Source organism: Cibotium barometz, chromosome 2 (genome assembly GCF_041138505.1).
Source record: "Cibotium barometz isolate CiBa-2024 chromosome 2, ASM4113850v1, whole genome shotgun sequence".
Classification (NCBI taxonomy): Eukaryota; Viridiplantae; Streptophyta; class Polypodiopsida; order Cyatheales; family Cibotiaceae; genus Cibotium; species Cibotium barometz.
Genome location: NC_141047.1, coordinates 38,408,698 through 38,552,876, shown reverse-complemented (window position 1 = coordinate 38,552,876; position 144,179 = coordinate 38,408,698). Strand labels below are relative to the sequence as shown.

General features: G+C 42.0%; 1 protein-coding gene across 2 annotated transcripts; it reads left to right on the top strand.

Moving 5' to 3' along the window:
- Positions 1-43,436: 43,436 nt before the first annotated feature.
- Positions 43,437-121,232, top strand: LOC147641036 (CLIP-associated protein-like). Of its 2 annotated transcripts, none has more exons than XM_086817623.1 (22): positions 43,437-44,541; positions 71,764-71,919; positions 72,037-72,099; positions 90,461-90,529; positions 90,673-90,850; positions 107,480-107,641; positions 107,809-107,906; positions 110,011-110,085; positions 110,210-110,278; positions 110,386-110,471; positions 110,561-110,678; positions 110,901-110,999; positions 111,114-111,453; positions 111,606-113,548; positions 118,756-118,857; positions 119,065-119,169; positions 119,264-119,338; positions 119,455-119,523; positions 119,669-119,737; positions 120,341-120,442; positions 120,572-120,694; positions 120,777-121,232. In XM_086817623.1, exons 1-22 carry the CDS (start codon positions 44,209-44,211, stop codon positions 120,813-120,815), a joined length of 4,473 nt encoding a protein of 1,490 aa, XP_086673749.1. In that variant the 5' UTR covers positions 43,437-44,208; the 3' UTR covers positions 120,816-121,232. The 2 variants fall into 2 exon arrangements, with proteins under 2 accessions (XP_086673749.1, XP_086673758.1); XM_086817632.1 differs by having other exon boundaries at positions 43,483-44,541; positions 111,609-113,548.
- Positions 121,233-144,179: the final 22,947 nt, after the last annotated feature.

The window sequence follows — 144,179 nt, the reverse complement described above, 5'->3', positions numbered from 1 at the left end:
ATCCTTCTAAATGCTCTCTCTGATAAAGACATTATTTCAACTTGCTAACAGGAGATACTTGGTGGTGGACTCGATAATCTTGTGGTAATTTTAGCACGTATGCCACATTTGTGATTCATTATCCTCCTCTATATTTCACAATATCTTGGTGGTAACTTTCATTATCCTCCATATTCCACAATATCTTCGTGGTAACTTAGCATTCTTTTTATCACGAGAAGTTTTTGATTCTGAGGAGACAAGGAGAAATACTTTTTGATTCTGAGAAGACAAGGAGAAATACTTTTATCCCATCTTTAAAAGCAAAAAACATGTGTTTGTGAGGAAAAAACATGATAATTTTTACCCACAGGTATCGATTGTGCAAACAAGCATGCAAACAAGCACTAGCATTTGTTGTGTCTTAGAAAGAAATTTTGTAGAATCATGTGTTCTCTATGTGGTAACCCTAGTATGGTACTGTGATACAAAGTTGGGGTTTTGACTTCGGTCACTTCTTAGAATCAAAACACACTTGTATGAAACCTCACAGCCTCCTCACCTCCCTTTCTCTCCCTAGGTTAAGATAAAGATAAACACATCAAAGGTGAGATCATAATTCATGGAAGGAAAGATGAAAGGCTCAGGAGAAGCAATATTTCTACCAGTCTGACAGCTCCAAACAAGAGGGCAATTCTTTGTTGGAAGAAAATCTTCCGACTCAGGATTATGTGAACAGAAACATACGGGGAATGTTGGTAAGGTTTATCCGTTCGAATTGGGTGATTTGGACGGAACATATTAAAGTAAAAGAATATAGCAATCACTTACAAGAGGATAAGACACATGGGATTTGCCTTTTGATAAGAGATTAGGAGGAATTAATCATTATTAAGAAAAAATAATGGCCAAAAGTCTATATAAAAACAGAGATACACAGAGAATTATAGTTTTAAATCCATATAGATTATATAAAAGAGGATTACATAGGTACGTAGAGGTTGAAGAGAGCTTCGCGCCTATATAAAAACTTTAAAAAATGGGCAACCGAGCGAAAAGTTATGAGCATTTTACTACAAGACTATAAAACTGCCAAAATTCGCCTAAAAGTTAGCAACTTTGGGAGAAATTCTGATCATCAATGAAGTAAAGGATTAAGAAATTAGTGGAAAGAGCATATAAAGAGCTTCCTAGACATATGATCAATTTTAGAAACCAATACCCGAGTGATGAGTAATTACTGATTGAAATTTGGGTATTAGACCACAAAAACTGCACTTCCCTCTCTTTGCATGAAACCTCAATTTTCACATAGCCTCTTGCCTTTCATCTCCTTCATGATTCAAGCTAGAGGGTAAGGGTTAACATTGCTTCAGCGACAATCATAAAGATTTACCTATGGTCCCCAAAGTCTTTCCACATGCTCATTATCGCTAAAACCATTGGTACCTCCAAAGGAGGGTGGCAATAAGGCAAGGGCTACCTTGAGAAATCACAGGCCCACCAAGATAATAACTCGTTATCCCACTTATCATGAATCATCAAAGAGGTCCAAAATTGGGTTAAGCATGAGGAGCTAATGCTAAATGAGACATTCACATGTAAAGAGAGTGTTTGAATAAGGGTTTGAAGATAAGAGAATGGCAATGACACAAAAATGCTCAATTGAGGAGGCTTCAATCATTGATTTGAAAGGGAGAGGAGGGCTCCTTTTATAGGTGGAGAATCACCCTCTCTTCCATTGTTACAAATTACAACATAAAAATCTTCAATCCTTCAGTGACATAAGGGTAGATGTCACCATCAATTGTCCTCTTAGGCTAAGTCTTCTATTGATTATTAAATTGAAGAGTTTTTGACTTTGAAAGTGTGATGAGATAATAGCCAAGTCTAAGTGGCATGTAGGTGGAGATCCCACTTACACATGGCGGAATTCTCCTCTTCCATGTAGGCATTCTAGAAGAATCTTTCCCAATTATGCACCTACACACACTCCTCCACATGCCTTCCACACTTCCCAACTTGTAGCCTTATGGTGAATACTATATTAATAATACAATTAAAATCCATGTGAGCATGAAGGCCCACTTTTATTTTCCACATCACTAGCCTATCTACCATACCAAAGTATTTATCAAGCATACTTGTGGCATTTACAATGTGTGCACCCTAAATCAAGTAAAACCATTATATTTGAAGATAGAAGGGTAGCTGCCAAATCACCACGCCGTTATTCCATTGTGGGCGCCGCAATCTTCTTGGACAAGCTTTCACCTTATTACCATTGAGAAACCATCAAAATATGCATAAAATTGAAAATGAAAGATATCAATTTTTCATGTCATCTTTCTCCCCCCAGCAAATCCTCCATGCTTGTCTTGGGGATCTGCTGGCATGGTGCTCGAGGGTAAAACATCTTTAGCCGGTACTCATTGGCACGTCCGGGAACTTCCTAGGGGCCACTAACATCCTCTAGAAGATAGGTGTTATTTTTGAGCTTTTGCTTTATCCTGAAGGGGCCTTCCCAGCGTCGAAGAAGCTTCTTATCTAGCCGTTTCTCCACACGGCCATCATACCTCATGACTAAGCTTTCTTGCTTGAGTTCTGGCTTGTTCTTCTTCTTCGTGAGAGTGTCATGCCTTGCCTTGCGCCGTTGTTGTGCAGCCTCCAAATTTTGAAGTGCCTGAAGTCGCCTCTCATCTAGGTCTCCAGTTGTACTAGGCGTTGGGCATGTGTTTCGTCTTCATTATTCAAGCGTGCAAAAGATGTGCGAAGGCTTGTGATTTCCAATTCTATTGGCAAAACACCCTCCATTCCATAAACTAACTGAAAAGGTGTGAAACCAAGAGAGAGTTTCTGAGTTGTCCTATAGGCCCATAGGACCTCTGTCAAATGCACATCCTACTTTCTCTTCATAGTATCCACTAGCTTAGACAAAGATCCACAAAGCAGTCCATTAGTTTTTTCTACTAAACCATTACATTGGGGATAATAGGGAGTTGACATAGCATGCTTTATTTTTATTTTCTGCACCAAAGCTTCAATCAAGTCATTCCTGAAAGATCTCCCCCCATCCATAAGGATTTCTAATGGACACCCAAATTGGGTACATATGTATTCCCTGAGAAAGGATGCCACAGCCACTGCTTTATTATTGATCATGGCCTTTGCTTCTGCCCACCTTGCATAATCTGTGGCCACCAATATGTAATACTTCCCATGTGAGGAACGAGGAAGTGGGCCCACAAAATCTAATCCCCACCTTTCAAATGGACCATATGCTAGGATAGGGTTAAAGGGTCCGGGAACCAATCGCTTATGCCCATATGCCTGGCATACTTCACAGCTTCTGCACTACTCATAGACATCTTTGTTGAGTCGAGGCCAATAATAACCTGTGTTAAGGATGCTCCGAGTTGTGCTGGCTGAGGCAAAGTGACCTGAACATTCCTGACATAATTCCATAATCCTTTTAGTTTCTTCTAGGCTCACTACCCTCCTAAGAATCTTATCCTTACCTTGCTTGTAAAGAACATCCCCTAGAATTGTTTCAGGATGAGTTTTCCTTGTAAGCCTTTGCTTCTGTTGAGGATTCAATCCAGGAGGGAAGTATCCTGTATCTAAATAGTGTTGAACATCTTGGAGCTCAGGCCAACCTATATCCATTAATGTAAGAGTAGCTACTTTGAAAGAAGCCAAGGTTTTAGTAGCCAATTCATTAGCCTTTTGATTATCCTTCATGTTAACATGCACAAATTTACAAAACTCAAAAGCTTCTTTTGACTCCATTGCCCTTTTATACAATTCTTGGAGATTAGGACTCCTTGCCTTATATTCTCCTTTCATTTGTCGGATGACCAATTGTGAATCCCCTTTAATCTCTACCTCTTCAATTCCATCTTTTATGCAATCTTAATCCCCAAATTAATGGATTGTACTCAGCCACATTATTTGATATAGCCTTTGGAAATTCCCTACCCTTGGCCCATACCTCTTTTCCTTCTGGATCAAATAAAACTATCCCCCCAGCCCCACATTGCCTGGAAGGGCTAAAGGCTCCATCAAAACGCATAGTGAAAGCAATTGGTGGTGTCTCCAAATCTTCATATACTTCTTCCTTTGTTCCTGTTCTTTCTTCCTCTTCCTTCCTTGTAAGCAAATCTACAAGAGAGGCCCTAGTGGTGTTTTCTATAATAAAAGTGAAAGAGAATTCTTGAAGCTCACAAATCCACTTTGCAAACTTCCCTCTTGCAGGATTGGGTTTGTGGACCAAGAATTGTAAAGAAGGTTGAGATGTGAGGAAGAAAAAAGGGCGAGGTAACAAGTATGACCTGAACTTCTTTACTACAAAAAACAAGAGACAAACTACCTTTCTCCATTTCACCATACCTCTCCTCAGCATCAGTGAGTTGTCAGCTTGCATAATACACTGGTTGCATACGCCCTTGCTCTCCTTTTTGCAAGAGTATAGCACCCACTGAATGTGATGAGACACTTGGGTTCACATAAAAGTCCTCCCCCCACCACTAGGAGGCTGCACAATTGAACTTTGACTCATGCATTCCTTGAGCAAACAAAAAGATTGAATTTGATCGGGCCCCCATTGGAAAGAAACATTCTTCTTTGTCAACAGATTTATAGGATACATCTTCTCAGAGAACATGTCAACAAAGCGTTGGTAATACTTTGTTTTACCCAAAATCCTCCTTATCTCCCTTACATTGGTAGGTGGTGGGAGGGCCACAATTGCCTGCACCTTCTCAAGATCCATCTCTATGCCTTCTTCTGAAATAACATGTCCCAAGAGAACCACCTTCCTTCGTGCGAAGCGGCATTTTCCAAGATTAAGACACACTTTTGTATCATCAATACTTTGCAAGGCCAACCTCAACTTTTCCAAGTGATCCATACGGCTTGAATAAATGCAAAAATCATCCAAAAAGACCCTTATAAACTTTCCCAAGTAAGGTGCAAATACCTGACTCATGAAGCGTTGAAAAGTTGCTGGTGCATTGGTCAAGCCAAATGGCATCACCCTATAGGCATACACTCCCCAAGGGGTGATAAATGAGGTTTTCCTTTGATCTTCTTCACAAATCCGGATTTGAAAGTATCTAGAGTATCCATCACACACTGAATACAACTCATGACCTGCAACTTGATCCAAAATCTCATCCTGAAAAAAGGGTAGAGGAGGATAATAATCCCTCTTTGTGCATGCATTCAGAGGGCGAAAGTCCACACACACATGCCATTTTTCACCCTTTTTGGGAGTGACTACAACTGGGGAAATCCACTTTGAATTCTCTACTGAAAAAATAAATCCAGCTTCAAGCAAATTAGTTACCTCATTCTTAAGTACCTCCGCGTGTACTACTCCCAAATGCCTTAGCCGCTGTACCACTGGCTTACTTTGGGGCTTGAGATCAATCTTGTGTTCTACTAGGGTAACTTGGCGTACTTGTGAGTAGCTGTTTGCAAAAAGGTTAAGAAATCCATCCAACATTTTTAAGTAATTCTCCCTTTCAGTACTTGCTATGGACTCATCAAGAAGAAGCTCATTCTGTTGGTGAAGACTAGTGAGGTCCACATCTCCTTTCTTGAACATGGTTGAAGAAGCTTCCCCTTCTAAGGCTCCATTGTCTTCAACATCCCCTCGATCCCTTCCCAGGGAAAGACCGAATGCAACTCCCTCCACCTCCCCTTCTGAGATGGAATCCTCGGAGCTACCACTTGTCTCCTCTTCATCGCGGATGACTCTGACTCTGAACTTTTGGAAGTTGAAGGTTTATCTCTTACCACTTTCTTGCGATGACTCTTGATGTTGTAGTGGACCCTCTTATTCTCACCTTGTAGAATAAGATCACCTATCTTCCACTTTTGAATTGCTTTCACTTAGCGAAGCCATGGCCTACCCAATATTAATGGGTAAGCACTAGCATCACGCTTTGTAGGAATGACCTGGAAAGTTGTAGGCACAGAAATACCACATACATCCACTCCCAAATTCCTAACAATTCCTAAGGTTTTCACCCTAGTATTATCAGCAAGTTTGATGCGATAGGGAGAGTTAATAGAAGACAACTTTAAATCGGCATCTTTTATTGTTTTTTCACTCATGACATTGATTGACGCACCTCCATCAATGTATGCATTAGAAATTGTTTGCCTCTCAATGATGACATCAATCTCACAAGCACACCATCTCCTACATCAATATCTACCTTTTGAGCCATAGGAGTCCCATTATCCCTCTTCTTCTTTTTCTTAGATTCCCTTGTGCTAGCTAGCTTACCCCATTCCTTTTTGAGCTTTGGAGAGAGTGCCAAAAGCTGCCCAAATGTGATTTGTGCCGTTTCTCCCTAAGATCTGTTAAGAGGTCATAACTAAGAGATCCTTGTCCAAGAGGAAAGTCAGATTGTCCAATTTTTCTCCTAGATGACTCCTTTTTCTTATTTTTCTCCTCTTCTTCAGATTTATCTTCTTGTTCTTCTTCTTCTTGACTTCTAGTTTTACGACCCCCTGAGCATGTTTCCTCTAAAAGTGCTAAACTTTTATCCTCTCTTTTCCTCAATTTTGGACACTCAGTGCGATAGTGCCCCTTCTCTTGACATTCATAGCATGTGACACTACTTCTATCCCTAGGTTTATCCTCAACTCGTGGAACCCTAGGTGGCTTTGCATTGACTAAGTGTAACTTCAAATCAATAAATTTTGCCATAAGTTGTGCAATATTATGATCCAAGGATGGAGCTTGTACCTGAGATGAGGCTATCTCTACTCGTGGTGGGGTCGGCACACTCGGAGAAGATTGGAATGTGGACTCAATATGAAGAGTGGCCTCCTTCTTCAAAGCAATACAAAGACCCTCTTTAAAATTAGTGGGATCTTTGCTAAGAACTTTTCCATGCAAGTGGGGATCCAAAGCCATGATAAACTTGCTCATCTTAAGGTGCTCCATCTCGCTAAAGAACTCTTTGAATCTCCCATAAAAGGTGAAAAAGAAGAAGCAACAACATGTAAAGCAGCTTGTTGATATTTGATGAACAAGGCTTCATACCTCACTCTGAAAAGGCAGAAACTGACTCTCCTTCCTTTTGGATAATCTGATCCAATTGCAATAGTAAAGCATTTGGTGACTCCAGTGTCCCAAATCTCTCCTTCATTGCTTTGGTCAACCTTTCCCAATCATTCTTGGACTCCTCTGGCAAAGTCTCATGCCAAGCTAAGGCCATACCCTTCAAGAAATCTGGAAGTATTTCTTCCCTCTCCTTCATAGACCAACCTGTCAAGTGGCATGCTCGGTTAAACTCTTGGAGATAACTCCCCGAGTCTTCTCTTTCCGATCCTTGGAACACCGGAATGTTGAACATCTTGCACCAAAAGATGAGTAGCAACAAGGGAAATTTACTTATTTCAAAATAACTTTTCTTTAATCATGCGGGACCTTGAGGTTAAAATAGAATAATTCTAAGTAAAACCTGCCAGCCGTCTCCACCAAAAGATGTGACACAAAGTTGGGGTTTTGACTTCAGTCACTTCTTAGAATCAAAACACACTTGTATGAAACCTCACAGCCTCCTCACCTCCCTTTCTTTCCCTAGGTTAAGATAAAGATAAACACATTAAAGGTGAGATCATAATTCATGGAAGGAAAGATGCAAGGCTCAGGAGAAGCAAGAATTTTTGTCAGTCTCGCAGCTCCAAACAAGAGGGCAATTCTTTGTTGGAAGAAAATCTTCCGACTCAGGATTATGTGAACAGAAACATACGGGGAATGTTGGTAAGGTTTATCCGCCGTTCGAATTGGGCGATTTGGATGGAACATATTAAAGTAAAAACACATCATCTTAAAATCTAATCCACCCCCATTTTGTATAGATGACCTACTATAACAGTAAAAGTTCTACTATTAAGTGCCAGCCTCTTCCAGTAATCTCTGGTCATTCCCTCCAGAAATGCTCCATTTGACAAGAGCATTAGCATTTCATCATACCACATGTTTGGTGGAACATCCAGAACAAATAGTTTGGCATCCGAAAATTGATCGGGCACTCCATTTGACAGTTCTTTAGACTCTATCCGAAGATAAAAATCTATAACTGCATGCTCACTTCCAGGCTTGTGTTCTATTGTAAAACTAGAACTCCTATAATAATAGCACCATCTTGCTAGCTTACCAGTGAGATTAGGCTTGCTCACCAGATAAACTAATGCTTGGTGAGATCAACATGGAAAACAAAATGATTGCCCTAGAAGAAGGTAATGCGGTGCCTGAACTTGTTGACTGAATAAACCATGCCCAAGGCTTCTCTCTCTATTATGGAGTGATTCTTTGCTTACATAATAAATTGGGAAAAACCATCCTCCTTTGGTGTGCTGCATTATTGCACTTTTGATCATTACAACATCTGATGCATTCATGAAATATGGAATAACCTTTCCCAATTTGGAGGTTGCACTATTGGTGCTACTGCTAACATCATTTTGAGATGCCAGGATGCTTGCTCACATTTATCAAATTAAGGCTCAATCTAGTTTCTTGGCACCTCTCCACCAGACATAGGTACATTCTATCAAATTAAGGCTCAATCTAGTTTCTTGGCACCTCTCCACCAGACATAGTGTCAAATGATGAAGATGCTGTTTCCCAAACACACTGAAATCATCCATAAATACCCTCATGAATGTTATGAGGTATTCATAAAATATTTCTTGAACCATTCTTTGGAAGGTAGTGGTACATTCTTTGGAAGGTAGCGGGTACATTCTTTAATTCGAATGTCATAACATTGGAGACAAACACCCCCCCATTTTGTGCTAAATGCTACCTTTTCTTTGTCTTCAAGTGCCAAGTGCACCTGATTGTAACCAGTGAATCCATCCATAAATGAATATGCTGACATGGCAATTTTATTTTTAAATTTTTTTTGAAACTTGGCTTTAAAGTAAAAAGTACACATGTTATCATCCACATATACAAGTGCCATCGCTCAAACAGGCGAGATTCAAATCCACAATCTGAGTGAGAGAAGAGGTTGGAATCTCATTACACTAATACTTGGGCATTTTTGCAAGGGTATGATCACCCCGTCTACTTGGATATATTAAGCACAGAGGAGGATTATCCCACCAGAAGAAACTCTCCCCAAAGGCAACCATTATTGTGGCATTCTTGTCCTTGTGAAAAATGCAGAATGTGGCCATTTTGGCTATGGCAAAGAGCAGTACATGGAGGTCTTGAAAGTATGTGGTTGGTTGTGCACTGTGCCTAAATCTTGAATTTTTGGCTACAATAGATAGATGTACAAAGTCAGGGTCATAATCGACCTCGTTGAATGCAGTAAATCAGTAGCCAAGGGCTAACCTCATGCTACAAGTGCCATGTGAAGACAACCTTGATTTCCAATGTTAGATTCTTGTAACACCACTACGGCAATGTTAGATTCTCATAACACCACTACGGGCGTTACCACAAGAGGGGACGGCCTCTGGCTCACCACCTAGTCATAGAGGAAGAATAATGATTGCCCCTCATCCCCCAGGCTATATAGTGTGTGGCCTACCATCCACACTAGCCTGGCCACCCATGACTCTTCATGGGCGTCCTCTCTCACTGAACCCCGGATGGCCACGTCCTCGGCGCTTTGGCCGAGGCGTTGATGCTAAAGCCCCGTCTGGCCATCCAGTCTGCTGTCGGTCTCACAAGCGTTACAGCCTACGTGACATTACCTCCCCTTAAGAAGAGTTTTCGTCCTCGAAAACAAACTGAGAAAACCTCTTGGAAAATAAACTACGGCGTTCCCAAAGTAGCTGCCTCCTCATCCCTATCTATCCATTTAACAAGTACCTCCTGGTACACTTTATGTCGGGTTTGTCTGTCACGATACTCTAGAAACTTTTCAGGTTCATGTGGTATCTTTGGTGGCTCTATCAAGTCCACCAAAATCTCTAGAGAAACTGCGTTCTCTAACCCGTGAACTGATTTCTTCAGTTTACTGACATGGAAGATAGGATGGACTTGAGAACTCTCCGGTAACTCAAGTTTATATGCTGCCCCAATCTTCTTAAGGATTTTAAAAGGACCACAATATCTCAGAGAAAGTTTATCACACTTTCTCGTTTTCATAGTTTCTGACTACACAGGAACCTTAAGGAATACAAAGTCACCTTCTACAAAGGTCACCTTTCTACGTCCTTTATCCGCATAAGTTTTAGTACGATCCTAAGAGCTACGAATGCTCTCACGTGCGGCTTTGAGCATATCATTCATATCTTCAAGGAAATCCTTGACAGATTGAATCTTCTCCTTTTCTAGGCCTACAGCCATCGGAGATCTCGGTTGGAATTTATACATTAACATGAATGGTGTAAATCCAGTCGTCGCGCTAAGTGTTTGGAGCTGTTATAGGAAAACTCCAATAAGGTCAAGTACTCTTCCCAATTAGATTGCTTCTTACTAACATAAGAATGCAACATATCCTCTATAATTTGGTTAACTCTTTCAGTTTGACCATCAGACTCCGGATGATCTGCCATACTCATACTAAGAGTAGTATCCAACTTTTTGAAGACTTCCCTCCAAAAATGACTGTTGAACTTTCTATCTCTATCCGACACTATATCTGCAGGCAGGCCGTATAGCTTGTAGAGATGTTCAATAAAGACTTTTGCCAACTCTGGCGTTTTAACAGTTTTCTTCGTGGCGATGAACTTTGCCATTTTAGTTAACCTGTCCACTACCACCCACATCGAGTCATTCCCTCGACTCGTCTTGGGTAAACCGAAATGCTTTCCCATTTTCCTTGAGAAATCTCTAGCGGATGGAGTAGTCCTCCAACCTTAAGACGTTCGTGTTTATTGACCTGGTACTTACTGCATTTCAGCACATAAGTCTGGACGTCCTTAAACAAACTAGGCCAATAAAATTATCTTTTTACTAGTGCATAGGTCTTATGAATCTCGAGATGACCCACACTTGGACTATCATGACTTTCTTTAAGAATTTGGGCCTGAAAGTCACCACAATAGTTGGTACACATACTCTACCCTTGTAGAGTAAGTACCCGTCGTCGTCGTCAATGGAGTAATTAGCATATTTCTCCCCCCGACAAAGTTTATCACCCCCCTTTGAAGCCGTGGCAGTCAAAGGTGATGAAGGGCCTACGTCAGAGCTCTCTGGCTCCAAACTATACCCTGAAGACACGGCTAATCTCTCCGAACTATCTCTCGCTTCCCTTCCCGTTGCACCTTCAGCCAGTCTCTCTCCTTGTGGACACAAGAATATCATCTAGGAAAACTACTACGAATTTTCCCAGATATGGACGTAAAATGCTGTCCATCGGCGTCATAAATGTCGCTGGAGCATTGGTTAGCCCAAATGGCATAACCAAAATCTCAAAATGCCCGAAACGGGTCCTAAATCTTCATAACATCTTCTCTAACCTGATGATACCCTGATCTCAGGTCTACTTTTGTAAAGTATCTTGATCCATAGAATTGATCAAACAACTAATCCATGCGTGGCATCGGATACTTGTTCTTAATTGTTATCTGATTAAGAGCCCTATAGTCTATGCACATCCGCATAGATCCGTCTTTCTTCTTTACCAGAAGAATAGGCGATGCCCATGGACTTGACCAGGCCGAATGAAGCCTTTGTTCAAATATTCCGTCAAATATTTTTCCACCTCCTGTGCCTCGGAGTGGCTTAATCTATAAGCAGGTTTGCTTATAGGTTTTGATCCTAGCATAACTTCGATGCCACGGTCTACTTCTCTAGATGGTGGTAAGCCATCTGGCAAATCATTAGGAAAAACATCCTGAAATTCCTCTAATAAATTCATTAAAGTATCTACGTACTTTTTCTTTAATGTCTCTTTCGCCTTGGATTTTTTCTTGTTTGAATTGCATGCATGCCAAATAGGGTTTTCAAACAGTGGGTCTGGTCCAAGGCGATTTTGTTTTCCTTGTTTGTCTACACAAACATCATCTACAGTTTCATCTACGGAAACAGAATTTAAAAGAGGGTAACAAGCATATACCTCTGCTATCTGGTCTCTGCGGACCGCTGTGCACAATAAGTGGTGTGGCGGGGACAGTACGGTCGCCCTACAGGGTAATGACTCTACCTCCATGCTCAAAACGTAGCATATTATGTAGGTTATTCCGAGCTAGACTAGGGCCCAAGCCATACAGCCATTCCCTGCCTAGATATACGTCTGCTCTGGCTTAGTGCATGACCTGAAAGTCAAGTGGAGCCTCGTAGTCCTGCATAGATAATGGGACCCCCAATACTAGGGTATTCCATACCGTTTTGTCATATCCGTTGGCTAGGCCAACAGTATACTCATGATCACTTTGGATCTCAGTCAACCCCAACTTCTTAACTAACGAGTAGTTTAAGAAGTTGTGGCTAGCTCCATCATCAATAAAAACTGGCTCTACGGCCACCTATGGTGCCACACATGCACACCATGTCATGCGGACCTACAGTAGGCTGCCACATCACTGGTGTCACTGAACAAGTGTGATACTCATAACAATGACACAATGTCACCTCTCTGAACTCTGCGGAATTGAGAGGGAGTCTCTGCACTATATGCAACTGCCTAGAGGATTTACCATCTCTTTTGGGCTTGTTGCCACTCGTGCTGGCTTTAGGCTTTGGACACTCAACCTTTGTGTGCCCTACATCATTGCAATTAAAGCAGCGATTTTCCTTTCGCGCTTTAATATACTGCTCTTTCTTTTGGATTTTGCTGTCTCTTTTCTTCTTGGATGGTCGCGGTTTTTTAGACCAATGACCACCCTGTCCTTCCTGGTCCATCCTATCCCCTTGCTTATCACTGCGGAATCCTTTTCTTTTAAGACCTGACCTCCTCTTCTCACTACCCTCAGCCCTGCTCGAACCACCATGCACAGTACGGCGCTTGATGTCATCAAATATCTGCGCATACTTAATTGCCTCTGCTGTCTTTAGGCTTTCTCCACACACCAGACAGCTCAGCGTTTCATCCATTCCCACCCCAAATCCCTCTGGCTGGCCGCCTGGGGCTTGTCTTCGCCCCCACACATAGTGGACAGCAAAGTCGACTTCTCTATTAATTCTCTATTACAAAGAATTGAACACAATTTGACAAGCTCCAGCCGCCTCTCTCTTCACAGCTGTTCTCTCTCTCTTCAAAGTTGACTTCTCTCTCTACACCAGACAAAAAGCTCTTCTTTCACAGACAAACTCCAAATAAAAAAAAATGAAATTGCTTACCTGCAATGGAGCGCTTGGGTGTGTGTGTGTGTGTGTGAGAGAGAGAGAGAGAGAGAGAGAGAGAGAGTTCTTCCTTCCAACTATGGTCGCCTCCCTCCACACAGTCAATTGTGGAGATAAGGATAAGATTTTTTTGAATGGTTGAAAACCATTGAGTGGGCTCCGGTCCCCGGTCATGCACGGACCCTGACCCAATCAAAACTGACGCTCTGATACCAATGTTAGATTCTCGTAACACCACTACGGCAATGTTAGATTCTCGTAACACCACTACGGGCGTTACCATAAGAGGGGACAGCCTCTGGCTCACCACCCAGCCATAGAGGAAGAATAATGATTGCCTCTCATCCCCCAGGCTATATAGTGTGTGGCGACCTGCTGTCCACACTAGCCTGGCCACCCATGACTCCGCATGGGCATCCTCTCCCACTGAACCCTGGATGGCCACGTCCTCGGTGTTCCGGCCGAGGCGTTGATGCTAAAGCCCCGTCTGGCCATGCGGTCTGCCGTCAGTCACAGGCGTTACAGCCTACGTGACAGCCGCATATAGAGAGGACACCACCATAATTGAAGGGTCAATTTTCATGAAAAAGAGGGCCGTTGCTAGACGTGCTAAAATAGAAGAAAGAGTTGGTGCCGCCCCATCAGAAGAGGATCCACCATAGATGTGAAGAAGGCAAGCTGGTTGAGAGAGATGTTGAGGCAAAGGTTTTTGAAGAGGACCGTTTGGTGCCTTCTCAAGGGGATTCAAAGGATTCCTAAAGCTCAGCCAAAGTATCTAATGCCTTCCTTAAGGAGTTTTCAAGCTCACAATTCCTTAGGCTGAGTTCTTGGTACAGTCTTAGGGTCTCAGGACACTAGATAGATTCCATGGTCATGACATAGGAAATTGCTTTACCATCAGCATCACAAAAATGAGAACTACTTATCTTGGGTATGGCATCTATTATTGTTAGAATGTGTAGCTGATTACCATTTTCACTAGGCTCGGGAAGACATTCAACATTGAAGCTTAGTCCACAGATGAAAGATCATCAAATTGGGCTTTTTCAAAAAGACACACTTTTAGCTTCCTCTTCTTCAATTCTATTAGTGTGACAGAGTATTTATCCTCTATAGGATGCTTTGTAACTGGATGGTGACTCCAATTTCTAAGATTTTTACCTTCATGGTCACTTTTTTTTTGGGGCACAAATAGACATGGTCAATTGCCTAGTCATGGATCATTCTAAGTTGTCTCATAAATGGTCTTTCTAGGATCACATCATATGTCATAGGCTTTTGAAAGTTGTCTCATAAATGGTCTCTCTAGGATCACATCATATGTTGTAGGCTTTTAAAAGTCCATGATAGCAAAGATATGATCAAAGGTTAGTCCACATTAGCCCAACTTGTTGATCCTAACAATGCCCATGGGGGAGGTAAGATTTCTGTTAGTAGCCAACTTGATTTCTATTAGTAAAGCCAACTTGATTTTGAGGTTAGTGGAGGCAAGGGTTGCAATCCCCAATTCTCCCATTGTTTGTAGCTATGCTAACTTCTGCACCCCCCATCTAGGATAGTTGTGGATATTTTGGTTCCTAGTCTCAACAGTAAGGTGGCATTAAGCTCTTCACCCTCAAAATATTTGCCTAGATTGTTTACACGCATGTCCATAAAGACTGTTCTAGGATTCTCTATCTCACTACTTTCCTCAAATTCTGTGTTAGATTCATTATCAAGATCAAATCTTGATCCATCCATTCTCTCATGTCTAGTTGGTTTCACACTAGCAATTCTCCCAAGGTGAGTGTGATTAGGGGAAAAAGAATAGCACTCATCCCTATCGTATATTTCTATCTTTTAGGATGGCTAAAGATAGGTACTCTGATTGAAGTGATTGTGCTTTTTGTGCCAGAATAGGAGGGAAGGGTTTTTAAAGAATTAGGTCCAGATTCTTGTAGTCTTATGATTGGAGGAGAGGTATAAGTCTTGCTGTGCTTCTCAAGATAATCATTGAAAAGATACCCCTTCTTCATGGTTGGAGGAGAGGTTTAAGTGTTGCCCTTCTTCTCAAGATAATCATTTAAAAGATACCCCTTCATGGACCCTAGGTCTTCTTGGGTTTTAGAATCTAGTCTTGCATTAACTAGAGACTCATCATTTTTCATGGTAGCCTACTTGGTCACAAGCTTAGGATTCAACTTTTGGGATTTAAGGTAAGGTCCCTGGGAGAATAGCACACATCCTTCCTTAGATCCTTCAGCAATAGTATCAAGGGATATTTTGGGTACAAATTCATTGGAATTCGGCTAAAATAGCTCTTGAGTACCCTCTAATTAGATCTAGGTTTCTTTCGCTGGTGCTCCAGGTGGACCAGGGAGTGTAAGAGGTCCCTTGCTAGGAAAGTGGGAGCATGCATACCATGATTTGTTGGATTGTACCAGTAATTTTGGGTATCATGATTAGTACATCTTCTACAATAGCTAAACAACAACCATGTCCGTCCTCTAATTGCCTCGGAAATAGGGGCACCAAGTTCCCTCTCTAAGCTACAAGATCCCTAGGGACTACTTTCTAATTTCCCTCTCTAAGCTACAAGATCCCTAGGGACTACTTTCTAATTTTCCTCCATCTTTTTAAGAATAGCAATGGCCATGTCCTGATTTGATTTCTCACTTCTTCAAAATACATTAAGAGAGGTTTCAGATGGAGCTTTTGATCCCTTAAAACCTTAGTTCTAGACATATTATCATCAAAATCAATGGCATCTATATAGCACTCATTAAAGGTCATTCGCCTCTCTATAAGTAAATATAGTTATGCATATTTTAGTCTTGTAAACCCTAACAACAATAGAAAATGGGCTTAGCTTGGTTTCTCATTGACTACGAAATGGGAATATGTATTGAATGTAGCAATTCCCATATAGATTCATTGGTTTCTCATTGTTCGACATTGTTCAACTAGGACGAGACTCCACGTGGGTCCAATCTTGGAGAATTTCACCCTAAAAGCATTTTTTCAGGACAACATATGTAGCCTTGTAAGGAGGCTCTAGGGTTCGAAACTAATGTCTAGCTACTCCATCCAAAGCTAAAGATTTGGGTAGGTTCATCATAGACACCTACGCCTTCACACATTGCTCAAGAACTCCTAGGTGGTCTAGTGCATCCTATGTGCCATCATGCTTGTTCATTATCAATCTTTGAGCTGGATATTTTGACCTGTGTTTCTCTCTCGTTTTTCTTGAGGTTCTCTAGGAGCAACAAGTGTTGTTCCTATCTTCAAACCTTGACCCATAGCTTCCACAAATGGTCTAGTGCATCCTATGTGCCATCATACTTGTTCATTATCAATCTTTGAGCTTGAGATTTTGACCCGTGTTTCTCTCTCGTTTTTCTTGAGGTTCTCTAGGAGCAACAAGTGTATGTTGTTGATAGGGAACCAATGAGGATTTGATTATAGCTTTCAAGACTGACCTTGCCTTAAATTTTGAGATGTCAGGTCTTGGTCTTTTGCATTACTACTTGGATATGCAGTTCATACAGTAAGATGATGGTATAGTCATTAAAAGCAATCCAAGTATATCAAGGCACTTATCAAAAGTTTCAATATGGAAAGTTACAAACCAATCACTTGAGATGTCAGATTTTAGTCTTTTGCACTACTACTTGGGTATGCACTTTATATAGCAAGATGATGGTATAGTCATTAAGCAATCCAAGTACATTAAGGCACTGCTCAAAAGGTTCAATATGGAAAGTTACAAACTAATATCTACACCAATGGAACTTGGTGTAAAGCTCATCAGTTTGCAAGATCTCGAAGAACCATAATTTTGACATAGCAGGCTGTTGGATGCCTTGTATATTTATGTAACTCCCGACCAAACATTCAGTTTGGTGCGTCATAGCTATCAAGGTTTATGCATTACCCAGGCACTAAGCATTTCTCATAGGAAAATCTAGCCAAAATTTGATAGGCTCCTCAAATGGAGTCACAAATATCTCAGATTCACTATTAGTTTTATTTTCCTATTCACTTTGAGATAGAGACATTGAATCTTCATTCTCAAATGTATTCCTAAAGAGTTGGTTGAAAGGTTCCCTTACTGTGCTTACTGAGACTTGTTTAGAAGCTTGTGAAGGCTTTGGAGGTTCATGTGCGCCATTAGAATACCCTTCTATGTAAGTTTTTAGATCTAGGTATGAGTCACAAGTAGATGGAGGGGTGTCAAGATGGAAGGTACATCATCAAAAAATGAGGTTGTTTCTCCCAATACAAATGTAAAACAAGGTGTACATCCGTCATCACAAACTTTCTAGATGTTGTAATCTCATCCTCAGCTGAATACTGACTTACATTATCATCCGAATATTCTCTTTTTGCTTTGTTCTCATCATGATTTGATGGCTTGGTTTTGATACAGGATGTGTCTTTCTCTTAAAAAGGGAATCGATACTCCTCCATTTGTTGGCTTTGGGGAGCTCTTTTGGGTTTAATGAGACGTGGTTCAATATCAACCGGTGACCCAGTCAACACTTTGACCAGTTTGAGCATGATCTCTTGAGAGTGTTTTTTGCTAAGGCTTTTGTTCTCATCTTAGGGTGGTGGGTTAGGTCTAGTGCTTTGATTTAACTTTTAATTGCACTAGATGGGGTGTTAGACCGTGTTTCTTCCTTTAATATTTCATGGATCTCTTATAGGTTTACATTGTTCTTTCCCATCTGACAAGAACGAATTTTCCTTTAAGTACTTATAGCATGGTGTTACATTTATGTCCCTTGGGTTTAGACTTTCTTTAGGCATCTTTCCCTTATACTGAGGTTTAGTTTGAACCTCTTCAATTCGTGTAGCTTTGGCTTTCTTGGGTTTAGAAGGTTTTGAACCCTTTTTTAAAATTCATATTTCAAGACATTCTCCTCTACCCCTTGTGTAGTGTGTTCATTTGTAGGCTTTTTGGTTTTCGCTCACACCTTAGCTTGCAGGCCTGTGATGATGAGCGCATTTAATGGAATCATGGTCAAGTTTCGATTCTGCACACTTAAGATATGGAGAGTTGGGTATATAAAGGCAACTTGCAATAAAGTATCTCTTCTTGAGTAGTCTATGAACATGTGATTGATGGCACATTGTTCACACATGGGTTGCGAAGTATCAAGAACTGCAGGTGTATTCCACATTGGGCAGTTTGTAATCTTGTCTGGTCCACGACAATAGATGCATTGCACTATTTCTCTAACTACTTCCTTAGCAGTTTCTATCCTTGGTTTTGTTTCTATTTGAGTTAAGGAGACTAAATGTACATGGGGCTCCTTGGTTTTGAGGTAATTGTGATGCACTTATTGTCTGTGAATACATACATTGTGAGATGTCATGATCGAAAGCCTTGTAATGATGTAATATAAGAAGATCGGCTTAGGGTACGTGTAATGTGAATTGGGATGGTGGTACCCACAATGTGCACAACACAATTGGTCCACAAGAGAAAGGAATCCTAAGGATTGATGACAATTTAGGTCATCCCCTTTCCTGGAGTGACTTCCACAGCTTTCAAGCAAGGCATTATAGAATTCCTTAATGGACATCTTAGAGATTAATGTCTTTTTGCTCGTTGCTTTCCTTGGTTTAGACAAGGAAGAGTTCATATCAATAATATCTTCCATCGTATTGTTGTCTACACGAATTGCGTTGATTATAAGATAATTTAGATTTGAGACTATGATCAATTCTGTAAATTGTTTTTCTTTATTCCCATGAGGAAACATCACTTCATTTGTGCATTATTGAGCTTCTCCCATTCCTCACATTATGAGTTCAAGGTTATCATGTATAAGATGTAATCTCGTGTGGTTTCCTCAAGTTCCGCTCTATCTCATAGAATTTTATTGCAACACTCCACCTGTAGCCTTATCTTGAGAACTGATGGATAAAGGCAGTCTTTAAAGTTTTAAAATTTACCTTAATCGCAAAAATCAACGTGATGAACCATCTATTGGCCTTGTCTACCAAGCATAATTTCAATGCACATACCTTGGTAGGACAATTTGGATTTCCAACTACTTTACATCGCTGCTCAAACATTTTCTTGACTTGAATAGGATCAATAGATCCATCATATTTTACCATGAGCTTGAAAATTTCTATGGCCATGATTCTAGATGACTCCTTTGGGTCGTGTTGTGCAAGTCCTTCTTTGGTTAAAGCACCATGTAATCCTTATGTAGCTCCCCTTCCTAGATTCTTCAATATTGCTAAAGCATGCGCATCCATGAGTTGCGACGTTGGTGGGGTGTACTAACAACTGGAGGCATAAGATTGGTCCAATACTTGTTAGATGTGATTGGGGGTTATACTTGAGACACAGGTTTCAATTATTGGATTAAGTTTTGTTATTGACATATTTAACCCCCTAGGTTAGCCATCGTATCTCTCGTTCTCTCTTTTATTTTTTAAATATAAATATGGATTTTTGCGTCCCCCCTTCCTAGTAGCGATCGTGGACGAGTGTTAAGGAAATGAAAAATGTTTTTTTAATTTTTTTTTTTTGTAGCGTCTATAGCAGTTTTCGTATCCTTGAGCGTCCTAATGTCTCAAACAAGGGTTCATAAGGGCATGTTTGCATGAATTGTCTCTTAAGTGCTAGGGTGAGTAAATGCTCTCTAAGAAATATTTTTTTTGAAATGTGCGTACGCCAATGGTTTCCTAGATGGTAGATAAGGTCTCAAAACCTATTTTCATCCCTATCAAATCATTCATTTTTTCCACAAAAAGTATGAAGTAAAATTTTCAAGTTTTGAAGCCTTTTTTTGAATGTGTTACGTAAAGAATTTAGAAACAAGTTCTATGAGAAAGTTGTAATGTTTTTTGAATGCTACGACTTTGTTTCTCACACCTTGTTTAAAAAATTTTGAATGGTCTCTCAAACTGTAGTAGTCTACAAGCATGTTTTTATCCATTTTAGCATGTTTTCGTCTCGATTTTTGAGTTGACTTTTATGACACATGAATATCTTGGGTTTTTCAAGTCAATGACGATGTGTATCTCCAAAAAAAATCAAGGTTTTTATGACCATAAAATTTTCAAGCATAAATATACCAAGCTTTTCATGTCGACATCGACGTGAATATCTCAAAAAGAGTTTTCTAGTATTTAGTTTGTGTGGATAGGATGGTTTTTAATTTTAAAAGAGTAGATATAAGAGGTAAATGAGAGACAAAACTCAACACTTTAACACTCTTATACCCCTCTTTAAAGCTTATGATACGTTTCTTCTTTTTTGACCTTTCCGCCCTTACACATGCATCAAAGGCCTCTTACACTCTCTTCCACATGCCTTGAATGCATTCCAAAAGGAAAAAAGATTCAAACCAACTTATCTTACTCTAATGAATTATGAAAAAATATACTTAATAATTAATCAAAAATTAACTTAGTTATATAAATTGCTTATGTGATTACTAAACTATATATATGATTTAAAGTATAATCAATTCAATAATTTAAAAGTAATTATAATTTGATTTAGTATTGTTTCATCTTGTATACATTTAAAAAAAATCCTCCAAATTGATGGAGTAATCGAATGCTTTTGATACATCCAAACATACTCAAAATACTCAAAACGTCAATAAAAAATCTATTTTAAAACTTTTTTAAAATTCTTGATAATCATTAATCATTATCAGCCTCTTAATCAATAAAATCTTATCCATTAAAAATTTATTAAAAATAAAAGCTTTTTTGTGTTTTTTGAAAAAAAACATGAATTACTTAAAGATCTATAATAACACTAAATCAATAACATACAATAAAAAATTCATGTAAGGAGCCCAAATTAAGAAAAATAGCTCTATGTTAAACTTATAAAGAGAGCAAAAAAGCAACTAATAGACATTCTAATGCATCTTTTCATATAAAATGATACAATCTAAACCTAACACCAAAAACTACTCTAAAAACAATGCACAAATAGAATAAAGAATCACCAAAACTCACACATATCTCCATTCTTTTTTGTAAAAATCCACTACTAAGAGAACAGACAATGGATTATACGTAAATCTAGAGAACGAATGAACAAAAAAAGCCAAAAGATTCTCCAAACACATAAATAAATAATGTTTGCACTATCTCGTGAATTTCACAACTCCCAAACTGTTAAGTCGATGAGAGATTTGCCTCCATACATATTTTTAAAAATACACGAGAAAAATTCCTATGGAATGAAATTTCTATTTGCCATCTAGAATTTTCAGCTTCATCTCCATAGTCATCACACCACCACCAAAATGTCAGCCATCCTTTGATGACCAAGCTCCCTCGCCCGCACAATTGTCTATGAAATCGGTCGTGAGATGACACACGATTGTCTATGAAACCGGTTGCGAGATGAGACAAAGAGTGAAGGGAGAGAGAGAGAGAGAGAGAGAGAGAGAGAGAGAGAGAGAGAGAGAGAAAGCGGTTGCCCAATCCATGTGCTGCATCGTGCACGAAAAGACTATCTATACTATATATAAACGGGGCAAGTTCTTTTATGCCACGTGTTAAATTTTTTTGCCCTCTGCATGGAGGGTCCATCTGGTTGTCAAATCTGCATGGTGTCCCTGCGTAACAGTCGTGCAACCGCCATCCTCATCGAATGTTGCAGGTACTCAGAGACCTCTAGGCTCCATCGAATGTTGCAGTTGTTGTGCTGCCCTCTACATCTAGGTAACAGTCGTCACTGCATCCAGGTAATTACACTCCCACCACTCTCTACATGCAAATTGATTGAAACCCGCCCCAAAGCCCTCCTCCTTCCTCCTCCTTTGAATTTACACTCCTCACATGCACCGCTCCTTGCGTTTGCTGGTAAACTTTCCTCTATCACTCTCTCAGACGTTACGTTTTGTATTGTTGTTCTAATTTTTGTCTGTTTGTTTGTTTTGCCTAGGCAACTAATCGCTGGAGTGCCTTATGCCTAGTGAGCCTTCTCGCTGCACAAAGCCATTGACGGTGAGCGCCGAAACCGCCGTCGACCCCACCTTTGGCCTTCCCCAAAACCGCCGGTGAGCCTCCTGACCTTTTTTTTCTTCTAATGCACTCTTCACACATGCTGGTCATTCACCTTGAGCTCTCCCTTCTTGCGTTCTTTCCATGATCCTCTGTGTGTGTGTGTGTGTGTGTGTGTGTGTGTGTGAGAGAGAGAGAGAGAGAGAGAGAGAGAGAGAGAGAGAGAGAGAGAGAGAGAGAGAGAGAGAGAGAGAGAGAGAGAGTTATTGCATTAATCAAGTCATGTGTGTGATTGTGTTTGGGGTGTGTGTGTGTGTGAGAGAGAGAGAGAGTCAGAGATAATTTAGTTATTCGAATAGAAAAAGTGTGTGTGTGTGTGTGTGTGAGAGAGAGAGAGAGAGAGAGAGAGAGAGAGAGAGAGAGAGAGAGAGAGAGAGAGATAGTTGAAACTTTGTGTGTGTGTGTGTGTGTGTGTGTGTGTTTGAGAGAGTTCTTATATTGAAATTGAAAGTGTTTTAAATGTTTTGATAATTTGAATAGTGTTTGTGTGTGCACATTTGTGGGTGAAAGTATTTAAGTTTTTTTTGGTGTGAAAGAATTTGAAAAACAAAAGTATGATTTTTTTTTTGGAAAGTGAAATTTTTAGAATGTTGCCTTTAAAGCACGACAAAAGGTTATGTGGGATAGTGATTTGAATTGCATGTAGTTAGTATGTGCATTAACTTTGTAGTATACATTGTGCCAACTACTTACTTATATGTATTAGTAAGAGAAACTTCTTATACACACACACTCACACACGCACTGAGGAAAGGGTTTGACTTACATGTATTAATTCAAACACACATGTGCACACACATAGTAGTTGCAATTTGTTTTTTTACACCCATGCGCATGCATAGAGTAGTTACAATTGAATTTTACACTCACACACATAGTAGTCATGCGTCTACTTATATGTATGTATGTATGATTGACAGAGATGGAAGAGTTTACTTGCATTTTTTTTGAGCACATGAGGAGTACTCTTTCGTTTGAGGAGAGGGTGAATTTGGCTGCAGAATTTGAGCATCGTTTTTTTCATAGTCCAACTTAGTCTCTGTGGACCATGGCCGCTTGAAGCTATTAGATGGAATGATGTTTACCAAATTAAAATATGTTTAGATTTAGATAAATTAGATGAAAATATTACGCTTATGATTATTAAAGAAAGCCTAGGCTTGATTGATCATTGTGAAATAGACTCTATTGTCCATGTTGATACAGATCAAGTACGACAAGTATTTGATGAAGCTATTAAATGTATCCCCCCAAAGCATAAACTCCTCCAAAAATAAATTTGGTTGTGTTCTTCTTGAGTGACCATTGGTTCTAGATTGCTTTTGGTATTTGAATGGATTTTATTTTTTCATTCTTTTCTTATAATCTTCCTTTTGCTAAATATAAAAAAGATCATGATTGTTATGAATGTATAGTTTGATTATGTTTTATGTAGAGACATGTCATTAAATATCTTAAAGTTGACCTATGACAATAATAAATTGTTAGATACTATCTTCTTTGAGGAGATGCCATTATTGGGCTTTTTTGGATGCCAACCTAGCCCAAAATGGGAAGTTCTTAGATTTGATGGGTGGGATGATATTAATCCTCTATATATTTATATAGTCTTGGACCCTTATAGGCTAGATGACAATCTCAAGCTCCTCTTAATCAAAGAGGCATTGGGATTACTAGATGGCTTTTACATTGTGGATAGTAGATGTAAGAGGTCCGAGGTAAAGCGTTTCATTTTTAGTGAAATATTGAAGTGCATTCCATTAAGGAAGTTGGTAAAGATAATGTAATAAGCTTTGAGATTATTGATGGATGTCTCTTTCTCTTTCTCTCTCTCTATCTCTCCCCCCTCTCTATTTGTTTGTCTTTCTCTCTCTCTCTCTCTCTCTCTCTCTCTCTCTCTCTCTCTCTTACACACACACACACACACACACACACACACACACATAACACACAATCAGTAATACGCAAATAGTTACTCTTACCTTTTATTATGTATTTGGTGTGAAATGTAGCTAGGACTGGGTTATAAAAATATAGAGATCATAAGTTTATTATTTTTTTGGTCTCTCCATGTGATTATGTAGAAGGAAGCACAAGGACGATAGCATCAAAGTTGGTGCTTTTGAATCCAATTCTCTTCAACTTGAGGCTAGTTTTTTTGTTGCCCTTTTTGTCTTTATCTATTTGTGTGTTTATTGTCAATATGTGATGCATAGATAAAGATTTTTTTTTTGTTCATATGTATGGTTGGCTATAGAGAGAGAGAGAGAGAGAGAGAGAGAGAGAGAGAGAGAGAGAGAGAGAGAGAGAGAGCATCAAAACATTCTCTATTTCTCTTTCAATCTCATTGAGTGTGTTACCACGTCTAAACAGTTTATAGTATTGCTACCTAAGCTAGAAACATTCCATTTATTAGACTATTGCCTTTAAGATTGTAGAGAGAGTTCTAGAGAGAGTCTAATGGGTCTTAGAGAATTTATAAACTATAGTAGCCTTGGAGAATAGTTCTTTTATTACCTGAGAAACATTCTTAAAAAAGTCAAAAAAAAAAGATTTTGCCAATACATTAAATATAGAGGGATAATTATATGTATCTATGATAGTTTTCTAGGAGGAATCTACATGTATATAGGTAGGTTTCTAGGGTTAGTTATATGTTGGCAAAGATATAAAGAGATATTTGTAGAGCCTTAAGATATTAATTTTGAATATCAGCAAATGGAGATCCAGAATGATAACAACCACTCAAGAGCTGTACTGGCTGCGTAGGATTCTTCCAATGAAGAAGTAGCTTTGTCTACTCCACCGGAGTTGATGAATGTTCGAGCTGCAAAACACTTTGCTAGGTCAAGGTCTCCATCTGGACAACCAAACTCTAAACGTTTACAAAATATTACAGACATATGCGAGCACACTAAGAAAAATCAAGTTGCTTGTATGAACTACTTAGATGCTCTTTGGGATGAGATCCGTGGAAGTGGCAGCCAAAGGGGAGATAGGTTAAGAGATGAGCTGTCTCATCATCTCTATATCGCGTCCTTGACAGTAATGGTCGCATGGAGGCTAACCAGCTAAACATGATTTCTTTCATGGAGAATATGCATGTTGAAATTGGGGAACGTCTAGGCGGATGTAATGGGCAATGTAAAGAACAAGTGGATTCTCTAAAAGAGCAAGTATGTACTTTAGGCTTGGAGGTATTGAGTCTTAAGATATCTATTAATCGACTCAATGCTATTATGAAAAAGATGAGCCATATGTTAGAAGCCCGGGTAGTTGCCTAGAGATTTTACGAGAGTAATGATGTTTTTACTCAAGGGAAAAATTTTATTGCAACTTTCAAATTTGGCTCTCCCTTTTGGCGATATTTATGAATTTTCTATTTTCTCAAATTTAATACTTCTCTCTTCTATTTTGTTGTCTCACACCTATATGTTATTACCCTTTATCTCTGTAAGAGATGGATTGTATATGTTATGCTCACTTATTTATGTAGGAGATGGTTATATGTTATGCTCACTTATTTATGTAGGAGATGGTTATATGTTATGCTCACTTATTTATGTAGGAGATGGTTTGTATATGTTACACTCACGTATGTATTAAAAACTTCTCTAAGAATTACATTGTTATTGAGCTGAGTCTATCTGGAGCAGGGTCACATGTATGATAATGGCTATTGAAGTAGAATATTATGTTGTTGTTTGAAGTTAAAAATGTTAAAAAAGGAAGTTAGTATTCGCTATTTTGTGTTTCGAAGGAGATTGAAGATGGTTAGGAGCTGTATATACTTGAGTTTGAACCGTCGGCTTTTCAAGTTTTGGATGCAACACATGTCTCGCCGTCACAATCATTCAAGGACAAGGACTTGCATTCGAAAATAAAATGTTGCTAATTTAATAGATTACTTTAATGAAAATAAAATTGGAACATTTGGAAGGGTTGAAAATGAGGAGGAACATAGATTTGAAATCTTTCGTCATTATTGTAACCCTCTTTGCATGGATAGCATAGAGGTTTGCATCCTCGAAAAAGGATACCAAAAATTCCACAATAGCTTCTTATAGAATTCGCAATGTGAGACTTTGCAAACATACCACTTGAGAATAACTATGCAAGGACTCCTTGACAATGCATGAGAAAGAGGCCTTGGGAATAATGAGATCAATTGTCTTCTGAAATTGGAGTATCTCATGGAGTGCCTTTACCCCATTTTTTATCCTCCTCCTTGATGCAAGTGTAGGAACCTCTAGGCTCTACGGACTGGGGGTAGAAGGTGTCTCCAAACAAGTCCCTTCTGCAGAGACCATGACAAGGTTCTCGGGTAGAGGTTGTACAGATGCAACTGGAGGTGTAGTTTGAGCTAGGAATGGAGGTTATACATAGGTGGAGGTGGAGGTGTAGTTTGAGTTAGGAATGGAGGTTATACATAGGTGGAGGTGGAGGCATATTATAGAGTCCCTGTGCCCTCTTATCATTTGTTGACATTCCTTTAAATTTGGAAGGGGACCCATATGTGAGTGAGGGTCTTCATTCCAAATTACCTTGGTAGAGGTGGGATATTATGTCCCATCCATGGTGGAGGAGTATGTTTAAGCTATTTCACACACTCCTGCTGCTTGGAATCTTTCTCGCTCTCAATCAAAGATCATGTGTTATTAGGGTCACTAGATGATGACGTTTACCACTACTAGTGCAAGCATTAACGAGATTGGGTTGGTGGGGGGTAGTTTGCATGCAATATTCTTAGTTCAAGCCATGGGTGAGAGATTAAGGAGAGTGAAACTGAAATGACAAAATGAGGCCATAAGGACGTTTTATAGGGACGTAACTCTAGCGAAATTTTTAAAAAAAGTATCTTTTTATAGTGTTTAACCAAAAAAGTAGAATGTCCACTACAAATTAATGTTTTTTCACCCAACAATTTCCCTCTTGAATCATTGTAGCATGCCATGCAACATGGGGTGTTGGACCACTACTTTGATTCCATTTACTCTTATTGATCTCCTTAGTGTGGAGCTACACTGCTTTTGTAATCTCAGATGCTATAGTTTTGACAGGCTTCTACCCAATGTGTACCAGTAGGAAAAATAGGGTGACATGATGAGTGACCTTGAAGTAGATTCCCTTTTCCTTGTAATGTGACTTCTCTATGCTTTGGGTGCTCCACATGTCAAGAGAAGCATATTGAGCATAAGTAAATATGCTAAAAACATCATTGTGAGCAAGAGATTATAACTATATATAATTGTAAATAACTTGATAATAATAAAAACCCACCATGTAATGTGGGTGATGGATGTTTTTCCCCAACTATCAATGGCAAGTTACTCTCATTTGTGGATGGTTGCCTTGAATATACTTCATTGTTCAGTGCTAGTAATTCTTAATAGCATGATTGACATAACCTTGTCAAAATAAGCCCACAGGGGTTGCAAAGTGTCAATGATTGTGGGCATGGAAGTATTCCAAACTGTGCAATCAGCCACTTTGTGGGTCCACAACAATAGAAACACTGAAGTGTGTGCTTAACTACTTCTTGAGCAGTTTCTACCCTTTTGACTGTTTCTGCTTGGTGCACGGGAGATGGAGGTTTTGAGTTAATTGTTGATGAATTGGGACATTGGGTAGTGTCATGACCAAAGGTTTTGCAATATATGCAGTACAAAAAAACAGGTTCCTTGTACGCACAATGGGGATTTGGATGGTCATAGTGATTGCACTGAACACAAGCCATTTTGCTTATCACTTGGAGAGGAATTAAAGGATGTTTGGTTTTGAAGGATCTCATCCTCTCTTAGAGATGTCGGTTGTAAGTTTTTAAGCAAGGCTGCATAGAATTCAAGGAATGACAACTCCGAGATTAATCTTTATTTTGCCATTGCTTCACTTGGTTTAGATGAGGAACATCTTGTAACATGATCATCTTCCATCATGTTGTCATCTAAACCTATTCTTTCTTTACAACATTGATCAAATATTTCTGGACTATCCATAGAACAATTTCTATCCGGGATTTACTTCATCTATCGTAATAATAGAAATTAAATCTCGATTTATGGATCCATCAGTCCAGCCTAACCCCATCCGATCCCATGGGTTAGCCAACCGCCCAACCACTGTAGTGATGGGATCCAATTTGGAATTTGGTTAGGTTTTGTCCCGGGTACCAAGGAAAAGAGTTCCAAGGCCCCCTAGCCGGAAGTTCATGCAAACATAAAACTAGCCACACCACTTACACACCCAATATGAAATTGCCTTTTTCTTAGCATCAGCTAACTTAAAACAATCCTTTAATGAAACCATAGTACCATTGATCACAATCTTCCAATTTATCCAGTTGATTCATAATTTCCCATCATTCCTTCATCAGAGTATCTATGGCATCATTGGCAACTAGAATGCTCACCACCTATCCACACAGGGGCCTTTTCATAGTTCCTAGCCCATAATACTTGGCAATATAATCACTTATAAAAATCAAGATGGACTCTCGTTGAAGATCAGCAAGATCAACCAACAGATCCATATAAAGAGCCATGGACTCATCCATTGAAGACCAGCAAGGTCAATCAACCAGATCCATGCTCGGTTTCACAAAACAACTCTTACTCCTTGTTCCAATATCTTCCTCGACGCACGCGTGGGTATCCTAGGCGACCCAGAGCCCGAGCACCGTATGGTCAGCACCCTCTAGGATCCTTCGCAGGTGACCTAGCGCTTCACTCATAGGCCGCTTCCTTGGTCCCTCATCCACCGTATCGGAAGCTCACCATTTTAATCGAACCGAGGCTGGTCAAGACCTCGGTCGACCTTGCTACGCGAGACGTCCTCCATTGACTCTCCGTCACAGCAGTTGCAACTTTATCAGTTAGGTCTCTATGACCTTAAACACAAGACGGTCAAAATGCTTCCCCAACATTCTTGACATAAAACAGCCATTTACAAACAACATTTACAAACAGTTTACAAATACAATTTCTATATTAACTCTCATTTTTCCACATTATCCCTCAGTAATCCACATTACTTATTCCACATTCCATTTCCAATCACATCATTTTCCATCTCTTCACTTCAGATTCCTTCACATCACATATCATATATTCACATCCATATCCACATCCATACATCCACATCCACATTCACATCCATACATCCACATCTACATGCTTACCTCCATTTTCACATCCTCATTTATACATCCACATCCCATATCCACATTCATACATACACTTCCATATCCACATCCACATACATACATACATCCACATCCCATATCCACATCTATACATCCACATCCACATGCATACATCCACTATCACGCCCTCATTCATACATCCACATCCACATTTTCATTCACATCTATACATCCACATCTACATCCACATATATACATACATCCACATCCACATTCCACGTTCATATCTATACATCCACATCTACATCCACATTCACATACATCCACATCCACATTCTACATTCACATCTATACAGCCGCATCTACATCCACATTCACATCTATGCATATACATCTTCATGCATACATCCATTTTCACATTCATACATCCACACTCCCATCTCCACATCCACACATCCACATACATACATCCATTTTCACATTTCTTTAATATCTCATTCACCTTGGATTTTTTCTTGTTTGAATCACATGCATGCCAAACAGGGTTTTCAAACTGTGAGATCCCGTTCTCCACCGCGCAACGGATTCGGGGTACTAGCAGCGGAAGTAGCACATCATGCGTGGGTAGGGGTCTCACACTCGGGGCCTCGCCCACGGATATCCGGACAAGAGACTAATCTGTCGGTTTGTCCAAAACCGAAACCGGAAAAACTTCCTTTACCCGGAAAGCATGGGCGATTCCACCAGGATAACTCTTTACTCTAACGTAGTCAAGATTATTACGGATCAACTGATCTGACTGCACCTTTAACGGTACTTGGTCAAATCAAGGAAGAAACTTGCACTTAGATCATTGGGATCAACGCTTTTTTCCCCATCAAGAGGCACAGCCGTTGAAAGCAGGTACTCATTGTCTATGGAATAGTGTCTATACTTTTCTCCCTCTGATGAACTTTATCACCCCCAAATGAACCAATGTAAAGTGGTTGTGAAGGGTCCACCACACTCGAGCTCTCCATCTCACCCAAGAGACTCGTCTAGTCGCTCTGGAATAGCACTCGCTCCTCTTCCTATAGAAACCTTGACTACTCTTTTCGGACTAGTACTCCTTTTTAACAAGGGAGGTGGCTGCCTACTGTCTAAGGTTTAAGCCATCTGACAATGGCATCCACCTTGTCATGATCCATACACGGAGACAATATGGCCTAAATATTAGATCTCCTTACCAAAAATCACGCTTGGATTCCCTCCCAAATAGCTTATTTTCCTTAAGGAGTTTTAACACTAAGCACAAATGTTGTAAAAGTGTTCTTCTTTTGACATACTATATATAAGTATGTCATCAAGGAAGGCTACTACGAATTTTCCCAAATATGAATGTAATTGTCCATCAGTGTCATAAATGTTGTTGAAGCATTCGTCAAGCCAAATGGCATGACTAGGAACTCATAATGTCCAAAACGAGTCATAAATGCGGTTTTGGGAATATCGTGTTCCCTTATCTTAACTTGGTGATACAACAATCTAAGATCAATCTTGGAAAGTATTGCACACCATTAAGTTGGTCAAATAGCACATCAATGCATGGCATTGGGTATTTGTTCTTAATTGTAATTTGATTAAGAGCATGGTAGTCTATGCACGTCCACATAGACCCATCTTTCTTTTTTAGCAAAAGAATAGGTGATGCCCATGGTAAAGACCTTGGGCGTATAAACCCTTTCTTTATATACTTGGCTAACTTCCACTTCCTTTACCTTAGAGTGGCTTAACCTATAAGCAGGTTTGCTTATAGGTTTTGTGTTAAAACCCTAAGATCTCTCTAGATAATTGTTATGCATAAACATGCATAAATCAGGCATAAACTCATCCACCCGACCACCCCCGAGCCCAAGGGATGCACACATGAAATATAATGAAATACATCATACCTTCACCTTGATGTCCCATACCATCAAGAGGTATAACTCCAAACCAATAGCATGTAGCTATAGTGTGAAATGGTAGGTGAGTAGATATGATCCTCTACACAAGAGACCATAGCCTAAGCCTCCAAGCCTCCCTTGAGTGTGCCCCATGCCCCTATTATATAGGAGGACCCTCAAGTGACTTTTGACTCTCCATTTCCCATGTGTGACCCTTGGATGCCTGACCCTAACCTTAACCCTTAAGGTTAGTCCATAACCCATGTTCCACTAGAGCTTATTCTCATGCTCCCATGCTCACAAGCCTAATGTGGGTTAGCCTCCTAGTATATGCACACATAATGTGTATATAACATACTTCCCCTCTCTCAAAACATTGTGCAATGAAAAGAAGGAGAACTGCGCTAAACAATCTCAACCGATTCCCAAGTCGAAACCTCTATTTCCCTATCTTTCCACCTAATTTTAACCTCAGGGATTAGTCAACTACAAAGTTTCATTTCCCTAAATTCAAGTACCTTATCATTCATGTGGAACATAGGATAATTCTTCGACGTCAACGAGTTCTTGAGGAGTGACTGTGTTATCCTCACCCCCCAATTTCCCTTTCAATCTATTGATATGAAAGACTGGATGAAGTCTAACATGTGGAGGTAGTTTTAGTTCATACGCAACCGTGCCAATCCGATGTATAAATCGAAATAGACCACAATATCTAGGAGACAAATTCGAGCATTTTTCTATTGACAAAGTCTAAGAATCTTTAGGAACTTTTAAATAAACGAACGCCCTTGGTTCAAAAGACCAAGTTGAGCGTCCTCTATCAGCATGGAACCATGCCCTATCCTGAGCACTCCTGATAGAATCCCGAGCTTGAGTCAGCATTTCCTGCAAATCATGCAAGAAATCCCTGAATGCATCAAAATCGATGTCCTTAAGACTAACATCAATAGGTTCCCTAGGTTAATACCCATACATAAGCATGACCGGACTAAAACCAATAACCGTATGTTTAAAACTATTATAGGCAAATTTCATCATTGGAATATATTTTTCCAATTTAATGCTTTTCCATAGACATATGCACGAAGCATATCCTCTACAATCTGATTCATACGCTCTGTTTGCCCATCAGACTGCGGATGATCAGAGCAATTCATACTCAAAGTAGTTTCCTCGTTGTAAACCATTCAGAATAATAAAGTAGAAAAACATGGCATTATAACAGCAGGAACCAGGGATTCATCGACGCCCAGACGTACCCACATCTGCACATGGAATAATCGACATCCCGAGTTACCCATATCAACATAGAGAGTTACCCATATCAACATAGAGAGGTATCAGCGTCTCGATGAGTCACATATGTCCATCGGTAAACCATCAGGTTAACTGTATAAATCACCTAAAGTACAAAACTAGAGAAAGAAATGCCAACAAAGGAAAAATCCAAATTTCCTTAATCCAAACACAACAAGATAAACTCGTCGAACTCTAAAGAAAGAGATTTCAACAAGTGAAAATGTCGACGAGATTACACTCATCAATACATGCAGGCTATAGATAAAAGAAGTTTATCTAGAGAATGCTCACACTATAACTTCTAGCGAATTTAGAAAATGAGATTGTCTTTGAATGTTAAGGTCAACATGCTAAGTGATGTAAGCAAAGAAGTTTATCTAGAGAATGCCCACACTATAACTTCTAGTGAATTTAGAAAATGAGATTGTCTTTGAGTGTTGAGGTCAACATGCTAAGTGATGTAAGCAAAGCAACAATCTTGAGCCCAAATTATCCCATAAGATAATATATGTGAGGGATCACTAACGTCCCATACCACCATGATACCACCCATACATACCTTAACAATTTGAAACTCCCGAGTATGCAGTTTATGAAACATGAATAAAATCCTATATAAAAGGAATAAAATGGCCTTATCCTAGACTTTCACATACTAAAACCTATCTCTATATACCTGAGACCACATCAAGGAATAACTCTTTTCGAGTACATCATTAGAAAAGAAATTGAATTATTGGCGCCTTTCTAATACCCAAAACACAATAAACTTAGGGTAGAAAAATAACTCACCTAGATACATAAGCAACTAGGTATCTGAGTTGGAATATGTACAAGAGTACAAGAAATATACTCCAAAATTAAGTGCAAAAAACGAAGGCAAATGCTACCTTCAAAGCACATGATATTATCCAAAAGATCAAAAGATCCGTATAAAACCATGGATAAAAGCATAAAAGCTCCTCGAATCCATAAAAACCATAGTTGATCATAAAAATCAATGGATGCCATCTAATGGACATTAATCATGCCAAAAGAAGCATTAAAATTAGTGGCCAACTCATCAATCCGGAGTATATGAACGTGGTGTCGTTTAAGCAAAACTCCAAAGTAAGCAAGTGAAACACGTATGTAGCACTCAATAAGAAACCCCTAGACACAAGTGATCTAGGCAGAACCTGACGAGTCCAAATAAAACTTGGAAAACATCCAATAAAATCCACCAAAACAAACCGATCAACTAACCCATGATAGAATTTGTCTTAGGCTTAAGAAATTAAGCATAGACCACACTTAAACAAGTGCAAAATAAATTATCATGTACAAGTGTCAAAGGTGAGACACACTTTGAACGCAGATTCTAGCCATCATTGAAGAAATTAAGGAACATGTCCAAAAAGAATGGCTAAACAATGGTTAACAAATCATGAAAACATCGTTTAGAATTAATCCAAACAAAAATAACTACTACAATCATATTAATAATATGCGAATAACCCGCATCTATCTAATGTCAGCACGTGAAAACGTACTTCAACATTAAATAATCCTCGAAAATATTTAATTCTCAAGAAAAAGAATTATCATGATTTTTTTCTAATTTTTCCTAATTTTATAGGACCTCAAAATACGATAATTTTTGAATTCCACCAAACCTATCTTATGGCATTCCAAACCTATATTTTTTCAAAAAAATTTTAGCAATTAGATTTGCCAAAATACCATTGATATTTTTAAAAATACCAATTTCTAGAATTTCTAAAAATAATTTCTAGAATATTCCTAATTTTTCTTGAGAATCCTATCGTTCACGAAAATTCCAATTCCGCCCGACAATTCTCAAATCTAATGAAAATTTACAATTTAAATGGATTTTTAAAATTTTTGGGTCAAAAAATCTATTTTTAAAGGAATTTGAATGATTACGGGCGCTCGAATGGACACACCACATGCCAAACACCAACCCCACATTTTCTAGAAATTTTAAATAACCTTTGTCTAATTTTCCACTAATTTTTAGGTTTTTTTTAAATTTTAATTTACCCCGAACGCATTTACGGTTTTCCCAGAATACGGAAAGCCAACACTTTCAAAAAAATGAAAAGACAAAAAAAAATCGAAATGTGATAGATCAAAAGTTTCTGGAATCCGAAAGGTCAAAAGATTTTCCGGAATTCGGAAAGCCAAAAGGTTTCGGGAAAGCGGAAAGCTAAAAGGTTTCAAGAAAAAAAATAAATTTCCAGAGGGAAAATAAATATCTCAAAGAGGTAAAATTTTTCCAATATCTCTTATCCCTTTTTCAAGATTTTTTGAAAATAAAAACTCTTTTGTAATATATTTTAAAGCCTCTCTTTACAAAAAAAATAAAGCTTTTTAAGCTTTAAAAAAAACCTTTTATAACTAAGATTTAAAAAAAGAACCTTTTAAAAAAACGTATTATGGGGAGGAGGCGAATTTCACCCGGCGGGCTGCAATGCAACCCCCCCCCCCCCCCCCGCCTGCGCGAAAATAACTGAGAGAGAGGGATCTCTCCTCTCCATCTCCACTCCTCCTCTCCTCTCCATCTTCTCCACTCAATTCCATTCAATCCTCTCCCATCTCTTCTCTCTCTGTTAATCTAATCAGAGAGGTTAACATTTCATTAACTTTTAATTAATCTTAATTAATCTTTTTAATCATAATTATGATTACTATTAATTAAAAATATGTTTTTTAAAGAGATGTTTATACATGTGAGAGGAAAATTCAGAATTGAGAGAGGAGGATCCCAAGCACACGAGAGAGTATTCCATGCATCAACATGCTGGCCCCCTACTGAATTTCAGCAGAAAATCGGCAGAAATTTGATCGCATACCCGCAAAAAAACCCGCAAAAATGTATTAAAAAATATATTTTAACCATAAAAATGCTCTAAAATTTTTTTAAAAATTAAGAAAAATTTCCTTAAAAATCTAGAAATTTAGGGAATCCATTCTACCAAAAATATCCATAGTAAAATATGTGGTATTTTTGTAAAAATTTCCATTAATGCTTATTTTAAACCATAAAAAATAGCATTAAACTCACGAAATTCCCCTGCAAGTCTATTCGTCCATTGAATAGTAGTAACGCACGTCCATTGAATAGTAGTAACACACGTTCCAATCGCCATATCGACGATCCACGTGCAAATAATCAACGCAAATCAATAAAATAATATTTTTACTAGTAAATATTAAAATTTACTTCAAAAAATGCCAAAATTTACAGTAAGAAAGAAAAATAACAACAATTAACTAGAGATTGCTCTGATACCACTGTTAAAACCCTAAGATCTCTCTAGATAATTGTTATGCATAAACATGCATAAATCAGGCATAAACTCAATCACCCGACCACCCCCGAGCCCAAGGGATGCACACATGAAATATAATGAAATACATCATACCTTCACCTTGATGTCCCATACCATCAAGAGGTATAACTCCAATCCAATAGCATGTAGCTATAGTGTGAAATGGTAGTAGGTAAGTAGATATGATCCTCTACACAAGAGACCATAGCCTAAGCCTCCAAGCCTCCCTTGAGGGTGCCCCATGCCCCTATTATATAGAAGGGCCCTCAAGTGACTCTTGACTCTCCATTTCCCATGTGTGACCCTTGGATGCCTGACCCTAACCTTAGCCCTTAAGGTTAGTCCTAACCCATGCTCCACTAGAGCTTGTTCCCATGCTCCCATGCTCACAAGCCTATGGGTTAGCCTCCTAGTATATGCACACATAATGTGTATATAACATTTTGATCGTGGTAGCACATCAATGCCATGGTCAAGCTCCCTAGACGGTGGAAGACCATCTGGGAGACTATCGAGAAACACATCCCTAAACTCTCGTAATAAATCACTCAAAGCAATTGTGTACTTTTGTTTTATTGTCTTGGTTTTAGCCTTGGTATTTACGTTTTGTTCATAAGAAGACAAAACAAGTTTTAGAAAATAGTGGTCTTGACCAAGGCCATTTAAGTTATCACAACTTAAATTAGTTTCAACTACGAAAACTTTATCAATCACATTCAGTTCATCTACGGAAATAAATTGATGCAACACAGTACAAATATATACATTATGTGTATTGTCGACGTTGATGGTATGACAAAACTCTAGGGACGTGGATGGTATGGCAAAACTCTAGGGACAAAATAAAGAGTGAAGCTGGTACCTCACGCTCACTGTTTAGCTTCACTAATCTCCCCTCATGCATAAACTTTAGGCTATTGTCTTGGTAGCTCTACAACTCAGGGTGGTAGGGTCGAGGTTATACAACCACTCCCTGTCTAGATAAATATCTGCTCTAGCCAAGTACAGGACCTAGAAATCCAAACTGGCCTCATAGCCTTGCCTAGCTAAAGGTACCCCCAAGGCCAATGTGTCCTAAATAGTTTTGGTAGCTACAACTCAGGGTGGTAGGGTCGAGGTTATACAACCACTCCTTGTCTAGATAAATATCTGCTCTAGCCAAGTACAGGACCTAGAAATCCAAACTGGCCTCATAGCCTTGCCTAGCTAAAGGTACCCCCAAGACCAATGTGTCCTAAATAGTTTTATCATGACCATTAGCTAATGACGCCGTATACTTTATGGTCAAACTTGATTTATCTGGAAAATGATCAGACTTGGTCTCTCTGGAAATCGCAACTTCTTAATAACTAGTGCATAGTTAAGGAAATTGTGGGTGGCTCCATTATCTATCATGATCCTGACTTTATGGCCACCTATCCTGCCATACAAATGGACCAGATCATGTGGTCCCACTGATGACTTCCACATCGCTTGGGGAACACAACAAGTGTGGGTACTATCAATATGTCCGAGAGTTACCTCTCTCAACTTTGCGAAACTAAGAGGTAATCGCTAGATAGTATGCAACTGTCGAGATGGTTTACCATCCTTCTTGGCATCGCTAGAACTACCTCCAACTCCCAGCTTTGGACATGCTGCTTTGCTATGTCTAACCTCGAAAAATAATTAAAGCATAGATTTTCTTTTCTAGTTTTATCGTACTACTCCTTTTTTTGTGTGGATTTAGATTGGCTTTTCTCTCGAAAATGGCGTGGCTTCTTCACCTACTAGTGCCCACTCTGTCCTCTTTGCTGCTCACTCTGGGCCCCTTGCCCCCTATCGCCCCGAAAGAATTTCCTCTTAAAGCTAGAGCCCTCTTTCCTCTTAAAGCTAGAGCCCTCTTTACTCTTAGTTATCTTGCTAAGCCCAAATTTAGGTGAGGGAAATGCCATGCATTGAGCACTTATATCAATCATGCCAGGACCTTTACAACTCATTCATAGGCAAAAACTCTTTTCGAGACAACGTTTTAAAATCTACCCTCGAAAGTTTGGTGTTAAAACCGTAAAGATCTCTCTAGCTAATGACCATGCATAAACATGCATGAACCAAGCATATACTCATCCAAAAAACCACCCCCAAGCCCAAAGGTGCACACAACACATATCTTACCTTAGTGTCCCATACCACCACAAGAGATATAACTTCACTCCAGCAGCACTTGGCTCTAGCTTGAAATGGCAAGAGAGTAGACACAATGCTCTACACAAGAGAACATCCCTTGAGAATGCCCCATGCCCCTAATATATATGAGGGCCCTCAAGTGACTCTTGACTCTCCATTTCCATGTGTGACCCTTGGTTGCCTGACTCTAACCTCAACCCAAGGTTAGACCTAGCCCTTGCCCCATTAGAGCATGTTCCCATCCTCCCATGTTCACATGCCTAAGGTGGGTTAGCCTCCTAGTATATGCACATATAATGTGCACATAACATCTGGTATTCTTGGCCAAACACATCCACCACTTGTATGACTTACCTATCGATAAGTTGGCCTCGATGGGCTTCACATCCTCTGGTGACCGCTTTGAGGTTGTGAATATCTAACCACTTTTGAAGAAAGATATTTACCGAGTCCTTATTGCGTTCTTTCTCCTCTCCCTCAAGCTCGGCGGCTTGAGATCCTTGAGAAGATTAGCAACCATGCGGAATGCTTCATTGGTGCTATGGCCTGTGACCGTGCTCAAGGCACTACGTTCTCTATAGAAGAGAAATTCACTCTGCGCAGATCTTGGTGCAACTACACTCCCTGCAGGAGTACCAGGACTAGCATCCAAACACACATGAATGCTCCTAAGCACATGAAAAATCTCAGCTTGATTCTTCTCCAATGCGATGGTCCTAGCAACTGGGCAATGGACCCTATCAAGATACCTATCTCATTATCCTCTACATCCACACAAGTCCGTAGAGAATCATATCGATGGAATAGTCATTGCTAGCATCGTCAAAGCATACAGAGGTTGCTCATCCATTAACTCCATATTGTCCATCACTGGGGACGAACCCATGAGGTCATCAACAAACATGGGAATATCAGGAGCTATGTCAATGGGAACGTCCCCGGTCTCTCGCGAGCTCGAGGGAGATCGTACCATCTCATCTTGGCGAGCGGTCACTACTTGACGTATATGATCAAGCGACAAGCCCGACACGGAGAATAACATATGAGAAAAACCCCCTAAACCACCTGCTATGGTGGGCGAACTACCCCCTAAACCACTTGCTGTGGTGGGCGAACTACCCCCGCTAGACATGCTGGAATCCAATTTTTAAGTCTTGTTCTTTTTATTTTTATTTTACAGATAAATGACAAAATGCGATAAATAAATAAATAAATTGGGAGAAATTAGAACTAGCTCAGTCCCAAAGTGTGCCGACCAATGTTGATGCCATGCGCTGTAGCAGCGGCAACGAATTCGATCTCTAGCACGTCTTGGACTTCACGAGATGATGTCTCTCTTGTGCTGTGCCCAGTTGATCTCTTTGTATGTTTGTGGGTTGTAAAACCTACACACTACAAGCTAGCCCAGCTTTCAATTGAGTTACCAGGGAAGGAGATGAAAACAATTGTGCCCCCATCAGCTACTGCTTTTCAACAGGGTGGTCGATGAGTAGCACTCATTTGCCATCACCATTTGATTGAGTTGATTTGGTGAAGAGTTTGGTGTTGCAGTGGAGCAGCACCCGTTGTTGCTGGATTCGGTGGTTGTGGACATGGTTTACTTTACGCACCAGGTCGTAAGCACTGTGTGCCACGCATCAAGCCACTGCTATGCACACTAGCTTAGGGGCCTTAGTTGACGAAGACAGTTGACTGTACATGTGGGTGGCCTGGAGCTACACTGTATGGCCCTCACACACATCAACAAGCATGGAGAGAGAGAGAGAGAGAGAGAGAGAGAGAGAGAGAGAGAGAGAGAGAGAGAGAGAGAGAGAGAGAGAGAGAGAGAGAGAGAGAGAGAGAGAGAGAGAGAGAGAGAGAGAGAGAGATTAAGCGTCTACTAAAGACCCAATGGGCCTATGAGACCAAAGCCATACAATAATGTCCATGGCATATCTCATCATGGAATGGAAAATTAAACATAATGAAAACATAGAGAGAGAGAGAGAGAGAGAGAGAGAGAGAGAGAGAGAGAGAGAGAGAGAGAGAGAGAGAGAGAGAGAGAGAGAAGCTTCATGATGGCGAGAGCAAGAGCTTCAAGTTGCCCTTCACACAAAGCTATGGCGTAGCCCCTCTCCTCCACACGTTTTCCCTTTTTTAAAAGCTCAACCGAGAGAAGGACAATGCGATAAGGTTTTCTTCCATTCAAATGTTTAAAAAAGCAACCTTGATGTGGGCCTGGTCCCGACTCACGTAAAGAACCTCCACTCTGATACCAATGTTATGCTACGGTAGCGGCAACACATTGATGACATAGGAGGAGAGCTCTGGATCACCACGCAACCATAGAGGGAATAGAGATGGGAAGAAATCCATGATTAACTATGATGTTACAAAGTTGCTTCTCTTCTCCTTTTAGATTTTTTAGTTCGTGGTGTTTTTTTTTACAAGATCCTACATGGAGTTTTGTTATAAAAGATGGACACTTTTTGGTTCAATGATAAGTGAATATTAATATATTATGAGGAGACCCAAATTTAAATTGGTTAATCTACATATTATGGTTTAAACTTGGCCCTGGTGATGCTTAGGATTTGAGCTCCTTGATGGTGCTTTTTAGGACTTGAACCTTGAGCTTAAGTCCTAAGCACCTCCAAGGGTAGGACAATTTACAAATTATGGTTTAAACTTAGCCTTGGTGGTGCTTGGGACTTAAGCTCAAAGGTCAAGTTATTTTCCACCTGCATGAATATATAGGCTAATAGGTATGCATATATATATGCAAACATGCACATAGATGCATTGCTTTTGCTCACAAGCCACATACACTTGCATATACATGTGCACATGCATGGGCTTCCATGCACATTAACATGTATCTACATGCACACACGCATAGATGCACATGCATGCATGCACATGCCCAATAGGTGCATTGCATGTATAGAATCACATATATGCATACACATGCCCAATAGGTGCATTGCATGTATAGAATCACATGTATGCACATGTGCATGCATGCATACACATGCCCAATAAGTGCATTGCATGTATATAATCACATGTATACACATGCACATGCGCATGCTTGTGTGTGCACACATATGCATAGATATACATACATAAATGTGCATGAACATGTATGGGTGAGAGGGCTCTCTCTCTCTCTCTCTCTCTCTCTCTCTCTCTCTCTCTCTCTCTTGCTCTCTTTCCACAAATAGGTTGCTCTAGTGATGCCTTTTTTGGTTTTTAGCTTAATAACTACTTTGAGCAGTCAATGCATTTACACATACAATGAATTTACACATGCTTTAAACTATACTATTTGAACACACACAAATGAAGGATTATTTTTACACCTTTCTTTATTGAATGTAATGAGCCTTGAAAACTCACTTGATGAGGCGCATTGATTAGCTTGTTATTGAAATCAATCCAATTTTAAAAGCGATAAACTACACGTGATTAGCCATGCTTTAGTAAGCACATTTATTCAACATTCTCTCTCCTTCATTTTAATAATTTTGTGAATATAATACACTCACACTTCAGAAATGAAAAATTTAATACACTACATAGATTTGATGATGCCACTATCAAATTATTTTAAAGAGCTAGCTTGAAAATTCTCAGCTGTACTACACAAGTTGTTTTATGTAGAAACTAATGCAATCAAATCTACATTGCACATATCTATTCACTCAAATTTAATGGGCTAATTCATCTAGTAAAAGCCATTGTTCTTTAGGGAATCTTTAAGTGACAATTTAAGGAGGGGTAATATTGTTATATTTATTCCATTTCATTAGTTTACACATACCCTACAAAGGTACGCACCATAAAAATAAAAATAAAGCCTACAATAGATCCTTTAAAAAGTCACTTGAGCCAAGTGTACACCTCTAGATCTTGGGAGGTGTAACAAAAAGTTAGTCACATGGCATGCATTATCACATACATGAGAACAAGATTTGTATGCTAGAAATCATACTATTTTATAAAGTAGATTTGAGGGCCAACTTTGCTTTCAAGGCTTACCAAACAAGGTGCAAATGCATTGGAAACAAGTTATGTTTAATTTTTAAAAGTATAACAAGGTTGAAAATAGCTCGAGGAAGGTTTTTTTTCACATACAAATAGTCTTTTTGATTCTCATCGATTCTTGGAGGGATTTGTGTGGAAAGAAGGGTGGAGAAAAACATAGTAAGATAAAGTATACAATTATGTGTTGGGCTTTAGTCCTTAAGTTGACTAACACCCTAGACTAGAAGAAAGTGATGACTAGCACCCTAGAAAGTGACTAAACCACAAAAATTTTGTAAGGACTATTTCATATTCGGCATATAGATGTGGCATTTCAAAACAATTTTTATATTGAGGTGTAAAATGCCCCATTGTATTGATAAATGCATAATATACTAGCAAATATTACCAAGGGAGCTTATAAATGTGTGGCCATTCTCTTGTTATCCAGTCATGCTATCCAATCTAGCAACTTAGTTGTAAAGACACAGAGGATATTGCACGACTCAACAAAGAAGGTAAGGTAGATGGGGAGATCATTGATGAACACTTTTCAAGGAGGGACATAATCTCTCCCCTCCCTTGTTTTTACTCATTTGGTGGTTAGCACTTGTGCACTTGTCCTACTATCGAGGGTCCCAAGGACATTGGAGTCATGGTTGTGAGTAGTGTTTGGAAACACCTATAGCTTGATGCACACCTCACATCAAAAGGTTAAACATGAGATGGGTGAAATAGGTAAATCTACTCACCACAATTGAAGGCAAGTTGTCCCTAAAAATGAAGATAATTGTAGGTTCCTTGTAATTTAGTGAAAGATGAAGCCAAAAAGGTGGCAAATCAGAGTCTTTTTTGGTGACATTTTGTAAATTTCTACTGGTCGAACATGTTTAGAAGGGATAATTATCATTATCCTCCACCTTGTGAAACACAAGAAGAAACATGAGATCACTTTCTACTTAGGGGATTTTGTTTTGAAACAAGAGAGGACAAACATCTTCACCATGCATCACCATTATCAGGCAATCCATCAACCAGTATCAACCAATCTTGCATTTCCTCACAGCATGTGGTGATGGAGCATGCGAAAACCATGTATATACACACTGGGTAATTCATATTAGTGTAGGATTCTTTACGGTGACGAGGCAGCCGAGTGGACTCCCCACTCACTTTTTTCCCTCTTTTTTTTGGGTGGTTGGGGAAGGGGGTCCATAAAGGGACTTTCATCCGAATGAAGCAATATAAAATTTGTCAATGGAAGGCATGGATGGAGGAATGAATGATGGATGTGGTGTTGTGGGGTTGGTTATGCTCTTACATTTCATATGAAATTTTGTTAAAAGGGATAGGTTTGAGGAGAGAGTTTTTCCCCCTTACCAACCACCGGGCCCCTGTACACACACAAAACAAAATACCATCAGAAATTGAGCTCTAAACACCACCACTGGGGGTTTTCTCTTCCCTCCCTCTCTGCAAAAAACTGTCCCCTCTTTATGCTTTTGCCTTTCCCTTACATCTGCTACCCTTCTTCTCCATCCCCGATCCGCCTCCCTAACGCCCCCTGCTTTTTTTTCTACCTTCATCCATTTCGAAAGTTTGATCCCAGCACCATTCTAGGGTTTTGCAGCGAAACTGTTCTTTGTCTTTCTTCTCCATTTTGGCCCTTGGCCTTGTTTCCTGCGCGATCTGCCATTGTCTCTTGCAGATCAAGCTCATCCTCAACCCTAGGGTTTGGCCATGGCAACATAGCACAGGCATTGCAGACAATGGATGATTAACCAGGCTCTAATGCGTACATCGTGCAAATAACGATGGTCGTACAGGGTTTCGTTGAGCGTGCAAGTGCGATCCAACCCTAATTTGGAGGATGTTCGCAAACAGGCGAATTCGGTACATAACAAACCTACCCTAATTTGAAGCATGGTTGTAGAAGCTGGCTGTGAACCTGCAAAGTTGTTCCATTGAAAAAGTAACCCTAAATTTAGCCCAGGGTGACTCCCCGCCTGAGTGTTAGCAGTTCTACATATATGGTCTCATTATCATTACGGAATGGAGGAAGCTTTAGAACTGCTTCAGGCAAAGGATACAAAGGAAAGGATGGCCGGGGTGGAGAGGCTGCAGGTTCTTCTTGAGCAGAGTAGGAGGAGCCTTACTGCAACAGAGGTAGGAAGCCTTGTGGATGCGTCACTTGGGCTTCTGAAAGATAACAACTTTAGGGTCTGTCAGGGTGCGCTGCAGGCCCTTGCCTCTGCATCTGCTTTGTCGAGCGAGCATTTGAAGCTACACTTCAATGTGTTGCTACCTGCCATTGTGGAGCGCCTGGGCGATGGCAAGCAGCCTGTGCGGGATGCTGCTAGACGCCTACTTCTGGCTCTTATGGAGGTACTTTTAATTGAAATATGTTATTCAAATGAAGAGAAAATTGGGAAATGAAGACTAGGACCTTGTCATATGTGCTTGTACATGTCTGGACCTCTTTTGGATGTGTACTTAGATGATTATGACTTTTATACTCCCCGAAGATTTTTCTTTGAAAATTTCTTGTTTTATATTTAGAGACAATAAAAGCATGCTCCTTGTTTGATATGCAGAAGGTATTTGTTTATTCAGTGTTTCTTACTTGCCTATTCTTTGCTTTTATTTTGTTTTTCCAAGTTATTGTCTAGCTAAATCTAAAAGGGAAGATGTCACTGCCATTTTCCTTTCCCTTAGTTAAATTTTCATGCTATTGTCTCTCTTGGATTCAGAGCGCAATGTCAGAAATTTGAATCATGTGTGGGTTTTTAATAGTGTGTAGTTGGAACAGGAAATTGAGAGAGGTTGCAATGTTGCCTTACTTTGCTCTCTTGAGTTTACAGGATGGGAATGAAGCAATCTTCTGTTCAAGTCCTTAGCCTGAAAGCAAAGAACTGCTGCACTATGTGAAACATGCACATAACTCGGTAGTGCTCCCGGAGTCCACAAAAGGCCCTCAATCACCACCATGTGGTAAAAAATGGGTTGTGGGCAGGTTTATTGCCCAACCAGAGCTCCATCCGGATTGCCCCAGAACTTAAGGGGCTAGACCAACACTGATGACTGTGCACATGGCGCAAACCCTGGTGACCCATACCACTGGAGCGCACTGTCCAACCATTTGGCTAGAGCTTGTCCATGGCCTGATCTTGGTCCTGATGCCCTAGGAATCCTCCCATCTGGAAATAACCAAGGATGAGCAATCCACTTTCTTACATAGGCATAACACAGTAACAGTCCATGAGAGTATTCAGTAGGCATACACACTGAGTCTCATAAATAAAACCTAACCTCATCAATAAAGCCAGCCCAGTTATGTCATAGCACATAACATTATGGAAGTGTTAAATCCACATGTGGGGCTGGTTCAAGCTTCAAATTTGAACACTGAAAGGGAGGATGGGTGGGGGGTTTGTTATTGGGCAGTCTGCCTTTCTAATTGCTGGCCAGTTCACATTCGACCTGCCCTACAACCATTCAGTGGGGTATTTTTACCCTGTTATTGGGCGGCCAAATCTGCCATGCCTCTGCTGCTAAAAGCTGGGTGCCTAGTCTGGGTCGTGGGAGGGGTTTGGGCTTCTCCCCATCTTGCTGAAAACTGACATTGTCAAGCCCTTTTTTCTGGCTGGTCTGCTCCTTATTCTTCTGGGTCAGTATTGCTCCTGTTTTTCCTTACCCTGCACTCTAGCCGTTACAAACCAAGGTAATGTTTCCAAGTAATGGTCCTCTGGATCGCCCTCTCATGACCTAACATTAGGTTACAGGGGAACTAATGAATTGCCCAAGAAATGGTATGAGGTACTCAACATAGGAAGGCATAACGCAAGCACATATGAACACCCCTTTAAGGAAGTGAGCTTGTTGGGTGTGCAAACACCCAAGGAAGAGAAGACTAGAGCTTCCATAAGACAAGAATGAAATGCCCCAGAAAGATCTTGTAATTCTAAGCATTTTATTGGTCAATTAAAGGGTTGAGCCTATTGTAAAAGCGCTCTGCCTAAACCCTTTACTGAAGCAAGGGGGATTGAGCCCTTTCATTGTATTGTATAAGCTGTCTACTTAAACTCTTTGTTGAAGCTCCTTTGTAAAGCTTTTATAGCTTTATTAACATGATTAAGACTTTATTAACGAACATAAGACAAATACTGCAGGAAAGACTGAGTTGTTTGCATTGAGACAGGGGCCTTTCTTAAATAGAGGCCGAAAGGTACAAGTGAAGAGACACATCCCTTACCTTCTTACAGTAGTTTGATGCTGCTTTTTCTGGTGGTAATTACACGGAGTCCTCTAAGGTGAGAAAAGCTGCGACTTTTCTCAAAGGCAATGCATTGCAGTGGTGGTCTACTCTTCTTTTACAGGGCATAGCACCATCTACTTGGGTACAATTTAAACAGGTGTTCTCTTCCGTATGGCTCACATCTACTTTTGAGGTTGATGTAATGACAGCATGGCACAAGTTGGATGCATCAAAGTGTGACAGCATGGCACAAGTTGGATGCATCAAAGTGTGACAATCTTGAAGATTATAACAAGAAGTTTTGGGAAGCTTTACTCCCAGTTACTTCTTATCATGCAGTGCCTTTGTTTGAGCAGGTGGAGAAGTATTGTTGTGGGTTGCCCAAGGAAGTGCGTGACTATTGTATAAAGACTCGAGTAACAAATATGTCACAGATGATAGAGAATGCTATGACAGCTAATGCGTTACTCACTGGAGTCTCATCTGGATTTAAAGGCAGTAAGAACTCGAGCAAGAAATAGGGTTAGTTCCTGATCTTGTTGGGGAACAGCCAGGTGGTGAAGAGACTGAGTTGTGCAGGGCATGGGGCAAAGTGAGAGATCAAAATGCCTTGATATTCTTTGACACAGGTGCTAGAGCCAACTTTATTTCACTGGATTTGGCTGGCCGATTGGGGATTCGTGTAGAGGAGATGGGGCCTTTATATGAGGCTAACATGGCTTGTCCTGGGTATACAGAACTCGTCACTCCTATTATTGGGAAGCTCAGGCTTCATTTGCAGGGTTATGTGGACAGCGATATCATGCCACTTGATGGATGTGATGTTTTGTTGGGAATGCCATGGTGCCACAGAGTACATGCGGTGGTGGATACATACAATAGGAAGATCACTTTGACTCATAGAGGGAAAGAACATGTTTTGGATGTAAAGTTAAAAGGGGAATCTGTTCCTATTGTATTAGCTTCGGCAATTTCATCAGTAATGAAAAAGTATCTTTCCGCGTACTTGATTTATGTAAAGGATGCAAAAATGATGAGTCTCAGTCTAATTTGTCTATGTTAGATAAGGACAGGACTGATTTCTTATGTGGGTTCCAGGATTGTTTTTCCGAGTCTTTGCCAGGGGAACTTCCTTCGGAAAGGCCAGAAGATCATGTCCTTGATCTAATTCCGGGTAGTACTCCACCAAATAGACCGCCGTATCGTGTTAGTGCAGTCCAACAAGAAGAAATTATGAGTCAGGTACAGGAGCTGTTGAATAAAGGGTTGATACAGCCTAGCTCATCACCCTTTTGCTCACCTATACTCTTAGTGCAAAAGAAGAATGGTTCTTGGTGCACGTGTATTGATTACAGGGCGCTGAACAAGAATACCATCAAGAATCGATTTCCCATTCCGAGGATCGATGACATTTTGGACCGCTTACAGGGCTTCACAGTCTTTAGTCGGATTGACTTGAAAAGCGGGTATCATCAGATACGTATTAGACCCGAGGATGTGCATAAGACAGCATTTCGAACCACGTTTGGGCTATATGAGTTCTTGGTTATGCCCTTAGGTTTGACAAATGCACCTGCCACATTTAACAGAATGATGGACAGGATTTTCCGGCCTCATAGAGCGTTTGTGGGCACATTCTTTGATGATATGATTGTGCATTCACAAACTGAGGAGGAGCATAGAAGGCATTTGGCCATTGTGTTTGCAGAACTCCGGAACCATAGGCTGGTTATTAATGGCAAGAAGAGTGAGTTCTTCTTGCAAGAGATACACTTCTTGGGGCATATTGTGTCTAAGCATGGAGTCCGTATGGATCCATCGAAGGTGGAAGCAATTCTTAATTGGCCAGATTTGAGGACCGTGCATGATGTACGCAGCTTTTTGGGATTGTGTTTCTATTACAGGCGGTACATACGGTATTTTGCTGAAATTGCTTCGCCCCTTCATGCCTTAACAAAGAAGGCAACTCCGTTTAGATGGGCTGATCAGGAAATTACAGCCTTCAAAAAGCTTAAAGAAAAGCTTACTTTGGATCCAGTATTAGTATTACCGGACCTCCGAAAGGCTTTTGTTGTCCAATGTGATGCATGTGGAAACAACATTGGGGCAGTTCTCATGCAGGAAGGACATGTGATAGCCTATGAGAGTTGAATATTGCAGGATGCCGAGAAGCATTTACAGGTTTATGAGAAAGAGATGTTGGCTGTAATTCATGCTCTTTCTACATGGAAACACTATTTGCTTGGAGCTGATTTCACTGTGCAGACAGATCATCAGACCTTGCGTTACTTCCTCACGCAAACTAAGCTTTCAGAGAAGCATATGCGATGGGCAAACTTTTTGTCTATGTTTCACTTCCAGATTGTGCATGTGGAAGGCAAAAAGAATGTTGTGGCAGATGCTTTGTCACGCAAGCCATAGGTCTCAGCAGTTTCACTTGCTTATCATCATGAGCTTGATGAAATGAAAGAGCAGTATGCCCATGATGAGGACTTTGAAAGGTTGTATGATCAGATGTCTGAGAGTCAGCGGCATGAGCACTATACTCTCAGAGATGGGTTTTTGTTGATGCATGGTAGACTGTGTGTTACCAGGCAATTGCGCCTCAAGGTTATGATTGAAAGTCATGCTCCACCGTATGCAGGTCATCGAGGAATAGACGCCACGGTAAAAGCAGTGGAGACTTTCTTTTATTGGCCAACCTTGAGAAGAGATGTTGATGCCTTTGTTAGGCAATGCATCGTATGTCAGAAGGTAAAGTTTGACCATCAAAAGACACCAGGGTTATTACAGCCTTTACCTATTCCACATAGACCATGGGAGAGCATTGCCATGGATTTTATATTCGATCTTCCACGGACACAAACGGGCAATGATGGCATTTCGACTATCATATGCAGGTTCAGTAAGCAGGCTCATTTCATTCCCGTGCGTAAGACGATCAAAGTGGATCATATGGTGAAGTTGTTCATGGCGAACATCTTCAAGTATCATGGCTTGCCTACGTCTATCATTAGTGACCGTGATCCATGGATGAAGAGTTTATTCTGGAGAGGGTTGTTTGACAACATGGGTACAACTCTCAAGTTTTCACCTTCATTTCATCCACAAACAGATGGTCAATCGGAAGAGACTAACTCTACAGTGTTAGATCTTCTTAAGTGTTATGTGTCAGAGCACAAGCAACAATGGGAAAAGTATCTTCCTTTGGTGGAGTTTGCATATAACAACACTGTCCATACGTCGACGGGCAAGGCGCCTTTTGAGATTGTGGAAGGAGGGAAGAAGGTACCACCCATTTTGCACACAAAGGATAAGATTTTTGAGGCTGATCAGTATGTGGAGAGTATGGATGAAGCTTATCGGAGAGTTAAGTTGGCACTCCAGAAAACTCAGCAAAAGCAAAAGAAGGCAGCAGACCGTCACAGACGTGCTTTAGAGTTTGCATTGGGTGATTGGGTTCTTTTGCGATTTGAAAAGGCTAGGCTCAAGAAGATGAAGGGTAAAGCATAGTTACCAGGGGATGGGGACGGGGAACGGGGACGGGGGGTGGGGACGGCACTCAAAATTGTTAATTTTAGAGGAGTAAAGAATCAAGATTAATCAATCAATAACAACAAGCTTTCTAACTCCAAAAGTTATGAATCATGATACACATTACATTTAAAATTAAATTACGCTACGAGGTGCAAGAGTCAAGAGTCAAGACTTGCAAAGTCGGAAAAGAAAGACTTAAAAGTTGATAACATTAAATAGATATACTCAAAAGATGTTGGGGCCTAGGCGATACAAAATATAAGTCACTCGCTCTCATACTCTGCGCTCCCAATAAGAGAGGTGCTAGCCTCATGATCATGAGTGCGTGAAGTGTGGATGGGGGTTGTGTCATCCGATGAAGGCTCATGATGCGAACCATCTGTCCCACCCTCCTGTGCAATAGTTGTAGCTGCCTCCTCTTGTTCCATCTCCCACTGTGTAAAAGTATCGGCATTGCATCTTGCACTCTTGCCAAGCATGTGCAAGTTTGCGCTAATGAAGACAAGATCATTAGCTCTTTCCACCCCAAGCCGATTTCTTTTCTTTGATGAAATGTGACTGTAGGAGGACCATAATTGCTCTAGGCAAGAAGAGCTAACGGACTGGCTCAAGATCCGGATCGCCAACTGTTGTAGCTCTGGTCCATCTGATCCGAAGTCCTCCCACCATAATGCTGCACCAACCTTGAATTTGTCCTGCTGCGCATCTGCACATCCATATGAGACTTGAAATGCCCTGTAATTAGAGAGCTGGTCTCTAATTTTGTGCCTGATTTTTGCATCCGGCGTGAGGCGATCCAAGATGAGTCTCCAACCGTTGCTCACCTCTTTATCACCCTCCTGTCCTTTTCCCTGAAATTTTGGGTCCACCATAAAAGCAGCTGCATGTAAAGGAGAGGAATATGAGCTCCATCTCGCCACACAAAGCGAGTGGATCTCCTCATATCTATCTACGTCTGGCTCAAGCTTCTCAAGACTCTCTATCATCTGGTCCATGGCTTCATATACTTTGCCGATGCATGGCTGCATAGCATCAACAATCCTGAGCAAGTGGACAATGGGATGCACCATGGCGTCAGTGTGCTTGAGGTCCTCCCAAAAATTAGCATCGTCGACCTTTTTCTTGCATGAAATCCCTACCTGTGTACGTGCAAAAGATGAGGAGCAAAACTCATCACTGATGAATAGTTGCCGCATGGCACCCTGACAATCCTTCAAGCGATGCAACATAAGAAAGTTGTATGCAAAGCGAGTGTCCGAGTACTTGAGAAGGACCTTTGTGGACCTCTTTCCAAACTCGGATCGAAGGTATGTGTGATTGTTGATGAAGGTCACAATTGCACATGCATCATCAATCACCGATTCAATCCATGACAATTTCCCAATATCTTTCAAAAGATTATTGAGACAATGTGCCATGCAAAAAGAGACGGTGATTTGAGGATACATACTCTCAAGAATAGCTCCCGTTGCCCTATTTGTTGCCTCACCATCCGTGACGAAACCGATCACACATTCGGGGCCGATAATCTCGACAGCACTACTCCACTCAGCAGCAAGTACATCCGCAGTCTTTCCCGTCCCTGAAGCATCATGCGAGGAGACAAAGTACATCTCCCCCCGTGAGTATGCCACAAGGCCATGGATAGACCTTTTCCGCGTGTCACTCCATCCGTCTGCAATCAAAGAGACTCCATTGCGACCCCATTGTCTCTTTGTGTTTGCCGCCACTTGCTCAACAAGGCGTTTCTCCTTGTCAAGCATAGTGGTCCGCAAGGTTTCGGAGGATGGAGGTGTGTAGTGAGGACCGTACTCGCCAATCTTCTTCACTATCGTTTTGAAGTAGTCGGACCTATTTATCATTTCAAAAAAAAAGAGGATAAGTAATTAGAATGGCAAAATGGTGACCCGTGAATCGTGACTCGTGAGACATGATGATGAAATCATGTGAGTGAAATACATACCGTGCCACACGAAAAGCAATGTGGTCATGAAAAAAGAAGCGGGCCACCGTGGCATCAACCTCCTCCTCCTTTTTGGGATCCCAACTCCCCTCAAGAGTACTTTGCCGACGAGAGAGAGGGGGTGGACTAGGTTGCGGCATTGAGAAGGTGGCTTGTGTGAAGCTGCGAGTAGTGCCACGAGGAGGATGTGGCAGAGGGGTAGATGAAGATGCACCACCACCCGATGTAGAACCTGATGTTTGGGTTGGAGTGACATAAGTGTTGGGATCCACTCCACGCACCCTTTGGCTTGCATTCAAAGCTTGATGGGCGGCAAGCTTTGCAAGAAGCTCCTTTCTTATCTCCGGTGTGACCCGCTCACAAAATTTCACCTCATGACCGGGCTCATGCAACAAATGGGCCCTCACCCTATTGGCCCCACCCACACGCTTATATGGGCAAAGCTTGCATGTCCATGGACGTGCACCCCCCGCATGAGTAGGAGGCTCGAAGTTGACCTCATCCCACCATGACCACCCATCCGTTCTACTCCTACCGCCCGCACGAGAAGAGGATGCCATGAATAGTTAGTAACTTAGTAGTAGTCTAGTAGAAGAGGGTGGAGAGAGCTTAGAGGGTAGAGTAGGAGAAGAGGTAGAGGTACTAGAGGGAAGATTGAAGTAGTCTAGTAGAAGAGGGTGGAGAGAGCTTAGAGGGTAGAGTAGGAGAAGAGGTAGAGGGAAGATTGAAGTAGTCTAGTAGGAGAGGGTGGAGAGGAAAGTGGTGGAGTAGGAGAGGGAGATAGTGGAGAGGAAAGCTTGAGTAGGAGAGGGAGATGGTGGAGAGCCTAGAGGTACTCAAGTCTTGGAAGTTGGAAGGCTTGAGCAATGAGTAGAAGAGGAGTAGCAGGAAGCCCATTATATAGCATATGGCAGCTCTCTCTCTCTCTCTCTCTCTCTCAAACTCTCAAACGGCCAGCCGCCAACGGCTAGTAGCCGTTACCCGAAAAAAAACGGCTCTATTTTTGTAGCCGTTGCGCCGTTGCAGACGTCCCCCCGTCCCCGGCAGACAACGTCTCCCCGTCCCCTCGGGCGGGGACGCCCGTCCCCTGGCCACGTCCCGTCCGTCCCGTCCCGTCGCCGTTACGCAACTGCAGTTAAACGGGACGGCATTCCCACGTCCCACGTGGGCGTCCCGCCGTCCCCCTGTCACTATGGGGTAAAGAGCGCTTATTCCCTAAGTTGGGCATGCGCTATTATGGGCCTTTTCAGGTATTAGAAAAGATTGGTGAGGTGGCCTATCGCTTGAAGCTACCAGATCACTGAAGGATTCACAATGCATTTCATGTGAGTCTCCTTAGACCTTTCCGTGGGGATGTGCCTGAGGATGTATCAGATGAGGCTCAGCCGGAAGTTGAGGAACTTGATGAGGTTCTTATTCCATAGCAGATACTGGCACATAAGGAAAGAAAGGTACGAGGTAAAGTTTCCCGTCGCTATCTTGTGAAGTTCAAGAACTATTCACCGATGGATGCGAAGTGGATGGAGGAAGGTGACTTAACAGATTCACGTCAGGTTTTGCAGCTTTATCTCGATGCCTTTGAGTTGGAGCCGACTCTTGTTACGGCTCATTCAGGTTTAGCAGAGCATGGGTTTGGAGCATTGCCTGATGCTCAAGAGGGGGGTAGCACCTCCACTCCCTTGATACAGACAGGCTCAGATGACATCTAGAGGTCGCTTGGTGCAGTTTTTGTCTCACCCGAAGGTACTGATGGTTGACAGTATATCTGTTTATGGGACTTCTATGATATATGTGTACTAGTCACATTGGATGTTGTGGTTGTGTATGATTCACAGTGGTATACAACTTGGACTACTACTACGCCATTGGTTTGCAGTGAATGTTGATACATGTGCATGGCCTAGAGAGATTGGGACGCTGATCTTGCCATATTGTATATTTCACTTTAGATATTTTGCTGTATCACCAGAATGCAATCGAGGACGCTTGCCATTTTTCAAGAGGGGGGTATGTCATGACCCTGTGAAAATGGAATAGCACAAGTGTGGGCATGGTGGTTGCTGAGCAAAATAAATATTAAATGATTCACATTTGGGGTGCCCGGACAAAGAGAATGATGTGTGGACATCTTCAGGTGTGAAGGGGGACCAAGAACATTAATATTTTTAATGTTCTAACCATGGGTGGCCCCTAGGCCTAAGTGGCCCTAGGAAACTTTAATAAATATTAAAGTAAGGGCCTTGGGATATTTTTGGAGGGAGGAAACTCCACTTTTGGTACACGCCTCCCTCATTTCTCTCTCTCTCTCTCTCTCTCTCTCTCTCTCTCTCTCTCTCTCTCTCTCTCGCTTTTTGGAAAAACGTGCAAGTTGTATGCGTGGAGAAGAGAAGGAAAACGCTGTGGATTGGAGTGGTTGCATAGTCGACTGGCTGCTGGTTTTCGTACAGAACAGGACAGGCCGTACAGACAGTAAGTACAATCCACGTGGCTGTTGTACGATTCAGGCGGCGCTGGTTCAGGCGGCTGTAGCTTTATTGCAGGTTGGTTTAGGTGAAGCAGACAGGGTACCGTACAGAACAGGTACAGGGGGCTGTACGTGCGACTGCAGCACATTCCGTACAGTCCTGTACGGACAGGTTCAGTCAGGTATTGCTGGCCTGTACGTCAGCTGACACAGGCGGTTGTTGCAAGCGCAGAACTGTACCAGTTGGTACAGTCGGGTACAGCAGGCGAACACCTGTACGGGTAGATTCAGGCGACTGCAGCACATTCCGTACAGTCCTGTACGGACAGGTTCAGTCAGGTATTGCTGACCTGTACGGACAAGTACAGGCAGGTACTGACCTGTCAGTCCTGAACAGTAAGGCGGCGCATCTCCAGCTGCAGGGAGAGCTTTTTCAAAGCTTAGTTGGTACATCAGTCAAGTGGTTGCAGGGAGGAAAGTACAGACAGTTCTGGCAAGTATAGACTGGTACGATCAGTCCCACGGGTGCAGAACCACGCACTGAATTGGTAAGCTCTGAACTTGTCCATCTTTCTTTCTTTCCATTGGCTTATGTCTACTGCAGAGTTGTGTTATTTGGCCCCTTGTGAGAGGAGGGGTATGGCAGATTGAAAGAGTGGAAACAGAGATTGGACAGTGGATGTATATGTGAACTGAGTTGTGGAACCATGTACATGAGATATGCCAGATGTGTGCTCAAGGTTGTCTTGCTAAATTGTCTTGGTTGATCAGAGGGAAGCACAGAGTGTTGCTTTTGTGGGACACAGATCTGTGTGAATCCTCTGTGCTAAGAGGTCTTGTGGGCTGCCAGATTGGACATACAGGTGTATTCTCCTGGCTGGTTTTGTTGTATTCAGCTTTACATCTCATTGAATTTGAATAAAGAAATACCGAAAAGGGCGCCAAGCTTTGGGGCCAACAAGTGTCGATTTCATTTCAGTTTTGGGGCACTCTAGCTCCAGTTAATTTTGTTTCTTATTTGGACTACAAGTGGAAGGGTGATTGCTAGTCTACCGCACTTTGGTTTTTACCAGAGGCCGGTTTCATTCCCTCCCACTTAAAATAAGACTCCGGCTAAGAAGAGATGGTTATCTTTGAAAGAATTTCCGAAGAAGTTTTGGATATTTCTGTGAGTCTTCATCACTTTGCCAAGTAGAGTCGGAATCATCAAGATCTCTCCATTTAACCAAAAATTATGTAGTGAGCTTATGTTGTGTTTCTTTCTGTCTGACATCAAGAATTGTCTCTGGAATTAAGAGTATGTGTTCATCTTCGATTTCTGGAATATAATCCAAAATATCTAAAACTGGAAAATCACCGTCCACAAACTTCTTGAGCCAAGAAATATGGAAAGTTGGATGAATTCTAACCCAAGAAGGTGGTAACTCCAACTTATAACTGAGAGATGAGTTCTTCTTAATAATACGAAAGGGTTCATAATATCTTGGGCGGAGCTTTGGGAAGACTGATTTCACTGTCTTGATCGATGAGGGGCAATATATAATAATACCAAGTCTCCTTCTTGAAATTCAATGTGACAATGACGCTTATTAGTTGTGCGTTGATATTTCTCTTGGATGCTGACCATCTTATCCTTAATCTGTAAATGATAGCCATGAACAATAGCTAAAAATTCCTTGTCATATAGCGGGTATCTTACTTGAATTGCAGAGTGCTTATGACTGTCAAACGCAATAGCACGTTCTTGTTGCATCAAGACGGCACCAGTGGCAATACGAGAAGCATCCGTGTAAACATCAAAGGGGAGAGTAGGGTCAGGAATAGCCATGACAGGAGTTGTTGTCAAAGCTGTCTTTAAATTTTCAAAAGTTTGTGTTGCGGCTTCAGTCCACTTGAATGTAGGAGCGGACTTTAGAAGTTTTGTGAGAGGAGCAGCTATTTCGGAAAATCGATGAACCTTTGTGTGATAGAAGTTGGCAAGTCCCAAAAAAGAACGAACATCATGGATGTTTGTGGGAGTTAGCCAATTGACAATAACTTGTATTTTCTTTGGATCCACAGAAATACCATCTACTGAAACAACATGTCCAAGGTACTCCAAGGATGTCTTGAAGAATTTACTTTTGCTTGGATTAATATAAAGAGCATTGTCACGAAGCATCTCGAAAACGTTCTTAAGATGTGCCTTGTGTTCTTCCATATTACGACTGAACACTAGGATGTCGTCAAGATAGATAATGACGAACTTGTCCAGAAAAGGACGAAAAAGATCATTCATCAAACTCATAAATATTGCAGGGGCATTGGTTAACCAGAATGGCATGACCAGGTACTCGTAATGACGATATTTTGTGCGAAAAGCTGTCTTATATTCATCACCTTCACGAATGGGAATGCGAATTTAATGATATCCAGACTTAAGATCAATTTTGGAGAAGACTTTTGCATGGAGCAATTGATCAAACAATTCATCAATGCGCGGAAGAGGATACTTATTCTTGATAGTCAACTTATTAAGGGCACGATAGTCGATGCAAAGGCGCATAGACTTATCTTTCTTTTCCACCAAAAGTACTGGAGCTCCAAAAGGGCTTTTGCTTGGTTGAATATGTCCTTTCTCCAAAAGTTCAGTAAGTTGTCACTGTATCTCTTGAGATTCCGTAAAAGAAACTCGATATGGAGCACGAGTAGGTGGAGCACTGCTAGGAAGGATATCAATAGCATGATCGACTGGTCACCGAGGTGGGAGAACCGCAGGAAGCTCCGGAGGAAAAAGATCCAAGTATGGAGCAAAGAAAGGTTGCCTGAGGTACATCACCTTTGTATCTATGTCCTTGGGAGGATCGTTGGCTGAAAGGCCATTAAAAGTGCTGAGGAACAACCACTCTTGCGGACCCACCGTTTCACTTGAAGAGCTGAAAGGGTTGGTGTAGAAGGTTTGTCTCTGATTCCTTGGAGTGCCACAAGCATAGCATTTTGAGCAAATTGTATAGAATGGTTCCGAAAACTGATCAAGGGACCAATGATCATATCATAATGTGCCAAATTCATGACTTGGAAATCCAATTTGTCACGATAGTGCTAAATTCGAGAAGAGAGGTGTTTGGCAACGGTGCTACACAAGGATGTGGAACCATCGACAAGCTCTACTTCATAAACAACAGCACTTGGAGAAGTCTGAATCTTCAATCTCTGAGTCAAGGTGGTTCCCACAAAGTTATGAGAACACCCACTGTCAATGAGCACCTGAATAGGGTGACTGGAAATAGAACCTTGAAGAACCAAAACGTGAGTAAACCGCTGGGGCAACGGTGAAAAGACAACTTGTGCTGTAGCAGTAGCGGTAATCATTGAAGCATGTGCAATAGCATGGTGAATAGCATGGTGATTAACTGCACGCTTTCCTTTGTCAGGACCTAGGAGTTTCTCCTCGGAAGTGGAGGGTTTAGCATTAGAATTCTGTCGATGGGTTGGTCTTTTGGGACACTCAAACCAACGATGAGGTCCATTACAAATTGTGCACAATCCTGTCTTTTGTTGATCCCGTCTAGAAGGAATAGTGGAAGGACGAGGATTGTGAGATTCGTCACGTCCTTGGTCTCGTCCATGATCCGAACTGTGTGGTTGGAAGGATTGAGAATGTCGGGACCGAAAAGAGGACGATCCTTCAGATCGGCGAGGGTGTTGAGAATTATTCCATTGTGGATTAGGCCGGGAGGTAGAAGTGCCAGAAGATTCTCTGCGACTATCTCGGTTCATACGAGATCCATTTGCTTTTTGAAAGGCATTAGCTCTACCGGAAGAGGCCGAATATTGAGAATTAATGTCTGCAACGCGCTCGGCATATCGCATGGCATCGGCAAGATCGACAGGGTTATATTTTTGAATATCGGCACGCAGTGTGGGGTTAAAACCTTCAATGAAGGCATTAAGTTCTTCCGTTGGGGACAAAGAGTCAATCTCCAGTATCAAGTTGTTGAACTGGGAGATATAAGAGGCCAAGGAACGAGTTTAGTCCAAATGGCGTAAGCGAGTACGGGCTTGGAAATCTGCATTGGCAGGTATGAACTGCTTACGTAGGACCCGCTCGAATTTTTCCCACGTTGTAACCGATTTTCCGGCGTGCTCTCATCGTTGCCACCACAATAAAGCAGTGTCTTTGAGGAGGGATACCGCAAATATCACCTTTTTGGAATCAAAAAGGGTCATGGTTTCAAAGTATAACCGCAGTTTGTAGAGCCATTGGTCTAAGATGCACTTATTGCGTTGACCACCATAAGAGTCAGGGGGTTTAATTTGCAATTTCTTTGTTTTACTGCCTTGTAAAAGACGATAAAGAGTTTTAAGGTCGTCGCCTTCTACCTCGGAAGGAATGACGTCTGCGTCTGCTGCTATTGTTGCTGAAACATTTGCTGCTGGTACGAAACTCGTGTAGGAGTGGCGATCCGTGTGGAGTTGTTGGATCTGCGAAGCCAAGGATGCCATAGACTCTTGGAGTTGCTGTTGGAACTGCTGCTGAAGTTGTTGCAAAGCCGGCCCCCATCCCGGAGAGGCTGGTATGTCAACAGGTTTTGCCATGAGAGAAGATGTTGATGTAGAGGCTTCAGGGTGACGAGGCTCTGGGGGTTTTTGCTGTTGATGACGTCGCTGGGCTCTAGTAAGAACCATCGGTTGGACGGTGCGGCATCTGGAAATCCTGAGAGGAGAGGCTACGTACTAGTGAAGCGGCTATAGACCATCCAGTATAGTAAGGGTGATCCTTTGGGACTGGGCTCGCACGAGAGCTGCTACTGGAGAAGAAGGTACAGGAGTAGGGGCAGCTATTGGTGTCAAGGGTGTATACTCTGGTGTAGAGGGGCGCACCGTGAATGAAGATGGATAAACGTCCTCAGAATAGGTGCAATATTCGTGAAAAATGACTTGGGGAGGATAGCGCCCAGATAAGGATGACGCCTGAGTATAAAACAATAATGATCTAGATCCTGTGCAGAAGTACGAACACGGATCACCCACACGTCGAATTCTCGGAGGTGAGAAGTCGGTGTGGCTATCTGAAGGCGGTAATGAGTGGGTTGGAAAAAGGGGTGTACGCTCACTGGAATAGGGGCTGAGACCGGCGTAGAAACACGGTAGGAGAGGGCAGTATGGACTGAGAGGGTGTATCCTGTAAATAACTGAAATCATAGGTTTCAGTTATAAGCCGTCAGAGAAGAGGGTAACGTGTGTCCACGTGATCTGAGAGGTGCTCTTAAACCCGTAAAAAGTGATATTGGCCCCGGAGGAGTGGAGAGCTCGAAAAGAATGAAATGGCGGGTTTCTGATATGTTAATAGTCCACATTATGTGAGATTTTTATGCCCAAGAAAATGGAAAAATCACACCTGAAGGAGGTTGCCATAATAAATGTTGTTGCTCGAGAAGAAGCACCAAGGAGATGGTTGCCGACAATCCAACAAAAATTTGCAATTGGTCCAAGCAACGGGAGTGGACACAGCAGGCAGCAAACGATGAAGGGCGCTGAGGAGTACTGAATCCGTGGAGAAGAGGTGTAACACGCGGAAGCTCTGGGTAGTCTTCTTTCAGCCCTAAACACTCTTGAAGACCTCCTGATGCAAAAACGCACCTTGATGCAAAAACGCAGGTAGAGAGAGAGTAGAGAGAGAGAGTGAGAAGTGCTGGAATTTCAGTATATACTATGTACAAAAAAGAGTACAAATCTGTACAGCACTTGGCTGCCCACTTGAAAAGGTGATAAACCCTAATTCTGGCCCCCTATGGGACCCTCCTACTGACTCACACCCCTAGTGGGTGGAATGGCTAATACAAAGAGCAAGGGTGCTATTTATAGCCCCTTGGAGTGCATGAGAAACTGGCCGACTGCTGGTCGGCCAGTTCATAAATCATTAAATCCATTAAATGCTGCCGACTTGAGTCTCTTGATGCGCCTTCAGCCAGCACCCCTCTGTCCTGCAGCCGACAGCCCACTGGTGTTGCTGATGTCATCCTACATGCAGCCGACACACTTCTGATCCATGCTCTGCTCCAAATCTTGCTCCATGTCCAACTTCTACTGGTTCCTAGTCTTTATCTGCTTGCCTCTTCTGGATCTAGCCCTAGAAATGTCCATGGCATCTGTGATGCACATGACATCCCCCTCTGCTAAACTTGATGACGGGAATCCAACCTGCTCTTGGATGACTGTCATCATCCCAATCCTGTTCCGAAGTCCCTCTGTCATCATCCATCCCTGGCAAACCTTTTTCTCTGAAACTCCGTTCTGTTCTCCAAACCACTCTGTCTCTGATGAAGATCTATGCATCTGGTCTTCCTCTAGTCCACAATCCATTCCTGCCCCTGGCTCTGAACACCGTCTTGGTCTTCGTTCCTGGAACCGAGTCTGGCACTCTCACATCACCCTTGGAGGATCAACCTCCCTTGGGACCGTTCCCTTAGAACCCATCTGGCTCACGGAACTGCCATCCCCATCTGGCACTGTGGAACACCACCAACAAACCTCCTGGGAGTTCTTCCCGATCTGTGTTCTAGTCTTGGGCTTCGAATCCGTGTACTTTCCTGTACCTTGGACCTGTACACCATCATCTGGGACTGAATCAGTGTTTAGGTTTGCTGAGCCTGATGCTCTGATACCAATGTAACACGCGGAAGCTCTGGGTAGTCTTCTTTCAGCCCTAAACACTCTTGAAGACCTCCTGATGCAAAAACGCACCTTGATGCAAAAACGCAGGTAGAGAGAGAGAGTAGAGAGAGAGAGTGAGAAGTGCTGGAATTTCAGTATATACTATGTACAAAAAAGAGTACAAATCTGTACAGCACTTGGCTGCCCACTTGAAAAGGTGATAAACCCTAATTCTGGCCCCCTATGGGACCCTCCTACTGACTCACACCCCTAGTGGGTGGAATGGCTAATACAAAGAGCAAGGGTGCTATTTATAGCCCCTTGGAGTGCATGAGAAACTGGCCGACTGCTGGTCGGCCAGTTCATAAATCATTAAATCCATTAAATGCTGCCGACTTGAGTCTCTTGATGCGCCTTCAGCCAGCACCCCTCTGTCCTGCAGCCGACAGCCCACTGGTGTTGCTGATGTCATCCTACATGCAGCCGACACACTTCTGATCCATGCTCTGCTCCAAATCTTGCTCCATGTCCAACTTCTACTGGTTCCTAGTCTTTATCTGCTTGCCTCTTTTGGATCTAGCCCTAGAAATGTCCATGGCATCTGTGATGCACATGACAAGAGGGACGGCTGCAGGCTGGCGCTCGTTGAACCAACCGTGTGCAAGGTGGTTGGAAACTGCAAGAGAACGGCCATTGGGCCGATTTGTGAGACAGGTGGCGCCGATTCGTGAGGGTTTTGTTTATTATGTTTTCTTTTTTTTGGTTTGTATATGTGGCAATTAAAGCCTTAGAGTCATATCCTTTGGGTGTGGGTATGATGTGTGTTTGCCTTAAAAAAAATAAAATAAAAAAAAATCAACAAATCAATGTGCGCTTCTCAACGGCAGCCGATTGGAGGAATATCCACGAAGGGATGCGACTACTCATGGGAGGGGTGCCTGACCATGAAAATGTGCCGGTTGAAGAGGTAAGCCTCTGGATTGAAGGGTTGCTTCTTGTCTTGCCTTTATTCAAGAGGTCCTGCATATGGCTGGCCCAAACTTAATCAATAAAAATTGGGAGTTGGGGGCTGAATTTGATGGGGCATTCTCTCTTGCTCTTCCATTCAACACTTGCTACACCCAATTTTAAGGTTTGGGCGGGCTAATTTTAGGGTTAGGGTAAGGACTGATTTTAGCGTTAGGGGTAGGGTTAGGGTTTGGGCATAACACAGGGCAGAGAAAGTTTTCTCTGATACCACTGTAAAGCTTTTATAGCTTTATTAACATGATTAAGATTCAATTAATGAACATAAGACAAATACTGCAGGAAAGATTGAGTTGTGTGCATTGAGACAGGGACCTTTCTTAAATAGAGGTCGAAAGGGTACAAGTGAAGAGACACATCCTTGGGAAGGGGTGTGGCTCTTGAATCAATGGTTATGTCCTTTGGACTTAGAGGTTTAATGAATAGACATGTCCTTTGATAGTGACCCATGTGTAAGGGTGTGACCCTTCACAAGTGTCCTTTCCCTTAATAAGGGATTAAGGAGTAATTAAGGAGAGATTAAGAGAGTTAGTCACAATCGTGACATCCTTGGTTAAGCCATGTGCTTAATCGCCCTCCATGTTGGCATGACACATGGAGTAATGAGTGGTGTAAAGTCTCCATAGCCTTTTCATGCTCTTGTAGAAGTGGTTCTAGAATAATCAAATGTTATGGAGGGGTTTGGAGAGGTTGAGGTTTAGGGTGGACACATGCCTGTGCAGGGTTCGCATTGGCCCTCCCAAGGCTTCCCATAGCCTCTTGCCAGCAGGATCGCATGCTTTCCACCATACTCTAGTCAATGCTAGTGTCTAGTTAGGACATGTTGGGTATTTCGAAGTCTCTTGTGTGTGTATCCATGTGTGTACTACTCCCAAAAGGTTACGTGTGTGAGGGCAAAAGGATAGAAGGACCAGATGTACGAGAGATTAGAGCAAAACAACACAGCATGACATGGGTGAGTGAGTGTATATATGATGGTGAGTGAAAATATGTACAAGAGGCCCTCTAATGAGAGGTGACTCTGAGGAGAAGATCAGTGCAGAAGCAAAGACGATGTCAGAGCTGAAGCATGGTCGATGACGAAGGATGTGAGGCAAAGGCACTTCGGAGGTGGTCGGTGTCGAAGGCTTTTGTCAGTGGATGCAGAGGCTGTCACGATTGTGACTAACTCTCTTAATCTCTCCTTAATTACTCCTTAATTCCTTATTAATTGAAAGGACAATTGTCTTATGTTTATTAATTAAGTCTTAATCATGTTAATAAAGTTATAAAAGCTTTACAGTGGTATCAGAGCAAACTTTTTTCCGCCCTGTGTTATGCCCAAGCCCTAACCCTAACCCTAAAATCAGTCCTAACCCTAACCCTAAAATTAGCCCGCCCAAACCTTAAAATTGTGTGTAGCAAGTGTTGAATGGAAGAGCAAGAGAGAATGCCCCATCAAATTCAGCTCCCAACTCCCAATTTTTGCTAATTAATTTTGGGCCAGCCATATGCAGGAAACTATTGAATAAAGGCAAGACAAGAAGCAACCCTTCAATCTTGGACGCTTACCTCTTCAGCTGGCTCCCTTTCATGGACTGGCATCCCTCCCATGAGTAGTCGCACCCCTTCGTGGAAATTCCTCCAATCGGCTGCCGTTGAGAAGCGCACAATTGCTTTGTTGATTTTTTTTATATTAAAAATACCCAACACACCTAATAACCCCAACCAAAGGTCATGACTCTAAGGCTATAATGCCACGTGTACAAACACATTAAAAAAAAACTACAAACTCACCTTACGGGCCCCTACGAAACGGCGCCACCTACTGAGCGGTTTCGGCCTGCACGCGCCGCCATCTTGCACAAGGTTCTACGCGCGCTAGCCTATAGCCATCCCTCTCCTCCACGGATTTAGCACCCGTACCTCTCCTCATTGTTGGCATCCTGCTGTCTACGCCTGTGATTGGACCAGCCACTTGTAGTTGGTGCTTTCTGTTGAATTGACGGCTACTATCCTTGGTGCCTCTTCTCCAACAACAATATTTATTATGGCAACCTCCTTCAGGTGTGATTTTTCCATTTTCTTGGGCATAAAAATATCACATAATGTGGAGTATTAGAATATCAAAAACTCGCCATTTCATTCTTTTGCGGGCTCTCCACTCATCCGGGGCCAATATCACTTTTTACGGGTTCAAAAGTACCTCTCAGATGATGTGGACACACATTACCCTCTTCTCCGACGGCTTATGGCAGAGGAAACCTATGATTTCAGTTATTTACAGGATACACTCTCTCAGTCCATAGTGCCCTCTCCTACCCGTGTTTCTCCAGCCTCAGCCCCTGTTCCAGTGAGTGTGCCCCCCTTTTTCCAGCCCACTCATTACTGCATTCAGATAGCCACACCGACTTCTCACCTCCAAGAATTCGACGTGTGGGTGATCCGTGTTCGTACTTCTGCACAGGATCTAGATCATTATTGTTTTATACTCAGGCGTCATCCTTATATGGGCGCTATCCTCCTCGGTGTAGCATCATTTTTCATGAATATTACACCTATTTTGAGGACGTTAATCCATCTTCATTCACGCTGTGCCCCTCTACACCGGAGTATACACCCTTGACACCAGTAGCTGCCCCTACCCCTGTACCTTCTTCTCCAGTAGCAGACTCTCGTGCGAGCCCAGTCCCAGAGGATCGTCCTTACTAAACTGGATGGTCTAGATATTTTGGATTATGTTCAGAGGCAATTCTTGATGTCAGACAAAAAGAAACACGACATAAACTCTCTACATAATTTTTGGTTAAATAATGGAGATATCTTGATGATTCTGACTCTACTTGGCAAAGTGATGAAGACTTACAGGAATATCCAGAACTTCTTCGGGAATTCTTTCAGAGACAACCATCTCTTCTTAGCCGGAGTCTTAATTTTAAGTGGGAGGGAATGTCACGATTGTGACTAACTCTCTTAATCTCTCCTTAATCTCTTATTAACTGAAAGGGCACCTGTGAAGGGTCACACCCTTACACATGGGTCACTATCAAAGGACATGTCTACTTATTAAAAGACACACCCCTAAGTCCAAAGGACATAACCGTTGATTCAAGAGCCACACCCCTTCCCAGGGATGTGTCTCTTCACTTGTACCCTTTCGGCCTCTATTTAAGAAAGGCCCCTGTTTCAATGCAAACAACTCAGTCTTTCCTGCAGTATTTGTCTTATGTTCATTAATTAAGTCTTAATCATGTTAATAAAGCTATAAAAGCTTTACAGAGGCACTCCAAGGTGGTAGTGAGCAGTGAAAGGTGAAGTGATGTAGACTCGTGTGCTGCGGTACCGGTATGTGAGGGGCGATGAAGAGTAGTAGAGAGGGTTGCCGTCCCAAGTGGTGCAGGTCCTGGTGACGAGGGTGTTGCAATACCTGAGTGGTGATGAGGAGCAGAGAGGGCTGCCATCCGAAGTGGTGTGGTGGTGCAAGCTCTCGTGACAAGGGTGCTGCAATACTTGAGTGGTGATGAGGAGCAGAGAGAGCTGCTGTGAAACCGGGTCGGTGTCGAAGGCCTTTGTTAGTGGATGCAGAGGAGTGAACATCGGAAGGTGAAGTGATGCAGACAAGGGTGCTGCGGTACCTGAGGGGTGATGAAGAGCAGAGAGGGCTATCGTCCGGAGTGGTGCGGGCTTTGGTGACGAGGGTGCTGCAATACCCAAGTGGTGATGAGGAGCACAGAGGGCTGCCGTCCCAAGTGGTGCGGTGGTGCAAGCTCTGGTGACAAGGGTGCTGCAATACGTGAGTGGTGATGAGGAGTAGAGAGGGCTGCCGTCCCAAGTGGTGCGGTGGTTGAAGCTCTAGTGACAAGGGTGCTGCAATACCTGAGTGGTGGTGAGGAGTAGAGAGGGCTGCCGTCCCGATGATGTGAGATGGTGAGTAGAGAGGGCTGCTGTCCCAAAGTGAATTGCAAAAAAATGCTGATGTATTGTACTGTAGAAGAAAAACCATGTATTGTACTGTAGCAGAGAGTGGGCTGCTGTCTCAAGGTGTGAACTGTAGAAGAAAAACGATGTATTGTACTGTAGCAGAGAGTGGGCTGCTGTCTCAAGGTGTGAACTGAAGAGAAAATGCTGATGTGCTCTTTGTAGCAGAGAGGGCTGCTGTCCCATGAGCTGATGTAAAACGTAGGTGTGCTCTATGTAGCAGAGAGGGCTGTTGTCCCATGAGCTGAGGTAAAAACGCTGGTGTGCTCTATGTAGCAAGAGGGCTGCTGTCCCATGAGCTGAGGTAAAAACGCGGGTGTGCGCTATGTAGCAGAGAGGGCTGTTGTCCCATGAATAAACACCTCATATGTGCGTGTAGCGTCATTCATGTATATGTGTGTGAACATGTGCCTAGGTGTGAACTCACTCTTATAACTGGATAAGGTAAGTGTATGACGTGTCATATGCTTATATGTGTATGTGATTTATGTGAATGTGGACGACATGCAGAGTCTGTTTTGCATCTGATTTAGCATTGCACGGAGTCAAGGACTTTTTTGCAAGCATTGACTTGCAATCTCCAAGTATGTTTTTCATCCTTCTTCTAGATTTTTGGTGTTTTGCCATCTTGCATGGCTAGATTTGACACTTTCATGATCTGGATGAGATATTGGGCACTCTGGACTATTTGGAAGGCTAGGAACCATATTATGTTTCGAAAGCCTTCTCTAGATGCTTATGCTTTTTTTTCGTACCAAGCTTCGCCAGTCCCTACATGTCCCTACATGACTGTCGACAGCTGGAGGCTATTGATACCCGACAATGTGAGGTCTTTTTCGACTGTTTCTAGCTTTCTTCATCGAATGACTTCTCTTTGAAGTACATCCTTCCCATGTGCATTGCTCTAGTAATAGAACACTGGTTTTTTACTAAAAAAAAGTATGTGATTTATGCGAGTCAAAAGATAAGGTTTGCAACCTATAAAAGCATGTGCTTGGGGTACTTCAAAACACATCAATCAATCTTACATGTCGTGCAATCATCTCTCGCTAGATTATTGAGTCTCTCTCTAACTCTCTCTCTTATTCCCTGTACACTTCCACCATGGAGCCCTTCAAGCCACCATAGGTGCGTGCACTCCTGTGAACCATAACACTAGCCTTGGGATTCTACACTTGGTATTAGAGCTTGGTGCTTCTTCATCGAACCTTTCCCTGCCTCTCGGTAAGCGGGCATTGTGTTGACTGTAGCTGCTCTGCAAGCCACCTCCAACCAAGTGTGTAGCTGCGTCCGCTACCTGTTGTTGTCGAAGTTGTTCTAGAATAATCAAATGTTTTGGAGGGGTTTGGATAGCTTGAGTGTTAGGGTGAATGGGCGCCGGTGTGTCAACGCTAGTATCTAGTTAGAACATAGAATTCACACTCGTGATGGTAATACCTACGGGACTACTGTGTGACAACACACATAAGACTCCGGTGGCCGATGACACCTATCCTAGACTCCTACTAGTGACCAATTACATCACATCATATTGCCAGTGGGTTACAATGAAGGTGCTTGACGGGCACGACTAGACGGTGCAAGACATGCACAACACAACTAACTCACCCTTGTTGGTTCACCAATGACTCGTCCCTAGACAACAGCTCACAAAATGCTTGGTGACCAACCTTAGGCTTGCACTTGTCTTGTATGATAATGTCCACATGGCATCCAAGTGTGGGATGCACATGACAATCCACTCACTTATTATGAAGTGTGACCCAGTCATCATAAAACACACAATAGTGTCATTATGTAAGCCTGGTACGCATGGCCCATGCCTAGGCAACTCTCGAGTGCCAATAAGAGTGGTTTTTCATGTGATTGGATTTTTGAAAGCTAAAGCGAGGGTGATTGGCTCTTTGTGTGGATAATTGTCCATTCTCAATGCATGTACTACATATTCTTGATGTCCATTGTCTCTGACATCCATGCGAATGAGTATTCTTGGAGCTTATGTCACGATTGATGACACTTGTGGATTTTTTTAAAAGCATACAAGGGCATTTAATCTCGTAGCATATAAAGCTGTATAGAAAGGGAATCTATTTAACATAGTTGGTCTTCTTTTTAAGGTGTTTCGTAACATCGTGCGTGGTATCAAATCTTCTTGCTGTGGTATTCGAGCTCCATGCTATTGCACCTTCCTATCTAGCTGTTGTGAGCCCACCTACTGCACCATCCTCAGTCTCTGCCCGATTGCTGTTGTAGAGCCCACTTGACATTCCGACTTGTTGCTACATGTACAAGCACTGACATATTGCACCAGATGCTCACGCCGTAGCTATCGACCAGGCTACAGCATATTAGAGGAAGAAAGAGCTTCCAAACGGACACCATCAGCATCAAGAAACATTAAATCACATCAGAAAAGTGAATTTGGGGTTTTAAAAGTTTTTTGCAAATCTAGCTTAATCAAAGCATTAATCTTAAATTTCCCATCATTTTTCAAAATTTAGGGTACAGATCAAGCATTAAAATGTTGCTATAGCATCCTATAGCATCAATTTCAAAAAACCCTAATTTTTGGGTTTTTTTTTTTTGGGGGGCTTATAAGGGATTAGACACTGGCATTGGATACATTCATTTGCTAAGACCTTCCGAGATTCATAGAAAATCATGGCCTCCCATATGTTCATTGAAAAATTCAATGGGGAGAGCTTCACACTTGGCAGACTAAGCTCAAGTTTAGTTTGATGAGAGAGGGCCTTTGGCCTTTTAATTGAAGGGGAAGAAAAAATGTATGAAGTAGAGGGTGAAGCCTAGAGACCTTGGAGGCTTCGGGATCAGAAAGCCTTTGGCCTCATAGCCCTAAGCATGCTTGACAATTTTAAAATTTATACACCATGTTGCTGATCTTCTAACTTCCAAAGAAGCTTATTAGATGCAAGATAAACTCTTTGGAGCACAGGGAAAGAAAGGTATCTTTGCAGATAGAGGTCTACAGCCTGATAATGGAGTCACATGAGAACTTTGACGCTCATGTGAACAAGATGAAGTAACTGATGAACCATCTTGCTGCACTCAAAGCCAAAGTTGAGGAAGCCGTAGCTGTAGCCATGTTGATCAATTCTATGTCAAATGAGCTTTATGGAAACCTCATCACCACCTTTCAGATCCTGCCCAGACTCACCTTGGAAGGGGTTATAACCTCCTTCAAGTAAGAGGAGAAGAGGATGAAGAACAAAGAAGTAGGGGGGACAGCTCCTTCACAAAGAACTTCAAAGATATGAAATGTTTCTCTTTGTGGTAGGAAGAATCATACTGAAAAGGACTGTTACTCAAAGAAGCCGTGCAAACCATGTGGAAAAAACAACCACAATGAAAAGTATTACTATCTCAAAAAGGCAAATGCCAACATCATTGAGGAGAAAGAGCTTTCCACAGAGGAGCAAACTACTGTTATGATGATTGGGCTTTTTAAAGTCGAAAGTTATGTGTTGTGTTGTTGTGTGTTGTGAGTGACCTGATCTTGTGTGCTCTGCCCTCATAACTGGCATGAGAAGCTAGAGCCATGAGCCTAGATTTTCCTTGATAGAGAATGAGGTAATTCCTTGAGGGGGGATTGTTGAGAATCAAGGTCTTACGTATATGTGTGAACCCACTCCTATGAGTGAGGAAGTATGTGTGTGAACCACCTCTTAGAGGGGTATCAAATAATATCTAGATGTTTGTGTCTTACATAAGCAATGATGTCACAAAAGAACCTTTGTAAGCCTATAAAGGTACATGTACTTTCATGGAATCCAGCACATCATTTAGGTGTGAAGATCTCTCTCTATAAGTCTGCCATTGTCTCTCTCTCTCTCTCTCTCTCTCTCTCTCTATAAGTCTGCCATTGTCTCTCCTCTCTCTCTCTCTCTCTCTCTCCTCTCTGTGACCAATGCCATAGCCATAGCCATACATCTCTTCAAGCCACCTTAGCCACTCCTCTTTTCCAATACCATCAAGCAGCCAGTTAAGTCTCACATTTAACACATACCCTTCAATATTCTGGTATCTAGTCTAGATTTGAACTATCATTATAATATTCATGATCATTAATTCAATTTATGCATATAGAGTAGACTTGAAATGCAAGTCTTTTTCTGTTCTGTGTATTTCAGGTTTATGTGTATTAAATTAGCATTAATTAGCAACATAATCAAGCACACTTCTGCTTAGCACGTAACACAAAGGTCCCAAGCATGTTACAATCATTTTAGTCAAGTCCATTTTGAAATGGTGCGTTTCGGTTGTTTCAAGTGTTTTTCTTTGTGACATTCAACAGTCTCCTCGACAACTTCCTTGGCAATTCCGTTACAATGCATCCACATTAGAGCCCACCAGCCGCACTAGCGGTCCAGCCCCACGACCCAAGGGGTCCTCATTGATGGTGCTCGTTATATGTTACAGACCAGTCGCTCCCGACCCATAGCATCACGATCCTCCATTCAGCGGATACAGATCTAGGAGGCTCTTCGATGTGATGACATGCTTCCATCATAGAGTCCTGATATTCTCTTGGCCATTTGATTGGTATTGGCTGAGACGGGCGTTACCACTAGTTGATCATGGCTAGTTTACCTCATACACAAGGTCATATGCTGATATCACATGTATATTCACTAGTGATGGTTATTCTTCATTTTCTTTCAGTTACTTTTTCGATGGCTCAGCATACCCATGGTATCACTGTATCACTCATGGTCTCATAGATCCTTGGGGTCTTTTGTAGATGTTAATATTACTCTCTCTTGGCCATACTCATTAGCCCCATGCTTGACATTGTGGAGAGTGGTACTATTGGGGGCTGATGCTCCTCTCATGATCCATGTTCTTGGTATTCCATGATGAGATTCCATGGACAGTTTTGTATCACCCTAGTGAGATAGCTATGTTTTGTTTCTATTTTATTTTCCGTTCCATGATGAGATTGATCTTTGCCTTGCGAGGTTAGGGGTGTCCTTAGTAAACTAAGTACGCAACATTAGAGATCAGGATTGGGATGGTTGCTCCCCTCTCTCCCCGTTGTCTTTTTACTTGCAACAACGATGCTAGATAGGGACTCTCCTCGAACATCGAGCTAGACAATCAGACTCAGGCACTCAGCAAAACAAGGAAGGGTTTCATTGTTGGCATTGATGACCTCACTAGCACACTTGTTCATCTAACCCTGTCCTCCCTGAGACAATTAGACTCAGGCACTCAGCAAAACAAGCCAGGGTCTCATTGTTTGGGTTGATGACTTCTCACTTTTCTTGTTGAAAAGCACACTTGTTCAACTAATCCTGTCGATCAGTGGATTTTGCCTCGTCGTCTTCTTAATTTCCTAGACTATGCTAAGACAACCCTCAGGCCAGGGGTTCAACTTTCTGCACAGCAGCCCCAAAAATAGTAGAACCTCAACAAAACAACAAAATTAAGGCAGATGTGAATTTATGCAGAGTCCCAAACAGCAGTCCACAATCAGTGCACATATGCTTAAATTATATACATGTACACACACATATATATGTAGATATGTGTGTACGTATATGTGTGTGTGCACACACATACATATACATATACGTACATATGTTCTGTTTTTTACCATCTTAATACTGTTCAATTGCTTAGGTACTGTCTCTTTGTATATGAATTAAGCTAAAACAATGCAATGATTGGGTTTGCAGTTTTTTGTGACAACTGACTGTCTTTGAGCTTTGTTTTTGAATCTGAAGAAAAACTATTGGGCTTTATGTCCAGATTTCATCACCTACTATTATTGTAGAGCGAGCTGGAAGCTATGCCTGGGCACACAAAAACTGGAGAGTTAGAGAGGAGTTTGCACGTACCGTGGCATCTGCTATCAATCTTTTTGCTGCAACAGAGCTTCCATTTCAGCGCTTACTTCTACCATCGGTAACATTATGATTTTTGCAGCATCACTTGCTCTGAGATTTTAAGGTATCAACATGATCTCGTGGTTGGTTTTTTAACGTACAACAGGAGACTTAACATGCATGGTATTCATGGCAGGTTTTACAACTTTTGGAAGACCCTAATAGCAATGCCAGGGAAGCAGCTATGGTCTGTTTAGAGGTAAGAAGAAATCCAGAGACTTTGGGCCTTGAACATTTGAAGCTATGTGCATTGAGAAATTCCATCTTGCTATACTGTTTGTCAGCCATTGGATAGACAACATTGTGGTTTTATGAACAGGTGGGGAAGATATTGTATTTATGCCTGTGAGATGTAGTAAGGGTGTGTCCTTTTTTTGCTAACAGTGGTTGGTAGATGATGCATACAACCAAAAGTTTTGGCATTATTTGACTCTACTTGTCTGGGGTTCTGAAATTAATACCTGTAGTGAAGTCCAATCAGGACTCCATGCTCCATCACATAGATGATCATCACATGCAATGACATCCCTGGCTACTATGCAAAAGCCCTTCTGTGCGCCTAGGTTAGTTGCCAATGTAGTTATGCATGAAGATTGTTTAAACCATGGAAAATGGAGCACACACGTTTGTCCACAAGAACACTGCACTGAGTCTGAATGGGCAGGGCCCTACCTCTCCCCCCCTTCTCCCGTTCTTTTGTGGAGCATTTTTTTTTAATGATTTGAAAATGGAAGGACAATGGCTGAATGCTCACTCTTTACCATACCGTTCTCTTAGGGTTTTAACGAACTGAGAACCACTGCATTTTTCTGTCCTCTTGTATCTGCCAGTCCCCATCTGTTTCAGTTGGTTGGTGACAGAGTGGGCTGCTTGCCCGCTAATTTTCGGCAGCTGGGCTGCTCACAAGATTTTGGTGGGCTGTGTTTGCTCAAGAGACTCAGTGGTCTTGACCACTTTGTAGTACGATTTAAATTGATTGAGTTAGATGATTACCTCCTGAAGAGTGGCCTCCCAAGAGAAAAGCAACTTTGTTGGATATATCTCTGGATGTTCAGTCTTTGAATTCCATTTGAAACCAATCTGTCAATCAGGGCTTGGGTGGCAAGCTCTCGACTTGTGTTCTTCTCCCATTGTCTGTGATGGTTGTCTTCTTCTCTTTTCACGTTGAAGAGTCTGGTCGGCCAAATGAGTATTCAGAGCGTCCTCTCTTTCTTGGAGCTCTGGTGCCCATTGAGTTTCCATTTACTTCCAATCACTTGCTTTTTTGTCTTCCTACATGAGCCGGTCTTTGGCTTCATGTTCTTTGTGGGCTTGCTCTTTCCACGCTTCTCGTTCTTCTCGGGCGGCTTTCTGCGCTCCCAGGCCTTCCAGCTCCATGCTTCCCATTCTTCTTGGGAAGCCTCCGTGAAACACTTCTAAGCTAGTAAATTCACGATTCTGGGTTCCTGCTAAGTGTAGCATGCAGAAGACTTGTAGATGAATCGTAAACTTGATTAGAGCATTAAAATCGATGATTTCATATGCAAATGAAAGAGCAAGAAGCCGGAGAGTGTACACCGTATTGGGTCCCAAATAACCCTTTGAAGGGCCCCCACCGTGAAGGTGTATTTGCTTGTCTTGCTGAATGTGTAAGGGACTGACTGTTGGCTGCAAATCAGCACCGAACAAGTGACTGCAGAGATCCTGGGAAGATGGACAAACAGGCCACCTTCCTTCTGTGCTGCTGGACAGCACCATAGCTGTGTGCATTTTTCCGATGTAGGACCCTCTACAGGCTACATTTCTGTCCACAGCAGGTTGCCTCTTCCAATCTCTCTTCTCCTTGCGTTTACCTTGTTGCTTAAGGCATGTGCACAAGCGGAGGCTTTCTTACAAAGGTCTGAGATGAGTAATACAAGGCTGGAGCACCTATATATAGGAGATATGGGGCTGAATTAACTGGCTGACCAGGGCTAGGAGTTGGCTGACTTGCAAAAGAGGACACATTCACATATATGCTGTGTTTTTCACAAGTGTGCCTCCAGATGCTGGGCGCCTATTGGGCAGTGGGCAATCTCCTTTGCCTTCTGCCTGCCTCCAGAAGCTGGGCAGTGGGCAAACTCCATGGCCTTCTGCCTGCCCATTAGCCTGGCCAATGTACTGTCTACAGCCCATTTCCCCAACTAGCCATCACAAACCCTAATGTATGTCGCTAGTCTCCATGCAAATGATGGGTTCACACACATACAGGCTCCTCTACCTAGACCTATTACTTTGACTGATGCACATACACCCGGTTAAGTGCCGGAACATCCATACATCATTCAAAAGGGTTATATCGGTGTGCGGGACAAGCATGACTTGACTTGGGCAGGGCGTGCACACATGACCTTGCATTCTTGTGGTGGCACACCAGCTGACATGTCTCGGACAAGGGCTCACAAGGGACTAGGTGACCAGCCAAGGACTTGCACTTTTCTTGAACAATCATGTCCACAACATCCAAGGGTGGGATGCACGTGACATCAACTCTTACTTAACTTGACGACGGGGTCGGCAATGTTGTCGCAGAATCCTTCAACAATGTGGGATCTTTATGATAGAATCTTGCATGAGCTTCTTCTTGAAGGTCCTTTGCACCGAGTGTTCTTCCTCGCCCACCAAGCAAAGGGAAAACATTAAAGCAAGGTTTCAAAAACAGGCTGTGGAGGAGGCCACTTGTGAGTTGACGAAGCTGTTTGTTCAATGTGATTTGTCATTTAGCATTGTGTGTACCCATCGTTGGAGGAAGGCTATGAAAACTATTAGATGCATTGTGTGTACCCATCGTTGGAGGAAGGCTATGAAAACTATTAGTGGCATTGCCCACCTAATGAGTCCTTGCGCAAAACATACTTGAAGAGGGAGAAAGAACATATGGAGCTTGAGATGGAGCCTTTGAAGGCAACTTGGCAAAATTATGGTTGCAAAATCTTATGTGATGGATGGACAAATTTTAGGAAAAGAAACGTGTACAATGTTTTAGTGTCCTTTTGTAAGCGCACAATGTTTGTGCGTGCCATTGATGCTTCTGTTGCAACAGATAGTGGTGGTAGGGGCCTTTATATGGCAACATTTGCTCGTGCCATGCTAGAGATTGACACTCAAAATGTAGTGCAAGTGATCACTGAAAGGGAAAGGGGCCCCAAGAGGGGGACCTCGCTTTTCTTGGCTCTGTGCAGTTGAGAACTTGGAGTAGGGGGAAGGGTGGGATTCCTCCCACAAGGAATTCTCAAAAGGGCCAATGAGTCAAATTGTGTCTTTGGGTAGGATGCTAGAGGATGACTTCCCACATGTTGTGTGGACTCCTTGTGCAGCTCATAGCTTGGACTTCTTGATAGAGGATGTCACAATGATTGAGTGGATCTTTGAGATCTTTCATACATCTTGGAGCATTGTCAAGTTTGTTACAAAGAGGCCAAAGGGTCTCGCCATGTATCATGCCCATAGTGACGTGGAGCTGCTAAAACCGAGGTTGGCATACATGTTTATTATGGTTGAGAGGATTGTGAGAGTCTATCAAGGGCTACTCTGCACAGTTGCCTCACAAGAGTGGATGGCATGGGAGGATTGGGAGCAACCCAAGGCAATAGCTTTTATGGGCACTGTCATGCACTTGTCAAGGTGACTCAACCCATTTACAGTGTAGCTCTACATCATAGATGAGGAGAGCAACGACATTAGTGGCCGATGGTGGAGGTGTGGATGAAGCTGTAGTGGAGGCTACTGTGGATGCATATGTTTTGGAGGCTTGTGCAGCTTGCAACTTCGTACAATCTTTCTTACCATGCCCCGCGGTGTAGTAGAAGAAACATCGGTTCTCAGCCTTGTACTGCGTTTGCTTGTCTAGTTGGAGATATCCACCAATAATACCCTCCTTGGTCTTTTCCTCAAGTGTCTTCTTAGGCTTGTATTCCCTATCTTTCTCGCCTCCTGAGGTGCTATGGGAATCTTTCTTTGTATCCTTGCTATTCTGAGCTTTCTTCCTCGACTAGGATGATGACTGCTAGGTGGTGGATGATAGCTATTGGGGTTTGGAGCTTGGTTGGATCTGCTTGGGCTTATCTATGTTCAGCATCATCTGTTGATTTTGAGCCAGAGTAAGAGCCCTGTCATACGAGTGTGGCTCAAAGTTACGCACGGTGAGCCAAATGTTCGTATCCCCCCCCCCCCCCTAATGAACTGTTTTAACTTATCCTCCTTGGATATTCTCACTTGCTGTGATGACGTGATAACTCCATTAGAGTATGTTAGTACAGGAGACCCATTTTTGGAGAGTTTGTAAAACTCATTTTTCAAGGTTGGTCATGTATTGGGAAACACGAAATCTTTTTTTGAGGTCGAACACGAAGGTGTCCTATACATACTGAGGAGCCTTTGTGGTCGGGTCAACATGTAGATTGGACCAATGTTGCCACCAAGTAATTGCGTTGCTTGAGAGGTGAGGTGCTACCAGGTGGACTCTATCTTGAAGATATGAAAGCTTAGCCAAAGGAAAATATGCCACAAATTGATGTTTCTTTGGCGGTATCTTCTTTGTTGGTCTCTCCTTTCACGTCTTCTGTCATGTGCACAGTGTGTATCTACCGTGTGCTACACGTACACAAGACTAGCTTCGAGGTTTGGGGAAGCTTGGAGCTAGGCAGGCTGATTGGCGAGCTGGGTTAGGGATATACTAACGGGCGGGCACCCAAGTATGGATGGGCAGGCGCCAAAGTGTGGACGCCCAAGAGCCTATAAAAGGGTGGCCAAGGTTAGTCATTAGTTTATAGAATCTCGTGTGTCTTTGTGAGAGCTCTATGGCCAGGAGCGTGGATCTAGTGCAGACGTGCACCTGCTTTATGCAGCCGAGGCCGATAGCAGTCTCGAGGCCCGCAAGGGTAGCTTCGTGGCGGTATGGGACGTCACGAGGTAGAGATTGGTCGGTACGTCCAACTAGTTAGCTCAGCTCGTGGCTCGGTGGGGACAACCAAGACTTGTGGGCTTGCCCACGGCTGTCAAGGTTGGGAGGTGAGTCAGGCCTGCACCCCCTTCATGTTTGCTTGGTTGGTTTTGCAGGTTTTGAGTCTTGTACCAGGAGCGTTCTATGAGGTGATCCTTTGGGGATTTGACAGTGGTATCAGAGCAAGCCTCGAGAACGAGCAAGTCGGTAGGTAGAGAAAAAGAGGTCAAAGAAAAGGTATGAGTTCGAGAAGATTGCTGTTTTTCCCTGCATATTGCTGTTTTTTCAGATTCAGCATGTTATTTTTTGCATCGTTGGAACCCATGTTAGGGATTTTGGTCTTGTATGGGTTGTTTTGCTTTGCAAGAAGAAGGGCTGTATGTTTTGCAACTGTGTGAACAGTTTGAGAAAGAGAGAGAAGAGGTGAAAAGCCTGTTGGCTGTAAATATGTAAGAAAGAAAGAAAGAAAGAAAGAAAGAAAGCTGTATTAACATCTACTAGAGGCCAAACACGACCTATGAGACAAATCAATGTACAAGTTACAACTGTCAATGTCTTCTGGATGTCCAGAAAACAAAAAGAACAAAATAAACATGAAATAAACTATGAAAGTACTGAGCTAGTGGGGGGGTGTGATGGATGGAGCACTACTGCTAGAGGCTCAGTATGCAACCTATATGCGTAGGGTATACAAGAATGCAATGCAGATCTATCTAGCTCCAACCAGTATACGAGAGAGAGAGAGAGAGAGAGAGAGAGAGAGAGAGAGAGATATCACCGGCTCTTAACCTTGCTGGTCGGCGTTTATGTGGCTGTGTGGCGATTGACTACACGTGTACGCAAGCAGGCTGTTCACGCAGGAAGGCAGGTGGACATGCGTACGTAGGTAGGTGAGCCTCGCAGTCGGGCTGGTATGCGCAGGCAGGCGGGTGTGTATAAGCAGGCGGAGGCGGGCGTGTACGCGTACAGGCTAATTGCAGGCGGGCACGCTACAAGAAAACGCAAACAACAATTGTTGGGTGGAGTGTTTTTTTTGGGAGATAAATTTAGCTTACGTTTTTTTTTTGTTGGAAAAAACCTCCACGCTTGCTTTTGGCGTTTTGAACCTGCGCTAAGGGATTTAATAAACCCACACCTTGCTTTATAGGTGTTTTTTTTAAAAGTATATATATATATATATATATATATATATATATATATATAAAACACAAAAGCAAAAGCTAAGTAAGCTTTTGGGGAAGCCCATAAATTCCCCTCAAGGAGGCTTCTTGCCACACATCTCTCAAGCTCTCAAGCTCTCTAGCACTCTTCTTTGTGCAAGATCAAACTTTTCTCTCATCTTGTCCTCTTCAAGATGTCGACCCAAGAATCCGAGTTGGAGCCCATTCTCGAACGTGAAGACCTGCTGGCTACGGAAGCCACCGAAGGCGATCTTTTCGACGATTTTGTTTCAAAATCAGATTTCCAAGAGTTTAAAGTTGCTCTCGAAGCTTCTTTCTTGGAACGTCAAGCACAAGTCGCCGCGCAGATGCAAGCTTTACAGAACTCCATCTCTTTGTTGACCACTACCCTATCTACTCTTTCGGGTATGGATACTTAGGTATCTGCTCTAGGCTCCAATATTACTCTGGAATAGTTTGGGGGCGAGCAAAAGCAGCGTACCAAAGAGATAGTGGACACTTGGCTGCATAAGTGGCAACTCCATTTTCAGTTTCATCCATATGACAATGGGAAAAAGATCCAGTTAGCAACAGGTTTTCTCTCAGGCAAAGCTTTGCTTTGGTGGAAAGAACTCAACCCTAAATCAACGACTTGGGCGCAGTTCGAAGAAGTCTTCAAGAAAGAATTCCTCAAGAAAGAGGATGACTATGATATTGTTGCGCAGTTTGCTACTTTGACCATGGTCTCGCAGAACCTCACTTATGAGGTCTATCTACAGAAATTTAGGAAAAATCAGAAAATATATAGAAAATCAGAAAATATATATATATATATATAATTTTATTTTTTGTAAAAAAAACACAAAAGCAAAAGCTAAGTTAGTTTTTGGGGAAGCCTATATATTCCCCTTAAGTGGACTTCTTGCCACACATCTCTCAAGCTCTCAAGCTCTCTAGCACTCTTATTTGTGCAAGATCAAACTTTTCTCTCACCTTGCCCTCTTCAAGATGTCGACCCAAGAATCCGAGTTGAAGCCTCTTCCGGAACGTGAAGACCTGCCGGCTACGGAAGCCACCGATGGCGATCTTTTCGACGATTTTGTTTAAAAATCAAATTTCCAAGAGTTTAAAGTTGCTCTCAAAGCTTCTTTCTCGGAACGTCAAGCACAAATCGCCACGCAAATGCAGGCTTTACAGAACTCCATCTCTTTGTTGACCACTATCCTATCTACTCTTTCGGGTACGGATACTTTGGCATCTGCTTTAGGTCCCAATATTACTCGGGAACACTTTGGAGGCGAGCAAAAGCAACGAACCAAAGAGATAGTGGACACTTGGCTACATAAGTGGCAAGTCCATTTTCAGTTTGATCCATATGACGATGACAAAAAGATCCAATTAGCAGCAGGTTTCCTCTTAGGCAAAGCTTTGCTTTGGTGGAAAGAACTAAATCCTAAACCAACGACTTGGGCACAATTCGAAGAAGTCTTCAAGAAAGAATTTCTCAAGAAAGAGGATGACTATGCTATTGTTGCCCGGTTTACTACTTTGACCATGATCTCGCAGAATCTCACTTATGAGCTCTATCTCCAAAAATTTAGAGACTTGCAGATGAAAGCTTCGAAGATGGATTCCACCACTCTTTTGGGTTTCTTCGTAGCTCGTTTACCCGACTCGTACCGTTTACAGGTTAAAAACAACAAATGCAAAAATTTGGACGAGGCGATTCATTCCGCTCGTATCTATGATGATATAATGGTCTCTTCCAAATCTTAATCCGTGACTGAGCAAGGGAACAAGCATAAAAGGAAGTTTTTTTCACCGATGGCTAGTGCGATAGAAGGAAAGTCTTCGAACCAACCTCCGAAGAATTCTACTTTGACACCAGCAAAGAAAAACCATCTCCTCAAGGCTTTGAAGCTCAAGAAGGAGGGATGTTGTTTCATCTGCGAAGAAAAAGGACATATGCGTAACGAGTGCTCGAAGAAGAAGGGTGCTAAGACCAACGCATGAACCAAGCCAAAGGCAGCTAACTAGTTTCTCTACTTTCTCGCCCTAGTTCATGTTCGGATTGTATGTTCAACTCTAGAGTTTTTGGCTTGCATAATCTTCTCCGAGTTTATGGAGAAGTGCATGGCCATAGAATACATATTCTTTTGGACCGTGGTAGCTTACACAACTTTGTTAATTATAAACATGTGCAAAAATTGGCTCTTGACACAACACCTTGCGATCATACCTATGAGGTACGTCTCCTTGCGGGTGGGCAAGTATTGGATCGAAAGGTGGAGACTACGAAGATACTGAGCTGGCCCTGACGAAGTCGACCAAGCAGCGGCCCCCCACGTGTACATGCCCTCTGGAGAGGGGGGCCAAAATGCGTAGTATCCTCGTCCAGATCTGCTGCGCCTGTGGACAGTCCCATAGGCAATGTCTCTGTGTCTCGAATGGGTGGCCGCATGGGACGCAGGCCGGCGGAAGGCCACTGAAGACAAGCCAGGTGCCAATTGCAGAGCTCCTGTGGGCAACCAGCCACTGGAAAGCCGAGATCCTGCGTGCCTGTTTGCTAGCCTAGAGCGTGGTCCAAAAATCCTCCAGGAACTCCTGTGAGAGTCCCTGAAGCCGCGAGTGCTCCGATGCAGCTGGAAGAACCGTCGTTCTCGCAGTCAAAATATGCCTCCCCAAACAAAGAGTGTACTCGAAAAAGGTGATCTCTGTGGCCTCGGGGGACGCATAAGGATCATGCCACTTGTACTCGCCAAGGTTCCACTGGAGCCGGGCCAAGGGGCACGCAGCATATGCCCATATGCGCCAATCAGAGTCCACATCTGTAGGGTCTGGATCAATATGCCACTTCCGAGAAGCGGCGGCCACTACCCGTATCCTCTGAAAGATGCACTCTGCAAAAAAAGGCGACTCCGCCTCAACTCTTTGAAGTCTGCCCTCATCCTGTATCTCATAATAGAGGCATCTACCATCCTCGGTGCACGCTCTGACAGCAATCAGGATCTCCAAATGTGTAAAGGCTCCCATCCACCGTGGGGCCGCTGGCTCGGAAGGCGTGAACCACTCCTCAGTGAGTGCCTCTTGAATGTCATCTCCCATAATCAGCCCCCCTCTGAAGTGACTCAGCCTCTCCGCCTGGATCTCCTTCGGGAGACTGCAAAAGGCCTGCCAATCTCCAAAACTGCGTGATGGGCTTGCCGCCAATGGTCCCTAGGCTAGACGAGGCCGAGAACCCAGCATATGACCCTGCTCTGTGCGTACCACGGGGCTCCAGATCTGGATCTATAATGCCCAAGCCCCCCTGGGCCAGCGGAAGAGTAATAACTGCCCAAGCAACCTTAGCCCAGGCCGGCTGACCATCCCGCCCAGACCAAAGAAAGTTCCTGATCAGCCTCTGTACTTGGCTGATGCAAGAGCTCGAGAAAATCCAGCAAGACGTGATATACCACATAGGCGCTAAAAGCAGCTGATTTGCCACCACCACCCTCCGAGCCAAGGATAGCCGAGCTGTACTCCAATGTAAAAGCTTCTTCCGAATGCTCAGAAGAAGCGGAAACCCGAGTTTGGGCTCCATGCCGGAGCGGGAGCGCTACTGATCCAAAAAGCCATTGTCTTGCGCCAATTGATCAATGCTCCCGAAGCCACACCAAAAACCTGTAGCGACTGCTCTGCCTGTAACGGGAGGCGGACGCGTGTATTGGAATCGTATAAATGTGAACAAGATTCTGAGCACTTAACACTTGAGCATTACAACCACAAAGTTGAAAATGACAGTACACCACATAAAGGGGCCGATGATAGGCTGACCCCCCCCCCTTAGGTTATATTACCAAAAGAGTTTGCAAAGTACAAGATTACGGGTGCCTGGGGATTCACCACCAGCCTGCACCTGATTCTTCCAAATACATTATGAATGATTACATTTCAAACAAGAGAATCTGTAGGTACATCCGCCCTACACACAGGTACATCCGCCCTGCACAAGCCTCTTCACAGGTACATCCGCCTTGCACAAGAGTATCACAATCCTCACAGGTACTCCGCCCTGCACAAGATGTAAATGGATCTTTAGGCCCTGTTTCCACGCGAGAAACTGATCCAGAAACCTGTGTTCTCCGCGAGCAAGTGTCCCCAATGCTTGCCCTAAGCACCTGCTATACCAGGAATCCTTGAGACACATCCATGCTCACATATTCCATTGCTGTCCGGCCTGTTTTGTGCAATAACCAGTCCAAAACAGCAACTTTCTGTCGCGAGAAATCCACCTGTAAAGGGTCCTACAGCCTTGTGGGGGTCCCTAGAGCTGTCCTGTACTGTCCAAGTTGACTTTGGACACTTGTAACCAGCCCAAAACTCGCAATAACCAGAAATTGCAGGTCTGAAATTTACCAACCAGCCCTTTAGAAGAGTGTGGGGATCGTTGTCCAAGCTTGTGTGAGTCCGGGAAGCAAGCGACCAGCCCTGTAGCAACTCCCAAAGCTCCAACCAGCTCTCCAATATGTTGAATAATGAGTAAAACAGCCCAAAAGGGCCTCTTGAGGGAGGCGCCTCTTTAAAGATTGCTTTCTTCTTCGTTAACTCATGTAACGGAGCGGCAATGAAAGCAAAATGCTTGACGAATCTCTTGTAGTAAGCACATAAACCAAGGAAGCTCCTCACTTCATGGACTGATTTCAGCTCTGGCCATTCTTGCATGGCTTGTATCTTTGCGGGATCCATGCGCACACCATCCTTTGATACAATGTGACCAAGATAGTGAATCTCTGGGAGGAAGAATTCACTCTTTTTTTTTTGCATTTATGTAGAGTTGATTTTCCTTAAGCTCTTTAATTACAATAGCCAGGTGCTCACGATGTTGGGCTTCATTCTTTGAGAATACAATAATGTCATCAAAGAATATACCCGTGAACTTTCTATGCTTTCTGAACACCCTGTCCATCATCCTGTTGAAGGTAGCGGGTGCATTTGTAAGGCCAAAAGGCACCACCAAAAACTCATAAAGACCAAAGGCTGTCCTAAATGCAGTCTTGTGTACATCTTGAGGTGCCACTCTCACTTGATGATACCCACTCTTGAGGTCTATTCGGCTGAAACATGCCGAACCTTCAAGCTTGTCCAAGATGTCATCAATGCGCGGAATCGGAAACAGATTCTTGATGGTTATCTTATTGAGGGCACGATAATCGACACCCATCCTGTAAGTACCATCCTTCTTTTGAACAAGAAGTACCGGCGAGCAATATGGCGAGGAACTAGGCCGAATCAAACCCTTTTCCAAAAGTTCATTCACCTGTGCCATAATCTCTTCTTGTTGACTAGCACTCACCCTGTATGGTAGCCTATTAGGTGGAGAGCTACCGGAAATTAGATCTATGCAATGATCTTCCGGCCTCTCGGGTGGCAACCTTGCTGGCAAAGCATTTGCAAAACAATCTTTGAACTCATTCAAAAAGTTAAGCTTGTCTTGATCTAATGTACTAACATCAACACTAGAATGTTCAATGGTATCACGTACAAAAACCAAGTAAGAACAAGCTGATTTCTTTATTGCCTTATTAATTTGTACATGGCTTACAAGAGGTATGGTACTTCCAGTAGTACCAGCATCTATAGAGTGCTCACGGCCTCTATGTACAAAGCTGATTTTCTTCTCTTTGTAAGCCTTAATAGGCTCTAAACGGTGATGCTAGGGCATCCCCAACAAAACATCACAACCTGTAAGAGGAGCCACTAAAAAGCTCTCATGGTCGAGGTAGTCCTGTATATGTACATGGAGCTTACCAATGACCGGAGTTACATCAACCTGTTTGCCCTCAAAGGCGGCATCTGCATTCATTTGCATTCCCATGTCTTCCACATTGAGACCTATGGCAGCAGCCATCTATCTGTACGGATATAAAGTTATCTGTGGAAGCATCATCAAAAAGAAACAAAGCGGGCTGATCCTTCAATTTGTCCCAAGCCTTGCATATGACTCTACTCTTGGGCTCATGCCCTGTATTACCCTGCACATCGGGTACAACATTCACAAGAGGCTTTTCCACATTAGGCTCAGCATTCTTAGGATTCTGTGGGCATTTAGGATATATATGATCTTTAATGCCACACTTAAAGCATTTTCCAGCCTTCCTGTACTCTTCCAATTGCTGTTTTGAGAGCCCAAAATTGTGGTGTTTACCCCCCGGCTTCTTTTCGGAGTCATCCTTTGCATCTCGGCCATCTTTGGGAGCATTCTTAGGTGGCTGTCCACCCTTTTTCTGGTCATAACCAGCCCTGAATTTGCTCTTGTTTTGACCTGCAAATGGCTTATTTGTGGGTGCTTTCATGTGCAAGTTCTCCGCAATCATGGCTGAGTGTATAAGCTCTTGTATGGTCTTATTTGGGTACACTCCCAAGCTTTGTTGGATGATGTGATGGAGCCCCGATTCAAACTTTCTCTTCTTCTCGTCCTCTCCAATCTTCATGAAGGGAGTAACCTTGAGAAGGACTTTCCAAAACTTTGCTATGTATGAAGCAACGGACTCTCCCTCATCTTGGGACAGCCAATCCCACTCCTTGCGTACATCCTTTGCAAAGTTTGGTGGTAAGAATTGATCATAAAACTGAATTTTGAAAGAAGACCAAGTTGGGGCAGCACTTCCATCAAGTATTTTTGCAAGCCACCAATCACTTGCCGTATCCTTGAGATGCATTCCCACATGCCTGAGCATAGACTTTTCCGAAAAGTCTTCATTGCAAAAAGCTATCTCAAACTGTCTAATGAAAGCAAGTGCTTTGGTAGAGTCCATCCGTCCCTGAAAGTTTTCAAACTTTACATCCTTGTCACTGGACTTGAACTCTCGAGGCTTCTTCCTTCTATGTGCATCCCTATGTACATCCTGTTCATCTCCATGGTGATGATGCCGCGATGAAGATTCACGATCCCTCTTCGTTCTCTCTTGAGCCACACTCTCCGAATGAGTGGAAAGCTCAACACGAGAACGGATATGTCTTCTTGGAGCAAAGCGGGAATGAATAGAGGATCCCTCATCCTTACTCTTCTCTTGACCTGCATCAAGCCTAGCACCAGGGACTCTTGTTCTTTCAGCATTTGGCACTTGTTGTGCTCTTCCTGCTTGTTGTGCATCATGTGCACCATCACGGGCAGCCATGAGGGGTGGTTTCTTGAAAGCCAATCTACCATCTGCTTCGGTGTATACATCACCCTTAACCATTAGGTATGCAAGTGCAAGCTCTCGGGGTTTCTCAACATCCATTTCCTTTGCAATTGCTTCAAAAGTGACTTCATGGACCGAAGCCTTTGCCTTCGCAGCCAACACCCTTTGTACATCCGGGTCATTTTTCAATGACCTGAGCTCTTCGGTTTCAGCCCTATAGCGTCGCACTTGACGCCTCAAAGATTCCAAATCAGAATGCATAGTGTCATGAGTACCTGCATCTCCATAGACATCATTGCCTGCAGCATCTCTTGCATCCCTTGTACCATGAAATTCACGGTCCTGTGTGTTCTCCACACTGTCAGAAATGTGGCTGTCCATGACACTCAAATCAGGTCACCAGTTATGATTCCAAGCCTCAGACCGTTTTCCAATGAGGGGAAAAACTGAGCTCTGATACCAATGTAACGGGAGGCGGACGCGTGTATTGGAATCGTATAAATGTGAACAAGATTCTGAGCACTTAACACTTGAGCATTACAACCACAAAGCTGAAAATGACAGTACACCACATAAAGGGACCGATGATAGGCTGACCCCCCCGCCCCCCTTTAGGTTATATTACCAAAAGAGTTTGCAAAGTACAAGATTACGGGTGCCTGGGGATTCACCACCAGCCTGCACCTGATTCTTCCAAATACATTATGAATGATTACATTTCAAACAAGAGAATCTGTAGGTACATCCGCCTTGCACAAGCCTCTTCACAGGTACATCCGCCTTGCACAAGCCTCTTCACAGGTACATCCGCCCTGCACAAGAGTATCACAATCCTCACAGGTACTCCGCCCTGCACAAGATGTAAATGGATCTTTAGGCCCTGTTTCCACGCGAGAAACTGATCCAGAAACCTGTGTTCTCCGCGAGCAAGTGTCCCCAATGCTTGCCCTAAGCACCTGCTATACCAGGAATCCTTGAGACACATCCATGCTCACATATTCCATTGCTGTCCGGCCTGTTTTGTGCAATAACCAGTCCAAAACAGCAACTTTCTGTCGCGAGAAATCCACCTGTAAAGGGTCCTACAGCCTTGTGGAGGTCCCTAGAGCTGTCCTGTACTGTCCAAGTTGACTTTGGACACCTGTAACCAGCCCAAAACTCGCAATAACCAGAAATTGCAGGTCTGAAATTTACCAACCAGCCCTTTAGAAGAGTGTGGGGATCGTTGTCCAAGCTTGTGTGAGTTCGGGAAGCAAGCGACCAGCCCTGTAGCAACTCCCAAAGCTCCAACCAGCTCTCCAATATGTTGAATTATGAGTAAAACAGTCCAAAAGGGCCTCTTGAGGGAGGCGTCTTTTTCAGGTGCCACCTCAGGGGCCTGGTGGGTACACATGCTGGCTGACATGTGTCCCCATAAGGTGTCCAGGTAGGTGTCCAGCCCATAGTGCTCCATTTGTCCTGTTTCTATAAGTTTAGGTCCAACCAAATGGGAAATGGCCATAAGCTGTCCGGACTTCATTAATTTTGGTCCAACCAAATGCGAACGCATTATAAGTTGTCCGGCCACTTATTAATGAGTGTGGACCTGCAAACCAATAAACCTTAGTAGTAAATGAAGTAAGCTGTAAATTGAGTGTGGACGCACTTACCACCTGCTAAACTTATAAGCCCACAGTTTTAGGCCCAAACAGGAGTGCACACACGTGTCCACAAGGTGCCCTAGCGTCCCCGGTCCCTCGGACTTCACAAGCCAAAATAACAAGCATTGTCCAGGCAGCAAGACAATGTCACACAAAGTAAAATAATGTTATGGCTTGCATCATTTATGCATTGTGCACATGTAAACTTGGAGAACCACCTATCATCATTCTTGTACTTGAAAATATTCCGCCTGCCATCATAACACACCATGTGTGCATGGCCGGAATCCACACGGGCACCGCCCGAAAGTCCACAAATGTCTTGCCATGTCCTTGGACTCATATGCATCCACTCATATGATCCATACACATGCCCAGGTATAATACATACATGCATCCGCATGTTTCTAGGCCTGACACGCATCCGCATGTCCCTAGAATATAGGGGTTTGTGACATTCCCCCCAGCTTCTAATCAGTTGACCGCAACTGAAAAGCCTCCAGATAGGCCTTCAAAAGATCTGGGTAATCCTCGAAGTAGGCCTCATCCATCCATTTCGCATCCAAAGCTGAATAATTCTTGAACTTCACAAGGTACCTACGAACAAGTTTGCCTTCCGCAAGCTTTCGTTCCTTGTGAAAAACAATCTGTTCAGGTTGAAGAATCTCTTCCAGCTCATCCACCTCGGGTGGGTCTTCCAAAACCGGCTCAAACGGTGTCGGTCCCACATAAGGCCTCAATAGGTTCACATGAAAAGCATTATGCATGTTCCAATGATCTGGGAGTACAAGCCGAAATGCAACATCATTGATCTTCTCCAAGATCTAAAAAGGTCCATAGTATCTGTTGGAAAGCTTAGGGTACTTTCCCTCTTTCCTTGGCCTCTTCCGAAGGCGTGTCTTTTCAAATTTCAGCAAGACCCAATCACCTTGTTTGAATTGTACATCCCTTCTATGCTTATCAACTGCCTTTTAATTCTTGGTTTGAGACCTCTCTATGGCTGTCCGTACCTGTGCGAATGCAGTATCCAAGTCTTTGACATACTCATCTGCTGCAAAAATCTCATCCTTTGTTCGAAGGATGGGTGGTAGTACCACCTTGCCATAGATAATCTCAAAGGGCGCCTTGCCCGTAGAAGTATGTACCGTATTGTTGTAGGCAAACTCCACAAGTGGTAAATACTTCTCCCAATCCGATTTGCGGTTGGATACATAAGATTTCAGCAAGTCAAGGACGGCTGAATTTGCTATTTCACTTTGCCCATCTGTCTGTGGATGGTAAGCTGATGAGAAGTTCAGCTTTGTACCCATATTGTCAAACAATGCGCGCCAAAATAAGCTTGTGGTTCTAGGATCTCTATCCCCCACAATAGATTTAGGCATGCCATGGTGTTTGAATATCTGTGCCAAAAACATCCTATGATCTGGCTTTATTGTCTTGCGCACGGGAATGAAATGTGCCTGCTTGCTGAACTCGTCTCAATGATGGTCCAAATAGCATCATTTCCCACGTGACACTGTGATTAACTCCTCATTGATCCAATCATTGTATGATTGAGCACTTGTCAAACAAAACCCTAAAACACAGATACATCATAGTAGCAGGAACAAGGGTATGTTAGGGTTTGGCTAGCATCTTATCACCCAATAGTAGGCTATAACGCACTCTCAAGTGGAAATGAGGTAACTCTTGCTAGAGCATTTCCGGTAAGGCATGTGTCCTATACTATGTATCTCCAATCCTCGTAGGAGCATCGTTAGGTGGGCATTGTCAATGGGCTACACCTACACCAAGCTGGGCTTCTTGGGAAGCCCCACACCCAAGACCAAAGTGACAAGTCACTCACAATGACTTGTTTAAATGAGCCAAGCCCTAGCATTGGTAGCTGCAGAGTGTCCGTAACTTAAGGACATTTCACAACTCATTAAACCCTAATTTTGTTTGTCTTACATATGCTATCCACGTATGTTTGCATTGAGATTGAACATTCTCCCCCTCTTAATTAGAGGAAGACCGGGGGAGAAAATTTGGAAATTAGCTTTGGAGTGAAGGAATTTTCTTGTAATTGTTTTCAGGCAATTGATCTCTCTACTTAATCAACCACTTAGAAACAATCGTGTTTCTAAGGTCTGTTTCCTACAATCGACAAAAGTATCTGGTTCATGAGAAACATAATTTTAGTGGGTACGTCATGCATGCTAAACAATTTCTTCTTAACAACACATGAGCAAGTTGCACAATCGAGATTCTCTATTTGTCCTCCTCTGCCACTTCCACCCATTTGAAAGTTGCCTTGATGACGGATTATCCGCTAGTAAATCTAGGCACCAAGATGCTGAGTCCAGCATCTCCCTGCATGCTGGGCGCTAATGCTTGCCACTTGGTCCTCGCTATGGACACTGACATGAGGAACATACTCTAGAAAGCACACCCTGCGATACATTGAAGAAAATGCTCCAATCCGTGTTTGATTAGCTACTGACAATGCTGCCTCCGGTGGAACCTCATGCTCTAATCATTGCCTCTGTTGGTGAAGACACATCCGTTGACATGGTTGTTGAAGAAGTCACCTCTTGTGTTGTTTTAGGAATCCAAGGTCTCCGCCTATCTTATGGGGAAGTTTTTAGCCTTGCTTGCAGTGCTTTAATCAACTAGATGAAACAATTGATTTTTTGCTCTACCCACTTTTCCTCTGTTGGGGCTACAGGTAGATATCTCTTGGATGCTTAAGAGCACTATAGGTAACCTTGGACCCCTAGTTTGCACCCTTGCTGCACTGCAATTGCATGAGGCTCGTTAATAATAGCACCTTACACCTCTTGTGCTCTCTTTATTGTTCCTCATGAAGAGGCTAGTTGTGAATTTAAATACCTTTGACTTACTTTGTGATACTTCACTTCTTGCATGTTTTTTTTCTTGGACGTTGTCGTGAAGGTGCTTAGCCTTGCTTGTGGTGCTTTAATCAACTAGCTACCCACCTCCTCTCTTCTGTTGGGGTAGAGGTAGGTATCTCTGGATGCCTAAGGGCACCACTGTGGGTTTCTTGGGGGTATGGGTAACCTTCAACCACTAGTCTGCACCCTCTGCACGGCAATTGCAAAAGGTTCCTTTATAAGAGCACTACTTAGCTCTTGTGTTCTCTTTGTCTCTCCATAGGATAGCCAGCAGTTGTGAACCTATGTACTTTTGACTTACTATAGTCTATGTGGTACTTCACTCCCTGCAGGTGTTTTTTTTTCAAGGTATGCATTAGTCTTGTTGTGTGGCTGCTCAGTCTTTGATATGCAACTCATTGGCCAGGATGCTGAGGGGAGTCAGCTTTGGCTCATTGAGCTGCATCCACACCCATCCCAATACTTTTCTTCTTTGTACTTTTCCATACTGTTGCCCACAAGAAAGACTAGCTCGATGGTATGGGTGTTGCTAATGAGACACATACCTGTACTCAACAGTTGGAAAATCTACATGAAGCAGTAAGCTTAGTGATTCAAATATAAACTAGTATGATGTTGTATTTCAATCAGTCTTTTGAACATTTGTTAAGAAATCTGAAATTTTCTCAAAAGTGTACAGTTCAGTAATCAGAACTGTGGTACAGTTTCCTTTGTTTCTGAGAGGAGGGGCTATTTACATGCAGGAAATGTACCGGCAAGGAGGCCCACAGCTTCGGGATGAGTTACAGCAACATTCTCTACGGCCATCACAGGCAAGGCATTTTTTACTTTGATTCTGTGGTTTCAAGTATTCAGAATAGTTCTGGTGAGGATATATGCATGCTTATAACAGTATTGTCAATTGTTCAGTTTGCTGCAAAGCATGCTTGCTGATTGGTTTTTTGATGGATTGCAGTTGAAAGAAATAGTTGGCAGATTCGAGAAGATTGAGCCTAAGGTTTCTTCGTTTGATGGGATTGCAAGCCAGTTTGGAGCAGGAGAGGTGAAGGTCCCTCCAAATCTCTCAACTGGAGGCAACCGTCGAAATAGCCCTAAAGCCAAGCCTGCCTCATCAGACATAAATTCACTCGGAGGTTAGTTTGCTTTACACCAATGCTGGAGCCAAATAACCCAATGCTAAGTTGGGGTCATGGAGTCATTCTGTGAAATAGTAATGAGTCTTGGGATGCCTCCATCTCAAGGTTCGGTGTCTGGTGAGTGAGGCATTTGTATCTGTTAGTCTAGTGCTGATACGAAGGTCATTTGGTACCATGAAATATGCACACAAAAGACTCGGGTTAGGAATTCCTGATTTGACTTTTGAGTACAGAATATCTCAACCAGCTTAATCTACATATGATATAACCAACACGTGCAAGCGCATAGAAATAATAGGAGAGCTGGCTAGCTCACGCCCCCAAATGTGCATCTCTGAGATTGAGACTATAGTATGCTAGATGGGCCTGTTCGCCAAAATTCCATTTTACTGTCTACTATTTTAGTGTATGACACGAGGCCTTTATGTTGTGGTCTTTTAGGTCTTACCTGGTGGGAGTGTATTTGATGTCACAAGACAGTGACATAGCTCCCATATTTATACCCTAAGTTGTGACCAAGAGAGGCATGCTCCTAAGTTGGAGCAGGAGAAGCCTGTTCCGAAAACTCAAAACAAAGCTCAACATGATGACTATAAGGGGTTACAGAAAGAGAATGCACTCTCATAACACCACCCCAAACAAGCTCGACATGATATCCAAAGAGGAAACACAATACAAGACTCTTCAAGTTGAGAGAATGGGTATACACAATCTTCAACACACAAGCTTCATGTAAACCCACCACACACACAAGCTTAAGATTAGAATTTATGTCTCAATCATGCATACTTGAGAGGCTATCTAAAGGCAGCCCACAAGCATATGGCCTTTCCACAACTTGATTACACTAGATCAAGGTTGTTAAAGGCGTCAGAGGCGTTTGGTACGAGGCGGGTATGGTACGCGCCTCGAAAGACTCTTATTTTTTAGAGACGTTAGAGGCGGATTAGAGGCGTCTGTTATATATATATATATATATATATATATATATATATATATATATATATATATATATATAGTGATAGATAGATATAATAACTATAGTGAAAGTTGAGAGAGAGAGAGAGACTAGAGTGTGTATGTATGAGCCTTGAGGGAGGGTGTGTATGAGAGAGGGAGAGAGAGTGTGTGTGTGTGAAAGAAAGAAAGTTGTATTAAACGTCTGCAAAAGGCCAAAATGACCTATGAGACCAAAATAGTCCATCCTCATCATCTGGATACATCATCAAGATTCAAGGGTACAAAGTAAAATGAAATGAACTGAAATGAACCAGTAGAGTATAGAGAGAGCTCCAAAAGTGGGTATAAAAAACATCATCATCCTAGTGTGTTTGAAGTTTGAACTTTGAACTTTGGGTCTTGAGCAAGGCTTAAGGGAGGGAGTGAGAGAATGAGGGAGAGAGTGTGTGTGTGAGAGGGGCTGCCTTAAGCCCTTAAAGCCCCTGTCTAAAGACTCACACTAGCAAAATTTTTTTTTTTTAGGTGGACATCTCGATCGGGCCTCGTTCGCCACGAACGCCTCGAACTGTTAGAGGCGCGCCTCGTAACAACTATGCACCAGATTCTTGTGAGAATGAGTATTGAGAGACTCAAACACACAAGAAAAACACCAACATGTCTTGAAAATTTCAGCGGCAATTGGCTTTGGTCTTCAAAGTCTTCACAAAAGTCTTCAATGATCTTAGTCTTCAAGTCAAGATGGTCTTCATCATGCCCTTCTCATTCTTCACCCCTTCATGGTCTTCACAAGCTTCACACATGCTTCAAGAGCTGCAACCTTAACCATCCTTCACCCTTGCATATGAGATACACTTAGTCACACTCTCCAAAATGCCTTTCAAAATATCTCTTCAATGTACACACCAGTAGCATGTACCCCTCCCTATTAACGGCTAAAAGCTCTTGATTATCAACCCATCGCTAATCTTAAATAATGATCCAAACGCGAGGTCTTTCTGAGATGATTGGGTCGATGCTAACGCTCTGCCCATGTGGTTTCTAAAGATGTCTTCTGTCAAATCCCCATAGGATCCCCTCATAGAATGCTCGTGGTACAAGATTCAAAACCGGTCATATGCGACTGAACCAATCCGTCGTGTTATACGAAATGGTCCACGGTATCTAGGGGATAATTTCGGAGATTGACCTGTTCGTAAAGTCTCGGAATCTTTCGGAACTCACAAATACACCATCGTTCCTTCAGAGAACTCTCTGGGTGAACGATGTCCATTAGAATAAAATTTGTCTCTGTCTTAAGCACTTCTAATAGATTCTTTCTCAACTTGTAACATTTCTTGCATACCTTGCAAAAAATTACGTGCTGCAACATGTTGAAGTCCTGAGAATCCCATTGTAACAGGCGATCTAGGTTGAAAACCATACATAAGCATGAAAGGACTAAAACTTGTACTCGTATGCTTAGTACTATTATAAGCAAATTCTAACATAGGAAGATAATTCTCCCATGAACTCTGTCTTTGGATACATATGCTGAAAGCATATCCTCCAAATTCTGATTCACTCTTTCAGTCTGGCCATCATATTGAGGATGATCGAAGGAACTCAAATTCAAAGTTATTTCCAGCTTCTCAAAAACAAGCCTCCAAAAGTCACTTGTAAACTTAGTGTCTCTATCACTGACTATGTCCTGCGGTAACCCGTACAGTCTAAACAATTGCTCGATAAACTGCCTTGCTAATTGCGTAGTTGTAATGGTCTTCCGAGTCGGTAAAAATCTAGCCATTTTTGTAAAGCGATCTACTACAACCTTGATGTGTTCTTGGCAATCCAGTAATAAAATCCATGGAAATACCTTCCCATTTATTACCTGGGATTTGCAAAGGATGCAACATCCCAGCCTGTCTAAAGCGTTCAGCTTTATTTGCTTGACAAACTTGACACTTGAGAACATAATCTTCTACATACCCTTTCATCTTCGGCCAATAAAAAGTGTGTTTCATTAACGATAATTGATTTAAGGAGCTCCTGCCTTGCACAAATCAGCTCCTACCAGCTTCTCCCGCACTTCCGAGGTTTCGTGCCCGCCAACTCTCAGGTTGGTTGTGCTGATTTGTGCTTTTTTTCTTCGATTTTGTAAAAAACACACAGATTTTGAAATTTGGGGGTTTTCATGCCAGGGTGCCAATCCAGCCTTGCTTTTGTCAAGATGCCTCGCAGTAAGGATGCCATGTGGGCCCATGTCACTCCCCTATCTAAATATGGTGGTTCAGGCACACAAAAGTGGAAATGCAATTTTTGCGGGATTTGCTCAGAAGGGTCCATAATCCGTGTTAAGGCCCATTTCACAGGTTTAATCGGGGAAGGCATTGGTGCATGCAAACTTGTGCCTGCAAACATCAAAGCTGAGCTACAAGAATGGAAAAGACAGCAATTGACAGGACGCGGTTGTGGCCTCGTGCTTGAGGATATTGGGGTTAGTGAGGATACATGTGAGGCATCAAAGAGAACACGGTTGGGTTCAGACGAAGATGCACAGAGTCAAGCAGGATTTGGGGGTGCTGGTAGTTCCACTCCCACGGCAACACGAATCCCTTTGCCCGCAGCACCCAAAGCCTCTCTAAAGATAGCAAGCATTCAAGCAAGCATGCAAAAGCAGGCAATTAAAGATGCAACTAGGGAACTCACTAGGCCTTTCATCCAATGTGCTTTGTCTTTTCACATTGTGTGCACACCACGATGGAAAAAGGCCATGAGGGCAATCAACCGCATTGGATGTGAGTGGGAGGGACCGTCCTATGAGACCTCGCGTACTAAAGAGCTCAGAAGAGAGCAACAAGCAGTAGAGGTGGAGATGGAGCCATTAAAATCTACTTGGAGCAAGTATGGTTGCACATTGTTATGTGACGGGTGGTCAGATATACGTAAGAGAAATGTGTACAATATTTTGGTGTCCTCTTGCAAGGGCACTATGTTTTTGTGTGCCATTGATGCATCTATGTTTGGGACAGTGGTGACAGGAGCATTTATATGGTCACACCTCCGCGAGGCTATCATGGAGATAGGCCCACAAAAACATAGTGCAAGTGGTCACAGATAATGGTAGCAACTGTGTCTCTATGGGACGGATGCTAGAGGATGAGTTTCCACAGATTGTATGGACTCTACGTGCATCCCATAGCCTAGACTTGCTCATTGAAGATCTTGCCAAGATTAGGTGGATTGCTGACATCTTTGACACTGCGCGTAGCTTGGTGAAGTTTGTTACCAAGAGGCCCAAGGTCTTGGCAATGTTTCGTGCCAATAGTGACCTTGAGTTTTTGAAGTCTTCACTAACCAGGTTTGCATATATGTTCATTGTGGTTGAGAGGGTAGTGAGAGTTCGACAGGGTCTGATGCGCACAGTGGTTAGTCGAGAGTGGATGAGCTGGGAGGACCATGAGCACCCGAAGGCAGTTGCTTTTGCACGCAGAGTGATGCAAGAAGATTGGTGGAAGGAGGCAGAGGCTTTATTGAGAGCTCTTCAACCATTCTATAGTGTTCTTCGCATCATTGACATGGAGGGCAGCACTCTTGGACTCTTGTACGAGTTCATGGACTGGATTGGAGAGGCTCCTAACCAATGCACTCTCTTGACATATGAGAGGTAATGAACTTCCAACTAGTTGCCTTCTTGTTGTAACTTGTAAGTTGTATCGTACTATGATCTTGTTAGAAGTCATCTCTTGTCTTTTTGTAGACACTAGGGCCTTTGTTGTGGGTGTGCCCGCCCTTGTAGGTGTTTTCTCATTTTTCCCCACTCTCCGTATTTTTTTTCCATTTTTTCCTATTTTTCTGTGGCTTGGGTGGCAGCCGTGTGGTGGAAGGAGGACCTCTGAAGCTGGCCGACTGCATTTGTACATGCTGGTGCTGGCTGATTGTGTTGCTTCAGGTCCACGACCTCTCACATGAGCTGGCCAACACCCCTATAGGTGGCCGACTGCATTTCGGCTGGTCGTGGAGGTTTAGTGCCAGTCGGCTGCCTCTAAAAGAGGCCGACTACACTTTGGGGGCCATATAAAATGGCCCCCCAGTCCCTTGTCACATTTGTATCACTTCGGGATCTTCTTTGTGTATATAGAGCAGAGAGGCCGACTGCACTTTGGGGGCCACCACGACCTCTCACATGAGCTGGCCAACACCCCTATAGGTGGCCGACTGCATTTCGGCTGGTCGTGGAGGTTTAGTGCCAGTCGGCTGCCTCTAAAAGAGGCCGACTACACTTTGGGGGCCATATAAAATGGCCCCCCAGTCCCTTGTCACATTTGTATCACTTCGGGATCTTCTTTGTGTATATAGAGCAGAGAGGCCGACTGCACTTTGGGGGCCATATAAAATGGCCCCCTAGTCCCTTGTCACATTTGTATCTCTTCGGGATCTTCTTTGTGTATATAGAGTAGAGTTATAGGCCTCTATCTCTCTCTCTCTCTCTCTTGTGCTGTTGTTTTTGGCATTGCGTTTGCTCTCGTGTTCCCAAATTTGGTCATCATCTCCGCTACGCATTCTGACAGATCTATCGTAGCCTGTAGGAGTGAGCTAATAGCTTTGATCATTCATGGCTAATTTTCAGGGTTGAGGACATTCGACGGGCTTGGAATGACCGGTGGGATTGGTTCCATAGACCAATCCACACGGTTGCCCACATATTGCACCCTCTCTGGCGTAGTGAGGCCTGCTATATTAATGAAGAGTTGGAAGATGGATGGCAAGATTACATTCAGAAATGGACAGGAGGAGACGTGGACCTCATGAGACGCTTGGAGGATGAGCGGCTAGTGTATCGGAATGCTAGCCATGCATTTGGTGGACAGACTGCATGCATGCGAGAGACACAACTTCAGTTAGTCTCATGGTGGGAGAAGTATGGGATCAGTAGCCCTCACTTGGTGAGTACAACTTTAAAAGACAAGTCTGTTATTTACATAATACATTGATCAATGATGATTGTACTTAGACTTTAGTACCCTGGGGCTTGTACTTACAAAATTTCTGTACTTTAATGGTAGAAACGCCTCGCCATTCGGGTCCTCTCACAGGATAGTAGTTCGGGTCCTCTCACAGGATTTCGGGTCCTGCTGAGAGGAACTGGAGCACATGGGTCCTCTTCCAAGAAGAGGAACAGGTTGTCTATTGCTCAGTTGGAGCGGTTGGTGTATTGCCATTGCAATCTCCACCTAATTGAGCAGTCGGGCAATCCGATAGAGCCTCGTCAGGCCAATGTTGATAAAATCGATATTGAGAAGATGAAAGATGTCCCAGAGATTCTTCACGAGGAGCGCGACATATATGCTATGTTGTATGAGGAGTTTATTTATGCCAATTGGTCAGTGATTGTTTTGTTGGCATAAATAAATTGGCAACATCAAGAATCAAGATCTAGATCTCATCATCAATAATGGCAACTACTCAATAATGGCACTCATTCAATAATGGCACTCAAAGTGATCACAAAAAGTTTGAATCCCGAGCTGATACAAAAAAAGTAAACTGAAGTCTGAAATACACAAAGTAAAGCATGCTGAAGCTTGAAAGATGCAATCATGCATGAATGATGACAAATAGTAAACTAGAGAAGCTTGATAGTCCCAAAGACTAGAGTCCTCAATATGGAGTGTAGGCACTGTCAACTGGGCACTCAATCCTCAACATCCTCGATGTCCTCATCAGTACTCTTCTCGGTAGACTCAATGTCACCCTTAGAAGAGGATGATGCTGGCTTAACTGCCGCACTCGTCTCAACTGCTACACTAGTACTAGCACCTCCGGGGTCACCCAGATTCTTTAGTTTTAGCTTGTAAACATGTTTTGATGTGTAAATGATGCATGTTTAATATTGTTTTGCAGGGAAGGCAACATATTTTTAACATATTATAAACCTGTATATAAATTTTGAGGCCTATATCCTCCATTTTTGTATGAAACGTTTTTGAAACTTTTGGAAAATGAATGAAACGTTTCTGAAACACGTTTCATGAAACGCATGGCAACTATGTGTGTACCCTAGGGTGTCCAGAGCAGAAGGAGCGTCGTGACACTCCTTAAGAATCTTGGACTTAATGTCCATGATCTGTGGTACACAAATTTTGTCATTACGCAAGAGTAAACCATTCCGAATCATCCATTGACCTCCTGCAGCGTGAATGGTAGGCTGCTCAGTCATTGAGTCTTGGTCAATCAATGAGCTCCCATCTTGGATCTTGAGCCAAAATGGACCAAAATAACTATCAGTCCTGCAAAGCCCTCTCAATGACTGAAATAAGTCAGTAGAAATCTCGGTGAACGACAAAGTATTCACCTCTCTAATTCGACTAAGCGCATCTATGACTCTATTCATGGATCCCTTTCGATAACGAATTTCAAAATCAAAATCTTGCATTAATTCAGCCCATCGAGCTTTCCTTCCTCTCAAATCATCTGCATCACACACATACTTGATTGACTGATGATCAGTCGATACCACAAACTTGGAGTCATATAAATAATGTCTCCAAACCTTGAGAGCGTGAATCACAGCCATAGTTGCAATGAAACACATTTCATTCAGTTTGAATGAAACGAAACGTTTCGTAAACGTTTCATACGAATGAAACGCGTGTCATTCATATCCACCTGGGAACTGTACGATTTAAGCGTTTTTAACCCAGATTCTTTAGTTTTTACTTGAAAACATGTTTTAATGTGTAAATGATGCATGTTTAATATTGTTTTGGAGGTAAGGCAACATATTTTTTACATATTATAAACTTATATATAAATTTTGGAGCCTATAATCCCCCCGTTTTGTATGAAACGTTTTTGAAACTTCTGGGATTTGAAAGAAACGTTTATGAAATGCGTTTCATGAAACGCCTGGCAACTATGATCACAGCATAAAGCTCCTTCTCAAGGGTTGGCCAACGAAATTGAGTGTGGTCTAGCTTTTTACTTTCGAAAGCAACAGGTCTACCATCTTGAAATAGAGCAGTCCCAATTGCATAGTCCACTGGCATCAGTTTCAAGAACATAAGGCCGACTAGGATCGGATAATGCTAAGGAAGGTGCTTCCTTGACTTTATCTTTCGAAAGTCTGAAGGCCATATCGAGATCGTTATTCCAAGTGATAGGCTGATTCAACTTATGTCCACGACCTTTCAACAAGTCGGTCATCAGTAGTGTGAGAGTACTCCCACACAGATTTTCGAAGAAAAACAACAAAACCAAGAAAAGAACGAAGTTGTTTCATTGTCTACGGTATAGGCCAGGCCAGAACCTTCTAAACTCGGTCATAGTCAATGCTCAATCCATCTCTAGTGATCTTGTGTTCCAAGTAAATGATGTCTGTCATGAAAAACTCACATTTACTTAATTTAGCATATAGTCGATTTTGTCTTAAAATAGTTAAGACAATCGTGAGGTGTCTAACGCGATCCTGAAGAGTACGACTATATATCAAAATATCATCCAAAAACACAACCACAAATTTTCCCAAATGTTTACGGAAAAGATCGTTCATCATTTACTGGAAAGTGGCTGGAGCATTGGTTAACCCAAAAGGTAATACGAGAAACTAGTAATGGCCATACCTAGTCCAAAAGACGGTTCTTTCGACATGTCTTTCATGAATACGTATCTGGTGATAGCCAGTACGTAAATCTATCTTCGTGAAATATTTCGCTCCGGCTAACCGGTCAATCAAGTCATCTGATCTAGGGAGAGGATAACGGTTTTTAATTGTCAGCTTGTTCAATCTCTTGTAATCTATACACATTCTCTAGGTGTTGTCCTTCTTTCTCCTCAGCAATACATATGCACCCCAAGGTGATTTACTTGGACGAATCTGGCCCATCCTCAAAAAATCTTCGAGTTGTTTGGCCAACTTATCTTCCTTAGCTTGGCTCATCCTGTAAGGTGGAATACTAACAGGGTGAGCACCAGAGTGACCAGGTCAATACGATGATCTACTGTCCTTTTTCAGGTGGTAAGCATGATGGCAGTTCCTTAGGAAATACATCTTGAAACGATTCAAGTATCTTCTTTAATTCTTTGCTTTTAAACACACTTAATTCATTGACATCCATAGAAGGTATGAGAAACGAAGAAAGTGGAATCAAGAGACAATGGAAAGCATTATACAAAGAAGAATCCATTTTATTTCCAAAATCAACTGTATTTAAAAGAGGTCATTGAGAGGGTTGTATACAATCACCTAAGATACAATACTGGGTGTTCCTATGTTCAAAAGAAAAAGTATGACTAGACCAATCTATCTGGACTTGAAGAGTCTTAAACCACTCAATCCCTAATAACAAGTCTACATGCTCTAGATGCATAATATAGCACTCCAGAGTATCTTCGTAGTCCTGAATCCGGATCGGTAGCGTCTCCACCTTTCGATCCAATACTTGCCCACCCGCAGGTAGGCGTATCTCATAGGTATGATCGTTGGGTGTTGTGTCAAGACCCAATTTTTGCACAAGTTTGTAATTAACAAAATTGTGTGAGCTGCCAGGGTCTAGAAGAATGTGGATTCTATGGCCATTCACTTCTCTATAAACTCAGAGAAGATCATGCACGCCAAAAACTTTAGAGTTGAATAGACAATCAGAACATGAACTAGGGGGAGAAAGTGAAGAGAGAGAAAAGTTTGATCTTGCACAAATAAGAACGCCAGAGAGTTTGAGAGCTTGAGAGATGTGTGGCAAGAAGCCCACTTAAGGGAAATATATAGGCTTCCCCAAAAAGCTAACTTAGCTTTTGCTTTTGTGTTTTTTTTTTTGTTTTTTAACAAAAAATAATAATAAAAAATAATAAAAAAATAAAAAAATTATATATTTTCTGGTTTTCTATAAAAAAAACACTTACACAGCAATAAGTTGGATTTTAAAACCCTTTTACTAAGATTCAGCAAAAAATGAAAGCAAAGACAAATGTGGGGTTTTTTTTCCTTAAAAAAAATAAAAGAAACAAAAGCTAAAAACTTCACGCCAGGCGTTTGCTGTTCGCTTTTTTTTTTCTGCCACCCTCCTGAAATTAGCGCCCGCCTCTAATCTGCGCCTGCCTGTAATTAGCGCCCATCGGCCTACGTGGACCACCTGCGCACGTTTTTCGCACACAGCCCGAATACCACCTGGCTGCGCAGTCGCCCGCTTGGCGTACCTGGCCGCTTGCACAACCACATGGTGCTTGCGCCTGCCTGCGAACACAGGGAATCGCTTGCGCCTAGCTGCACAAAGTAGCCCGACTGCTTGCATATGGCCTACGTGCGCTTGTCCACCGAACTACACAAGGCCAGTCACCTGCGACTAGGCACAGTTTTCGTGTAGCTTTTTCCTATGCACATAAGGCTGCGCTACTTCTCTCTCTCTATCTCTCTCTCTCTCTCTCTCTCTTACAAACAATAGCCGACTGGCTTTTTCTTCTTCCTCTCTCTTAAACTGTTTATATAGTGAAAAACATATCCAGCCTTCTTCTTTGCAAAGAAAACAACCCATACTAGACCACAATCTTCGTCACGGGTTCCTACCATGCAAGAGCAACATGCTGAACTTGAAAAAACAGCAATATACACTGAAAAACAGCAATCTTCACGAACTCATACCTTTTCTTAGACCTCATCTTCTCTACCTACCGACTTGCTCGTTCACGAGGCTTGCTCTGATACCACTGTCAAATCCCCATAGGATCCCCTCGTAGAACGCTCCTGGTACAAGATTTGAAACCTGCAAACAAACCAAACAAACATGAAGTGGGCCTGACTCACCTCCCAACCTTACCAGTTGTGGGCAGGCCCACAAGTCTTGGTTGTCCCTACCGAGCCACGAGCTGAGCTAACTAGATGGACGTACCGACCAATCTCTACCTCGTGACATCCCATACCACCATGAAGCTACCCTCGCGGGCCTCGAGACTACGGCTGGCCTCGGTTGCATAAAGCAGGTGCACGTCTGCACTAGATCCAGGCTCCTGCCATGGAGCTCTCACAAAGACACGCGAGACTCTATGAACTAATGACTAACCTTGGCCACCCTTCTATAGACTCTTAGGCGGTCATTGGGCGTCCACACTTGGGCGCCCGCCCGTCCATACTTGGGTGCCCGCCTGTTAGTCTATCCCTAACTCAGCTCGCCAATGAGCTTGCCTAGTTCCAAGCTTCCCCAAACCTCGAAGCTAGTCTTGTGTGCGTGTAGCAGATGGTAGATACACACTGTGCACATGACATCTTCTCACCTCCTTCCCACAGTCAAGATCCTTCTGCTGCGGCTGGTTCCTTGTCTTGCTATTTGCATTGTCAGCTGCTCCGGCCTCCTCACGTGCACACCATATTTTTCTTATCCAATCCTCAGAAGGTGACCGACTCCTTCTCATACTGCTCCCATGCACATACTAAATACTGTCTGTTTGTTTCTTTTCAGTAGTCGAGACTATTATGGCGACCAACTTCTCCGACGACCCTTTCTTGCTCTTGTCATCGTTGATGCACCATTTTCCTCATATTGTGGCCACTAAGGTTTGAAACACCTTTTGTTAAAATCCTTTGGAGTTTATTTTGTATTCTTTACATCCATGCTAAAAGAACCTCCCCGCTACCACCATTAGCCATTTGTTCCTATGCCAACACTAGCCTATAATTTTTTTTACTGTACCTTCATGCTACCCTAGCTTGGACATCTCCAAGTTCTCATCACATCAGGAAGAGTCGCAAAATAGCCTTTGTTTTGACAAGTTCCCAAAACGATGATCTACTGCACGGTGCACCTAGTCTTCTCAGGCAACCATTGTCAGAGTTTGTTATCTCTAAATATCATTACTAAGGTGCTACTACCATTGGGCTCAAAACACATCAACCATGAAGAACCCTTGGCAGGGCATATCATCATTTCTTGAGCTTAGATATTCACACACCCAATGCATCAAACACCATGCTATAAAGATACAAAATGTAATGATGCATATCAAGGCACAACCCCCTCTACACTGAAGAACAAACATGCCATAACACCTACTCTAAATACAAGCCAACCATCATTGCTTAACACAAAAAACCCCAAGGTTCTATACATATATACAAGTTTTTTTGGTTTGCTTTCTCAGCCTCACACCGCTTGCTGAACTGCGCCGGTTGCCTGTGTGCGGTTTGCTAGACTGTACAGTTGCTTGCTGTGCCGTGCTGTACACTTGTGCCACTGGCTGCCACCGCCTGATATCTGCGCCGTACACCTGTGCTTGATTTGGCTCCTTTGTCCTGTGCCGATTTGCTGTCGTATTGTTGTACGGAACTGCTGTCGACTGTTTTGTGCCATACCATTGCTTTTGCTGACTGTCTGCGCCGTATTGCCGTATTGCCATCGACTGCCGTGTTGTTGTGGTCGTAATCTGGTGTATACTCCCTTGTACGGCCTTTTTGTGGGCTGTTTCTACTTCGGCTTGGGCGACAAAACTACAGTTGATCATCATAAGCTTCGTCATCTACTCTGATCACTAGTGTGCCTCTTTTACAAGCTTCGGGTACGTTGGATTGGTACTAGCCTGGTGAGAGATCTTGTGGGTCATCCTCGTGGTGTGTTCGGTAATAGGATCTCGTGCCTCGACATCAACTACGACTTGGGCTTCTACATCGGCATATTTGTTTGCTTTTGTATTCATTGATATATTGATCCTGGCTTGCGAGGCCGTGGACTGTTCTTGAATAAATTCTTGAAAGGGGGTGGGGCATGTTCCCCGCTCAGTGTGTGTGTCTTGTGCAAAGTTCTCTCTCCCTCTATCTTCTCTCTCTATTTTTCTATCTCTTGGATACGTGGTGTAACTTGTCATAGCACGCCCTGAAGGTTGGATGACTGTCATGGAGAGATATACAAAATATGATGTGGATATGTAAGGTGTTCTATGTGATGAACTTGACACTTATAAGTCCGAAGCAGGTGCATTTGCTCGTGCTGTGGCTAGAGATGAGAAAAGAATGCATCAAGCTGTCAAATGGTGGGAAACATTTGGGGCCCAGACACCCAAATTGCAACAGCTGGCTATAAGGGTGCTCTCACAAGGGACTTGTGCCTCCCCATGTGAGAGAAATTGGAGCACATTCTCTCTTATCCAAACAAAGAGAAGGAACAAGTTGCTTCCAAAAAGAACAGAGCATCTTGTATACATTCACACCAACCTTCGCCTTATCAACAAGATCAAGCAAGGAGGCTACGAAAAGATGGAGGTCACATTGGAAATGATTAACAAGGAGAATGATGATGATAGATTTCTTGCATTGCAAGAGACACAAGAAGAGGAGCAAGAGGATGTTGTAGCCTCATTATCGCATACGGGGGCAAGCAGAAGTGATATCGTTGGCACCAGTTCCCTTGGTGAGCATGATGATGATGATGATGATGATGATGATGATGATGACGATGATGATGATGATGATGAGGAGGAGGAGGAGGAAGAAGGGGAGGATGACTCTATTTCAGAGAATGATCTATCATGATTCATTTAGGTGAAGACTCGCGTAGAGTCTAGTTTGTATGAGTCATGACCATCTCCCCTTCCTTCCTTGTTGTTTAGTTCTGTAGTTGCCAGGGCACTTTTTACCTTCTTTAGGAGGGGTTTTTTCCCTTGGCTTTATCATTTTGTATCAGCTGGCTTTTGTTCTCTAGAGTCTAGACTCTACACTAGTCACTCTAGAGTCTACACTGCAGTTTGAACTTTGCGCAGTGCACAATGCGCATTTCAATTTTCAATTTTCATTTGCTTCAATTCAATTGCTAGTTTTGAGGTGCTTCATGTTATGATGTTTTAATGTTCAAGTAAATATGGATTTGTTTAAAAAATGCTAAAAAATTAGGGTTGCGTTTGATTCAGGTCAAGGGTTTGAATCAAACTCGTATCATACTTTCATACTCGTTCGCGTTTGACGTTTGATTGACGTTTGAAAAAACTATGGCACTGATTAACGTCGGTGGCTGGGCTCCCATCTCCTAGCCATTGCTCCCCCTTAAAAATTCGAGCGGAGGAGATATCTATGTCAAGTTGCCACCTTACCCTATATATCGCTCGTCGACTTCCCATGCTCTTGCATATGGAATAATCCACCACAACTTCTAGTCATGCGATAACCCGAGAGTAGCTACGAGAATTGCCGCCACCAACACCCTCCTTCAATTTAAGCACCTCGATCAAACAAAGGTTAGGACTGCCTAGGACCACATAGGCCGAGCTCTGATACCATGTCAAAGTCACGCAACGCAGCATGTACACCACCCTAGGGCATTGAGCAACGTCTGTGGCTGGGCTTCCATCTCCTAGCCGTTGCTTTTCCCCCAAAAACCCGGCCGGAGGAGATATCTATGAAAAGATGCCACCACACCCTATATATGGCTCTTCGACTTCCCATGCTCTTGCATATGTGATAATCCACCACAACTTCTAGTCATGCGATAACCCGAGAGTAGCTATGAGAATTGCCATCTCCAACACCCTCATTTGATTCGAGCACCTCGATCAAACAGAGGTCAGGACCGCCCAGGACCACATAGGCCGAGCTCTGATACCATCTCAAAGTTACACAACGTACGCACACCACCCTAGGGCACTGAGCAACGTCTATGGTTGGGCTCCCATCTCCTAGCCGTTGCTCCCCCCCCCCCCCCCCCCCCCCCCAAAAAAAAAAACCCGACCGGAGGAGATATCTATGACAAGGTGCCACCACACCCTATATATGGCTCTTCGACTTCCCATGCTCTTGCATATGGGATAATCCACCACAACTTCTAGTCATGCGATAACCCAAGAGTAGCTACGAGAATTGCCACCTCCAACACTTTCAGAATATTGACATTCCCATAAGGTCATGGAAAGGGCAGTAGTGTGAAAAAGACGCCGAAAAAGGTGACATTACCGGCATCGAGGGAGATTTCTTGTTTTTAATGTGTTTGAGTTAGGGTTCTCTACCCTTGATGCCCCCAAAATCTGAAAAATAATCTTCTGTGTGTGATGTGTTTTCTTGCCTAAATGTTTTTACCGCCTTAATATTATAAAAGGCTCTGTAATTTCCCTGTTTATCCTTGTTTAGTGTGGGGGGGTTTGTTTAGGGAAGCCTTGCATGTAGTTGCTATTGGCGGCCTATGAATCAGGCTTGGAAGGGAAGTTCCAGGATGTAGGTGCCTTAGTCCCCTAGACCTCTGAGTTGTCATGCATCCATGCTTAGACTTGGAGCCGTTGGTCATGCTTGAACTTAAAGTTGTGTGCTTAGTTTAGCCTCTAAACCATGATCAGACTTAAGTCTCTGAGTTGGCATGGGAGGCATGTCTAGTTCTCGACATGGTATAGTTTGGAGGCCATCATAGAACTAGTTGAAGGTTTTTCACAGTCATACCACCTTCACTCTGAAGGGGGGTGGATAAGATAAGTGTTGCTATGTGTCATCAGTGTGTTAGTCTGTGTGATTGTGTTCTGAGTCAAAAGATAAGGCTCCCAGCCTACAAAAAGGGACATTGTACTTGAAGATTTTACAACATTAATCATAAGCTTCTTTGTGCCCACCGATTGTCTTTCTCTCTTTAGCATTGTTCTCTGTCTCTCTCTCTCTCTCTCTCTTCTCCTTGCAGTCATGGACCAACATGAGCCACCATAGCCCTGATTTCATAGGCCTCACTTATATAGTGATAACGGTCGCCATAAATAACTATCCAGTCATAAATAGCCTGTTCACATGGATTTATTAATGATTAACCCTAGTCACCCATATCTGCCTGCCCGTCCCCTAATCTCAGGGTCCCCAAACCTTGCCAAATTGAGCCCTAATTCCAAGGATTAGAGTTAGGTACGTAACAAACCCCGTTGAGACATTTACATCGCAACTTGCCAACCAACCATTTCCAACCTTGTTGATAAACAACGTTGGAAGTGTTGGTTAGCAAGCTGGGAAAGGCTACATTATTAATCTCGCAGTTGTGAGTATAATGTCGTTCGTTGTCAATGAAAAGATAGATGAAGCTATGTCATTGAAATTTTGATGCACCTTCAAATAACTTTTCTCTTGTTGTAATCTTGCACAAAATTTTACTTGTGCATGTAAGCTTGTCTATGGAATACAACTAACCCTATGACCTGGCATGATGACATCGGTTTCCATTTTCATTTTTTCTGCTTTGGGCGGTTGCCGTTTCGATTCTGTTGGGACGTTTTGACAACTATGATATTGGATAAGGGATATGGAGAATTGTGTAGACATTTCAAAGGTCAAGACCTTTGACATTTTATTTGAGGGCTATTTAAGCAGGCCCAAGCGCGTACGCTCTTCTTCAATTGTGGTGTAAGCTTTTCTTTTGATGTTGCATAATTGGTGAATCCCATTCCATCATATGTTGGCCTGTAGCATGCTTGATTCTCCAATAAAGGAGAAGGTTGGATGTATCAATAACTTGTCCCGAGTTCAAGGTAAAAGCAAAGAAATAAGGTTGGTCCTAGACGTTTTTAAATCTAGAATGCATACATGTTTCACAAGGGTGTGTCATGCATGTTTTCTTTGTGAATATATTATTTCTGTGGTGACAGCATGAGCTTTATTTGCTTATATGACTAAATGGGTGCTTTATGTCAAATGGTACTGCTAGGCAGGGCTAGCTGATACTAAATGGATTTGGAATTGGGATGTTGTTGAAGGAGAGGGTGATGCGGCAGACAAGCCAGTAGAACCTGTTCGAGTTTACTCTGAGAAAGAGCTGACAAAAGAACTGGAGAAAGTTTCTGGTATGCTTGCTCCAGAGCAAGATTGGTCAGTGAGGATGGCAGCCATGCAACGAATAGAAGGCCTTGTGTCTGGAGGTTCGTTTTAGGAGTTCAAATCATTATCCCATTCTTTATAAAGCTCTGGCTTATGGAAGTTTTATGGATATTCCAGCTCCTTATAGTTTCTTTCTGTGTTTTGTGCTGGTTTCAGTCACGAATGGAAGCATACTTACTCACCTTTTGTTTTTGGGTGGTTTGGTTAGGAGCTACTGAGTACGCTTGTTTTCCCTCACTTCTCAAGCAATTGATTAGCCCACTAAGTCTCCAGCTTGCTGACCGAAGATCAAGCATTGTAAAGCAGGTGCAGCTTTTCAACTAATTGAATGATTCCATAGTTATTTTACCTGGACTGGATTTAACTAATAGCAGGGTGTAAAAATTGTCCTTGGATTGCCTTTCGATTCCTTGTAAAAGTTGTACTAATATGGAAACTTTGTAGTGCATTTTGTGTGACTGCTCTTTTGCTATATGAGAGCGTAGGTATAAGTTGTAACAAGATCCAGTGATCTGTTTGGCCATTGTGGAGCTATGACCCAACAAGCTCTTGAACAAAAAACTGAAATCTGTATGGGATTTGACAGGCTAGGTGGCCCAGTGCTATGCAACACACTTGCTCTCTATCACCGAACCTTAACTATGTGGGTGACAGAGGCATAGTCACAGGAAACGGCCGTTTCAGCCCCTAGAAAACTGTTTCTCTGTTTCAGGACCCCATCCGTTTCTATGGCCGTTTCTCGTTTCCCAAGTGATGTTGTCACAGGAAACGACTGTTTCCACCCCTAAAAACTCGTTTCCCCGTTTCCGTTCCTCAAACGTTTCCGTTCCCGTTTCTCGTTTCTGGTGACTACGGACAGAATATAACTTCCTTTAATGGACTTGAATGCAAGCCATGCTTGTGTCCTTCAAACAAGATATGATAGAGGTCTGTTGTGAAATTTTGTGCACCTTAGAAGTCTGGATGATGTTGGTCTCTGAGGTGCTTTAACATAAGTCTCGTTTGGGGTGGGCCTGGCTCTGACCTCTGTATGCGCTGTGCAGCCCAGTCTGGGGAAGAAGGATGGGGGGAGTGTATGAGTGGTGTCCTGTCGTCTAGAGTGTTCCGCATAAACCTGTCTCAGTGCAGTGGAATCCTCATCCTTGATAACGTTGCAGAGATGTCTCATCAAACAAGCTAAATGTAGAGACAGATTGGGAGTTGACCAGAAAATAGTTAGAGATTCAGGGTTTAATACATGACTGAAGCATGCATTTTTCCCTCCTTTGGAGGTTCAAGGTTGTGTCCATTCAAAGAGGGATTCAGACCCGTATACCTATTGTAAGTGCATGCAACAAGTGAACTTCCAAGATTCCTGGTGTTTGGCTGAGCCTCTCAAGTTAGCACAAGTAAACATATGCCATATGTTAGTCATTAATGTCCAGATGCAGAACTCTGAGATTTTCGTGAGATAATTGTTTCAGTAATATAGAACATTGAAATGAAAGTATCAATGCATTCTTTTTTTAATTTGGGAAATGGTTTTGTTTATTAGTCAAATCTCTGCTAGAAGCAGCAAAAGGGGTCTACTATCTGTTATTGTAGCTATCTGTCTACTATGCATTTTTTAATTTTATGAAGTGGTCTACTATCTGTCTATGATGATTGTAGCTAGCCACATGTGGCCATGTGTTTCTAAGGTCTGCTAGGCCATTGGAGAAATCACAGCTGTTAAGTTGCACCGCTGAATTTCTTACACATTAAAAATGGTGATAATTGTTTCAGTAATATAGGACATTGAAATGAAAGTATCAGTGCATTCTTTTTTTAAAATTTGGGAGACGGTTTTATTTATTAGTCAAATCTCTGCCAGAAGCAGTAAAAGGGGTCTACTGTTCTATGATAATTGTAGCTATCTGTCTACTATGCATTCTTTAATTTTCTGAAGTGGTCTACTATCTGTCTGATGAGTGTAGCTAGCCACATGTGCCCATGCGTGTCTAATGTCTGCTAGGCCGTTGGGAGAAATCACAGCCATCAAGTTGCACTGCTGAATTTCTTACACATTAAAAATGGTGAACCAGCTTGTTAGTGATACTGTGACTGGAGCCAGTTTTAACGGATGGGCTGCACACCCTGTATGCAGGCCTGCAATGAACATGGATGCTTTTGCATTTCCTCCTTATATTTGCTTAATGCAGCACCACATCTTTCAAGTAGCCTTTAAAGAGAATAAAAACCTTTGCATATGGATGAGTGGAAAAGTATGAAGTTTTTAAGTCACAGTATCAAGTCTGATAATGGATGCCTCAGTTTGAATTACCTTATTTCAGTGGTCTTTTTTTGCTTTTGTGTCTTTGGAAGTAATCCAGAGTCAGCTTAGTGCTCTATGTTATGATTATGGTAAAGATAGTGAACTGGTTTTCTGCAGGCTTGCCATTTGCTGAATTTATTATCAAAGGAGCTTTTGGCAGATTTTGAACAATGCGCAGAAGCATTTATACCTGTCAGTCCCAGATCTTCAGCTTCAAGTTTTTGGAATGTGTTTCGACTTTTTAGCTTCTTTCTGTGGTTTGGGGTGCTTTGAATGTGTGTTCACAGCACTCTTGATTTCATGGGGTCATTCACAGGTGCTGTTCAAACTTGTGGTAATCACAGTATTAGTTATTGCGGAGTCTGCAGATACCTGCATTAAAACTGTAAGATTTTCCTGTCTTCACGTGTAAACTAATGTTCTCTTTCTCTCCTTTGCTAGCTGTACCACTGCATTGAAATGTTATATACTGTGCTGTTCATTACCTTGCAGATGCTGAAAAACTGTCGGGTTGCTCGTGTTTTGCCTCGCATTGTGGATAGTGCAAAGAATGACCGGAATTCTGTGCTTCGTGCAAGGTGATGGAGTAAGATGAAAGCTTTCAACATTATCAAACATGGCTTTTCAAATGTGCAAAGAGAAATGATTATGTTGGCTTGTGCTGCAGATGTTGTGATTATGCTCTCTTAGTTTTGGAACAGTGGTCAGATTCACCAGAGATACAAAAGTTGGTGGAAATGTACGAAGACCTTATCAAGTGTTGTGTGGGGGATGCTATGAGTGAGGTGTGACAATTACTACGCTAATTTTACATTTTATGATTATCTTGTACTATTTGCTCTCGATGGGGGATGCATGTGCTTGTGTTTTGGTGGATAGTGTTTGTTTCTCTTTTCTAAGGAGGTGTTGCACAGTGCTGTTCAAGGCCTGTATTTGATAATCATACAGCATGTTCTACAGGTTAAATCTCTTCATATTGCTCATCAACTTCCCTGTTGATCTTTTAGGTTCGTTCCACTGCACGAACATGCTATCGGGTATTTGCCAAGTGTTGGCCTGATCGATCTCGTAGATTGTTTGCAAGTTTTGATCCTGTGATCCAGAGAGTAAGTGCATGTGAATGGAGACGGCTATAGATGCACACTGCATATTGTGCATGTGATTCTTGATTAATGTTTGATTTCCTCATCTTTATAACACTGTCAGTATACTAATTGCAGCTCATCAATGAAGAGGAGGGAGGCCTTCACAAACGCTATGCATCACCTTCTTTACGGGACCGGAGTGCTCACCAGCTGCGGCCCTCAAGTACAATTACTACCGGCACTCAATCTGCTTCTGCTGGAAGTCAGTCGGTATCATTCGGAACTACACCTATTGTTGCCATGGATCGAACAGGGAGCCTACTGACAGCTCCAAAGGCACCTTCTGAAAGGAGCCTGGAGAGTGTGTTACAGGCCAGTCAACAGCAGGTCAACGCAATCGAGACGATGCTCAAGGGCATGGATATTCTGGAGAAGAGTGATCTATCATCTGCTCGGTCCAATGGAAAGGATCAAGGTGACAAGTCTTACAGTTTTCAAGAAACATCATCACTTCATTGCTGATAATGTTGGACTCGAGCCTTACAAATTATGATGATTCTAAGCAGTTTTCTATCCCCAGCTAGCTCTTGCTAACATTAAGGGTGATTTGCCCAAAATTTAATGCAGCAGGTGGAAGCTACAGGAAAATACATGCGTCGGCTCTTGCTGCTCGGGTCGGGGTTGACCCTCCTTCAGCACGTGATCCTCCTTACCCTGCATCTACCCCCGCAATACATCAAGCCGGTATTCGGAACTCTCTCACCGGGGCTTCACCCAGCTATCTTAGAGGGGTTCAAGTTGGCAGTTCTGTACTCTCGAGTGCTGGTAATTTAACAAGCATACAGGCCTCGTCCTCTTCTGAGTTTGCTAAAAGTGCCTTCTCCAGTGGCAACCCTCGAGATGTAACATCTTCAATCCTCCCTTTGTACTCTGTGAAGAGAGTACCCATCAATTCTGATAGGTCAAGCCAGGGTAGCTCGAACGATGAGGGGATCGACACCAAAGCTGTAAAAAGGTTCTCAAAACCAGAGTCGCAGACAGAGAAACACATGATGGATATTATCAACAAAGATACATTTTACAAAGATAGTTCTCATAGTTCTATACCAGGGTTTCAGAGACCCTTGTTGAGGAACAGTGGGTCAACAAGGTCCTCAATAAGTAGCAGAAGTAGTATGGAAGATACACAACTTCTTTTTGGAGAAGTTTACAACTACATGGATGGCTTGATGTCTTTGAATGATGCCTTGACAGAAGGCTTGAGTGTGAGTGCGGATTGGTCTGCAAGGGTTGCCGCTTTCAACTTTTTAAGGAAACTTTTGCAGCAGGGTCCTAAAGGTGTTCAAGACGTGATGCAAAGCTTTGAGAAGGTCATGAAGCTTTTCTCTCAGCACTTGGATGATCCACATCATAAAGTTGCTCAGGCAGCCTTGTCCACGCTTGCTGAGCTTGTGCCCACTTGCCGGAAGTCCTTTGAGGCGTATTTGGAAAGGATACTGCCCCATGTTTTCTCACGTCTGGTAGACCCGAAAGAGCTCATTCGACAATTGGGGACTTCTGCATTAGAAATTGTGGGCAACCAGTACAGCATTGATTCATTGTTGCCTGCCTTATTGAGATCTCTTGATGAGCAAAGGTCACCTAAAGCAAAGATGGCAGTCATAGAGTTTGCCATTGCTGCGTTTGCTAAGCTCGCAATCAATGGTGAGGCAGCAGCTGGCAGTAACTTGCTGAAGATGTGGCTGGCTAAACTTGCTCCACTAGCAAATGATAAGAATGCAAAATTGAAGGAAACAGCAGTTAATGGTATCATATCTGTTTATACACATTTTGACTCGTCTACAGTTCTGAATTTTATCCTTGGTCTTTCCATTGAAGAGCAAAGTAGTCTTCGACGGGCTTTGAAGCAGTACACTCCAAGAATAGAGGTGGAACTGATGAACTTTTTGCAAAATAGAAGCCAGAGATCTAGGTCCAAGTCTATGCATGATCAGCTTGACCTTTCTCCTGCCTTAGATGATGGGTATGGATTATCGTTGGGAAGGGCAAATTCTTCTACCATGAAAAGTCAATCTTTGGGAGGCTATTCATCTTCCTTCAATAATGATGGTAGCAGAAAGTGGAGTGGTGGTGGTCAAGCAGAGTCTGCACAGTATGGAAACAGGCTTGCTGTTCAGGCAAGTACCGAAGACGTACACAGCATGTATTACCAAAACTATGAACCTCCTAGTGCCCTACATGAGTCTGTAGTGTCTACCAGAAGTAAGAACACTAGAAATGGTTTGGATGGAAGCCCAGATGGGCCAAAGGGTTGGTCTGATGGGCCATCAGCCACCGCTCACCCTAGCCTAGAAGCAAAACACGATTACGAAAATTCTGTTTCCCCACAGGTGGATGGCCACCTATATCTAAGCAATGACCATTCTGGACCACCAGTACTCGATGGAAAACATACAACTGACAGGCAACTAGAGAGTGAACAAAATCTACAAAAAACTACTCAACCAAAGTCAAGCAAAAAGCCATCTTTAGAAGATACAGCTGCCAGTATACCAGCTTTGCTGAATCAGGTATGCATTTGCTAACTCTAAGTGGGGATGCTTGCTAGAAAGAACTACTTTTGTTGCTTTTTTGAGAGAGAGAGAGAGAGAGAGAGAGAGAGAGAGAGAGAGGAAAGAAAGAAAGATTGTAATAAACTGAAAATGAGTACATATGATCCATGAATAACTGGATGTTGGAAACATGAAAAAATATTAGAGAGAGAGAGAGAGAGAGAGAGAGAGAGCTGTATTAACGTCTACTAGAGGCCGAACTCGACCTATGAGACAAATCAATGTACAACTGTCAATGTCCTCTGGATGTCCAGAAAAAAAGGACAAAATGAACATGAAATAAACTATGAAAGTACTGAGCTAGTGGGGGGGTGTGATGGATGGAGCACTACTGCTAGAGGCTCAGTATGCAACCTATATGCGTAGGGTATACAAGAATGCAATGCAGATTCGTCTAGCTCCAACCAGTACCATAATGGGGGTCCTTTGGGTCTATGAGACCAAACAAAGCGTTACAATAGTTGCATGAGTTTACTCAGTCATACAAAAGAAAAAAAACATAAACAACTAGCTACATGTACAATGATTATGACAATATGCACATCTGGACATGTGAAAAGTATTTACCCCCATAGCATGGCAGCCCATGAGGAAGCTCATGTGTGTGGGGTATCATCATCCATCTAGAATATCCAGCATGGGGGAGTCAATGACTTGTCATGAGGCTTGCCATGTCCACTGATGGTGGGAAGGTGTGTCTTCGACACTAAAGGATCTCCATGATCTGCAGCTGCTGTGCTGAGGGCTGTCAACCGAGAGCATGTAGAGGCGCCAGGTGCACTGTAGCTGGTGGGTGCGGTCTAGGGTGACTTCAGGGGGTGGAGGTGCATTATGGGCCGTGGTTTAGTATGCTGTCCAGTTCTCTTGGGAGGATCTATAGGCGTGGGTGCCTTGGCAGATTGTGGACTGGTGCCATCATACTGTATCTGGAAAAAGCTAGTGATGGAAGGCTGTGAGGTGTCCCGAGGCTGAACTCTGTTCTTTCTGGTCCCCGTGTCTGCTGAGCTTCAAGTGAAGTCCGAGGCAGCTCTGATCAAGGAAATCGATGGTCGTGGACAATGGACCAAGTCTCCCCTGGATCTCATAGTATGCTGGGCATCTGCAGATGTAGTGCTCCTCCGTCTCTATCGCCGTAGAAAAGAGTCTACAAATCTTGCCCTCTATGGCAATGTCCTCTGCCCTCCCTGTCTCCAGTCGAAGGTGGTGAAATGAGTCTTGGATTTGCCCAATCGCGTTCGGCATGGCATGTGACGCATGCCCGTGCAGTCATCTTGGCCTCTTGTTGAATCCATCTGCTGTAATCCTCAAGAAGTGATCTCTGTAGATACTAGAACTGCATCTTCATGGGTAGTGCCGGGTGTGCAAGCCATGTGGTGTGGGTGTGTGCGCTGAGAAGATCATATTGAATAGCCAGTTGGTATCGTGATGGGTGAGACAGAAGGAGGTGGCATCTAGGCTATACTGGAAAGGTGGTAGACGAATCACAATGCATGTAAAGCCCTGGTCATAGTTGCGATCATACTTATCATACTTCAAAGGTTCGGAAGTATGATGAGTATGAAAACGTATGATATCCCATAGCCTGCCAATCATATGCGGGTTATCATGCGTCGTTCATTGTAGTACCTACATTTCCATACATTTTCATATATTACATTCGCAAACAAAAGAAACTTTAGAGGCTGAAATCTAGAAAAACTAAATAATTTTAGAGTTTGGAAAATATTTCAAACTCCAAAGTTCAAGGTTCAGCTTGGATGGCGTAGTAGCCTGCAACAATTACACAGCCAAAAGAGAACCATACTATGACTGCCATAAAAGTAAGGGCTAGCTTAACTCCCAAAAGTTACAGCTCATAGAAAATATGCCAAGGACAAATCAAGACTATGGACATCACAACATAATCCGTTAAGTCTACTAAACAAGCTACTAAACTATGCAGGCTGCAGCTGCTAAACTATGCTGAAGTAATTACGGTGGTATCGTCGTGTTCTTCCTCCTCATCATCATCTTCCTCTTGCTTCGTATCATCCATGTCAATTTCTGAACTTCATCCTACTCCGCTTCCCCTCACCTGTTTCGTACACATCATTAGGAGAAAGTCTGTATAGTCTCTTCAAGATCAGCACGAAGATCCTGCGTTCCTCATCCCTCTCCTTCTCAATCATTTGCAAAGTAACCTCCAATTTCTCAAAGCCTTTGCCCTTGATTCTTTTGAGGAGGTGAAGGTTGCTATGAATGTAAACCAACTTTTTTGGTTGTCTAGGCTTCAATCTATTTCTCTATTTGGTTTGATCTAAGAGAACGTGCTCCAATTCCTCTCATATGTAGAGGCACTACTACCTTGAGACAAAATCCGAATGGCAATGCTTTGCAAATTAGGGGCACTAGCTCCAAATGCCTCTCACCACTTCACTGCCTTATCTATTTTATTCGTCCTTTGCAATGGCATGAGTGAAAGAGCTTAGTTCCAATCTATACATATCAAGTTGATGAATCAATCTACCTTGTTGCTCCAGACCATAGTAGCAACGAAACCCGTTTCAAATCATATGAAACCGACCGAAACTTTTACGAAACGTTTCAGAATATGAAACTCATTTTTTATTCACCTAAAATTTTTAAGGCCCAAAAACCTTACATGCCAGTTTCATACATACGCATTTCCGAAGCGCATTTTTTCTTGTTGCTTGCTACTCGACTCGCACGAGTACGTCCTTTCTGCCTGTCGATGATGACTGGTTGACCATCTTGAGAAGGACGCTTCAGCCTTGGCCATGGCCTAAATACATATTTTCATGTATATTCTAAACTTATATTTTTTGCATTTTTTGTATGAAACTTTTTTTTGACATTCTTTTTTTGCTTGGTAGTGACTAGTTGAGCATCTCAACAAGGACGCTTGAGCCTTGGTCATGGCCTAAATACATATTTTCATGTATATTCTATATTGAAAAATATATATATTTTTGCATTTTTTGTATGAAGCTTTTTTTTGACATTTAAAAAAAATCTGAAACTTCTGAAACCTTTTTGAAACCCGTTTCAAATCAAGCGTTTTTGAAACTCCCTCCAGATTATATCTTTCAATGGTTGTCATCCAACCATTTCGCACCTCCTTATCTGACCCTTGCGCCTTTCCTTCCAAATGGGCTGCAATACAAACCCAACTGCTTGCAATGGAGTGTAGCATATCCCATCTATCTACACATAGTTCTTTAATGGCTGCGAGCTTGTCTTGCATTGGGGTTGAAGGTACAATCTCAGCAAGCTTCTCTTTCATTCTATCATGAGCTCATAAATCAGCCCCATAGTGGCTCCTTCCCTGTCTGCCAACCTAAATAAGCTTGCAAATCTTCACTATGACCTTGGCCTCCCAAAAGCTGCTGTACAATATGGTGTCTTGCACGTCCCTTGCTTGAACAATGCATGTGGTCCTCTAGGTCCTCCATCCATGACTAACCACCATCTTTCTCAAGCCATTAAAGACTTTCTTATTCAAGAGATTTGAGTACTATGTACACGTATGAAAAGAGAGTCTGACATGGCTTCAAGAGCTCCCTGTTGTTGCTGTGTGTCCTAAACATAGCAAGTGCCCTTTGCTCTAGTGACAAATGTCACTTTCTTCTTGTCTTTTTCTAACACGGGCAACCCAATCCATATCATTTGTGTTCACAAATAATAAGCCTATGGCCCGGTATCATCCATCTCCGCCATGGGGCTAAGCTTTGACTCTAGTACCGATCCATAGACCTTGGCTAGTGTATGGCCATATATATATATATATATATATATATAGAGAGAGAGAGAGAGAGAGAGAGAGAGAGAGAGAGAGAGAGAGAGAGATATGGATATGGATATGGATATGGATATAGATATAGACAAGACTATCATGTTTGGCCATACACTAGCCAAGGTCTATGGATCGGTACTAGAGTTAGAGCTTAGGCCCATGGCGGAGAGAGAGAGAGAGAGTGTGTCTACTAAAGACCCAATGGGCCTATGAGACCAAAGTGATACAATAATTTCCATGGCATATCTCATCATGGAATGGAAAATAAAATAGAAAGTAAACATAAACAGAGCTATCTCACTGGGGTCACGGGGTGATACAAAACTGTCTATGGAAACTCATCATGGAATACTAAGAACATAGAAACATGAGAGTAGCATCAGCTCTGAGTAGATGGTATACCACTCTCCAAAACATCAAGCATGGGGCTAACGAGTATGGTCGAGACTCGAGAGGTCTCCCTCAACTATGTCACGCGAAAAGGTAGCTTGATGGCGGTCGAGCATGTCCTTGATCAAGAGCTAATGAGGTGATCGTGGCTGACGGCTAGGGGGCTAGGGGCGTTGGGCTACTGGAGTGTGGAGGCTCGGTCCGAGGTAACTCCTCTTAGGTGAGGTAGGTCCGGAGCAGCTCATGGAGGGTCCACAAGATCCACTATATCGGTTCCTTCCACCTCCTGGATCCGGAAGAAATTGGTGATGGTTGGCTGGCGGGGTGGCTAGGGCCGAAGCTCTCTCAAGAAGGTGTCCCTATGTCTGCGGAGCTCAAGCAGGAAGAGGCCTAGGCAACGCTAGTCTTGGAAGTCAATGATCTTGGATAGAGGAATGAGGCCTCTGAGATTTAGGGCATCTGGCTGTCAAAAGGGATCGTTCACACTTACTAGTAACACACCCGGTTTACATGGGGCCAGAGGATCATGTGTCCATGTAGGCCGCCGTGGACCTAGCTGATCCTGCTGCTGCTCCTGTCGGGTCACTTTAGTCGGGGGCTGTGACCGAAAGAAATCCATGATGGAGATTTGGGAGGCACCTTAGTGGCTGTCTCTGAGAGTGCTGCCTCAACATGACCTCTCTGTGATGGTGAGAAAGAAAGGTAGAAACATATATTAACATCGTGAAAAGACCCAGAGAGTCTATGAGACCAAAAAGGTGGTACAATGTATCCATGAGAGAGAGAGAGAGAGAGAGAGAGAGAGAGAGAGAGAGAGAGAGTTATATTAACGTCTTCAAAAGACCCAAATTGTCTATGAGGCCAAATGGTGTGTACATAGCGTCCATGAAATCTCGTCATGGGTGAAATAAGAGAGAGAGAGGATTGATTTTGATGGAGTAGGCTTGTGATCTTAAACATTGTATGTGGCTAATCAATGCAGTTATCCTCTGGAAACGATGAGAAAGCTTTAGATAAGAAATGTGCCGCCTTGCAGGAGCTTCTTCAATTATCAAAGGCCAACCAAACTTCTATATGGTCACAGGTCAGACCTTTCCCTTCTCTGACTGGCATTATATGGCATGCCTGCTGTTATGTCTGCTACAAGGTCTATTTATGTACTCACAGAAGACCTTAACATGACGCTGGTCTTGTTGAACTTTTTCGTTTGTGTGTTCAAGAAATTCTTGAAAGTTTTTTCTGGTTTGTAAGCTTCCAGGAAGCTTACTCGGTATGAGTGATGTGATTGCAGTTCCTTAATCAAATCTTGACGGGTTTGCTTGAGGCTCTGGATGATGTAGATCCATCAGTCAGGGAGCTTGCTCTGTCGACTATTTTTGAGATGCTGGGAAATCAGGTCATTTTCACAATTACAAGCTTTTAACCCTTACAAAGCAGAAGCTTCTAGGTTGCACTATAGCTCATGAATTTTTCGAGTTTGCCTATTTCAGAAAGATATGCTGGAGGATTCTGTGGAGGTAATGCTCGAAAAGCTTCTTCATAGCACACGGGATCTAGTTGCCAAGGTACTTGGCATGGAGTGTTTGATCATTCCTTTTTCAGGGTTTATGCTTTGGAAATGTTTACCAAAGATTCACGTGCTCTAGGTTTGATCCTCTCTAGTGGTTTCTCTCTTGATCAGGTGTCCAGTGCTGCTGACCGCTGTCTTTCTCTGGTGTTATCTCAATACGATCCATATCGCTGCCTTTCGGTTTGCCTTTTCTCATTCACTTTTATAATCATTGTTTTGGGTTTGGTGATGTTGCCATGGATAGCTAACCATAAGTGTGTCGGGGTTGCCATGGATAGCTAACCATAAGAATGTTGGGGTTGATTTGCCGTCCAACGGTTCGCAGGTGGTGGTTCCACTTCTGAACAGCGAGGATGAGAAGACACTAGTAACATGCATTGGTTGTCTTACAAAGGTCATATTCTGATTTCTGTATTTGGCTCTTCAGGACATGGTTATGGGAAATGGGGAAATGGAAACAGCACTTTTGAAGGGGGGGAACCGATTTCAACAATGGTGGGGAGAAGGAAAGAGAGGAGAGGGGGAAGGAATGGCTTCTCTGCCTCGAGTCCCAGCTCTTAGTCTGTCATATCTTGCTGTTATCTTTGAAGTCTCTCCACGTGAGCCAGTAGTTTCAATACCTACCTTTTGCATCATATCATTTTGTTGAGAAAAAGTGCCCTCATAACCAATATAGGCCACACAAGGGGTAGTTCTGTGGAGGAGCCAAAGAGAACAGGCTTATAGTTGTGCCTTAGGGCTGGAGGTTGATCAAGACTCAAGGACATCCCAGCAGTTTGAGGGGCAATAGATGACAGGGTTTCTTTGGAGGGGGAGTGTAGAGTGTGAAAGTTCATGCACATAAATGGCAAATAATAAACAGGAACTAAAATGGCATTGAGATGAAAGCAAGGGATAAGGTGGGTTTACATTGACATAAATTCATATATCATGGTCATCCCTAATGTGAAACAGGTTAATTGATATCTTGCTTATTTTGCCTGTCGGTATGTCTCAGCTTGTGGGCAGGCTTCCATCGGAGGATCTAATGGCACAGTTGCCTTCTTTCCTGCCTGCATTGTTTGATGCTTTTGGCAATCAAAGTGCAGATGTACGGAAGGTAACCTTTCTGAGATCGCGTTTCATATTTTCCAGCAAGAGAAATCAACATAGAAATCTAGCATTGTGTTCTGAAAGCGTTCTTTTGGTGTCATCCTTTTGTTGCCTTGGCCCAAACTGGCATTTGCAGACAGTTGTATTTTGTCTGGTAGACATATATATTGTCCTCGGAAAGGCTTTCTTACCTTATTTGGGAAGCCTGAGCAGCACCCAATTGCGGCTAGTCACTATTTATGCTAATCGCATTTCCCAGGTATGTCTACACATGTCTGAACGTTGGTATATTTAGCACATTTTTTTCTTTCCAATTTAACTTTTCTGCATGGTGCAAGCAGGCCCGATCTGGGACACCCTTGGATTCAGCTCCAGTGTAGTGTTCCATATACAAGCATGCAGGTTCCTACCGTACAGTTTATGCAATACCAGGGTGCAGGTGTTTCATCAATTTAGTTTTTGGAAACAAGGGTGCAGGTTTGGTGTGACCATGGTTCTTAAAAATGGTGTTTTGGGTGACTTAGTGTACTACAGGCTCACCCAATATTTAGGTCAAAGAATGCTGTTGTATAGTGCTTTTTGCATCTTGTCCCTTGGGGCTCATGCTAAAAGCGTTTCAGATGAGTTGACGCAGGAGGATGTGTCAGTGAGATGTGTTATAGCCATGTAAATGATATATAGACAGAATGGCAGTACTTGTCCACATATAAACTGTGAAGTGGGAGGTTGATGATTCCAATGTATTTACATTATTGAGGATAAGCAAAGTTTTAATGCAAGAGCCTTTTTCTATTTTATTGGAGGGAATACAATCAGAGGCCATTTTGTGCAAGTAACAGCTGAAAAAGAGGATTTGGTAAGTATGCCGTTTTTCAATTATATAGGAAGTGCGTCTCAGTTATTTTGGAGCCTGCATGCACGTTTTGTTTGACATATAGAACTGGAATACACAGGAAGGTGCAGGGATTGGACCACTTGTATTAGTAATCTTTATAGTCTGATTTTTGGGCGAGAAACCCAAAGGACTTATATAAATTTCTTTTTGGTTAAATAAAAACGGTGCTATATACTATGTTTGAAATCCATTCCCCAGAAAGACTAGCGGGAAGTCTAGGTTATAGAGTTTAGCCCTGTCTTTGTTTTTGTGCCTACCTGCGCTTGTAGATCCTTGCAGGATGACCAGACACTATATTGCACTGGCCTGTGGCGCACCTCGACCTCTCAACCCTGGACCACGCCCACCAGCTACAATGTGCCCAACGTCCACAGGCCCCTGGTTCGTGATAGCCCTCCACACGGCAGCTCCCGCACCAAAGAATCTTTTCCCTGCTTGCCTTTTGGTGGTCAGAAGGATTTCTAGGGTAGTGGAAAGTATTGTAAAAAGACTTTTTGTAATGGAAGAGCACTATGAAAGCAGGGGCATATAATCCCTTTTGTTAATGCATATGTAATGATGGGCCATATGTCAGAATTGGGTCAAAGTGGGATGCCCTCCCATTCAATAAACACCATATTTATCACAATGACCTAACAAATAAAGGTCTCCCATGTGGCTCTGCTTCCAATGATTCTAAAAGTTTGTGATGTTACGTGACTTGTGAGGCCATTCTTGGTTGTCCATAATTGTCCACAACATGTTTGTGTTAATGATTTGGGGGGGGGGTTATGTATAATAGGGATCATACGATCAGCGCACAGCTTAATACATGGAAAATCAAGCCTTATGAACCACCTCAGCGTGCAGGTTAATACATGGAAAGTCAAGTCTTATGACCTGCTTATGTTTATGGTGAATAATATGAAGCAACCCAAAGGTCATCTAAACATCATGAGGTAAATAACAGTTTTACACATGGTCAATTTGATGCATCTAGCCACACCATAAATTCTTTTCCCTTTGAAGGAAGAAGAATCATGCCATGTTTCCTTGCAAGGTAGCCAAAGAATGTGGCAAGGAATTAATATGGATATGATAGTGAAGTTACACCTTCAATAATGAGCCTCCTTGTAGAAAGGGAGAGTTAGCATTAGTTGTTAAAGTATCTTGAACATGGTGGATATGCAGCTACTTTATGAACACAATCAACTATGGGCTCCATGAAAACTTCAACTGAAAACATACAGAGTACAATGGAAAGGGCATCTCGTTCATGCCCATGGAAGAAAATCTTCCACGAGTAAAAGTAGGACTCCGTGACATTGTCAAGCCTAGCCTCTACTAGTATAAGAGATCATTCAATGAAAAACTGAGGTGTTTAAGAGCTATTCGATGGTCCCACTCAAGCTGAAGGCCAATATTGTGGGGGCTTGGGAATTTCCTTGGGGCCTTACAAGATTCTAAATTTGTAATATGCTACATAGCATGCCAACATAATTAAAAAAAGTAGGCCTGGACAATAGACTTGCGAGAGGTTATTGCACAATAGAATCTCATTATAAACATCTGACTTCTTGATTGATGTAGCGGGCTTTTTTGAAAGTATGTTCTCGTCTTGTTTGGGAAACCACCACTTACTTTCTCATATCAAGTCACACTTTGGTTGAAAGAAGTTGCTTTTCTTTGGTATAAGGATGTACTCTATCATCCCTACATCATCTCAAAATCATGAGATCTATGTGGATATCACAGAGACAAAAAAAAAAAAATTGATTGTTGGATTTAGTCCCATTCCGTCTTTCACACTTGACTGTGTATCACCATTGTATACTAGTATTTTGCTTGTTGCTTACCCATGTTAACCAGTTTGTCTGTTTTTCTAGTTGATCTCTACATAGCTTAGCTTCTTTGAAGTTGCTTGTGAATATAGTGAACTCCTTGAAGTGCACATTTCCTGTATCCTTAGCCTGATCCTTTTGCATACACATTTTCTGCACATTTAGCTTGCATGTGAATCCCTTTTGCATGTAGATCAATCAATCAATGATATATATTGCTTCTCCAATAGCCAACACTCCTAACCTTGTGATGGAGCACACTAGTTTACACTAGTAGACTGGGTTCCATTCCTAACAGGGGTTAGTTGATTGTATAAGTCAAGGTGTAACTTAGGACAAGAAACATGCATTACATATCACCATGATATTTGTATGCATAAAATCAACTTTAATGAGAATAACACTTTTGAAATAAAACTAGATCCTTTATGTATCTTTCTATGCAAAAATCAATTTTAATGAGAATAACACTTTTGAAATAAAAATAAATCCTTTATGCATCTTTCTATGCATAGAATCAATTTTAATGAGAATAACACTTTTGAAATAAAAATAAATCTTTTATGCATCTTTCTATGCATAATAAATCCTTTTATGCATCTTTCTATGCATAGAATCAATTTTAATGAGAATAACACTTTTGAAATAAAAATAAATCTTTTATGCATCTTTCTATGGATAAAATAAATTTTAATGAGAATAACACTTTTATAATAAAAAATTTTCATTATGCATCTTTTATACATAGAAATTAAATTCAATGAAAATAACACTTTTATAATATATTTTTTTAATTATGCAACATTCTATGCATAGAAATTAATTTTAATAATTAATATCAGTGATATCCATGCATATTCATAGGTGAATATGTACATGGAGTAAATTAAAAGAAATGTCTTAATCAAATTGTTATCCTCTGCTCTTTGCCAAGGTTAATGATAAATCATGTTGATTAACACTAATCTTTATTATTGATCACTTTCTTGATCAAGAACTTCCTTGATGGCACTTAATCACCAAGTAATGTAATATGTGTCATAAAATACTACAAGAACATCAATCTTGCGCCACTTCTACAAGATTCACTAATCTCACTTTTCTTGCATCAATTTCAGTAACAAGGATCTAGTAGTTATGCTTTTCTTGCTTGAGTTTTCAACAATATTCATAGTTTCTTGAAGTTTGTAGCAATTTCTCTTAAAGAAACGCAATTGCTTGCAAGATATAATCAAGATTACAAACAAAATTTAATAAAAAATCACTTCTTATTTCAAATTTTCTCCAAGATTTGTTGATTTTTACATTCTTATCTTGTAAGCTTCACAAATCTATACCAAGATTCCTCTAAGCCTTACTCTGCACACACCAAACTCTGTAAAAATCGACCAATAAAAATGTAATCTGCACATAAATATATTCAAAAAACTGCAATCTACAACAAAACTGCACTCTACACACTTTCTTGCTGAAATACGCACGAAGATTTGTACAACAACCTCCAATATCTTTCAAACTGCCAAGATCCTAAGGAAACTAGCCAAATGTTGAAGGAAACTAGGGTTTATAAATAGGTTTGATGAAAGGAACCACTAATCAAGGAAATTTTATACTAAACTCAAAGAATAAGATTTTTTAAATTATGATTAAGATGTATTTGAAAATGATTAACACTAATCTTATTATTAATCTTCTTTAATTAAGATTTAAAAATATTTTAAAAACTATATAAAACTTAATTTATAAATGATTTAGTATTAATCACTCCTTGAACAAAGATTTAAGCAAAGCTCTAATACCAACGTACGAGAGGGATCTAGAGAAGAGAGATGGAGATCGCACTGATGAAGGGAGTACCACCATAGATCCACTCATCATAAAAAGGAGTAGCACCTAGTCATGGGAAGTCTACCATGACGACACAACCATCGACTTATCATAGGGAGTACCACCTAGACATGGGAAGTCTACCATGACACAACTATGAAAGCTAGCATAAGCTCCAAGAATGGTAAATGTGTCTAATATGTCAAATAAGGCCATCCCAAGTACTTAGGGCATGTGCCTTTTATAGTCCCAAGGTCCCATATGCCCAGTACGCATGTCTAAATGTACCTAAAGCCCCATGTGCCTAGGCCCATACCCCATGTGCATGTGCATGTGCATACTAAAATCCCTAAATTACACGATTGGTCAACAAGTAATAATAAAATAATAATAAAAATTTATTATTGCATACACCATCTCAAGACCTTTTCTTTTTGTAGTTAAATTGTTGTATTCTAATTCATTTACTTATCTATTTATAAGGGAAACAAGGAATGTAGGTTTGTTTCCCATGGGTGTAAAGGCAAATTTATAACCCTACAGGTTGAAGAAACCATGAGAGAAGATTAAAAAATATTTTCTTAACCCCTCTTGCACGGTTGTCACCTCTCTCTCTCTCTCTCTCTCTCAAGTGAAGGCAAAAATAAAGAATAAGATAAAGGAAGACGTGAAGGATAGAGTTGGTAACATAAGGGTAGTAGTCACACATAAATTGAGAAAAGTAATGACAGACCCTCAAAATCCAAGTTGAGGGCATGGATTCAATTATTTTCTATGATACTAGAATCAACAAGGTGGATGTCCTTAAGTAGTTCAAGAAATTAAAGGGTACATTTGTGTGGATTATACATAAGCTTACTCTAGCACAACTGAAACAAAAAAGCACCGAACGTGCTAAAGATTGAGCAGCACACAACGAAGGTAGATGAGGGAATTTTTTGTAATATCCAAAAAAAACTTATAATCCAAAACCAATGCTTAGTAACTAGCACATGTTGTCAACATAGCCTCAAGCAAATCTAACACTCTTCAATATGGCATTGTTGTAATAAAATGATACACAACTATGCCACTAGGACCTCTCTTGGATTTGATGTTGATTTTTTGTTTTGGTTTTTTGGACCATAAATTTAGCATAAGACCTTTATGGTCTTCATTAATGTATCAGGTCTGATATGCCATTTTGGCCTTCCATAGACATTAATAGAACCTTATGTTGATTTGCCTCTCATTGGCGTGTCTCTTCATTGTCCATGCCTTTTTCCTTAACGAACATCTTAAAGTGTGTGTACATAGTTTCCTTATGGATATATGACAATCTCTCTCTCTCTCTCTCCCCACGAAGATGCACTTTTACAGAGACCACTTCCTCAAACTCACTGAGGATGGATTCATCCAGTAGAGCCGGGCTACTTGAGTGTTCACGTCCCATGCCATGCGGATTGCGATTGGCCAGATATACGGGTTTCTTCCCACCGCCTCAGAGTGGAGATAGGTAGAGCTGAGCGCATCTTCAGAGCCGGGAAGCTCGTATGGACACCCACAGAGGAGAGGATCTGCCGACTATGCCACACAGAGGTTGAGACGGAGGAGCATTACATATGTCGTTACCTAGTATACTATGAGATCCGTGAGAGGTTTCACTGTCTATTTCCTGAGGGATTTGGTCCACTCTCCAGGATCATTGACTTCCAGGACCAGCGTTGCCTAGGCCTCTTCCTGCTTGAGCTCCACAGACACAGGGACACCTTCTTAAGACACAGGCCCCAGCAACCCCACCCCCTCCATCGGCAGCGAACCATCACTAGTTTCTTCCAGACCCAAGAGGTGGAGGAAACCGACATAGAGGATTTTGTGGACCCTCCACGAGCTGCTCTGGACCTACCTCGCCCACCAAGAGGAGTTACCTCGGACCGAGCCTCTGCACTACAACGTGCCCGACGCCCCCCCCCCATCGGCCACACGATCAGGGAGAACCCTCAGCCATACTCGTCAACCCCATGCTTGACATTTTGGAGAGTGGTATGCCATCTACTCAGAGCTGATGTTGCTCCCATGTTTTTATGTTCTTAGTATTCCATGACGAGTTTCCATGGACAGTTTTGTATCACCCCAGTGAGATAGCTATATTTATGTTTTCATTCTGTTTTATTTTCCATTCCATGATGAGATATGCCATGGACATTATTGTACCACTTTGGTCTCATAGGCCCATTGGGTCTTTATTATAGGAGACGCTTAATATATCTTTCTCTCTCTCTCTCTCTCTCTCTCTCTCTCTCTCTCTCTCTCTCTCTCTCTCTCCCCCATGAATAATCTTTTAGCTATGCAATTTAATAGCTTCCTTGTTTATCTCCCTCTTCGCCTCTTTGTGCTAAGCACCCCATAACTACCCTCTATGCTTCTTTTCACCGATGTTTATTATCACCCATACTTCACTTTGACTTCTTGTATCAATTTTGTCTAAATATTAGTCCTATAAGCTATAAAAGTGGCTTATAGGACTAGTCCATACTTCACTTTGACTTCTTGTATCCAATTTGCCTCAACACTCGTAGTGTAAGCTACAAAAGTGGCTTAAGGTTGATTTTTAAATTTTATGAAAATGGAAAATCAAATTTCAACTTTAGATTCTATGAGTGCTTTGGTTAGTATCTAAGTACCTACTATAGTGATTTTTTTAAAAGTACCTAGTAGATTTACAATTTTTAGAATACTAAAAATAACATAAAAATGATGTAATAGCCTTACCTTCAAGGCGACGTGCATTGAAAAATGCCTTAAGTGATAAAAATACAAGTAAATAGCCTACATACAGGTAGGATAATTTTTCTATTGCATTTGTACTGTGCTTCAAAATTTATTTAATGCACTTTTAAAGGAAGACCATATTTTCCAAAAAAAAATTGGAATTTGTTATTTTTTTGAGGAAATATATTGTCTTCAAGTTTGTGTGTGTGTGTGTTCTGCTTCCCTCAGGAGTGCATGTACGAGAAGAAGCTGCTGGAGAAAATTCTAAACAAATGGTAGATGAGAAGTGAAAGCTGAAACCTGGGCCACTTGGTGGTATTGGGGTTTATCTACCTCTCTAATAATGTGATATTAATATTGCCATAGAATCAATGGCCTTACACAACTTCAAGCAAAGAAAATCCAAGTTAAATTTATATCAATCTCAAGGTCTACATGTGTGTGTGTGTGTGTACCTACCTTGAGTTCAGAAGAGGTACCTACCTGTTCGGATCTTGGTAGGTCATTAGGTTCATTACAGACCTTGGGGCCGTAACCTTGACCTTCATGGGGTGGGACCTTGTGTTCAATAAACAAAATTGCCATAATGAGATACTTAGCGGTTCTTAGAAACTCTTGGCGGAGGTCTATAAGCCATTGCTTTGACCTCTATGGGGTGGTGCCCTATTACTACATACTTTTTTTTTAAATAAAAAAATATCACTTAGCGATCTGTTTAGAAGTTACCGATAGCAAGAGATGACTTCACATTATTGATAGATGGTTACTAAAGCATAACTAGAGGCACACACTTTGCCATGTTGGTTTTCCACCTGCTCTTGAAAAGATGTAAACTTGATGAATGTAGATGATTTTTCAGAGAGAAAATAAGCATATGTGTACCTTGTAAAATCATCAATAAATAGAAGCATGTACTTATTACCTGTGAGAGAGGTGGTTTGCATAGGACCACACAAATCTGTGTGAATCAATGCAAGAGGCTCATTAGTCCATGAAGTGGATTTTGGGAAAGGAAGATGTTTGGCTTTGCCAACAACACATTCTTCACAAAAGCTAATGGGTGAACGTGGTTACCATTAGGAAGGGGGGTATAATAACCACTCTAGTTAACATGGCCTTGATTATTTTTGCACTAAAAATATGTCTTTGTATTTCAAAAGATGCAACATTTTGTATGAAAGTAACTGTACTTTATGAGTGCGTAACCTTACACTAGGCTTATTGTAAAATAAGGGAAGTCTTGGACTTCATATGTAACTCCTAGGCTAGTAAAAGACCGCCATGGACTATTTTTAAGTCATGGCCAACCAAGTGTGAGCACTAGTCACATGTACGTAAGTCAATTTCTCATTAAGCAAAGCATAATCATTCCCCTTTGCAATAGATTGTATGTGATCTCTCTCTCTCTCTCTCTCTCTCTCTCTCTCTCTCTCTCTCTCTCTCTCTCTCGCGTGCGCGCGCATGTGATTTGTTGTAATCTTGCATTGCTGATGGAGTGCAATTGTGATTAGTGGTTTTCTTTTGTATAATATTTTCTTTTCCAAGTGAGAGATTACCAAAGTAGAGAGCTACTTCTTGCTTCCATCATAGCAAGATTGAGCACACTCTTTACATTCCATTTTCTATGGAGTTCTCCGATGTGACAATGGGGTGAGGATGCGGATGATCGAGTAGTCACCCACAAGAGGAAGCTGCAGATTACCACCACATGTGGTTCTTTGGCGAAATTCCCAACGACAAGTTAATCAGTGGAAGACAAGGTGAGTGCTTCTAATTAACACTATGTGATTTATAGCTAAACTTGTTGTTGCTTACCCACCAACACAGCTTAGTTCTATCTTTGTCAAGTCCCGCTGCGCCACTACCATCTTTAGATCTTTGGAAGCTTTGTTCAAGGCCCTCTCTGTGTGTAGTTCTTTTTTGTGTGGTCAGATGATGCATGGTGATGATTATTTGCTTGGTCTTTTTTTTTGGGGGTTTTCATTAATATATTTAGTCTATTTTCACCTATGCAAATTACTTTGAAGTCTTTACTCTAGCTAGAGAAGGCACACTAACGAGACGAGGGAAGTCCTTGGCATACTCCTTTGGTAAAGTTTATGTTTGTATTGGACAAGGATTTAAAGTCCTGGCAAACTAAAGTGGCAAACTAAAGACAAGGGAAGTTCTTGGCATACTCCTTTGCTAATTTTTATGTTTGTATTGGACAAGGAACTTTTTCTAGGAAGAAATAAACTTTTATGTTCATCGAACTAATAATTTTTATGTTTGTATTGGACAAGGTACCTCTTCTGAACTCAAGGTAGGTACACACACACACACATGTAGACCTTGAGATTGATATAAATTTAACTTGGATTTTCTTTGCTTGAAGTTATGTAAGGCCATTGATTCTATGGCAATATTAATATCACATTATTAGAGAGGTAAATAAACCCCAATACCACCAAGTGGCCTAGGTTTCAGCTTTCACTTCTCATCTACCATTTGTTTAGAATTTTCTCCAGCAGCTTCTTCTCGTACATTCACTCCTGAGGGAAGCAAAACACAGAGAGAGAGAGAGAGAGAGAGAGAGAGAGAGAGAGAGAGAGAGAGAGAGAGAGAGAGAGAGAGAGTTGACAATATATTTCCTCAAAAAAATATCAAATTCCAAAAAAAGTTTGGAAAATATGGTCTTCCTTTAAAAGTACACTAAAGAAATTTTAAAGCACAGTACAAATGCAATAGAAAAAATCTCCTATCTGTATGTAGGCTATTTACATATATTTTTTATCACTTAAGACATTTTTCAATGCACGTCGCCTTGAAGGTAAGGCTATTACATCATTTTTATGTTATTTTTAGTATTCTAAAAATTATAAATCCACTAGTAGGTACTTTAAAAAAAACCCATTATAGGTATTTAGATGCTAACCAAAGCACTCTTAAGTAGTTCCAAAGAATCTATGACTTACTATGGGTATTTGGATGGCCAACCAAAGCGCTCATAGAATCTAAAGTTGAAATTTGTTTTTCCATTTTCATAAAATTTAAAAATCAACCTTAGGCCACTTTTGTAGCTTACATGACTAGTGTTGAGACAAAATTGATACAAGAAGTCAAAGTGAAGTATGGACTAGTCCTATAAGCCACTTTTATAGCTTATAGGACTAGTATTTAGACAAAATTGATACAAGAAGTCAAAGTGAAGTATGGGTGATAATAAACATCGATGATGAAAAGAAGCATACAGGGTAGTTACGGGGTGCTTAGCACAAAGAGGTGAAGAGGGAGATAAACAAGGAAGCTATTAAATTGCATAGCTAAAAGATTATTCATGGGGGGGAGAGAGAGAGAGAGAGAGAGAGAGAGAGAGAGAGAGAGAGAGAGAGAGAGAGAGAGAGAGAGAGAGAGAGAGAGAGAGAGAGATATTAAGCGTCTACTAAAGACCCAATGGGCCTATGAGACCAAAGTGGTACAATAATGTCCATGGCATATCTCATCATGGAATGGAAAATAAAACAGAATGAAAACATAAATATAGCTATCTCACTGGGGTGATACAAAACTGTCCATGGAAACTCGTCATGGAATACTAAGAACATAAAAACATGGGAGCAACATCAGCTCCAAGTAGATGGTATACCACTCTCCAAAATGTCAAGCATGGGATTGACGAGTATGGCTGAGAGGTCTCCCTTAGCCATGTCACGTGGAAAGGTAGCTTGATGGCGGTGGAGCATGTCTTGGATCTGGAGAGCTGATGAGGTGATCGTGGCCGACTGGGGGGGGCGAGGGGGTTGGGCACGCTGGAGTGTAGAGGCTTGGTCCGAGGTAACTCCTCATGGGCAAACATGAATTTTTAAATTTTGGAGTTTTAGTTTTGAATGCACCTGGTAGGTCGTCCTGAAGTGTTGAATTTTATATGTAGTCCACTATTCATGGTCTATGCTGATCCTATAAAAATAAACACTGTCACTGCAACAATTCATCATCATAAAGCTATAATCGATATGCGGGTTCCAAAGCAGCTTCACTATGGGCATCTTCTTCCTCATCACCATTGGTCTCTACTACATAGGTTTATTCTTTTGTATGAGTCAATGGTGTGAGTTCTTGTCTATAGAATGGCATGGGGACTACCGGCAAGTAAGCTAAGTAGCTACCTTTAGTTAACTGTTCAAGGAAATCTTGCACTATTCTTCTAAAAGGACATATAGGTGGTAGCATTATTTCATAGAATGTTGGAGTTATTGTATATCTTCTATTTGTTCTCCATTGTTCGACGAGTTCTTCTTGTTCAGTTCTTACTTGATAGGGTCCTCCCACTAAGTAGAGTACACTTATGTCATTGTGTCTTTCTGGGGTTTCTCCTACCAATGACTAAAGGAGTCCTTTCCCATAGCGTCTAAAGTAAGTTCTACACTGCCAGCATAAAAAGGATGTTACGGGAAGCATGCATCTCTCACAGACTAAACATGGGGTAGAAGGATGAAATTGCGAACAAAAAATATCCACAACATCTTCCTCCTAATGATGCATAAAAGTAGCGAGAATGGGTTTGGAATGGAGGAATGCTTCTCTCCCCTTGGTAGAACCACACTGTACAATCCGAGTCAATGATTGGGGCACTCATATCTACCCGTGAGAAGTCCATGCTCACAGCCTTGCAGCAATAAAAGTCATAGAAGACTAAGTTTTTCTTTTAAAAAAGATATTATTTCAATCCCCAATATTAATTTTCTAGGCAATGGTTTTTGAGTGTTACATTACATATATACATTGTTGCTAAGATTTAGAGTTTTAAGGAACCCAAGTGTTAAATCGTTTGCTTATCCATGATGATGTTTTAGTTGTCATGGCCACTAGATTTTTTGTTGAATTTGACTTGACTTTGCCTTTCCAATTGACAAGCTGAATTTGTGGTGTGGCAGATGGGCTTTGTGTGGATTTTGGTAAATCCACATGTTGTTTGATGATGCAACTGACAGTAAGAGAGATGGGTATAGCTATTTCTAAATTATTTTCAGGCATTTGTAGCTGTTGTTGTAAGGTTAAGGAATCATCTACAATAGATTTTGTAGCCTTTGGTCTTCACTCTCGCTCACTTTGTGCATTTGGTTGGGATATATATATTGTTTTTGGTCTCCATTCCATCTTGGTTACTCTTTGTGAAGAAAGGTTAGGCCTTGATGAAGAGGTTCTCTTTGGGATCCAAATGCTAGAGTGGCCTTCATAATAGCCCTGGGTTGCAAGGAGATTAGTTGGTATCCATATTTGTTTTAAAGTTGGATGTCTTGGGGTTGAGGCTCCGTTTGAGAGATTGCATGGTTCTGGTTAGTATCGAGCTCCAATGGTACGGTTACTTTGCCATTTTGCAATTGAAGGGTTTCCATTTTTTTTCCAATTGACCATACAATCCATGGCCATTATCCACGTCCTCCCTAGTATGATGTTTTCTTCGATTGGTCCTGTAGGGGTCACATAGAATGTGCAAAATGCAAGTTTAGTCCCAATAATAAGCTCAGTTTCAAGGCTTCCTATAGGCATTGTTTCAGAATTGTTGACTGCAGCAACCATTGCTAGCGACCGACGATGTGAGAATTGGGTGACCTAATAAGGTCCATGTTTCCCATGACATTACGTTATGACTGGCTCCTATATCAACTAGGTTGGCCATGCCGCTATATAGTCTGGTTGGGGAAAATCTAGCTCTAGACAAGCTGGTTCCACATACGAGTCTTGATTATCAGGACCTGTAAGTTTAGCTTTATGAACATATATCTATACACTATCAGGTCTTTGTCCTTTTTGGTTCTTTTTTTGTCAAGAGATTTTTACCATTGAAAGATCCTACCATTTCTTGTCCATCTTGGGTCTCAATCTGAACTGTCCCTTGAGGAGTGATTTGTGTGACTCTATAGGGGCCTAGCCTCTATATTTGAGTTTTCTTTTTCCATTTTTGACACTATACATACGTACCATGTCTCATTTATTCATGTTTTTATCTTGGAGCTGGTTATCAAAGCACTGCTTGCATCATAACTTTTCAACCATTAATCCGTTAAGCAGAATTTAATCTCAACTCATGGAGTTTTTCCATTTCAATAATAAGTCTTTCTGACAAGGGATTTCCACATGAATATTGTGACAATTAGATATTATATATATAATGTATTGTTTATGCTCTTTGCTTGGCCATTAGCTTGTGGATAATAAGGTGTATGTACCATAAGGAATTCTTCGAGCAAGAATTCTATCACTTTGTTTATGAAATGGCTACCACGATCACTCACTATCTCTAGTGGGCAACCAAAATGCGTAAACACATTTGCATAAAGGAACCTAGAAGTGGACCTTGTCAGCTTTTTATGTAGCTTTGGCTTCAACCCACTTAGTAAAGTAATCTCTCTTGTGACTATAATGTATCATGGTTGGGAACCTTTAGTTGCGGGGATAATAGGTCCGACAAAGTCAATGCCCCATTTTTCAAAAGGTTGTTCCGAAATAATTAGGTTAAAGGCATGCGATCCCTCTCTTGGACCAGGGCAAACCTGACATTCGTCGTTCGTAGTGTCTGAGAAATTGAGCTGCATCACCAAAGAGTGTACGCCACCAAAGTCCTGCCAAGAGAACCCTGCGTGTAGTGGTATGAGTTGCAAAATGTCGTCTAGCTATTCTTGAATGGGCTTGTTTAAGAACGGCAATGAAGTCATCTTCATGAACACATTTTCTCGTGATTTTGTCTTGACCCTTCTTATATAGCATTCCCACTATCATTTAATAAGGTGCATCCTTTTGATAAGGTATCTAGCTTTGTCCTTGTTTATAGGATGATCCGTAGGCAGTCCATTTACTAAACTAAGAAATGAGCTATTTCATCACTCCATTTAGGCACATGGTCTATTTGAAATAAAGGAGCATCGGGAAGGTCATCTTTTACACCTGTTGTTGGTGGTTCTCTATTTGGTATTCTTGAAAGATGATCAGCATGTTCATGCAATTAATCCTTTCTAACTGCGACTGTGAAGTCAAGAATAAGTAACCATCTAGTGATGGGTCCTGTAGTGCAAAGTTTGTTTACCAAATATAGCAATGCTTGATGGTCAATAAAAAAAATGAATTGATTAGCCAATAATAATATCTGTATTTCTTCACAGCATAAACCATAGCTAGTCTTTCTCTTTCTATTTCATTGTGTATTTTTACTCAGTGTCATTCTATTGACAACTAGCAAAGCTCATAGGGAAGTCCTTGTTGTGTTCCTTGGGTTGGGCTAGTACACATCCAATGGAAAATGCTGATGCATTGATGTGCACATGGAAAGTTAGATCCCGATTTGGAGCTCTTAAGATTGGTGCATTGGCTAAAGCCTTTTTTAGCTTCTCATATGCCCATTGGCATTAATCTATCCACTCAAATATAATTAGGAGTTTATACAATAGTCGGGAAAACATGGCATATAACAAGACAAACCTTTTGTGATAGCCAACACGGCCCATGAATCTTCGGACTCCTTTGTAAATTTTCAGGGGTGGAAGTTCTAATATTAATCGGATTTTATTGTCATCCATGGATATTCCATTTTTAGAGACAATGTGTCCTAAAATTATTCCATGCTTCACCCAAAATTGACATTTCAATGGGTTTAATGAGATAAGATACAATCTACATCTCTCAAAGACTTGTCTTAGACAAGTGAGATGCTCTTTCCATTTTGAGGGCACACACAAATAATCAATGAATATTTTTTAGCTCCTTTGAAGAAGATCCTTGAAAGATGTGCTCATTATGCATTGGAAAGTGATTGGGGCATTGGTTAGGCCGAATGGAATGATGCAATACGCATAGATTCCCCATTCCGTAGCAAACATTGTCTTGTGTTGATCTACTGGATCAATCACCACTTGGTTGTATCTTGAGAAACCATCTAAGAAGCTATAAGCTTCTTCACCAGATACTCTCTCCAATACATGTTTTGTATACGAGAGTGGATAATGATCTGGCGGCGTTAAAACCTTTTTAAGGTTTATGCACACTCTAAGTTTTCCGTTTTTTTGGAATAATCACTATCCGGGATACCCATTCTGTGTGTTCTATCTCATGGACAAATCCTGCATTAATGAGCTTGTCTAGCTCCTCTTTGACCATTTGTCCATATTTGGGGTTCAAGTTTTAGGCTCTTTGTTTAGTGGGTTTTGCACCATCTATTAAAGGAATGGTGTGTTTTACCACTTTTGGAGAAATTCTATTCATATTCGTGTATTTTCCATGTGAAAACATCTTGATATTCCTTGAGTTAGGATACTAATTCTTCTTCTTCGTGACTTGGGGTTAGATATTTTGTAATGAATATTAGCTTTGGTTATTCCCTTGGGTCATCAAGATTTATCTCTTTAATCTCGGCAGGACCATTCATTAGATGTATGAGGCTCTGCGCTAGGTGTTCTCTGAGCTTTCTCATTGCATAATAACCTGTCCCCAATATTATAGGACTTGAAATACTTAGGTACTTGTCTTAAATCTTCTTCATGAGAATCGGCAAGTGCTTTAAGTTTAGCTTCGTTTTCTACCTCAGCTTTAACTTTGTTAATGAACATAGCGACATAGTTTAGCATGTTCGGGTTCTAGAAGCTTTTCTTCTTCCCTTGTGGCCTCTGTCTTGGCTGGTATGGTAATCTCGTTTAGATCACCTTCCCATTGGTGCATATAAGTTTCATGGGAACTTACTGCTTTAACGTAGCATAGCCAATGAAGGTTGGTTTCCATAGGAAAGACGTATTTCTTTGGCTTTTTGCGTGACTTTCTTTTTCTTTTGCCGAATGAAAAATGTGGACAATATGGAATCTGGTTCTTGAGTTCTTTGAAAGTTAATTACCACAAATGTGTGGCTAAATGTGATACCAAAGGTCTTGATCTTCACATATGCAAGTATACCCGTTGCCTGTGTTGTATTACTGTCAGCTAGTTTAACCACCACCACGAGATTGGTGTCTACAAGTTTGCTTCCCCAAGTCTTGGAGTAGTTCTTGGTGATTATGCGGACACCACCACCACGAGATTGGTGTCTACAAGTGGTGGGCTTCCCCAAGTCTTGGAGTAGTTCTTGGTGATTATGCGGACACCAGCACCACCATCCAAGATATATGTGACTTTCTTCCCGTTATACATGACATGTAATATGGCATTCATATCATCACTCTCAAAGTATTGTCCTAGTTTGTTCATGGGAACTTTCAGATATTCATGTTTTGTCTTAGGCTCAGATTGATTCTGTCCCATTGGAAATGGTTCAAGCTCATCTGGCTCAGATGGATTCTGTCCCATTGGAAATGGTTCAAGCTGATCTGGCTCTTCATATGGGCTCTTAAATTATCATTAATCCAGTCTGATAAGTCTTTCCATAGTTACGTGTTACTGTTCAAAAGAGAACTTATTCAAAAAGGCTTGGAGACCTGCTATATCCCATGGTTGGTACTCACATTCACTTGGAGGTGGGCTAGGACCTACAATCGTATACGGTAGACATACTAAAACATCCTTCATAGATTTTGGCTCTAAAGAGGATGATATAAAGTCATCACCAATCACCTTTGACAAGATTGTATGTGGTGGTATTTCATGATTCTCCATTGGTGGTTTCACAATTGAGTCAAGGAATGTGCGGTTTTTGTGAAATGTTTCGGGTGTCGAAAGCTCATGAACTGGGTCTTTCTGTGGCCTTTTGAGTATAGAAACTGGCTTGTAAATGGCCTTTGCCAAGTCCTAAGGTATTCTTGTTGGCTATACAAGTGGTTCTAGGTCAGAGCCTGGTATAATTTCTTGTTGTCTCAATGGTTCATACTCAACCTCTGGTTCCAAGGTCGCAGCTTGAACTTGTCATACAAGCTCTTGAGCTTATTTCAACCTCTGTTTTTCTAACATTGGGTTGGGGTATTCCTTAAGGTTCTTGGGAAGATTTTCATAATCAATGGGTTTCTTCCCTGTGTTAAGAGCTTGGTTAGGTGGAAGATTATTTGTCATTTCTCCATGGAAGGCAACTTCTAAACTCTTGTCTGAACCACTTTCAATCCTAATGACATCGTTATCTTTAACAACTAATCGTGCATTTCATTTTCATGTGCTCTTAGACTGTTTCTTTTTATGATCCATGGTTTCTAGTCCATTAGGTTTTTGTTGGTTTTCTGTTGTTTTTGGTGCTCGGGATTCATTTTTCTTAGCAGGTTGCTTTAAATTTGAGGCTTGTGCTTTTTGTTTTTTAGCAGCCTCGGATGTTTCCTTGGCCTACTCTCCTTGATTTGGCTTGGATCCTAGTTATTGCATTAAGTGGAACCATGTTAATGAGTCCACCTTGCAAGCTTAACAAATTAAGGCTCATTGACAGTGTAATCTTTGCCACTCGGGTGGTTGTCACCCTATTAGAACAATCCTTATAAGCATGCTCAAATCCACATTTGTAGCATGTGCCACCATATGGTATGACGTTTGGGTGTGGCAATTGATTATTTGGTCGAGGTGTTGGAACTTGAGCTTTGTGTGGACACTTATCAATGTGGTGTGGGCCCTTGCAATGAAAACATTGAAGAGGTGGCCTGCGTGCCATATTATTGAGATCTCATGCTCTTTAATGTACCATAGCTTTAAACAAAGAAGCGTAGTCAACCTCTTGAGTCGGTTCCGGATGTCCATATGGATCATATTGATTGTATGGATCATGTGAGTTATATGACTCATAGATCTCTTGCTCTAGACTCTCTATGTCTACAGGTAATGTCACCGAGTATTGTTGTATTGGTGTTGTCCTAGGAGGAACCGGTTGAGGCAGTAATACCAAAGGTGGCAATGGGATTTGTGGTTGTCTATACATTCCTCTTAGTAAAGGGTTTTGGTACATAGGCACTTGCTTTTGTGCCTGTTGTTGGTTATTTAGCACTTGCCTCGGTGCAAGTAGTGTAGGACATTAGTTACCTTGGTACCAACAATGACCAATGTCATGACTCCCGTACCTTTGGCAATGAGCACAATATTGTTGTGGTTTAGGTCTTAACATTGGACACTCCGTGCTTGTATGATTTCTTCAACAGATAGTACATTAAACCATGTCTCTTCTAGGGTATAGATGAGGGTTTTGGGGTTGTGGAGCACCTTGAGGTTGCCCTTGAGTGTGTCCTTGCCATTGTTGGCCTAGGTGGTTAAGCAATTTGTTAGCCAACTCTTCGATACTCATGTCCTTGACAAGCATATTTCCCGTTGATGTTTGGGTTCCTTTGAGACTAAAGGCCTTAGATGATCCTTCCCCTATTTCTTGATTTATGTGAATTACTTCAACATCCTTGTCTTGCAGGTTGTCTACTAGTTTCCATTGCCTGATGACAACACTCATCAAAGGTGTAGTGTCTAGACCTATAGATATGGTCATGCAATCTTTTGCTTTTTAGACCAATCATGAATCGATCAATTATTGATAGATCATCGAGTCTTTCCCAAGGACTGCACCTCACTTGGCTTTGGAAATATAATCTCTTTTGGACTCCCCCTCTTCTTGCTTGAGCTTATAGATTTTGGACCCCCCCTCTTCTTGCTTGAGCTTATAGATTTGAGATATTGGACTCCATCTAGCTCCGATTGGAGAGAACTGGATGATGAAGGTTTGTCTAAAGATCTCATATGTTTGTTTCTCGTTGGGGTCTAGTTATCTAAACCATTGGTCCGCTTTGTTTTCTAAACAAAAATGATCTTAGTGGGGTCATCCATTCTTCCACAAGCTTCACAAACTTGTTCGAATTTTTCAAGATATTGAACTGGATTTCTGTTTCCATCAAATTTGCTCATTAGCTTAGAGATGTGGACTGGCCTTGTCCTTTTCTGGTCTTGGGCTCTTGGTAGAGGTGTTATTTACATGGCAACCCCCTTTCCTACTTCCCTTGCCAACATCAACATATCTTCTGTGTATCCGTGTGGCAGTGGTTCTCAGGGGGGACATGGGTGCGCATTACTTTTCTACTCTTGGATTTATGGTCTCAAACCCCATGGGGTTGGGTTGTGCTATTTCCAAGGGCACTGGTCCCGTGTTTGAGAGACCTATAGACTATGTATTGGCATTTGACGTAGTCATCATGGGTGCTTGGGTGGGTCTAATGCCATCTTGAGGAATGGATCCAATCGATGTCTCTTTTCCCTTCCCCGTGTCCATTGTTCCTCGTCCAAATGGATAGAAACTGGTTGTTGGTTGTGAAATGGGTGACTGTCCCTTCTAGAATCCTAGGATAGGTTGTTTTACTCCCCCCAGCACTTGGTTTGATACTCTAGGGGACCATCTTGTTTGGGTAGGTACTACTCCTCCTCCTCCTGCTAGTGGGTCTTGATTTGGCAATGTGAATGTGACCCTAGGTTGTCTAACTTGCGATGAGGTTGATTGGGCTAGGCTGCTTGTGGGGGAAATGCCTCTACTGGATTCTATACCATCCCTCTGTCAAGTTCTTTGAAAGTCGTGGTCTTGGATAGTATAGGCAATGTTTTGTTTTGAGTGAACTTGGAGGTTTCTGCTCCTATGCCCATACTAGAACTTCTCCCAAAAATAGGGTGAGTGAAAGCTCTTTTTATGAAGTTCACAGCACTGTTGAGACAGAGTTGGTGGGTGAATTTGGTACCTGTTGGACTCTGGCACTTTCCATTTTAGATTGCTCCACCAAACCTCCTTCCAGATTTGAGTTTGGTTGACTCATGTCGTACAAAGGTTCTTCACTGGAAGTAGACTCAATTGACGATTGTCGTTTCAAAAGAAAGGCACTTTATTGGGTTTGGTGGGACGTGATGCTCTGGGAATCAGAGGCACTAGGATTTGAGGCACTAGAATCTTATTTATCGTAGTCTAGGACTCTCCCTAATCGAAGGTCCATCAAGAAGTGCTCCTCACTTTTTCCCTAGATTTGGTGGTTTATGGAGTATCATCTTCTTCATGTGCGGCTTGGGGTGTTGCTCGGCTTTGCTTATTGGTTTTCCTCTCTTGGATGTGCCCCTACATTGCCTTCTTCAGAAATTTAAGATAGCAAGCAAAGGTTTTTCTTGTTTTTATTTTGTTTGGTGTTTGTGTGTGTGTGTGTGTGTGTGTGTGAAAAAAGAATTAGGAGGAAAAGGTTTTTTCTTGTTTTTATTTTGTTTGGTGTGTGTGTGTGTGTGTGTGTGTGTGTGTGTGTGTGTAAGAAAAAAGAAGTAGGAGGAAAAGAACAAAATAAAAAGTAACGATACTAAAATTCAAACGGTTGAAATGTAATTTTTTTTACTTTTTACAAATTTTTAATTTTTTAATTTTAATTTTTGTTATATATATATATATAAATTATAAATACTTATTATATATATAATATTTTCTATTAAATATTTTTTATTTTTATTTTTATTATATATTCATGTAAATATAAATATAGCTTTCTTAAGAGAAGGATATATATATATAGATATATATATATATATATATATATAGAGAGAGAGAGAGAGAGAGAGAGAGAGAGAGAGAAATTACTTTACTAAATAAACTACTGAATTTTTCTTTAAAAACTAAAAAATAAATAAACTCACATCTAAAAAAAAAATTAAAAAGCGTGGAGGGTGGCGAGGCTGGGTGATTGTAGCGCGTAGGCAAGGCCGGGTGCAAGGGAGCACATGGTAGGCCCAACGTAGGATGTATGTGGCATGGCCGGTGCAGGGCGCATAGGCATGGCAGAGGTGGGGCCATGGGCATGTAGCGTGCACGAGAGGGGGTCGTGTTGGTAGTGTGCTCACGTGGGGTGTGGTAGTGGCATAGACAGTGGGGGCCCACGTATAGCACACGGAGGGCGAGCTAATGCATAGGTGGTCGTTTTTTGTTTTTGCTTTTTTTTTTGGGTAGGTGGTGCACAGGGAACTAGGGGGCAGCAATGGTGTGGAGCCGACGTCAATTCGTTTTAGTTTTTTTTAATTAATCTTAGTAGATTGATCAATGCATGCAATCTTTGGGCTCTAATTAATCTTAGTAGATTGATCAATGCATGCAAATGAACATATCATCGAATTCCTTAGGGAATTGCTAACGTTTTAAGTACTCATTTGTAAGTACATTAATAAAAAAATATAAGATTAATTGAGTACTTAAATTTGCAACACAAAAATGAGCTTAATGAAGCTCAAATCCATGAGTTTTGATTGATCTTTGAGTTAAAATGAAGTATTGATGTGTAGAAACACTTCAAATTGCCAATGGTTCAATCATCATTTTCACTCAAACATGTTTTAGCACTTTTGTTTTTTGGCTTTTTAGTCACTTTTAGTTCACTAATCACTCCCTTAATGTAAAAACCAGCCCATTAAGAGAAATTAGTGAATATCAAGTGGTTTTTCAATAACTTTGTAACTAGATTGCTAAAGCCTATGTGTGATTAGTCAATCTCATCACTCTTTTTTGGTCTCTAATTCCCCTAATGAAATTGGGACTTCAAGAGATTGATTTATGCCTAATGTGCATAGATTGGGGTTTGAAGTGATGTTTTGATAATAAAATTGGACTATGGCTAGCCCCTTTGACACTCTAATCACTTCTAATCAATCCCCATTTAACAAATTAAGTCCAATTATGTATTTTTTAGATTTTTTTTTTCAAGTTTACTCTAATAACCTACTAATCAAAAAACCAAAAATTAAGAACTAATTAGTAAAAATTAAGCAATTTATGGAGGTTTTGTGCAATGTTTTTCATTCCTAATGACCTTACGCACTTTCTACACAAGATTATGCAATTAAAACAAACAAAAAACATCTAATAATGCAAAAAATAAGAGATTTTTTTTCTTGCAAATTATCTACTCTAATGCAATGCAAATTAACCCAAATTAAAAAGTCATGTAAAACATGTAAACAACATCAAAACTATAATCAAAATCCTTCAAAATCACTTCCAATTCTCCAATACCATTGTTTTTCAGCAAAGTGTGACCTCAACAATAGGCAATATTGGGTGTACCCAAGGCTTGGAACACGGACAAAATTGAGGCTAAGCCAAATGTGTTGATTAGAAGCACTCACCTTGTCTTCCACCGATTAACTTATTATTGGGAATTTTGCCAAAGAGCCGCAGGTGTGGTGGTAATCTACAACTTCCTCTTATGGTGGGTGGCTAGTCGATCATCTACATCCTCGCTCTATTCTCACATTAGAGAGATCCATAGATAATGGGATGTAAAGAGTGTGCTCAATCTTGCTATGGTGGAGGACGTCTGAAAGAGGCAACTGTACAGTTTGAGGAGTTTGCTCAAGTTTCTGCATGTGTCAGTTGGAGATCACTGGTGGTCAACTAAGGGTACTGGTGCCTTGATTTGGTGTTGTTTTCTAGTGTTGTGGTGCTGGTGGTAGATCTCTCCTCACGGTGGTGTGATTCAGACGAGCTATAAAGGCAGGTCTCCCGGACACATCATTGTTTTGGTTCCCCCACTGAGGAGGGCTTTGAAGCACCCTTTTAGTTTGTTTGCAAGTCTGAAAGTTCTCAGTAGAGCAGATGATGGCAACAATGATATATCTGACGTTCCATGGACATGCTAGAGAGGATCCAGAGGAATTTTTGGAGGAGATGGAGTTGGTAGCATTCACCTTTGGGAAGGATAGAGATGAGGATAAGCTGACATTATTTCCTATGTTGTTGAAGGCCGATGCCAAAAAGGTGGTTTCAAACATGGAGAGATCAGCTAAATCAAGGTTAGGCCTATGAAGATATCAAAATGGCCTTGGTTCTACATTATAAGCAAGGGAATCCCTAGATTCTCTCTAGCAAGAAAATTAAAAGTTGAAGCATAGTCTGTCTAATATGTTTGAGAGATTTGTGGAACATTTTGAAGACTTGTGGGGCAGATGGGACACTTCCTTGGGAACAGAGCACCCATCGGTTTTTCATAAAAAGAATATGTTTATTCAATCCCTTCATGCTGATTTGAAGGACAAGGTGGATCTAAAGAGACCTGGAAGCTTTGAAGAGGCCCTAAGGAGAGAGAAGGAGTGGAAGCTACAAAGGTTGGCCCTTAAGAAATGGGCAGTTTTAGCTGAAGACAGACCAGTTATGCCTCCTCAGTGTCTTTACCCTAGGAGGATGGAAGGTTATAGCTTTCCTATGCCACTCAGAAGGGAAGAAGTGTAAGATGTCAAGAGCGGGGAAGAGATGCCAAATGAGCAAGAGCGAGAAGAGAGGCAGAGAGGAAAAAGGATGGATGATGTTAAATGCTTTAATTGTGGAGTAAGGGGTCATATGGCCCTTCAATGTGTTGACAGAGAGGCAGAGAGGAAAAAGGATGGATGATGTTAAATGCTTTAATTGTGGAGTAAGGGGTCATATGGCCCTTCAATGTGTTGACAACTCCAAGGAGAGCACCAGGTGGAATATACACTGTCATTCAGGGATAGGAGGTCAATAGGGCTATTGATTGTTGGAATGAAGTGAGAGAGAATCAAGT

Coding starts and splice junctions, on each gene's coding strand:
- LOC147641036 (XM_086817623.1), top strand. CDS start 44,209: ATGGAGGAAGCTTTAGAACTGCTTCAGGCAAAGGATACAAAGGAAAGG. Junction 107,642..107,808: donor AGAAGGCCTTGTGTCTGGAG/GTTCGTTTTAGG, acceptor TGGTTTGGTTAG/GAGCTACTGAGTACGCTTGT. Junction 119,339..119,454: donor CACGGGATCTAGTTGCCAAG/GTACTTGGCATG, acceptor TCTCTTGATCAG/GTGTCCAGTGCTGCTGACCG.